Raw genomic sequence first — 136,356 nt, forward strand, 5'->3', positions numbered from 1 at the left:
ATCTCCATCGACACCCCATCCCATTCCCCTCCCCTGGTCTCCTGTCCTGTCCCGCCCCTGTTAGTTGAGCCCTGGGCTTGTCTTGTCTTGTCTTGTCGCCCTGTTGTGATCCAAATAACGCCAGCCCGAAACTCTCCACCATCTGCTCGTCACTAGTCTCTAGTGTGGTGAGGAGGGACTGACGGTCAGGCAAAGCATCCCAGGCAGGGCTCATAGCACAGGCCAACGCAAACCAGGCCAGGCCATGCCATACGCAGACAGATCAGGGCACTCACTCACTCTGCTGTACTCTTCCAAGACAAGTCCCATAGGCCAAGCTTTCCCCGATACATATTATAACATCACACCCATGTTTTGATGCCGCCCTTGGCCCTGCCCTGCAAAAGCAAAGACGAAATAACTAACAAGACCAAGACCAAAGAGAGACAAAGTCAAAACTCAAAGCCACACGCAGTGGCTCTAAACACCCGACTCTACGGTTCACTTTAACTCTCACTACCTTGCTCTAAGCTTTCCAAGACACACCATCATCTACATACATAGTACCCCGACACGCCCCTAGCCAGCCCAGTTCCAGCTAGTCAATCCAGTCCAGTCCATCCAGTTCAGCCAGCCAACTCGATTTTATTCTAATACTGGACGTCTTTTAGCTGGTCTAGCTTTCGTACATACCATACAATATCTCTTGTCTGTCTGTCTGTTCTGTTGTTGCGGATTTCGCCTCCTTACGTTACGCTTTTTCTCTTTTGCACGACAAATAGTTTATATCTCTTCCTACCTACTTTGCTCTACTCTACTCTATCCTACCCACGTCGCACACCTCCATTGTCTTGTCGCCCCGACTTGGATCTTGACCTTATTTACCGCCCAACGTTAGCCCATCGTTGCTTGCTTTTGTCGCCCACCGTCACGACATTGTCCCCACGAGCATCCCTCCACCCCGCGATTCTCCTCCCCATCGCGCGCAAACTCCCAAACTCCGAACATCTACCTATATACCATTTACTCGATCGTTTGCGACGATCTCCCGACTCTCGTTCATCTGAATTTGCGAACCGATTTTTCATGTTGGCCGCCGTCATCGTCAATACTCGACGTTCTTAGAGGTACAAACCTCGGAACTGTACTGTACTGCTTATAATGTCAAACGACGACCCTACTGTTCGCCGAATCTTACCACAACAATCCCAAATGAATTCCTTTTCCTTTGCGCCGCAGCAATATACGCAGCGCGAGACCCAAAAGAGTGCGTGGAAGCATACCGCATATTCGTGTGCTATTTTGATATGGTAACTAACATGGTGTAGACTATGTGTTCGTTGACGAGCATAACCGCCATAAGCGGTTGAAAGGTATAATTACCCGTCAAGGTACAAACTTAATAATAGCATGCTAAGACCACAGCAGTTATGAGGGCTTGCGAAGGTTGCAGAAGACGGAAGATCAAATGTGACGCTGCGACTACAAACACATGGCCATGCTCGGCCTGCATAAGACTCAAGCTTCACTGCGTACGGCCAAATGGTTTCGATGGAGCCAACGACTCGACGACTTATGACACGACACCCATGAACCCTTCAGATCAGTATCAGCAAATGCCAATGCAACATCAAGTAATGAACCCAGGCGCAAAGATCTCGCCAGCTTCTATGTACGGTGCTCCTCAGCCAGGCTACCCTGACCCAAGTGCCCAATATCAGCATGTTCAGTACGATCCTTCTCAGCAAGCTGGAGGCATGCCTTATGGTGCTGTTGCGCCTTCAGGTTCAATGATGGAACAGCATTATGCAGGCCAGAATGTGTTTCCCACTCCTCCAATGCACCAGCCACCACCGCCTCCTCAAGCTCAGCAGCAACCCTCCCCAGAGGCCTACTCACCTGGAGAATATCAGCATCATGACCTTGCAGATCTCTTAGGAACGCTGAAGGTCAATGAAACTGGCACAGGTAGGGCTCATAATACCCATACTCACCCATATAGTTACTGATGTCCATATAGCTCCATATCTCAGGAACAAGGCATCGTTCAGACGTGAAGAGGAACCAGCTATTGAAGACGATGAGGAGGAGTTCCCAGCCAATTTACCTAAGCCTGCACCTGGCCACAAGATTCGCATACCGCCTGAGTTGATGCCCGATGACGACACAGCACTCAATTATTTCGACCTTTATTTCACTCACGTTCACCCTTACGTTCCCGTGTTGTGCAAGACGGTCTTCTACCAACAATGGAACACAGATCGAAACGCTATTTCGCCTTTGATTCTGGAAGCTATCTTTGCTATGGGTGGACGTTTGGCCGAGGACCCTGGTGAGGGCCAACAATGGCTTGCCCTCGCTTCTCGTAAGTGCTGTCAATTTGTATGAAGATAATTGTGAGGGTACTTACACAATTTAGGACACGCCGATTCTTTCATGGACATTCCACGTCTGAGCACCCTTCAAGCCCTGCTTATGATTCTCAAGGCTCGCGAAGCTGCACCCAAGCGAGGTTACTATTATCGTTCTTGGATGACTGTTGTACAGTGTGTTCAGATGGGCAAGGACCTGGGCTTGGATGAGCATTACGAGGACCACCAAGCAGGTATTTCTTGCGAGTTTACCCCGGTTGAGTGTCAACTTCGAAAGCGACTATGGCAGCTGGTCTTTGTCTGCGAGGTCATGGTTGGAGCTCCTCAAGGTCAGTGACAATTGCATGAATACTGTTGTGTTGATGGCTAACATCAACAAGGGCGACACGACCACGCAGTAAAGCTTAACACTGTGGATTTCACCGCTGCGAGACCTGTTCCAGGCTGCGAAGAATCCGAATACCACATCTCGCGCAATTTCAGCTACTTCTCTCAGGTTGTGCGAACTGTTGCTACCATGAGCAAAGTCTACACAAGACTGCGAAGACGAAAGGATTGGGGCGTTGATCCTGAATTCCAGCAGTTGGGACAGAGCTTCAACACTTGGCTGACAGAGCTACCTCCGGATCTGGCCATTTCCTTCCCACCAGATGGATCGCCTCCCTGGATTCCCTCGCACTTTATTGGAAACATGCACGGATACTACTACCTGGCCTTGATTCTGTTCCATCGACCTATCCTGTCATTCCTTGACCCTAATTCTCCGGATGGACAATGGAAACGCCATATGATGATTTGCTATAGCTCTGCCAAGGCATTGTGCCGTCTCCAGGAGGCAACTCTCAACTCATTCGGACTTACCGGACTCCAGTGTATGCAGCGAGGCTTTAGTTTCTCTCTTTACGCAGGCCTCTCTTGCATTGTCATTCATCTGGTAGGTTTTTTGAAGAGGATAGCCGTCGACGCAAACTGACTCATTCTCAATAGGTTGCAATTGTTTCACCAGACCCCGAGTTCAACACTGATGCTCGCGAGTACTTTACGAGGCACATGAGGGTGTTGGAGAAGGTGATGGCAGCATGGCCGATGCCAGAGCTGGAGAAGCAGATCAACGCACTACGAGATGCTTTCTCAGCAGATGTTCGAAAGCCATTCGTCCTGAAACCCAGCTTTCCCTATGGCAGCCCTCACCCTTCCACGCACTCCAGCCCTCCTCGTGGTAACGACTCATTCCGACCAGTAATCCACCGGACAGGGTCCATTGATCAACATTTGGATACACACGGTGCTCAACAAGTCAGTTATACCAACCACCCCATTACACCTCCTATTTCCGCGGGCCCTTTGGACAGCAAAAGTGACTCCCCAGCTGTACAGTCGCTCGTCATGATGTCGCAAGGATCACAGGCTCCTGGGATGCCCCAGAGCATGTCGATGACGGACCAACCCGCATGGAACCCATCGCGACTATTTGAGTAAGTTGAAGCCTCTTCTGCTGTGATCTAGCAGCTCGCTAACTGGTCTACAGACAATGGAACACCACATTTGGTACGCCTGCCTCTCACACACAATCCAGCTCCACCCCACCTCACACGAGCCCTCTTAACGCGTCGTCCTCAGGTGCCACGGAAGTTCCCACTATCCAGGATATCCAGGCAGTTCAAGCTTCAATGCCTGCTGGATCGCATCAAATCTCGCCATCTCAGTACTCGTCTGCACCGGTGCCAAACTTTGTCACCCCTGCAATGTGGCAAGAGTCGGTTGCAAGCGTTTACGAGGGTGGGTTGAAGCGAGCATGGGGCCAGTGATGAATATACATACACTGGTGAAAGGATGCTATTGCTGATTGAGCTATCACCTCTCAAAGATGAATACTCCTGAAGCTGTTTCCTACTAAGCTAAAGGCGATCTGTCGGCGAGCTCTGTGCTGGACTTGGTCACAGCAGCAGAGCTCCTCTTGACGAATCTGCTAAGGACATGGCCTTCTCAAGTTATTAGACTTGTCGCAGTCCTTGATTACATGTTCCGTCACAGACAGAACTTGAATGCAGCCAGAAGAAGGAAGGGCTTGTATTATTGTATAGAAACCGGTTGATTACGATGGTTTGACAGGATTGACAAGAACATATAACGAGCCATGATGGAGGCGTTGAGAATTATTTAGGCCCACAAGCAACAAATGGAAAGGGCCCGTACCTACTATGAGGTGCGTTTGTTTCGGTTGGACAGGCAGGATCCATGTACCAATATTTGTCTACGTGATTGACGACCTGGAAGGCTTCTGGCGGAGCATTGGGAACAAAGGAAAAACAGAAAGGAGTCATGGCTTCTGGATTGGTTCTATTTGATATGCAACGTATAAATATCATGGTTGCGTGCACTGGGCGCATTATTCGAGAGCTTGATTGATCTGTCCTCATGTAATGGTGATATGTGTGCTATTGAAGTGACCAGTATGTAGGGGTGTGTTCTTGACTAGGGTCTTGATACGAAGTCTTGAGTTGATGAACTAGACTCCCCATTGGACGTCGATCAGAGCAAGGGTCAACCTCATATATATTAGTCTTCCACATGGAGATTATGCCCGTTGCTCCGAAGCAATGGTTCCCGCGTTACCTGTTCATCAATTCATTGGGCCATGTTGTCTGTTTCTTTACGAGACTAGGCCTGTGATACTAACAACGAGCGAACCGAAGAGCATTCCCGTTTCTCCGATATATCGTACATACATGGTAGTACAGAACCGGACAAACGGTTCAAATCGAGACATTCCCCTTATAAGGTGACGCAGCCTTCAACGCCCGATTGTCAATGCGCTCCTTGATGACATCCCAGATCCAACCATCGACCTTATCCGTCTTCTTCTGATACCGGACCCGCGTCTGCGGCCTCTTGTCCTGCACGTAGAACTTGCCGACGGCACGGAACATATACCACTTGCGCCTGGCGTTCTCGTCCTTTGTGTCACGGACGTAGTTGATGAGGCCGAGGCGGCGTCGCACAGGGCTCAGATCACCGGCGTGCATGCTGCTGTAGCGAGGCTTGGAGATGGCGCTCATGGTGGTCAGGGTGAGGGGCGTTGTGGGAGGGAGGTTCTTGATGAAGCGCTCTAGAATGGGGCGTGATGTTCGGGCGTAGGGGGGGAGGTGGACGTGGATGTGGGTTACGAAGGGGGAGGTTATGTAGGTGACAAACAGGACGGGGATGATGCCGCATAGGACGACTTGGTGTTGTTAGTTTGTGGTTTACTATGGGAGAGATGAGATAGGACATACCGCCTGCGGTGAGGAGCTCGGGCTTTTCAGCTTTGAAATAGCTTGGTGCTACGATACAGCAGAAGAAGACACCAATGAAGAGTGTTGTGATTTTGAGCATGGCCATGAATGTGATGCGGCCTGTTCCAGCATGATATATGATGAGTTTCTCAGGAAGTTCTAAACAGCATCAGCCACCATTCTTTTAACCATCTCGCGACTGAACATACCGAATTCCTTGCCATCTTTAGAAGCAGCTCTAGCCTGTCGCTTAAGCTCATCTTCAAGCTTAACAGGCTTCTTGGCTGTAGGTTTGGCGTAGCATCTCACTTGAGCTTGTAGAGATTTTTGTAGTGAGCGACGAAAGTTTCGCGGGAGAGCTGAGGATTGAAGAGGCGTTGTTTGGCAGGCGAGAGAGGTCAGTTGAGTTGGCCGTAGCCTTGGTATTATCATTCTTAATTGATGCATTGTGACTGATGTGAGTTATGGCTTCAATGAGAGGCTCATGAGGGCGATGTCAAAAACTGATGGTAGTGGGGAGACGCGCTGAGGTTGAAGATATTTACACAGGGTAGAGGCCGTTTTGTCACCATAAAATGACCAACTCGGAATATTCTGGTGAGAGCTTCAATTGTCTATAGTTATCATGAATTCATTCATTCTATTTAGAGCTTATGGCTCTTGTGTCTCTGATTCTCTGATTCGAGTCAAACAACATTCTTCTGTAGCCATTCAATCCACTGCTCCTTCGACCATCCAGAGCTGACATCCTGCACAACACCGTCAAACACAGCAGTAGGAGTGACATGCACACCGATCAAACGGTTCATCTTGGTGATGACCTTGACATCGTTGGTGACCTTGTTACCCGCATTCAGCGCCCCATCCTCACCAGGCTTGTCAGAGATCACAAGCAGATCAAACACCTTGTCCGCATCAACGCCAACCTTGGCTGCAACCTTTGCCAAACGACGATACGTATCATTTCTCTTCTCATTCACAACATTGACATCAAAGTAATCCTGCTGCTCGTCAAATAGCACAGCGCTAAACTCCCAGAACTTCTCAGGCGCAAGGCGGAGAACAGCGAGAGCAACTTCGTGCATGAGCGTGGAGGAAGGATGCCATGGCTGGATCTGCTGGCGGAAGATAAATGTGAGGCTGGATGCCCAGGCCGGGTTGGCCTTGATGGCGGGGATCACGTCGTTTTGCAGGGTGCGGAAGATCTTGGCGGAGAAGGGACAGCAGTAGTCGAGGTAGAACTCGAGGGTGTGAGTTGTGTGAGCCACGGCTGAGTCGGAGGCGGGAGGGTGAGCGAACTGGAGCTTCTGCCCGGCGAATTTAGGAGGGAGAGCCATGTTTGAAGTATCTGGGATGCTGATTTGGGTGAGTTATGAGAAGAGATGCTGTGTTTTTTGAGGTTATCACAGAGTATAAATGAGGTTGTATTCATGTGAAGAAGGATGATGCAATTACGCAGCATCATCGCATCACGTCTTATGTAATCGCGGCTCCGTTTCGTATATGATCCTAGATAAGACCCATATCGTTAAACCTTCTTGCATTGATGTCTTGATGATTATTCCCGTCGTCTTTTCGACTCGAATCACGGTGATCAAGCTTAAAGTATGCTTGTTCTACAGTGCTGATTGATTCACAGCTCAAGCGCAACAGCCAAGAACTCTTGTCGATCATAGCAGACCAGTAATATATGGGTGGGAACAGACACAAGACCAGGCGCATTATCGATGTAACAATTGGCAGTCTCATCGTCACTTGGGCCTCATTTCTCCTCCGGAAGTTTACCGCATGTGAGTGCGGTCAAGCTGCAGGGAGTTCATTATCTCACCAGTGACGAGACATGCTTGCTAGTGATAGCTTAAAGCTATTGGACCCTTCGGCTTTCACCTCGATTCACCGAGTTGCCATGCAAGTTATACGGCATAGACATGGCGTGCCAAGACGGGGAGGGCTGTAATTCTCTGCCGGTGTTTGGCTTGGTTCGATGAAGCGTATTCGATCGTATTCCTGTGGGGTAAAGAGAAAATCTAGACTTTTCTACCTTTCCATGGGTAAAAGCTGAGATTCTCTTGTGATCAAGTGATCAATAGTTTGTGGATATTCTGTTATTCATGGATCATAGGTAGCTACGGAGGTCTCCCGAGCTCTTGAGCCGCCCGCTCGCAAGCTTCTTCCGGCCGATGACCGGGACCCAACGGAGGAGAGAGAGAGAGACTGCGGGGAGGTACAAGGAAATGCTCGTGGTTTTCCGTATTGACCCGTGTATCTCGAGGCACGAGCCAATCAAGACAGACTGAGCCAATGTCTTGGGTTGCTGGTCACGCGGGCGAAGCCGGGGATATCGAGTTCCCAAGACTAGGACAAGACAAGAAAAGAAAAAAAGTCTGTCCTTACCTGATCTGGGCTGTCAAGGATGCCACCTCCCCCAGTTTCTGAAGCAGGTGAGTGGAGTTTTAGCGGCTGTGTTCTGCTTATCCAGGTGCCTTTAACCCTTTTGTCTGCCGACCTGGTAGTTACAGTTAGATTTAAAGTAGTACACTACGCGATAACTCTATTCTCTTATATCTCCGTCATCGCATCAATTCCAGTTCCTTACCTCTTCCAATTCGTAACGTATTCACTGCAATTATCGAAGTCATCAACATTGATTGAAAATACTCTGATTGACTGTAATCGGCCGAGACTTTGTATTCGTGGCCTTTTTGCCAGTGACGACAAACAAACTTTACTGGAACCTTTTCAAACAGCCTCCCTATCAAACGATCCTCTTCCACAAAGTTAGGGCTGAACTCATCAAGCCAATACCCAAAAGGTCCGAACAAGATGATTTGCCTATCTAAAGCAGATGAATCTTTCTATCAGCGCTTGACTTGGAATCAAGCTCCTTCTCCCCTGGCAGCCATGAACACCACGCGTCAGGATCTCAATGGCATCTCCAACCTGCGCGAGCATGTTGATGCTGCGCAGGATGACGGAAGTGGAGGCACGAGCGGAAGTCTATTGAATTCGCACGATGAAAGTAATCAAGCGGGGAGTCATCCTACAGAGCCCTTCCTGGGCTCTGAGAAGGATGCGGGACGACTGTCCCGTATCTCGGGTATGTCTGAAGAATCTCATGATTATCCCTTGTCATAATCCACATCTCAGTTTCATTCGCAGTACTAACTCACCTACTCAGGACTGTCCTCGTATCTCAAGACGGTAGATGGTGGTGATGACCAAATCCGTCTTCATCGAGGCACCCTCTCGTCATGTGCCTCGCACATCTGGAGCTGGACCGTCTGGGTCCTCTCTGTTCTTGTTGTCTCGACAATCATCTCATCCTGGAACTCCCCTGCCTCTGCGCCTGCTGCCATGGCCTCAATCCCCAAGGCCCATGAGTCGATTCCTGTTCAGGTCTCGCCTCTCCGCAAGCGAAGCACCTGCGAGACTGGAGGTGTCAACAAGGCTGAATACAACACTCCTCTCCATGTTGGAGCCTTGTTCATTATCCTGTGCGTTTCGACGCTTGCTTGTGCTTTCCCCATCATGGCTACCAAGTTCCCAGGTCTAAGGATTCCGACTCGTTTCTTCTTCGCTGTACGCCATTTCGGCACTGGTGTGCTGATTGCTACAGCTTTTGTCCATTTGCTCCCCACTGCTTTCATCTCTCTCGGGGACCCTTGTCTGAGTAGCTTCTGGAACGAGGACTACCCTGCCATGCCTGGTGCCATTGCTCTTGCTGCCATTTTCCTTGTCACTGTTATTGAGATGGTCTTTCACCCGTCTCGCCATGTTTCGCCCGCTGAGGTCACGTCCGGAACCGACAGCGATGCCAGCATTGTTGGCAACTCTAACAGTGGCGGGTGCATGGGAGGCACAGGCATGCTCCCCATCCGGGATATGGGACCTATTCGTGGACGATCCTCCAGCATTGGTCAGGGACTTTCTGTCCTGAATAGCAGAGATGAACGATTGGAGAACCTGGAAGAAGAAGCTTGCGAAGATGACGACAACGCTCAATCTGGAAGAAAGAACCTCGAGGAGACGAGCCTCGAGGCTGTACAGATGCCAAGCTTGACCCCAGAGCAGCAGCAACGTAAGGAGCTTCTCCAGTGTGTCTTGCTCGAGCTTGGTATTCTCTTCCACAGTGTTTTTATTGGCATGGCGCTTAGCGTTTCGATTGGCAACGAATTCATTATTCTGCTCATTGCCATTGTCTTTCACCGTAAGTGGACATATAATGTTGATGGCCTTGAACTTGGACTAATACGATTGTAGAAACCTTTGAAGGATTGGCTCTGGGCTCTCGAATCGCTTCCATCAAGTGGCCTGAGGGCAAGATGCAGCCTTGGTTCATGGCCCTCGCCTATGGATGCACGTAAGTATTGAATACCCATTCGTACAGTATCACCCACTAACATTATTACCAGTACTCCTCTGGGACAAGCTATCGGCCTTGCTACCCACACTCTCTACAGCCCCAACTCCGAAACTGGCCTCATTGTCGTTGGTGTCATGAATGCTATCTCGGCTGGACTCCTCACTTTTGCCTCGCTGGTTGAGCTCCTTTCCCAGGACTTCCTCAGTGACGAGAGCTGGCGATTCCTCCGTGGCCGTAAGCGTATCTATGCTTGCCTTTTGGTGTTCTTCGGGGCTTTCTTCATGAGTCTCGTGGGTGCTTGGGCCTAATTGGCTGAGTGCTTTACTCAAACCTGACACGCGTACTTGATGCTTCAGGAATGCCATGTTAGGATACGATCATTTATGATCTAGTCCCTGCCAGTTGTATGGCTGAATTCTTGGTAATTTCATCAATCATTTCTGCATACCTTGGTCCAGGCCCATTCTTTTTACTTCTCTTCTCGGCTGAAAGTGATTGATTTACTACAAAGCCGGACACATTATCATCGCTGCTAAGTTTTTGCTTTCGTTTCAATGCCCGCGCTGCCCCTTTTACCCTACTAGAGTGATATCTTAAGTAGGGTTTTGCAGGACAAATCACTCTCCTTATATGCATGCTACAAAAGAGAAAACAAACATGTTCCTATATGTCACATTGTGTAGGCTGTTAGGACTGTTTTTCGATTGAGCTTAAAATACACACTCATTTGAACAACTCTCAAGAATAATTATTCTCGCAAACCATCAAGACGTGACTTGAAACTGCGCCGCAAAAGTTTGTATTTCTGTATATATCAAGATATCATGACACAGTATTCTTATCAACAATACCCCGAGCAAATTCTCCAAAAGTAAGATGCTGCTTGATATCCACCTCCTCACCCAAGTTAGGCTGAGTAAACACCGCCAACGTGTTACGCGCAATCTTTCCATCACTAACACTAGCTCTCACGCCCCTGACAAAGTGAGGCACAGCCTTGAAGCGACCGGCAGTGATACGCTCCAGAGCTTCACCAGTCTGGAAAGCAATGCAATCGCGAGGAATCTTGACTTGAACAGTCTCGCCTGTACGAGACTTGATGTACAGACCAGCTGAAGGGTCAGGGGATGAGGGAAGCTCATCAAGGGGTGGGAGAGAAGCGCCGTTCAAGTTTGTAACTTCTGGTACAGCGGGATTTGTCTTGTGCTCGTCGATAAACATGGCTGATGTAAGACCAGTCAAGCATCCATGGTCCAAATGCGTAGCACACCAGTCATCCTCATCACCGCCATTAGCAGCAGGGTCGTTTTCTTGAGGGTAGTAGTGCAGCAGGCGGGCCTTGGTGGTGCTAGAAGTGCTGACAACGTGCTCTAGGTATCCAGCTGGATAACCTGGAATATCCTCTTGCGCAAAGCGATCGCAAGCACGTGCGACGAGGACAGCTACGTCAATGATGAGGCGGCATAGGGAGGTGACAGAGGGCTTGAAGCCTGGAAGAACATTCTCTGGTGGCCAGACATTGGGGGCGAGATATTCGGGGAATGTGTCAATGGAGAACTCTTCAGTTGGTTTGGCGCATTCGAGAGATGGGTCGATATAGAATGCGCAGTTGGCGTAGTACGAGCCCTTGAAGGTGTCGACTTGGCCATTTTTAAGAGTCTCCTTTCCGAGGGACCAGCCAGTCAGATATTTAGCCCTGGCGTTCTCAAGTTTCTCTTGACTTGTGTTAGTGAGGGCTCTTTAGTAGTATCATGACAACTTACCAAGTTCCTCCTTGGGAAGGTTGCCGAGATATGAAGCGTAAGAGAGAGCTTGGTGTCTAAGTTCGGGAAACTCTTTGGGGACGTCTTTTACGACGAGAATTCCGAGAGAATCAGGACCAAAGGCTTCTTTGAGGGTTTCAAAAGGAATATTGCCTATGAATTATTAGACTCTGCTGTTTTATAGGGCGAGGGAGATTCATCATGACAGCGGCGCTATCATGAATGTAAGAGGTACGTACCATCCTTGAGGTCCTCAAGAGACACAGAGACAGCTTGAGCTTGAGCAACCATTTTGACCGAGATACAGCAACTAACGACTCAACTGATACGACAGGTAAAAAATAAATGGAGTCAGGGAATTATTCTCATCTTTTTATTTCTTTTTTCTCTTACAGAGGTTACCATGAGTTGCGGGGGAGAACCGATTACATAACCAATCACCTTCCCGAACAGCTCAGTTCCCGTAGTGGAGCTCGCCGTATCCCGGCGTTGACCGTCGGCCTCAAACCTCCCTGTAACTACCTAACTACATCATCAAGCTAAACCTCGAATATCCGATCATGGTCAAGCCATTGACATTTAAAGGCGACAAGAAGGTCAAGAAGCGCAAGCGAACAGACCCCGAGAAATCTCAACGCGATGGCGTAGACGACGAAGCTGGGCAGTTGCAAAAGACTGGCGAAGAGCCAGAGAATGACGACAGTTGGGTTTCTGCTGAGGCAGCGACAGATGTTGTTGGCCCGATCATGATTGTTCTACCGACGGATGAACCTTCGGCGCTGGCGTGCGATACGACGGGAAAGGTGTTTACGATTCCGATTGAGAACATCGTTGATGGGAATCCTGCGACGGCGGAACCGCATGATGTGCGACAAGTCTGGGTCGCGAATCGCGTTGCTGGCACAGAGAGCTTTCGCTTCAAGGGTCATCACGGAAGGTAATTTAACCTCTTCATCTAGAACTATACCTGTAGCTAATGCGTAACACAGATACCTCTCCTGCGACAAAATCGGTCTCCTCTCAGCCACCTCCGAAGCCGTATCCCCCCTCGAATCCTTCAACGTGATCCCCACTGGCGACACGCCCGGAACTTTCCAAATACAAACCCTGCGCGACACATTCCTTACCATAAAAGCACCCAGCAAAGCCTCTTCCAAAGCCGTAGACGTGCGCGGCGATGCAGACGACATCTCGTTCGACACGACGTTCAGGATAAGAATGCAGGCGCGGTTCAAGCCCAAGCTGCGCGCGTCGAAGGAAGAGAAGGCGTTGGCGAAGATTAGTCGAAGGGAGTTGGAGGAGGCGGCGGGGAGAAGGTTGGATGAGGATGAGGTTAGGAGGTTGAAGAGGGCGAGGAGGGAGGGAGACTATCATGAAGCGTTGTTGGAGATTAAGGTGAAGAGCAAGCATGATAAGTTTAGTTGAGGACACAAGGTTCATGGAAGAAGGCAATATGGGGATATTGGCGACTCAAATCAGAGGCTACGGTTAGTATTGATGCTTACGGTTCCTGGTGCTTTCGGCTAACGCCTTGTCCTAACAAGGCCATCAACGGGAGGCTCAACGTTCATCAATTCAAAAGCTAGGCATATTTGGGTGGCCGAGTTGACAGAGACTACGGTTCGTACTTGAAAACATATAAAATGTGCGTTAGTCGAAGCTTTTGCGGTCAAGGACGCACATCAAATAATACATAATGAAATTGCATCTTGAACAGAAGATACCGTTCCTCATGATTCGGCGTTATTCCTGAATAAATCAAGGCAATGATCCCTTCTATGACAAGTCAAACAGGAAATGTCAGAAGCACAGTCATCTTGCAAAATTTGATCGCTCCATTGTTTATTCGTTTTATCTTGATCTTCTTTCCTTAATTGGGCCTCCAAGCCTTGACATTTCCATCCTCACCGGCAGTATACACCACATGGGCCTCGTCAAAGAAGCAGAACGACCTCACAATCTCCTCCCCATGAGCACCAGGCAAGCCAACACTGTTCTCCCGATCCAGCGCCCATCCCTCACCACTGGGGTTCTTAGCAAGAAAGACAAGCTCAAATCCTTGCTTACTACATAACGTCAGCATCCAGTTCACAAAAGGGGGGAGTGTAGTTCTTACTCTTGAGCTCCGACACCGAGAATAGCTCCGCTACCGTCCATCTTGGGCGTGATATCAGCGACGTACTGACATCCCAGAACAGATCTCATATCGCCAAAGTCCTGTACAGCATCACCGTTTGCGCGCTCCTCGCTAACATCGTAAAGAGCACAGCGCTCATCGTGAGAGAGAGCAGCTACTTCTGTCGCTGAGAGCCACGCAGCGCGGTGAATAGAAGCGTCGACGTTGCAGGTCTGCACTGTGAGATCATCTTCATCTGCAACGCGGGTGTCGTACACGTTGACGAGACCGTCTGTTGAGCCGGAGAGGAGAAGAGCTGGGTTGGAGGGGTTGAAGGATAGGTCTGTTACGTCGTCACTGTGGACTTCTTGGTAGTGTGCTTTGGATGATGGTGTTGAGCGCACGTCCCTGGGGTTGTTAGAGGGGAGCTTTGAGTAGTAGGGGGGAGATTTACCAGAGATGGATGGATGCTGTGTGGTTTTGGAGTTCCGTTCCTACGGCGATAGTCTGTGTATCAAGACTGCAAGCCATGGATAGAATAGGAGCTTGACTAGCTACACTCACAATCAGCAATTATCCTACCAACTTCACTCATATCTATAACTCACCTTGAAACTGCACAACATTCGCACCTGGTCTCAAATCCCACACACCAACAGTTCCATTCTCACCAGCGGTACACACAATTGAAGCATTGCTATCAAACACCTGCAATGTGGTCAAGTTGCCGTGCTGGGTGGGCAGACGACGCTGAGGACCTGCAGAGAGACGAGTTGGGTCGAGAACAGAGAGGAACTGGTCTGATGAGATAGAAGCGAGACCAACGGATGTCCTGTGTATGCCGAGGACGTATACGTCTCTGCCGAGGGAGAGGCCGTCGGCGCAGTTGAGTGTGTACATGATGGCTATGATGAGTGTTAGTGAGTTTGTGGATGGTATGCGAAGAATTTGATGAGTCGAAGTGTCGTCAAGCGTGACGGCCTGAGGACTGAATGGTGAGGGTATTCTCTGATTCAAGCGTACCTTGAAATTTTAATCTGATCACTATTATCCTTAAGCAGTTATTCGTCCAAGTCCGGTGATATTGAGACCCAAATGTTGAAGATTGAAGTCTTCAGTCCCACTTTTCGTTGTGAATGGCGGCCTCGATAACTGAATATTGCCCAACTTAACGCTCAGATGCAGAGGACTACGGACTCGCAAGAAAACAACTACATTGGATGCCGTCAATATTGATAGATTCCTGATATTCTACGTCTAGTAGTCTTATATCACCGGTAGTCACACACTAAGTACATCAGTTTCAACCGTCACCTAAGCGAGGACAACCCATGATGCTAGCATCTCTGATCTTACATATATTTTACAATTATTATCTATCGCTCATATTTGATACAGTGCTCCGTCTATCATCAAGAATACCAAAAAACCAATCGCAACAGCAATTGTCAGTTCCAAGGAGAAGAGTTCTTGTTTCGCCTCCTCCCCTATAACGCCAAATTCATCTATTTCCTCTCCGTTGTTTTGGGGGTATTTCCTTTTCCATCCAGTTCGTTTTCATCACGAACGATCGTTGGAGCTGTGAAGACGTCGCTCGTTGACTCCGCGGAACGCTCGCTTGCCTACCTCGTAGCTGCTGATCATGATGGCGCATGCTGGGGCAACCTTGAGGGTTCGTGGGATCCATCCCTTCCATAGTCCTGAGGCTCCTTCGGTCTTGAAGATGTGCCAGAGGAGGCGCACCATACTGCGCTCCTCGGGGGCTGCTACTGCGCTGGCGCTGCTATGTTTGGCCTTTTTGGAGCTGTCTTGGTAGATCTGTGTTCGTGTCTTTCCGACGTCGAAAGGTGTTGTGACGAAAGATGCGAAAGCTCCGGACAGAGCACCAGCTGTAAAGGCATCCACAAAGGTTTCGGTGTGGTTCTCCTGCACCTGCGATCGTCTCCTTGCTTCGGACAGGTCCTCCTCCAATGGCAATGAGTGACCATGGCGTTGCTCACGATAATCTGTCAGTCGTGATCGTATCGACTCATATCCCCACCAGTAAAGACCTGAGAAAGGAACGTCTCGCCAAAGGGTCAATGTCAAGCCTCTCCACAGCGCAGTATATCCATGTGATCCCACCATCTCCTTCACACTCTCGAAAGCCTCCACAAGGTGATTTGTCGTGGATGCTCCATGAGCGGCCTGCATTCGCGTCTTGACGAGTTCAATAGGGCTCACAGCGGTGGCTGCTAGGACACGAGCAGCTGAGCCAGCAGTCAAAGGTGCCGAGGTATCAGAGAAATGCGAAAATGGACTCTTCGGGTTAAATCGCAAATAATCGTAACCGGTAAAGTAAATAATATTCGAAGGGACAGCCATGACAAGGGTGGGCGATAACCCTCGCCAGAGAGTCGTAACGCCCTCATTGCGGGCAATCTTTCGCAGACCGTCGAAAGTAGAGCTGAAGGTTCGGCGTTGGACCTCTTCAACGGCACATTCGGCGGGTGCTGGAGGCGCGACGATACCGTCTATCCTAGGCGCAGCGAGACAGAATTCGGCGTTACCGCCAGAGAAGAAGACCTCGCGGCAGCAGGATGTGATGCCAAGTTCGGCGGTTTGGGCGGGGGAGAGCGAGGTGGTGGTAATTGCGAGTTTAGAGAAATCGACGGTCGATCGAGGAACCTTTTGCGACTGAAGTCGCACGCGAACGACATCGAGGGGCGTAACTGTGCAACACTGGTTAGCATAAGTCTGATCGAGGATGAAGAGAGATACCTACCAAGTAATGACGTTAATAAACTGCCCGACATGGCCGACACCATCTTCTGCGTCGCTGTGATATCAACAACTCCATTATTGTTACTCCCAGCGCCTGCCGCTGGTATTGATTTACTCCCACTGAGGATATCCCTCCCGTCGTTGGGGCCCGTTGGTTCAGCATCCATCATATGTCGTAGTGAAAACTCGTCATCGGCTTGGAGGGGGTTCTGGTGGTGACTGTGGTGGTGGTGGTCGTAGCCACTGGGTCGATTTGTGCCGACAGTGGCCATTATTGGGGTAAGTCGAGTGTATACGTATTCTCCTCAGTTCATGGTCGAGCAATTGGGGAGAGAATCAGATCAAAGTCCGATGAAAAAGAAGAGTACTGGACACTCAAGGAGGAGGAAGGAGCAGTAGATATGTGTAGGTTGTCGAGATAAGGAAAAGGCAAGCTGAGGTGTCGATGACGATGACTCGATGGTAGTGGTCTTTGGTGGAGAGGTTTCGCAGTAGTGGCGATCTAATGGCCGAGAAAAAAGCACCCTTTTGTCCCCTGAACAAACCAATCGATGAGTCGTTATGTTTGCGATGTTGACATTGATTTTTTTTTTAGAGTTCCGTTCTGGAAGTTGAATGCCGAAAGTTTGATTGATAAAAAAGTGTCTTTTGCTGTGGAATTAAAAAGAAAAAGACAGACTCCCCGGACGAAATCCCCGAGGCCGGCCGGAGTAGGAGAAAAACGATTCGGTCTGTCGGTCGGTCGGCTAGTATCGCACTCGATCAAATTGCGCTTTAAATAGTGCGACCCAGAAAGAGGAAAAGTAAATTACCGATGCTCTCTTGTTATTTCACGAATGTTTTATATAGTTTGCTCTTTAATGATCTTATCGCATTCACTTCTTACAAGTACCAAGCATATAAACAAAAAAAATTATGGCGATATCGCCCCCCATTGTTTTGCTAAGCCCGGGGTCGGAGCATCGGGGATTGGTGCACCAAAAAACGGTTTGCGCCCTGTAAGGTACGTACCGTAGGTATGCGGTCATTTTAGCTGTCATCTGCTTTGTGAGAGCCGCAGATTTCCGCAGCATGATGTCACGGAGTGTTTTGATTGGTTCGATGCATATCTTTTGGACAAAAGGGTTGCTGGAGCTTCAGTGAGCTATGTCAGTGGCTCAGGGACCAAATACGCATTGTGATTGACGAAATCTTGAATGAAACAAATATCAGATACCTCAAGACACGAGATTTAATGATATATTTTGCTTAAACCATAGTATGTCACGATGTTAACTTTTGAAGACAATCAGAAGATCTTGTGGAGTATAACGTTAAGCACGCTTGGCTGCTGATCGTTGTGATAAGATTATCAATCTCTCATTATCAATCTCCCTCCCAGGCATCAACCTCGGAGAGCAAGAAAACATCGGAGCTTGATAAAGGTATCCTAAACTTAGCAAAAGTATCCTAAACTTGTCAAAAGTATCCTAAACTTATGCCAATTTACCTTAGTCTTTTGATTATTTAGGATCGAGGTCTCGAGCCTTCTTCTCTCTCCCCATTGTCTACTCCTTTCCAACAAACTCAAGCACCGCCTTCACAAACCCTTCAGGATTCTCCTCTGCAATCCAATGTCCGCTCTCAGGCACCGAAGCAACACTAAAATTCCCCTTTTCGTGAACTTCGCCCATCATTTGCTCAGCCATCTCGCTGAACTGATTCATTCCGCCATTAAGACCCAACGCCTTCACTTTACATTTTCCATGCCTGGCAACCCACTCACGATTCTCCTCCGAATCTTTCCCAAACTCTCTATAGATATTGAAACCGCAGCGTAGAGCACCTGGACGACTAAACATTTTGACATAGTAGTTCAAGTCCTCTTGGGTAATTGCTGATGAGTTGTACGAGTATTTGTCGTAGAAATGGCCGAGGTAGATCTCCTCTCTGCCTGAGACGAGAGCTTCGGGGAGATCGAGAACTTGGTGGAACCAGAAGTGGAAATGCTGAACGCCGTGTATTTTCCATGTATCCTCGTGAGCTTGAGTTCCTGGGAGGGGACATTCTCCCCAGATGACAGATGCTGTACGATCAGAGTATCGTGAAGCAAAGGTATATGCTATCATACCACCGATATCATGACCAACGATGTGGACTGGATCTTTGATAGAGAGATGGTCCAGAAGTTTCAGGATATCAGATGCCATAGCTGTCTTGGTAAAGCCTGTCTGGGTTCTGTGCGAGTATCCAGCTCCACGATAATCTGGGGTGATCACGCGATATCTGAGAGGCATGAGTATTGGACATGTTGTTGGCCTATATGACTTACCCAGCTGAGGAGATAGGACCAATGACTTTTCGAAACTGATACGAAGTCTGAGGGAAACCATGTATCAATACCACAACGCCTTTCTCATTCCCATCGGGCTTGGTATCAGTGTAAGCGATGCTGACACCGTTGTCTAGAGAAGCTGTATAAAAGGCACGGTCCATTGCGATAGGCTGTATAGTAAGGTTCTTATAAAGGCGCTTTTGTGTTTCTTTGAATGGTGAGTTATCCCTTTCATGTGCCCGTTGCGAGCTCTTATATCGCATGTAATACAACGTTGGCATGACGCTCGATGACGCTGAAGACTGGGGATTACAAAGCGATCATCTCGAAATTCACGACAAATTCCAAGGAAGGGGGGTAGTAGCACCAATTAATGCCTGATGCGCCCCAAGAGTAAATCGAGATTTCTTGATTGTCCAGTTTCTCAACGTTGAGGATGTTGGCGTAATAACGTCGTGTTACAATTGGCCGATTGATAGCTTGAACGGATTTCGTTCATGTCAACCTAACGCTTTAATACTAGGAGTAAGTATCTAATATTAACCACATTCTAATTTTACTCAAGTTCAATTTATATGTCAAGTTTAAGAATTAGTAGCTAGGTACTATGAGCTCAAACTACCTCAGAGTTAAGACGTGAGCACAACCAATAAACATGTTCAACTATAGGGTATGCTAATAAGCACGAGGGAAGCATTTTTGTATGATATTTGGCTGCAACGACATGTCACCAGAACGCCGCGGTTATCTAAATGCTCAAAACGATTGGAATGACTGAATGGCCTGGTAATTGCAATGCATCTATCTACTTTCACACAGCACTCACCATCGGTTCTGTGTTGACCAACCGTTTGGATTTGTAATGCCCATTCACCGTCTCTTGATCACACTAACCAAATCCATCCACCGTAATCGATCGCCCACTATGACTCGGCCGGCGAACCACAGTATTCTATTCGTGCTCTTTGCATCATCCATCACGACTTATCATCGACCACCTTCAAATTGCCCCTAATCAATCTCCCTCATTCTCACACTGACTCAATCGGCCAACATCTACTCTTTATAGCCTTCAACGTGATAATGAATTTATTGTAATAAATAACCCACCGCTTCTAAGATAAACTTCGGACATAACGGACAAGAAAAGCATCATGACATCAAACACAAAAGAGCTCGACTCTGAACTCGAGTCTTTCCGACAGAAATGGATCTCGGATCTTAAAACGAGGAATGAACACCCGGAAACTGCTGAGGCTCTGGCTGGACCGTCAAGACGACCTCATCATGGTCCTATCTCATCGTTGCCACATAAGCATGTACCTGCGCCAGTGGATGACGGTGACGATGATTATGTGCAAAGCCGTGCCTTCGATCAGGATGAACCTGTAGCTCAAGCACCGCAGGATGTTCATCATGATAGGAAGGGAAAGAAACTCGTTTCTGCATTGGACCATTTTGAGGAGGCGATGCACAAGGAGGAACAGGGTAATATGGGCGATAGTCTCAAGCTTTACCGCAAGGCTTACAGAGTATGCGATCTTAGTCCAACTCATTAGAAAATCTACTAACTCGTCTACAGCTTGACAATGGTGTTGATCGGAGATATCGTGAGAAGCACTTCCCCCAAAAGACAGCTCCGCGACCCGTTTCGCCAACAGCTACCAAAGCATCAGCAGAGGCTCCTCAACCTCCCAAACCAGAAGAAGTTGTAGAAACAAAGCCTCTACCCATAGGCGAACTCATAGCCAGCTTCTCCGGGTTGAAAATCGAGCCTGCCCCTCCTCCCATCGAGGGCATGCCAGAGCCACCATGTCCCATTGCCGATCTCCCCGATGAGATCCTCATTCACATCCTCCGCGACGTCGCAATCACAGATGTCGGAGAATTCGCCCGCTTGTCCCGCGTGTGCAAGCGTCTCGCATACCTCGTTGCTTCAGAGCAGCGTATCTGGCGCCGTGTAGCTCTTGGTTCAGAAGTCGGTTTCAGCTCGCAGATATACCGTTTCGAAAAGGGCGTTGAGTGGGACGATCTACCAGAGGAGGAACAAGAAGGCCCTGAGATTCAGGACGGTTTCGTAATCAGCCCCTCTGAGCTTGAACAACGCAGACGCGATGCCAATATCGCTTTCACTGAGTCTCTCATACCCTCTGTGTATCCAACCTGGAAGCAACTGTTGCGCTCACGACCGCGAATTCGTTTCAATGGTTGCTACATCTCCACAGTCAACTATGTGCGCACTGGACAAGCCTCAACTAATCAGCCTACGTGGGGCAGTCCCATCCATATCGTCACTTACTATCGATACCTCCGTTTCTTCCGTGATGGCACACTCATCAGCCTTCTCAGCACTGCCGAACCGGCAGATGTCGTGCACCACCTGACTCGCGAAGAGCTCAACGTCCATCGTGGTGTTGCACAGCCTCATCTCCCCTCCGCCGTCATGGCACTCGCCCTTCGCGGTCGCTGGCGCCTGTCCACTGCTGCTGATCGCGATGAAGGCTCTGACACAGACCGGCCTGGTCCAGCTACTGGCAGGCATGATCGAGACCGTGATCCAGAAGGTGATGTGTTCATTGAGACAGAGGGCGTGGGGTCCAAGTACATGTATCGCATGGATCTCTCTATGCGAAGTGCTGGCAAGGGGTCCCGCAACAATAAGCTTATCTGGCGTGGCTTCTATAGCTACAATAAGTTGACGGATGACTGGGGCGAGTTTGGCTTGAAGAATGACAAGCCATTCTTCTTCAGCCGCGTTAAGAGTTATGGGTTTGGTCAAGAACATATTGCATAGCTGGTCAAGAGACACGCTGAATGATATTGTTCTGGTCTGCATTTAGAAGCATAGATTATCACAAGCATACAAGTATGAGTCTACGAGTTCAATCCTGCCATAGCAGAGTAAATATATCAGCCATCTTCACCGGCAAATATTTCACTTCCAAGCGTTGATTTTGAGGCTGATCTGTGGTCATTGATACGTAAATTTGTAATATACTGATATTGCCATCATCGTGACATTTCAGGCTTTAACTCTTTTATAGATCCTTCAGCAACATCCAACTTCGTCCCTTCCATCAAATGGCCTTCGCCAAATCCGTCCTAAAAAACATGAAGATGCAAGATATATTAAGCATCTTCCTAACCGTAGTGCCCAAACCAGATAACGCCTTCATCGCTGGCCGAAGAATCTGGCATGCCAAGTATAAAGAAAACTTTCGTAGGAATGTGATGCCATCAATGATATTTCCAAAAGATGTGCAGATGCTGTAATGCTGAGAGCATCCAAAGTGACAAAGTAAATGAGTGAGGAACGCTTATGCGCAAAATCAGGCGAGCGTCGTCGCCGGGTATCAATTCGCAAATGAAGTTTTGCGTGAAAATAGGAGACACTTTTGATCGAGTATTGAAACGCGTCAAAAGTTCAAATATCCAGAATCCCTCGTCTGCCCACATTACCGAATTCTCTTTCCATCCAAAAACTTGGGACTATGTCCCTCGTAATACTGATTATTGTATTGGTTCTGATATTGCATGGCCTTGCGTGCTTCGTAATCTGCTTTTTCGTCCTCGTCGAGACTGAATGCCTTCTTAAGCCATCCAAATGCACTCTTCTTCTTCTTAACCCGCTTTCCTCCGGCTTGGGTAGTGGCTCGTGAAGTGACAGTGGCGGCATCATCGTAAGTCGCTGTTGTAACGCTGCTGAGAGTACTCATACCGCCCATTCGAGATGGCTGGTTACGTTGATGACCTTGGAAGTATCCTGATGGGCGATATTGGACATCTGCTGGACCGGCAGTATGAGGTCTCTGCTGTAGAGGAGAATGAGGCGATGCACGGACAGGGATCGTGTTATGATAAAATTGATGATGCTCAGAGTGAGGTGAAGGCATCACAGGGACATGAGGTTGAGTTGATGAGAAGTCTGCATGTGAGATTGCCCGAGGAAGTCGATGAGGTTGCTGTACTTCAAGATCGGAGCCAAGGGTGTAATCAGGCGCATGAGATCTAGCCGTACGGGGTGCGGTATTAGAGGGAGATGGGCGACTGGCTGGCGGCTCGGCGTAGGTGCGTGGAGGGATGTGAATTGATTCAGGTGGGTTCTTCTTCAGTGAGACTCTTTGCCGCAATGAGGTCCGCTTCTGTAGTCCCATTGCATCCTGAACAGTCTGGGTGAGCGTTCGTCTATGAGTCTGTTCCTCAACTTCTTCGGGAGCGGGGATATGTATAGTAGAAGGTGTTATAGTTCGTCTTTGGCTCTTTTCTTCGAAACGAGGTGTCTCAGGGCCTGGAGTCACAGGAGCTGCGGCGGATTTTGGGGTGTAGACCTTGGGTTGAAGGATATATAAAGGCCCATCGTCGAAACCGCTATTCGCATCACTGTTATCAGGTTCATCACTCTCTGGCTGTTTTGCATCACCTGCAACAGACGCCCTGGGAGTAGTAGCGCCAGATGAAGGGGATGTAGTACTGAGGTTGGGTCCAGAAGATGAGGGTGACACGCTTGCGCTGATATTGGGCCTAGGTGAGGAAGTCGAGGTGCTCAGGTTCGGGGAAGGTTTGAAGCTGGCGCGTTGGTATGTCGTGGGTGGTAGTAGGGGCGTGCCCCCAGGAAGAGGGAAATCACTGAGAGTATTCACTTCGGGATCGCCTTGCGTCATATGAGATGCACGATGACTCTCAGCACTTCGAATGCTGGCCACGGGCGTAAGTGATTTCGTATTGGACCTTGACGATGGAGAGGCGACTTGAGCAGGCTCTTCAGACTTTGGCTCGTCGACCGGGATAGTGAACGGAGGGATAGTTGCCTTTCAGTACGTTAGCAAAGAAAAGAAGCAAGGCTGAAACTAACTTACCCAGGTTTTGCGACTGACCTCGCCAGCCGTCTTCTCCATTTCAGCCACGATAGTCATGAGTTTAATAACCAATCCATTCAGATCCTGTGCCTGGTTGTTTAAGTCATCGAAAGTGTTGAGCCAGCCATCAGCGTTGCCCTTCATAGCCCGATAAATACTGTCCAGATCAGGATCGGACTCTGGCCATTTAATATTCTTGTGCTCATTGAGCCATTCCATGAAGGCTTCACTAGAACGAAGCCCAGCATCAATATCGTCGTCCCATTGCTTCATGGCAGCATTCGTTCGCGCCAGGATATGATCGATCCTCTCATTCCCAGCAAGAATCTTTGCTCTGAAAGCCCGATCTTCAAGCATGTTTTCGAAGGCTTGTCTGTTGGCCATGGGAAGCTGGAGAAGAGCGATGCGCTCTGTGAGATCCTTGTGAGCCTGTGCAAAGTCTTCAAGCATCACCTCGAGAAACTCATCAACCTCATCAATATGGCCCTGAAGAATGGTTACGACTTGACCATTATCGGCAGCCAAACTATTGAGCAAGAGGTATACACCAAATGTAATCTGTGAGATGAGTTTGTACATCTCATGCTGTTGCTGTCCAGGTCGATAACGCCATAACGTGTCGAATGGTTCGTCCTCAGCAGCCTGTTCTAATAATCTTCCCCGACGACCTTGTGCATCGAGTTCTCGCAATTTAGGTTTACCGGGTCCTTCGGTCTCGGATGTGACTTCGTCCAGAGATTCGGCGAAGGCATCCTGTAAAGACGGGATAGGATGTGTCGGAATGGGTTGGTTCGGCGCTCTATATGATCTATAACTGTCGGACGAAAAACGACGGTCGACCTCTGATCCTCCAATGTCATGTTCTGAAGCGTCGTTTCCATCGTCGGATGTTGGCACAAGGACGATTCGTAGCTCACCCCCGTCATACGTTAACGGTTGAAGCTGGCTGGCGGCCATGGTTGTGGTGGTGCCACTGCCCGAAATAGACACTTGTGACGAAGGCCTAATGGCCGAGGTCATCATGGAAGCGGCGGATGTGAGTGGTTACAGGCAGGCCTCCTAAAGGGGATTTTTATGGGAAGCACAAAGGCGCGTAGCCAAGGAGAAGGCGTTGGAAACGTCGGTGCGACTCGAATCGAGAATGAGGTTGGGCGGATATGCGCGTAAGACGATGTGGTACAGCGTGAGATATCGAGGAACGAGTGGAAGTAGTTGGAGACAAAGGAGGGGGCTGAATCTATCGCATCGTGGAAGCGCCGCCTAGAGCCGTAATTCAGGCGACAGAGACAGCCATGACACCAAAAAAATATGTATGGAAAATATGAGTCACGGTATTGAAGTCGAGTCGGACGGTGTAACAATAGCGATACAACGGTTGTTGGTCGAGTGAAGGTTGGAACGTTGAACGTTGAATCGCAAAGCTAAGTAAGTTAAGAGATCTGCGGGAGAGAGTGGGAGCTGGAAAGAGGTCGCAGCTCTATCTGTAGCGCAGGTCTTCAAAGGGGAGAGATCATCAGCTGATCAGATCAGGGACTGGGACCTAAAAGCTACTACAAAAGGCCGCCCGGAGCCAAGCGTAATTGTTGCTGTTGGCTGTGGAGGGGGGTTCGGGTTGACAATCCGGGGTAGGCGTACTGTAAAGTCCACAAAAAGAATGGAAGCGCTGAAGGGTCCGCTAGTTACGACGTTGTTGGAAGGTGATTAATTAATTATCTGCCCGAAGTCGAGATGAGGGAGAATCATGAATCGGTCGATGCGATATGTCCACCTCATCAGTGGTTCGTCCACTGAAGCTACCTTCCTCACCTAGCTGCCTAGGTACCGTAGGTTACCATTCTGTCTCGGCTTCGCCTCCTTCTCCATCGTTAGCCTGTGACCAGTAACAAATCCTAGGAGTCTTGTCTTGCTCTGCTTGTCTCGTCTTGTGCTGTTCCCATGTCTCTGGGCCTCCCCTGACTCTGAACCACGCCAGCAGCAGCCACCCATCAACAACGGGGCCGGGTGCTCTTGGCGAACAGCGCAACCACTAGCAGCCGCTAAAGTCCAGGTACCATCGCGCCGCCCCCTGCCAGTTCCTGGCCAGGCCTTGACGCCCTAGACGCCCCCTGAAAAAAAGGCCCCGGGATTGGCCCACTGCAACAGTAGGGGCTCTACAGGACTGGGCTGCAGTTGGGCTCTGAGTGGATTGACTGGATGTTCTTTGATATGAGATTTTGCAATTGGAAGATTCGCCGATAGGAAATATTAATTGCGCTGAATCTATCAATTGTCGATGACCCAATCACTCGAGGCAAAGAGGTTGAACACGGTGAACACGTTATCCTCTGTGGCTAGTTCAAGCCCGAAGTGGGCGGCTGAAAGTCGATGGAATCCGCGGAATAGACGATAAACTCGATGTGTACCTGGCTAACGCTTGTAGTGGTGAACGCTGTTGCCACATGATAAGTACCTAAAAATCCAATGGTATTTGCAATCATGAGAAGAAATGAGGTCCCTTACTCATGTATTATTAAAGGCGCAAAGAGGGAGATATCAGGGAAATACACGGAGTTGTTGGCAACAAGGCTCTGTTTTCAATTTGCAGCCCTACAGGAACAACGCTCGGTGCATTGGGCAAACCTGATCAACACGGAAATCGTAGTCAAGCCCAAAATCAGCGCCGATCAATAGTTCTAGACCTCGAAACCTCCCACTTTCCCTTGTTAGCCTTTTTGGCTTGCAGAAGCTGGCGTGGCCCTTTCAACGGGCGGCTTATAACAGCCACGCTGCGACATACAGAACAAAGACAGGCCAATCACTTGTAAAACGTCAAGACAATAAGACCCATTTGCATACCTCGATGATATATTCGTAGCTTACCGCGCTTCGCCCTATCGACAATGTCGCCATCCCGCCAAGCCGATCAAAAGGCTAATTTTCTGGTCTGTCGATGTAAAGCGCCTGACAATTGCAGACATTGAAATTGCCTCGTTAAAGTCACGATATTAACGGAGGCTGCAAACACGATTTACCTGTCCTGGCCGATTCTAGTTCAGGGGCACGCATCTGAGGCCCCATGTTGCGTGTTACGCTGGTCGGGCCCCTCAGCCAATAACTCGACTCTAGACGGGGGGATTTCAAAAGTTGAATGATTTGGTGGATACAGCGCCTCAGAGGTCTTGCGATTCGATCTTTGATATCGCCATTGGGTGTCTCATCGGGGGAGAATTGCAGCTATCGAGGGTACAGTCGACCTGAGGAATGCTAAAGGATCACAGGTCTCAGCCATAAAGAGACACAACCCTACCAAGGCTGCACAGGCAAGGACCCTAAAGAACGCACGGCTCATCAACTGGACCAGCATCCGGGAAGAAGCAATTCCATTCAGCTGGAGACCTTCGGGAATTGCTGCCCACTCAATATCAAACTCAAAAAACTCAATCGCTGACCGACATTCCAGTCGAGTTTCTCCAACGGCAATAACTCGAAGGAGAATTTCTTGGGTTATGCTTGTTCAGGGGCATGACCCTCATGGCCTCGTATCAGATATACAAGACCAATTAACCTCCACTTCCAAATCGTGGAACTTCCTGTTATCGGCAGTTTAATAGAGTTCAGTATCAAGCGCTAATGGCTTTGCCCGTTGTCAGGCCGTTGATCTGACGGGAGCTTCCGTTTAGAATATACAACTTCATCTCATCTCTGATAAATACTGTAATATACGACATTACAGGCTGAATTGAAAGCCTGTGACAGCTGGATGTTTGCTTCCGTGACTGAATCATGGAGTACCTATGCTTGGAGTCTTGAGACTGCCGAAAAGGTGTGATATCTGTCCCCATTTCTAGATGAAAACACCACAAGAGATATTCTTACGATAGATCACAAGAACACACACAACACAACGTGTACCTATTTTAGGCACATTCTTCTAATCTTCACTAATCCTTTCATAAAAGAGCCTACTCTTATTAGGGAGTCCGGAGTGTCTTATGAGCAAAGCCACAGCTTGGACTAGCTGCGCCATGTGTTATGGCTTCCATCAGCAGACGAACATGGCACAGGATACGATATGACCTCCGAATATCTCGGAGAGTGCACTCACGGAGTAATAACAAAGTTAAGATTTGAGATTGGCGATATCTGCAAGATTCTCAAGTGCAATTTTATATGAATTTCCCCAAGTGAAGCTCTTCATGGCGATAACTGCCCGATCAGGCTAAACCTCCTTGTCGCCATAGGCCACATCCCTTGGGGGCAGGGGAAAATATCATCACCTCAGCTCTCCAGCTGAACTGCGCGCAGGGTTTTACACCCAACACAACGCACCTAATCGTCATTCGCTTCTCCCTACGCCGAAATAATAATAATAATAATAATAATCAAAGAATGGCCATCAAGAACCTCTTTAGGTTCAAAATCCAGAACCCCTTTAGGTTCGGTCGCGATCTCTGGGATCCTTCCAATCGCTTCGAAACATCCTGGCTCCTGAGCCCGTGGCTCCTCTTCGCTTTCCGTGCTGTCATCAGCTTATACGCTTTCGTTACGCGATTCTTCATCATCGGTTGGGAATGCACGCACGACGTACTCGGCGGCTGTTGGACCGTCCGCTGGTCCTTCAGCTACTTCACCATCTTGACGTACTGGGGCATCGCTTTCTACTTTGCTGTCGCGGCTGTTCATACCGCCACGTACGCTCTTCGAGGCCGGGCATTGCTCGATAAGCTCCCGCGACCGTTGCAGGCGCTTCACGCGCTGTTCTACTCGACCATCGTCACGTATCCGTTCCTCGTAACGATAGTATACTGGGTGGTTCTGTACGAAGGGCCTTGGTTTCCTGTGAAGTTTAACGCCTGGAGCAACATCAGCCAGCACGGCTTGAACAGCCTGTTTGCGCTCTTCGAAATCGTCATTCCCCGAACGAATCCCCCTAAGTGGATACACATCGTGTGGCTGATCTTCATTCTTGCGCTGTACCTTGCCCTTGCGTACCTCACCTACGCGACCCAGGGTTTCTACGTATACAGCTTCCTGGACCATACAGAGGTGGGCGGACGAGGCATTGTTGCGGGATACATTCTCGGCATAGCGGTCGGAATCGTCATCATCTTTTGCATTGTCTGGGGCGTCATCTGGGTTCGACGATGGTTGACGGAGACGAAGCTTGGTATGGATGGCAAGTTTGCACAGCAGCCTGCCGACACCAACGACATTGAGCTGGCTTCTTCTGGTAACAAATACGCTATCGGAAACCACCCTGAAGCACAGGACAGGGTGTATTAAGCTTGCCTATCATAATTGTTGGGAACAGGGAATGTTGGAGAGCAACGTAAGGCGTCATGTGTGGGCATTTCTCAATCAAGCAAAGCGATCATCAAGGATACCCCTAACCAGAACATCAGATATTACAAAACGGTGTTAATTAGTAATAGTTAATGACAATAATGAAACCCTCACAAGACGCACGAGACACCGCTCCAATTGTGCATGAGCAGCTCCGATCTAAACAGTATTTTGAGCCTCATGTTTTCTTGCTCATAGCCATCCAAATGATTCACTATCTTTGAGCCTCATGCTAGTAATAGTATCACAGTATAACGTACAACGCCCATGCATCCGTCACGCCGTTACCTCTAAAAAAATCTCCGTCTAGCACTTTACCAAAATCCCACGTCGCTTCTCTGACTCACGAATCTCAAACATGACCTGAATGCCAACGAACAAACAAGAGCACGCTGTAACAAGGAAAATAAGCCCTGTTTGTGTTTGTGTTAGTGATGTGCTTCCACAGAGTCTCGAAGTGCCACATACCTGACCAGTCATGCAAAATGCTCTGGACGATACTCTGCAAACCGTCAAGCCCAACAGCAAAGCCAACTAAGTTGGCTGAAATCATCATGAGCACGTTACCCACGCTGCCTACACAGCAGAGCATGCGGTATGCTGTCGGTCGGTCCTCCCACTTGCTCTTGGGAAACATTGCCGCCGCAGTCCACTCAGGTATCATGAAAAGAACAATCAGCCAGCCCCAGATCAGCAGGCGGAGCTGAATGTCGTGCCAAAGTGCCACGAACGTGAATACAAGCAGGAATGTCACAATGGACCGCACAGTGGACCGCCAGTTACGGAACGATGAGCCTCCCAAGGGAACGTAGATGTACCTGATCAACCAGCGGTTATACGAACGGTGCCATGCTCTCCAGAAGAGCTGTGTGCTGTAGTTGTTGCTCACACAACGAACCATGTTTTCAGGCGGATCAATCCCATCAACCAATGACCAAAGTCGGAACATACGCCAAGGGATCAGAAGCTTCAGCCAGATGATATGGAGATTCATGAAGGACAGCATTGACAATTGTGCTGCTGTGTACGAACTCCAGTCAGGCTTTCCCTTGCTGATCGCACCAACCCAATCGAAGTGCAGAATGACCTCCATTGACAGCAGGACCAAGAGAAAGCGGATACCGTATCGGATTGTTCGGCTTGTTTCGATGCTGGCAGCTCGGTACTTCGACTGTGAGATGTAGTCATTGAATGTGAGGATAGGCCCTGTCAGGTAGAGCGGCGCATAGATGGCATATGCCACATAGTTGCGGAAGGTAAAGTCTCGGGGCTCAGCAGAGATGCTGACACGATCTCTTTCGGAGAGGTTTGCTGGATCCAATTGCTTCTTCTATAAGCATCAGAGCATGATCAGAAACAATTCCCAACTCCTAAGCAACATGATAACTTACCTCGAGTGCATTAGAGTTGCCACGATCAATACTCCAGTAGTAGTCCAAGTTGAAACTGATAAGACGTAGAATAGTGATGTTAAAGAGAACCTCCCAGCGTGCTAAGATTCCTTGGAATGTGCTGTCCATGCGAGCTCCCAAATTCATCAAATCCGAGTTCAAGAGTCTCATCTTGTTCTTATACAGTCCCATTTGTGGGGGTGAAATGAAGCTAAATAGAACTCGGAACCGCCATCCTTCGGTCAATTCGTTGGCGAACAGGATTGCAATGTTGAAGATCCAAGTAGCGGCCGGAACATATCGTCGAGGAAGCTTGGTCGCAAGCTGGAAATTGGTCCAAAGAATGAAGAAGATCTTGAACGCAGAAAGTCCGTGCAGAGCGAACAAGAATATGAATGCGAAAAGGAAATCGAATGATGCTCGCTGGTCTAATCGGTTGCGTCCTCCCTGGCTTCGCTCAGGCAATGGCTTGTACTTGTTCCAAAGCTTTCTCAACAGCGGATGGAAAAGCAGAAGGGAGCCCATGTAAGGCATGTTCTCGCGGAAAACACCATATTGCGCATCGGAAACGTCGATCTGTCGTCCAGGAATCCAGCCCGGGGATAGCCATCGCTTAAATTTGGGGTATCGAGGATCAGTTTCTGGTCTTTGTTAGCTTGGAGTCGCACAAGATTAGCGGTAGAGATTTACCTCGAGAGACATCGTATGTGATCCAGAACATGTAAGGAATGGCCACAGCAAAGACGGCATAGTAAAGGAAGAACTCGGGCGTCTTCCATTTCGACGGCTGCGCTCTGCTCCGCTCCTTCGCAGCAGAGTCCTTCTTTATGCTCGGATCTAATCGCGCTTCGATAACATTCTGGTAGGGGGTAGAAGAGGCTGTAGTGAATCGTGTGTCGAGAGTATCATGGTCGTAGAGACTGCTCAAGAAAGCTAGAGGACCCATGATGGCGATGGTCCTGGGTCAACGCGATGAGCTGTTTAGCGCATGGCGGAACACGTGGAAGAAGAATAATTGCAGCAAAACGGCAAGAATTGAATTGATGCGAAAAAGCGAGCGTGAGAAGAGATAAAAGCAAGTCGCACGTGTAGAGAAATTGATGCAGTCGTGGCCCTTCGTGGGGTGCGTAGGTAAGATCCAATGGAGCTAGTGCCCTGGTGTTGAGAAAAAGGGACCTCTCCCACCGATCCGAGGCACGGTTCAAGGTGGGCTGCTCTCCACTCAGTGGCTGCAGGGGGTGGAAGCCCCTGAAAGCCGAAATAGGGAGACTGTCACTCGTCCGCTTGGCTCTTGAGCGGGGACTTGATCTAACATTAGAACTCGGTTTAATATGAAACTGAATCTAGACGACGTTTGAAGATGACAATACTAATTTTAATACCACATTCATCTTTGTCCATGAGCATTATCGTGAGCATTATCGTGACGGTGTTGAGACAAGAATGATTCCGGATCAGGAGGGAGTTTAGGGTAGGCAGTTCGAAAAAAAGGCAACCGTCCAGGAGTTGAATGTCGCATGCCACGATAACACAATGCAAGCTCATGAATATGTCTGACTATATGCATGTTACTACAAAAGCAGTGATACCGTCTTTAGTGTAAGTGAAAGATATTATTTTTGGTTTTGGTCTCGGAGTTCCGCGGGCTATGTCTTTACACCTCATAACCAATCATTCAGTCACTTTAGGACTTTGCACTTTATACAAAAGAACCAACTAACAAACAACTATACATACACAATGTTCCTATAACTACTTCACCGACGTATCACTAAGCTTGATGGGTGTTGAGTTTCAATCATGGTGTCTGGCTATCATGATAACTTCACATGGGGAGCCTATTCGTCAGGGGATACGGATTTCTGAACTATTACCAATTTGAATTAAGGAACGCAATCACCCTGAAGATATGCTCTTAGAATCACAGGAAGATTGCCTTAGGACTTACAAGATTGTCAGGAAGGTTTCTCAAGGCTATCAAGCTCTTGCTGACGTAGTTGCTGATGCCTATACAGAGCCTCAAGCTCAAGATGAAGATAGAGCCCAGGACCATGATATTGAATTACACGACACGATCAGTATGCTAGAGCAGCACACAAACCGTCGCACTCGGAACTTCAGTATGGTATGATGGGTCAGAATACGGGAGGGCCGCTTGAAAATGAATATGGCAAACTTCCATGCTTATCATGTGCCAGCTGGCAAATCATAACATTTAGTAATTCTCAACGAGGAGTGGAAGAATAAGAGCATACAGCTGAGGCTCTGTTTGGGGTTATAAGTATTTGTTGATCTGGTTGACCTCTGTTGTTATCATTTCATAGTAAATTAAAATTTACATGAACAAATCTCGTCTCAACTCAACTCACAAGATACTCAAACATCTCATCCCTATCCTCACCCCAGCAAACCTAAACCATTCGTCTTTACATCCCAAGACAATCTATTGGTTCGAAGTTTCTGAATTTCACTCCAGGTTCCTTAAGGAAGAGTTTAGACGAGACCCAACGTCTCTTTCACTCCCAACGAATCTGATCTTGGTAAGGCTACTCGCTTCCTCATCTCTATCCCTCCCCTTCTTCCCTTCACATCTGGACAGTATTCATCTTAACACCCCGAGACCAATCATCCCATGGTTTGGAAACCACTCGTCTCATCATCCCCAACTAACCCTCTTGTCTCATCAGAGAACCATCCTCGCTTTAGCATATCCAAAACCAACCATCTCATCAATCGTCAACCCCCTGATCTAAAATGTGCAACTGGAACATCTATCTCTGGAAGTGCAACTGCTGGACCCTAGCCATCAAGGAGCCCTGCCACTCTCGCCGCCAGCAGAAAACAGCCAACTGCAACCAGATCCAACAGGTCAAGAAAGAATGGGTTCACGTTCAGGATAAACCATGTGTGAACCACCGAGCGAACGCGAGTCTCTATGTCAATGGTCCGACTGCCAAGTGGGAGGATATTGAATCCACTGCTTATCAGAGTGCGAAAAGTCTTGCTGAGAGGGGAGAGTTTCCTGACTTTGTTGAATAAGGGAGTCGATTGACTGAATATCTGAAATATGGCTGGCTGATTATTGGGTTTCTGTGAAAGAAAGGTTGGCCATGTTTTTGCCATGATGGTATGGGATTAGTATTAATATGTTTGTTATTATCATTAATCCAAAGACTTTTCATCCGCTCTTGAATATTTTCTGTGGTATAATTTCGTCCTAGCATGGAAGAGTTCATCCCATCGGGGTATGTTTCCTTAACTTCTTCCGTATATCCTCATTAATGCTTTGCATAGCCTTCACCAAAGGCATAACATCCCTATTCCCTCTACACAATAAGGTCGATTGATCGCTTAGCCGTTCAAGTGCTTTAATATCTGCCATATAAGAGCGAGGATTTTCAGCTCGCAATATCGTGTTAGCCAGATAAGCAAACGCGACGAAGCATCTGTATGCGCCGAACAACGCTGTCATTGTTACTCCGTAAGGGTATATCACCAATAACCGATTGAGAGCTGCGATAAGACGGCGAGCTGCGTCTTCCACGATGGGAGAGTCTGGGATGTCCAAATCTGTTGTTGGGGGTCTTGGAGAAGTTGAGTTGAGGAGAGCCATCTTGCGAAACATGTAGATGATGGAAGTGTAGCCTGTTAAGATGACATCGGCTACTACCCAGATATCTTGTTCGTTATCTTGAGCACCTTCCAGCCATTCCATCTGTCATGCGTCAGTAGAGGCGCTCGCAATGGTGTTACAGAGTCTTACCAGCTGCCACTCGGCGAAGATCTGTTGCATCTCGCGACAAAGGTCCTCCGTCTTAGCTACAATCTCAGGCTTGGTGGAGTTTTCTGGGTCATCAAGCATAGCGAAAAACCGAGCGATTACAAGACTGACTCTTGAACTGGCCAAGAATGCAATCGTCTGCATGCCTTGCGGTAGAGGGTCTGAATCAGGATCCAGCCATGGTAAATTGACTTTCCATATGTCGTTGGTAATAACTGGAGGGGTATTGAGGATGAGTCGGTAGAAGAGATCAATCTGGATGACTTCCCAGAACCCTCTCCTCTCATTATCGCATTTGGCCTCGCTGAAAAACGTGTTGTTTTCATCCGAGTCTAGTTTGTGAAGGTTGAGGGCCTGGCAGTATTCGCATGCGTGTTTGAACATCTTCCAAGCAAGGTCGTAATCGAAGAACTCAGCAGCCACGCGACTCTAGAATACATGGTTAGGTCATATGAGATAACTGGTGATGGAGACGTACTGTGAAAAGAGCGGCGATTAGATCCGTCATAGTCCCTGACGCCTCTCGCTCCCAGCTGGGTACTGCACGCAAACATCCCAGGTAGCTCGAGTTCATGTATCCGAGGCTCGAGGTCGAAGCAACATTACTTGCTTTTAAACTGCAGCCATGATACATTATGCTGTAGTATATGACAAGAATAACCGGATCAACGTGGATATGTGGTAGATTGATGATGTCGGGAATCAAGTCGATAATTCGCCTGTCCAATAAGCCCAGGAACATACAAGCAGGCATGTGCTGAAAGTAGTCTAACAATGTCAGCCAACATCGATGATTGCATCGGAGAAGACGTACTTGCAACCCAAGTCTTGGCCAAGTCTGTGGGTATGTCTATCGAACAGGTAATGGCTGTTGAGCCAAACGACCTCTTCCTCAGCTCCTGAACTTGGTCGACTGCATCCTTCAGAACAGTCATAGCATCCATCTCACGTTGAGAATTATGAGGCGTCAAAGCACTGGACTCATGACCAGTAGTGCTGAAAGCCACTGGCGAGGAGGACACCTCAGAGCCATCGCCAGAGGGTGTTGGTATCGATTGACCGTTTGTGGACGACGACCCAGCTGCGGTCTGTGCCTCAAGACGTTGCAGGCGATCAAGGATAGTCGACAGAGCAGCATTGGAGCCATCCGCCAAGCTGAAAGAGTCAATGACCAATACTCAATGCCACAAACAAGACTACTCACAGGGCTGGGTCAATCAACGGCCGCGCAGACCTCCTCTTGACCCGAACAGGATACACACATTCTAGGTCATTTGGCTTGCAGCGACCACACTGTGGCATAACACGATTGCATCGGACTTTACGTTCCTTGCATCTCTTGCACTGGAGTCATAATTAGATGCGGCTCAGAGTCATACCCAGCTCGGCAGTTGAGAAAGGGAGGCTTACAGAAAGACGGTTGAGTTGTTCCGATCCGTTTACCCCGGAAGACGACGACATGTCAAAGAGCCTCAAGATCAAATTGACAGAAAAGTCCGAGATGAAGCTGGTATGATGAGTCCCAAGATCAGACAATGGCGGAGATTCGGTCTTATCTACCCCCGCAGTCGGGTAAAGAACAATACGAAGGAAATCAGTACGTAAAAGCACACTATGAAGAAGAACAATGCAAAGCCACAGGGGTGCAGTAAACTCAAAATGGACGTTGTTTGCCCAGGTTCTGGGTGATGGACTCAACGTGAGTGAACGCCACTTACCACTTTGAGTATATTTACGAGAGACCCGAGCATGGGAGAGTCCGAAAGTCCGTGCCAAGTCTGAGGTTCTCACCTGGACCCTCGGACTTTCAAAGTCCGAATTGCTTCAATGATCCACAGACTGTGGGAATGCCTAGACGAGCCAACATGGGGTTTTATGGGGTTGTATAAGTTAATTTTCTTTGTCTTTGACTAATATTTCATCGAATAAATACTCAATTGTTTGCTGAAATGTTCTTCTCTCAAACATCTTCAAGCTCTTCAAGCTTTAACAGTTCTTTAATCACCGGCTAAGCCATCTTTGGTCCTGAATCTTCAATTTGAGCCTCACAATCTTTCATCTACCGTCCGAATCACCAGCTAAATTATATCTTCAATATTCGTTCACGATGGCAACCAGCCCACAGCTCAGCTCTGGGGCTGGTACCCCCAAGCCATTCTACCACAACGACATCGGCTCAACATGCTCAACACACGTCTGCACAGAGAAGAACACTGAAGTTCCTATGAGCGAGGACGATGAGTATCAACACAATGAAGAAGTCGTACAACTGGCTCGAGAACTCACTAGGCGATCAAGTGCTGCACCAGGAACTCTCTTCCCCCAAGCAAGCGGCCCATTGAACCCCAGCAGTTCAAGCTTTAATGCGAAGAAATGGGCAAAGGCATTCTACGACCTACGGACAGATACGTCTGAAGGAAACCCACCAAGAACAACTGGTGTGGCTTTTCGAAACTTGAACGTATTTGGCTTTGGATCAGACACCGACTTCCAGAAGAGTGTGGGCAACATCTTCCTTGAAGCTGGTACCATGGTCAAGAAGCTTCTGCATGATAAGCAAAGAAGAGTCGATATCTTGCAAGATTTGGAGGGCGTTGTGCAGAGCGGAGAGATGCTGGCTGTACTTGGTCCCCCAGGTTCAGGCTGTTCAACATTTCTAAAGACTATCGCCGGCGATACACACGGATTCCACATTGACGACACCTCTGAGATCAACTACTCCGGCATCAGACCCGAAGAAATGCGCTCAGCGTTTCGCGGCGAGGCCATTTACACGGCCGAAGTTGACCATCACTTTGCACATCTCACAGTAGGCGATACACTCTACTTCGCCGCGCGAGCTCGCTGCCCGAAGAACATCCCAGAAGGTATTTCACGACGAGAATATGCAGAGCATCTACGAGATGTCACGATGGCCATGTTTGGTATCTCGCATACTAAGAATACTCGCGTGGGAGACGACTTTGTGAGGGGTGTTAGTGGAGGCGAGAGGAAACGAGTGACGATTGCAGAGGCAGCGTTGAGCTATTCGCCGCTTCAATGTTGGGATAATAGCACGAGAGGCCTTGATAGTGCTAATGCGCTTGAGTTTTGTCGGACGTTGAGAACGCAGGCTGACGTTATGGGGTGTACTTCTGCTGTGGCTATTTACCAAGCGTCTCAGGATGCCTACGACGTGAGTTTCGAGAAATGTTGTAATAAGATATCGCTGACTGTTTCAGGTATTCGACAAAGTACTCGTGCTATATCAAGGAAGGCAAATCTTCTTTGGCAATACGAAAGAAGCAAAAGCCTATTTTGAAGGTCTAGGCTTCGTCTGTCCTGAACAGCAAACCACAGCCGATTTCTTGACCTCCATGACTAGCCACCAGGAACGAATCATCCGCGAAGGATACGAAGGAAAAGCTCCCCGATCACCAGATGAGTTTGCGCAAGCTTGGAAAGACAGCGCTCATCGACAGCATCTTCTCACTGAGATGGATGAGTACATCGAACGACATCCCTTCGGAGGCGAGCACTACGAAAAGTTCGTCGACTCGAGGAAGAGAGATCAGTCAAAGTCTCAGCGCATCAAATCGCCGTTTACCTTGTCTTACATGGAGCAGATGAGACTTACACTGGGCCGAAGCTGGGTGATGCTCAAAGCCGATCCTAGCGTGACGGTGACTCTTTTACTCTGCAATCTCGTCGAATCTCTTGTCATCGGAAGTATCTTCTACAACTTACCCGAAGACACAGGCGCATTTCTCAAGCGTGGACTGCTCATCTTCTTCATTCTTCTGATGAACGCCTACAACAACATTTTGGAGATCATGACCCTCTACGCCAAACGAAACATCGTCGAGAAACACGCGCGCTATGCTCTGTATCACCCCAGTGCTGAGGCTCTTTCATCCATGGTTGTGGATTTGCCGTACAAGATCTTCAACACCATCATGATGAATACCACAATGTACTGGATGGGAAACCTTCGTCAAGACGCCGGACACTTTTTCTTCTTCCTCTTGGTATCCTTCGTGACGACCTTGAGTTTCTCAATGCTCTTCCGTCTCATTGCATCTCTTACCAAGACCATCGCTGCGGCTTTGGCTCGAGCTTCGATTCTGTTACTCGTGATCGCTCTCTATACTGGTTATGCAATCCCGCCTCAGTACATGCCTGTTTGGCTTGGATGGATCCGCTGGATCAACCCGACATTCTACGGTCTTGAGAGTCTTTTCATCAACGAATTCGGCGGTAGGAACTATCCTTGTTCCAACTTTGTACCTAGCGGACCCGAGTATAGCGACATCTCACCATTCTCGCAAGCCTGTGCGATTCAAGGTTCTGTACCGGGAGAGAACTTTGTTCGAGGATCTGCATACCTTGCTTCGGCGTACGGCTATGTGGGCTCTCACAAGTGGCGCGACTTCGTTGTTGTCATAGCCTTCACAATTTTGTTCATGGGACTGCATCTGATTGCTACTGAGACAATCGCTTCCGAACGCTCCAAGGGCGAAGTTCTCGTGTTTACTCGCAAGGAGATGAAGAAGCACGCCAAGAAGACTTTCGATGATGAGGAGGCAGGCAAAGCTAGCGGTACGCAGCTCGGAAGCGGTAACGGTAACGACGAGGTCACGGATGTTGAGGAGCAGACCTCGGTGTTCCACTGGAGGAATGTCTGCTATGATGTTAAGATCAAGGGAGAATCTCGAAGAATTTTGGATCACGTTGACGGTTGGGTGAAGCCCGGTACATTAACTGCTCTGATGGTAAGTGAAGAACCGCATCAAAGGGAGTCAGTACTAACAGGGTTATAGGGTGCTTCCGGCGCTGGCAAGACCACATTGCTAGACGTCCTAGCAAGTCGAGTCACAATGGGCGTAGTAACAGGTCAAATGCTAGTTGACGGAAAACTACGAGACGAATCCTTCCAGCGCAAAACCGGTTACGTTCAACAGCAAGACCTTCACGTCCACACCCAAACAGTCCGCGAGGCCCTCAACTTCAGCGCTCTTCTTCGTCAGCCAGCCAGATACACACGACAAGAGAAGCTAGACTATGTGGACACCGTGATTAGTCTTCTTGATATGCAGGAATACTCGGATGCTATCATCGGCGTGCCTGGCGAAGGACTCAACGTGGAGCAACGAAAACGATTGACCATTGGTGTCGAGTTAGCTGCTAGGCCTCAATTATTGTTGTTCTTGGACGAACCGACTTCTGGACTCGATAGTCAAACCTCTTGGTCGATCTGTAACTTGATGCAGAAGCTTACCAACAACGGCCAGGCTATTCTTTGCACGATCCACCAACCTTCGGCTATGTTGTTTCAACGTTTTGACCGACTACTGTTGCTGTCTCGTGGTAAGACTATTTACTTTGGTGACATCGGTAGAAACTCGAAGGTTTTGGTTGACTATTTCGTTCGCAATGGGGCGCCAAAGTGTCCAGCTGGTGTCAATCCCGCCGAGTACATGCTTGAGGTCATTGGTGCTGCTCCGGGGGCGCATACAGAGATCGACTGGCCTCAGGTTTGGAGTCAATCGCGCGAGCACGAGAATGTTCAACAAGAGCTTGAGCGTTCGGCAGCTGAAGGAGATGCCCATGTTGAGTCAGGAACTCATGATGGAACTGAGTACAACGAGTTTGCTGCTACGCCATACATGCAGTACACCCAGGTCACCAAGCGGCTGTTTCAGCAGTACTGGAGAAGCCCTGGATACATCTACTCCAAGGTCATCCTGTCTGCAGGCGCAGTAAGTATTCCATACCCCATATACGAGACTGCCACTAATCATGGAAATAGTCTCTCTTCATCGGGTTGTCATTCCTAAATGGGCAAAACACCGAACGTGGTCTCCAGAACCAAATGTTCGGTGTTCTCATCTTCCTCACGATCTTCACCCAAGTTGTTCAGCAGATGCTTCCAGACTACGTCGCCCAACGCACCATGTACGAAGCGCGCGAACGGCCATCTAAGACCTACTCTTGGAAGGCGTTCATGGTTTCTACGATTCTAGTAGAAGCAGTGTGGAACTCGGTAAGAACCAACAGTGTATCCGGTATATAGGAGATTTGTAACTGACAGTAATGTAGCTCATGGCTGTGCTCTCTTTTGCTTGCTGGTATTTCCCGACAGGGCTGTACCGCAACGGCTATGCAACTGACACAACGGATGCACGTAATGCAACTGTTCTCCTCTTTGTGTGGATGTTTTTCATGTTCACCAGCACTTTTGCGCATATGATCATCGCGGGCTTCGAGACTGCTGAGGTTGCAGGTGGTCTCGTTACTCTGATCATGATCATGATGTTTTCCTTCTGCAGGTAAGTTACTCTGAGCCGATATTCCTTGTACCTATCACTAATACTGTGTCAGTATCCTCGCATCACCAGAAGAACTCCCCGGCTTCTGGATCTTTATGTACCGTGCCTCACCCTTCACATACGTTGTAGAAGGCCTAATGGGTACCTCGATGGCCAACGCCGACGCAGGCTGCGAAAACAACGAACTGATCAGCTTCACTGCGCCCAACGGTACAACATGCGGCGAATACATGAAGTCGTACCTGTCCGACGTAGGCGGCTACATCGTCAACACTACTGCGACAGGGTGTCAGTACTGCACCATCTCGGACACCAATACATTTCTGGAGGGTAAGAGTATGAGCTATGGTAATCGATGGAGGGATTTCGGACTCCTTTGGGTCTATTGCGTGTTCAACATTGCGGCGGCGTTTGGGATCTATTGGCTTGTTCGTGTGCCCAAGAATAAAAAGGTGAAGAAGGATTAGATGGGGTGTATCATACTAAAACTGGTGTCGGGGATGTTAGATAGAAAAGTCTTCAGGTATATAGATTTCGGGATCGAGATGCTGCTGAGTTGAGCTGCAGAACTCTCCTGAGTATAATATTGAACATATAAATGAGTAATTTTGTACACAATCCTTCCAAGCCCCAAGGTCCTGGCACTTTAAGGATTGCTTCAAGAGCAGAAGATGGTATCTCGATGTCGCTTATTCGTTATTGCCTAAGCGATCAGCGAGAAAGACCGTGGATCGACAAGACAGCTGAGCAACTATCTTGAGTGCGCAGCGATGATAGAGGAAATCCAACCCGCGACATCGCAAAATGAGGATCCAGGAAGAAACTGAACCATCTTGAAGGCACCAATCGAGCCTCGAAGATAGAGAGGAGAGTTCCCTGGGGAGTCAGAAAACAAGAGCATTGAAGGACTCAGAGTTGTTGGTGTGATTCCAACGATAGTACACCTGGCTATTTCTCTCGGAATTGGCAGGCGATCCCTATCATGATCTACAAATCGCCAAATCTTTCCCTTTCTTAAGTCTAGTAGATGTGGTCTTTGCCACGGATGTCTCACGCTAAGAGCCCAGAACACTCGCCAGATCGAGAGCAATCTTCAACGGTTGCCAATATATCTACCAACAAAGAACTGTCTTTTACTCCAATTGATGGTATTCAATTCAGGTAGCCACAAGTAGCTAGACATGTGCACTCGCCCAAAGAGTACTCGCTCTGGCCGCCACGAATCGTCGATCAGAGACCTGTCCAGAACGTGGCAACTCCGCCTATCGAACCCAAAAGGTGCTTGTCTAGTCTTGATTTGATACCATGTGAGGCTCCAAGATAGCTCTAATGCACGGCGCTGTAATGATTGGAGCTTGTCTAATGTTCGGGACGGAGATGCGAGAGGAGAGGCTCTTCTCGATCACTTTGAGAGCCTACCGTTTGGACGATCACGCTGATCATTACTTAGAGAATGAATAGCGATATCTTTGTGGATAGATCATCGAAGCTTGTTTATCGGCAATTGCGATATCGATTGCATAGTGGGACTGCATGAGTGTCAAGTGTCGATGGTTTACCGATGTGTTGGTACCTTTACCCAAGTGGTACCGTGACATTCAACCTGCATACATGATTCCATCACACTACTCTTCCGTACTTTCCGAGGACTGAAGTTGAGAAATTGGCCACTTTTATGCATCGTATCTTCAAGGCCCGACTGCTTCAAGCCTAGTACTGCATAGACACTGTCGCGTATCCCTTGAGACCCAAATGATTAGTTTCATCCAGGTCTCCCAGGTACATCTGGCTAAACTTGCCTTGAACCGAGTGCTAAAATCACTTTGCAGACATAGCCGCCGTGGCCCCTGTGTAGTTCAGAAGTAGCTGTCAATGTGGAGATGACTACTCCGCCTCCTTTGACATACATAGACGTCACTCTACCCCGTCGCGTAATAGTCAGTATCCACAAGCTATCGTGTAAGGCATTTAGCGATATCAACAAGCTCATTTTGGTGGTCCAAGACCCAGTTCTACCTCCACGCCAGACCCTGAAGACTCCGCCTGAATCCGGGGAAGGCCAAAGTCGTAAGCGAGGACTTGAGGATCAAGGCCCTGCTTGTAAGCGGAGCGTTGTCCACGTTGCGCTTCTTGTAGTAACTGTTTCGTTGATGCTATGGCAGTATTAGACGGAGGCCCACATGAACTAACGAGATGCCATGAGGACAGCCTGGTCCAAGAGCGAGCTGAATACTCTAGAGACACAAGTGCTGACTATGCTCATGCCCCCCTGCGAAGTGTCAACTCGACGCGGGTGAACATTGCGGATAGCTATCAAGCTTCACAAGCCCAACGAAGTAACCGCGCAGATAGACATATCATTCTTTACCAGTGTTGGTAATATCGCCGCCGTGAATAGTTGGAGTGTCAATGCCGAGAATGGAGGTATCTCGGGATGAGAGCATGGCGTCATACCATATCAACCAGCGCTTGTGGCTGAAGTGATTCCCCTGAAGATAAGCTTGGGGTTGTTTAGAGCCATCTCAAAAATGGCACAGCACTGCGAGAGCTAGGGATGGGGATATCGTCGTAGGTTGACGCGGAGTCGATGCCGTAGCCCGCCGGTGGGGGGAAATACACCATGACCTCGCTAGTTCTTACCCATAGCAGACATGTTATCCTCGAACAATATGAGCTGTTGTTCATACTCTGGCCTATCTTCCACGGCGGCGAAGGATGAAGCTCGGGCTGTTGAAGTGGTTGCAGCACAGGTCAACAAAGTCCTACGACATGAGCCTCCATGGTATCATATCGAATAGACCAACGAATGGCATTTCTCACGAAGCCAAAGGACAGCTAATAGCTCCCTAGACGGGCGTTGGAGAAGCCGAAATGGGTGTATACAGTCTAACTTAGCATCTCGGGAACGGCTCGGCTAGCGACAATCGCCCCGGACAACTTCCTCCTCAGGCCATTCCTCCCTCTCCAGTTGGAGCAAGAAAAAACAAGGCTGAAGTTTGCTTGCATTTCAGCGCGCATAATACCCCATTGGTTCGTAGGCGCCCATTTCCCAACGCCTGCATGAGATGGCTTGAGGGAGATCGCCAGTGTCAGAATTGAGGCTCTGAACAGATACAACGACGTTTCTCCAACAAAACGCAAGCAACCACGTTTTTTCGAGATGAGAAATTGGTTTCCAGCTATCGAGCTTGGGAGTTAGCACCTCCCTGTTTAGGAATGAAGCGTTAATCTAGGTGCGGCGCGGTAACGGGGATCGGGAGAGAATCCGATGAAGAGCTCGGGGAGCGATCCCGGTCATGTGACCGGATATTCGTGAGAATAGTTGAATATGCTTGTTCGATATCATGTTACTGGTAATCATTGAAGGAATGAGTCGTGGCTTTCTTTATCATCATTGTGTAATGTTTCAAGGATACTATCGAGTTGAGCCCAGACCATCCAAGCTATTAAGTTCAAGCCAGCATAGAATTAGAGTCTTAGAGATAAGTAATGCTCTTACAACTGGACCTATGAAAAGGGATAGACATACAGTCTCTTGGGGCCAATTTAGAAAATGCATACATGATTTGGAATAGGAAGTAGATTTTATGGAGGCCGGAGAACTTGCTATCAAATTCCTCAAGAATCCGAGTAAGAACTGGGCGAACGAACAGATATCGAGGGATCTAGGGTTACCGAAACTTTACATCAGAGGTGCTATACTCTGTGAAGCTGAAACAGGTTGATATCTATGTCTCTCGCTTCATGGAGATTCAAATACTGGCCAAGCTCAGATTGACACTGATTTGCATACCTAATACAGAGAATAAGCAAAAAAGCTATGAGTCTTGACTTCAATATCAGAGGAACAGCTAACACTGGATAAGACAATGACGGAGGTACTTTGAAGGAGTAGTTGCCATTATGAAACAAACAGCACTCCTCAAGGAGCATACGATACTATAGTGTCACTCGATAGTCTGACGATATTAGGCTGACCCAAGCTCCTGGTAATGACTAGCGTAAGGAAATGACGCTCGATATTAAGCCCAAACAACATCATCAATGCATTGGATGGCTGTTATCAAAAACTAGGGCGTGCCTCGTCTATACTTGCCAACCTCCCCTCCCGTGTCCCTGTTGACCTCCACTATACAGATATCCAGAGTGGAGATCTCTAGGTAGAGAGTGGAGAGCACCAGCCAGGTCAGGCTCCCTAACTAGCCCCTACAAGCTATAGCGGCCAACTCAGTAACAATTCGCCGCAATCACAAAGTCAAATTAATCGAGCTACAAGTGATCCAATCTACTCCGGTCGAAATAAACGCTCTTGATCGGTCAATTTCCTCAGCGTTTGCCACGATCGATAAGTTAAAGTTTACTGTTTCGGCAGGGAAATCCGAAGAATTACGGTGTGCGCAGTGATTGGCCAGCGCACAGAGCTTCTAGATTGCAAACAGGTGGTGTTCTATTGGAGTTGCCCTTTGGAGAAGTGAAGCGAAGTGGTTGCGTGTCTGCGGAGATTCCGTGAGGAGCTGAGTGTGAAGATGGTGGGATGATGAGGGGATTGGGCCAAGGGACTTTATCGTGCAGGGGTCGGGATGAGGATCCGATAATAACTACGGACGGGCACCCGGCAGACTCTGTTTTAGACTCTACGGTGTTACAAGGGAGATGATAAGAAACGGACTGACCTAGGTGAGCCATTTTTGTGATATGTACGGAGTAGATACCTTAGATAAGTATCCTATCTACAATGGGTCCCTCCTACAAGACTATGACTATCGAGAGAGTAGGGTAGGTATGGTATCTATACGACGGAGAGATATCATCTGTAGAGTGTAGATTACCGAGATTCACCTCTTCACAATGAATTACCCTATTCGTAGCGTTTGTGCCACACTAAACCACGTAGAACAAACCCCTCACTCATCACATGCGCAACGCCCAAATACACTCCAAGTCTAGACCAGACATAGTCATAGTAGCCGTCTCCCCCTCGAACCCAAACTAACGATTCCAAAACAAAAGAGATGTTCAGTGAAGGCTGCAAGATGACAACAGTGAGCCATTTCCCTGACCAATTGCACGGCTGCCAAACACACCACATTCCACCGTCTGCACGAGCTAATCGAGTGCCGATACAGGCTTGTCCCAGAACCTCAGTCAGTCTTGGTTCGGTGGACCCGAGCTCTTCTTCCCCGTGGGGAAGACCCATGTGGTTCCCCTTCAGCTGCGCTTCAATCTGTGTATGTACATGCGTGGGACTGCAAGGGCCTGGGCCCATGGGCTACGTTAGGGGGGTGATAGTGGCTAAGCTAACCGAGCAAGATAAGCTCTTGTTCCAAGTAGTTGCTGTAGCCCAACGACACCATGCGCGTACTACCCGGGCATGGTTCACTGCCTGTTATCTCTGCCTCTGCTCGACACTATATAAACCGCCATGAATCCACTCTCTCCAGCCTCTTTTACTCCTCAGACCCTCGTCTCTAACACTCTTCACCTCTGTCCTTCTCTCTGATCCTCCTCAACCCTTATCCCCCTCACAAAGGCTGGTCTGAACCGCCTTGTATCCCATCATGTCTGACGACGAGAAGAGACGAAACTCGGCCTCAAAGGGCATCGCCGTCGCTGGCGATACCTCAAGCCTCCAATATGTCGACGACGACGGCATGGGCCATCTCCACCGACGCCTCAACAACCGTCAGATCCAGCTCATCGCCGCTGGTGGTTCCATCGGAACAGCTCTCTTCATCTCCATCGGTGGCGGTCTCGCCAAAGGTGGCCCCGCCAGTCTTTTCATCGCCTACCTCCTCTATTGCATCATTCTCGCCTTTGTCAACAACTCGATCGCTGAGATGAATACATATATGCCCGTCGCTGGTGGGTTCGTGCGTCTTGCTGGCTACTGGGTCGACGATGCCCTGGGCTTCGTCGCTGGCTGGAACTTCTTCCTCTATGAGGCTCTCATCATTCCCTTCGAGATCACTGCCCTGACCTCTGTCATCTCCTTCTGGAATGCTGATGCGCTCAACCCTGGCCCAACCGCTGGTATCTGCATTGCAGTTATTGTCTGCTATGGGTAAGCTTTCGTCTCCTTAGTCAATTGGATTATACTGACCATTCTATAGTCTTCTCAATGTCCTCGCTGTTCGATTCTATGGTGAATCCGAGTTCTGGCTCTCAGGTGGAAAGCTCATCCTGATCTTCCTCCTCTTCGCCTTCACTTTCGTCACTATGGTCGGTGGAAACCCCAAACACGATGCCTACGGCTTCAGATATTGGTCCAACCCTGGAGCGTTCACTACATACCTTAGCACAGGCGACAAGGGCAGATTTGAGGGTTTCCTCGCTTGTCTCTGGTCAGCTTCCTTTACCATCGTCGGTCCTGAGTATATCTCCTCAGTCGCAGCTGAGGCTCAACGCCCTTCCGTTACCATCAAGAGTGCCTTCAAGACAGTCTACTACCGATTCCTCATCTTTTTCGGCCTTGGTGCTCTCGCTGTTGGCATTGTCTGTGCATACAACGACCCCAAGCTCTACGACATCTACTTCGGCGCTGGCGGTACTGGAAACGCTGCTTCCTCCCCTTACGTTATCGCCATGACCAACCTTGGAATATCCGGTCTCCCTCATCTCGTCAACTTCCTGATCCTCACCTCCATCTTCTCCGCCGGTAACACATACACCTACTGCGCAACCCGAGCTCTCTACTCTTTGGCCATTGAGGGACGCGCCCCTCGATTCCTCCGATACTGCAATAAGGCCGGTATCCCCGTCTACTGCTTCTGTATCACCATGCTGTTTCCCTTCCTGTCCTTACTCCAGTGTGCCAACGGTTCTGCCAAGGTTCTCGGCTGGCTGATCAGCATCGTCACTGGTGGCGGTCTTATCACCTTCATAGTCATGTCCATCACATTCATTAACTATCACCGCGCCTGTGTCGCCCAGGGCGTCGACCGCAAGACTGAGCGACCCTACTACGGCTACTTCCAGCCCTACGGTGCCTACATCGCCCTCGTCGCCCAAACCGTCATTTGTCTGTGCTACGGATACTACGCTTTCCGACCCAAGTTCGACGTTGAGGTGTTCTTCCAAAACTACTCCATGCAGATCCTCGCAGTCCTCCTCTTCGTTGGCTGGAAGGTCTTCAAGAAGACCAAGTACATCCGACCTCACGAGGTTGACTTGGTTTGGGAGCGACCCATGATTGAGGCTTACGAGGCTACTTTCACTGAGCCTCCTGTTGGTTTCTGGCACGAGATGGGCGAGTTGGTGATGCCTTGCTTCTTCAAGAGGAGTAAGAGGACTTCAGAAGTTTGAAGCACCCGCTTCAATTCTTGTATTTGTTTGGCTTGGACATGACTGGATGATATCACTTGCGAATATAGTTGAATGAACATTGTTAACAACACCTCTCTCTACCACTCTATGTGATGTCTTGCTCGCTCATTCTATGATGTGCAGTTGCTCACGTAGGTTTATACGGTTGAGGGGTTATACGAAGCTTGGAGCCACAATGCCCAGGAAAAGAACGCATCTTGGCATACACGGGTAATGCAGTCCGTTGTTCTCACTGCTGCCCCTGTGAGAAAGTTAGTTGGGTTGGGGGCTGACGATCCCCTCGCCCCTTTCATACACAGCAATTTCAGAGTCAATAGAGTAAGTATCCTACATCATGGTTTGAGATTTTACAGGAAGAGAGCGTAAGGGAACCGCAAGTACTTCCGGCAAAAGATAAAGATGGCAAATTCACATACTAGGTACCTACATCTGGACGACAAAGAATTACTTGGTAGAATACCAAACAATCAACCAGCCAAGCTCCAACTCCTTGTCAGTCTTCTTAGTCTGAATAGCCCAAGTATCTGACACGCTACACTCTAGATCCGCTATCGACTGAAGCGCGTGTTCTTTCAGACTATCGTGTAGAAGACTAGGCAGCTGCCTTTCATGCTTCTTATCTTCACTCTGAAGCTCAATCTCTTCGCCATCCCCAGGTGCACCGACCTGTATTTTAGCAGTGGGGGGCCGATCCGGGTATAAAATAAGCGCAATGCTGTCTGTCTTTGCAGATCTACCCCTGAGCCGTGCCCAGAACGGTAGACGCCTGGACAGTGAGGGCAAGGGCATTGTGCCCGTTTCAAGAAATCTCCTCCACTCGTTAGGATAGTCGTGTTTGAGATCGATGGCGATGCTGGAGCTTTGTTGCGTTCCCAGCAACTGCTTCGTGGCTTCTGTAGCTGCTTTGGCCAAATTACCTCCACCGTCAAAGGACGTGTAGCGAAGGTGCAGGATCACATCCGAAATGGTGCGATAGTCGAACGATGGGAAATCTGTAGGGAACTTTATGTCCCAGGTCGAAATAGCCCCAGCACCTTCGAAGGGCCCGTACTTGTCTGTGCTCTCAAAGTCCAGGTTGAAGACACCGCTGTCCTGGAATCCGGAGCTCACAGCGATAACTGAGATGGGAACGGTATCAGATTGAAACTCCGCACCCTCATGTTTCAAATAGGACTCAGAGTCGGTAGCGTCCTTGGAAATGCGGTATTCGTTTTTGGTGAGCTTGAGGGTGCAGCTCAAAGTGGCATAAGACGCAAGAATGCAGGGGATCGACACAGCAACGGCGGATAAGCGACGACAGTAGTGACCCGGGTAGTCCATGTCAAAGATAACTTCAGGAATTTTGAATGAAGCAGATCCCTTCTCTCTCAGGGCCAGTAAACTCACAGGACTCAGTTGCCGTAGCGAGACCGCCTTGGCTATCTCGAAATCATGCGACTTGTTGTTCATGTAACTCGATTCCATGCGTTTGATCTCGAGATAAAGAGCATGACCAGCAAGATCACTGCCCTGGAACCCAAGCTGCGGCGTGAGACGAGGTGCACAATCCCCGCGGATGACGTACTCAAAGTCCAATGCTCTGCGCGCTGTCGCAATCATCTCCCAGGCTAGCACGTACGTCTGGTTAAACAACACATCCATCATGTTCTCGAGCGAGGCGTAGAGCTGTGTATTGCTGTACTTGTTTCGGAGCCACTTCTCCTCAGCTGCCGCGCACTCTATCTCCTTTTGGTGAGCAAAAACTTCGGCCTCATGGGTTACAAGACGGGCTTGAAGCTGCGCTAGTTCCTTATCGATCTTGACCAGTTCTCTGCCGATGATGTTGGCCTCCAGACGGCGCTCCTGGAGTTGCCGCATGAGACCTGAGGTACGAGCTGCGAGGCCTGCCTTGTCCTGGGCTTGGAGAGATGCCGTCTTGATGGCACTGGCGGATGCGAGAAGTATCTGACCTATAGTATGACCACCGTACGTGATGTCCATGCCACAGCCCATGGGTTGCGTCTTGACTGAGGCAGTGGGAATAGCAAATGCGGCTGCAGCGCTTGATTCTATGATGCCAGCAGCGAGGTTGAGGTTCGATGCTTTCTTGGTCTCATCCATTTCTTGCAGCTCTTGCGGTGACATACGAAGATCATCCTTAGTTGGCGGCATAATAGACTGTTCAATATCCTTCCACGCTTCATTCTCAGCCGGTATCTCGGTTTTATCACCAGTAAGGCTGATGTAGAACCGTAAGCGCATCTCCTGCTGAGACCTTGTCTCTCGGAGGGACTCAATCGATTTTAGGATCTCAGTCTTCTGGTGCTCCCTAACACGCATTGTTAACGCCAACATGCTGTTCTGATGAGCAGCACGTAGCGCGAGAAGAGATTCTGCATCCTTCTTCTCCCTAATTGACTGCAGTTGCTCTCCTGTGACGCGCACCTGAGCCACAATGTCGTACGCGCGCTGAATCAGATTTCTGAACCGGTATCGGGGCATTGGACTGCTCAAATCCGCCAGGAGGCCGGCATGTCCTCCGTTGCCGGTCTTCCCTGATGCAAGAACGCGACCGGGATCTAGGAGCGGCTCCCAAACAGCAAGTGAGAGGGGATTTCCATAAAGATCAAGGCCATTACGAATGTTGTATAAACGTTGATCGATCTGCTGCCGTAGCTTGACCAGCTGGGGATTGCCCGGGACGCAAAAGTAATGAATGCGCATTGGTTTAGACGAACCATTGAAGAAAGGTGGCTTTGGCTTGCTGTCGACATAGGGGTTGCGGCCATCTTTCTCCTGACCTGGAAGTTCTTTGTAGGTCATAGGCAGGGCGTCAGCCATCTTTGGTACCTTTGGCGGACCAGGTCCGAAGAGATGAGAGGCCTCGACATAACGCTCAATAGCCATTGGGATAGCTTCCATGGTAGCTTGACGAAAATAGTTATCCCCTAAGGCGACCAGTGCTTCAATGTACTTGAGAACGATACGCTTCATGTATGCTCGTGGGTTAAGACGAGCAGCTGCATGCACGCTTGCGTTGGCGTCCTGTACCTCCTCAGGCGTAATTTCTTTAAGCCAGTCTGATGAGCTTCTCGAATCTTGGACGATTTTCTGAAAAGGCGGGAATAGCCAGCAATCCTCGGCCTTGTCCCCTCGAGTCGGATCGAAGACGTTCCGTGCCACCTCAAGGGCCAACTCATACTGTTGCGTAGCCATAAGACGCTCCATTAACAAACTTGGTAAGTGCACACCCAATTCCCAGAAATACACGGCAAAGGAGGTCGACTCCTCATGAAAGCGCTTAGAGCTAGCATCGGGTCGACCGAATGCGTCCCAGTGCTCAGGTGATAGTTTCTCAGGCGTTCCTAGGAACTTGTACCAGGATGGGACTGTCCCACCTTGGTCGACGTGCTCCAGAGCAGAAGGCATTATAGTGTTAGACACGCGGAAGACCCTGGCATAATCCTTACCACTCTTTTTCATATCCCAATCTCTGAGATACATCCACCTGTCGAAGAGCCGAGGCGTCTGGGGCACACCTAGAAATTGCTGATGCCTGCCCCCAGTTAGGTCATTGAAGGCCAAGGTAGATAACCCGTAGGTGTGTTTGGAATTCAAAGCAAAGGTCCACATCCTTTCCGAAGGCGTTTCGATCTTTTCGCCGTCCACTGTCCTGGGCATGGGGACTCCAAGGCGGGTGTAAAAGGGCCAGAGAAGATATGAGTTGTCGTTCCGGTCCTCAATATGGCCGAATGCTGTTCGAAATGGTCGTGCGATGCGTCTTCTTTTCCGGCTCTTCAGGATGGCCTCTTTGTCGGTACACAAAGACATTTGGTTCCCCCGTAACTCGAACCGCCCGAGGGGAGGATAGCGATTCTCGTCATTTTCTTTCTTCTTCCGAGATCCGTCATAGTCAACTGAGCGAGGGTGCTCAACGTCAATTCCTGGGATCCCGTTGGCGTCATGGCTAAACCAGAACCGAAACCCCTGAATAACCCAAAAGGCTGCATCCAGGAAAAACGCATCAGCCAGCTTCATAGTGGTTGGGTAAACGACCTTTTCGGACCAGGATCCGTTACGGAAATCGGTGCGTGCCATTTTGATCTCCCACCACTTACTGGTAGCTATCGAGACCTCACGTGAATTGAGGTCCTTCATAGACACCTTACCACCTGGTGCAAAGTTGTCATTGGGCCTTTGCTGTAGCGAAATCTCTGGCAGAAAGACCACTAGTCGGCCATCAAGGATGGTAGGGACAATGTAGGATCCCTGGCAAGCCCCTAACGCTGCTGTCAACATTTTATCTTGTTCGTATTTCTTATCCCCCTTTCCAGCGTCACTCTTAGCGTCACTCTTCTTCGGTGGTTTATTCTTGCTCTGGTCGATGTTGTTGACGCTGCGTGTGCTCTCATCCTGAGCCTCAAAGGGATCCACCCTTTTCCCGGCTTCAACTAAGTTATCGGCTTCCATGGGACTGGGATTGCGGACATTGACGTTAGTGTCATACATGGGGACATCTGCTGAGAACCGAGCCCACGGAGTCCAACGATGATAAGCCTTCACATCTCCAAGAAAGCGAACGCGGACTACGCGATGATAAAACGCGAGAGGCTGTGTTTGTGTACGTGCAAAGACGTGTAATCGCGCCTTGCCACCTCCACTCTCAGTAGCGTCGGGATCCTCATCCCAATGATATGCTTCGACACGCAGTTGGGCGACGCTATTCGCTTCGCTGAGGTATTGATGGACCATGTCCTGAATGACCTCGCGACTGAGCTTATCCTGCGACATACGTGACTCTAGTCTTTGGAATTGCTCTGTCTTGTTGTCACGAAGGGTTGGGTCAGCCCAACTTTCCGGGTGCAGGATAGCCTTCTGGTTGGCTTCCCACAGCCTATACTGGCATAACTGCTCCCAGTCGATGCTGGAATTCTTCTTCAGGTCGCTATTGTTGACGCCATATCGAATCTCTGCGCCTATGAGGCAACGCTTGATGAACAACTGGACCGTGGAGATGGCCTGTTTCATTCTCGTCGTCTGGAAGGCAGCTCCCATTTGTACGTCGATAAGTAGATGCTCAAAGAGGCCGTCTGCGTCTGTAACAGAAAGCCTTTCACTGTACCGATGGGATAGTAGATATTGCACAAGCGCCCTACGCTGTCCTGTTCGAATCTCATCGTTCGCAGCCTTCAAAGCGGTGCTTTGGGCGCCAACGGCGTTGCAGAGGATCTGAGCGTGGTCGAACTGGAACTTGACTCTCTCATCTGGTTCTCTGGGTTGCGCTAGGTCAAATAGGAATCGCAATGACAAGCCATGGCTACCAAGCCGTGTGGCAGTTTGCATGGTTTGGTCCATTTCCACAAGAGCGGAGAGACTGGTAACACTGTCGATCACTCCTTTGTCAAGGGGCTTTTCTTCTGACTCCTTTCCCTTTTCGGGTGCAGGTATGCGGAACTTCTCTTCCAGGTATTCGCTGCACAATAAAGAACTGCGACCAGTGACAGATACTAGAAGTGCGACAAGCTGGGTACGGGTGATGCTCTTCTCTCCTAGACTGTGCAAGGTCTTGAAAAGCTGGTGAAGAGGCTTTGAAGCCCCTGTTTTGAGGAAAGCTCCTCGTAGATGATGATATGTTTCCAGCCAGCGAAGTCCTTTGCGGTCCAAAACCCCAATTTCAATCACTCCCGACTCATGGAAGGTTTCTATCTCCCGAGTATCGATTTTCCACCGCTGGATCACTTTGACCAAGCGCACCACACGTTCAAGGATCGGCTGAGCCTTGACCACGCATTTCTTTTCAATTAAATACGCCTGCTCTCTGTTGGCCAGGTTCGCCTCTGGGCCAGTTTGCAAGTAGATATTTGTGACCTCATGTGTCGATGAGAGAAAATACACTTGACCTTGGATGAGTCTGGGAGTGACAGCTGTGTGGTCTGCTGAGATGGGTAGGGAAGTGCCATCCAATTCTAGAGTCCCGCCTGTCTTTTCAACTTGTATCTCGTAAACTGCTGTCTTTGGGGGAATAAAGTAGTTCTCAGTGTGCACCGTCACAGTCACACCGTCAGGAGTAGCCGTAGCGACGTTTGCCAAGATGCACAAGATAGTTTGAGACGGAGTCATATCATCAGACTTGAGACTGTAATCCACATCGCGTATGTCTAACTTCAAAATTGCTGTGAGGATAAACTCCATAGCCTCTTTGTCCATGTCCGGGAAGAATGTCAACAAAGCTCCAAGCACGACCTGCTGCTTCGAAGCTGAGTCTGACCCATCACCATGGTAAACATCTTGTGCGGCGGAGATAGCCCTGCGGATGGATGCAACCATGTCTGTAATGCTCTTGAGAGGGAGTGGCCTGGCGCGTATGAAAGAGTCTTGGAGACACAAAGCTACCATGTCTCCAACCTTTAGCCGAGCTCCTGTGCATGGGGATTCCAGAAACTCCCGAACGAGCGACAGAGTTGTGTTAGGGCTTCTGAACCATTCACGATATTCTGGGTAGAGAAGTAAAAAGGCATTATAGTCGGCAGGGGATATGCCAAGTATGCGGCATAAAGTCGCTATCGAGTACAGCCGAGATAAATTCCGTAATGAGAGTGCTTGTGAGTCAAGGTGAGACTTGACAGCCTCCCAACCTTCTTGGCGTAGACCAACACCAGAGAGCACAGTCAAAAGGTGATCTTCAATGAATATGTTCTCCTTCTGAAGAACTCGGTCTTTGTCATCGTAACCGAAGACATCATCGGGCTTACGAGGCCGGGCCAAGAATCTCTGCGCGTACAAGGACATCGGGCCGAAGTGATCCATAGGAGCCCAGAACGGTTGCAGTTCAACTGGCGAGAGACCAGTGAGCCTAGCTAGCTCCTTAACTGCAGCAAGCTTCGACAGAGTAGCGGGTTTGAATAACTTTGGGCCAATTATCTCAAGGCTATACAAGACTGCGCTGAGTTGTTCAACTGGCCAGTCCAGACTCTTTCTGAGCCGTATGAAACCCTGCAGTAACCAACAGTCATCCACCCGCAAGGTAGGCAGACTGGTGTTGATTCCTTTACGGTGCTCCAGGCGTAACATGTCCAAGTTATCGTCAGCGAGGTTTCCATCCTTAGATGTGATAATGAGGCGACTATGGAAGAGTTCCGTCCGCAGAAGATCCACCAGCTCTTCTAGTGTCATGCCGCTGCGAGAAAGTAGTGATGATTGGATGCACGTAAGTCCCTTGTCGGGGCTGAGCATCTCCTTTTCGCTTTCAAATCCCCAAGATCGGTGACATGACACATCGAACCGGTTTTTCGGTTCAGAAGTGTCCCAGATATCTTGCCCACAGATGATGTTGTAGTCTTCGTGTTGCAGGGACAGGGCCTCAGACTCCGAGAAACGACCAATAATTGTCTCTCGAACTTTGTCTGACACTTTGTCTGACATTCGTAGCGGTGCACGAAACACCCTGAGGACTTCCTCCAAAGAAGTGTTCAGAGCCTTTAGGTACGCCCTTAGACGCTGCGTAGCATGGTTGAATGGGAATGTAGCCATGGGAGTTACCAGTGGCTGAATGACATCCTGATAAACCTTGATCAGGGTATGCTGCGGGCGCCCTGTGTTGAGCTCGGTGGTATCTTGTCCACCCATGTTGTAAGGCGGCGGCACATCTGTACCTGGGTTCGCGTCAACCCAGGCGATAGCCTCAAGCGTCTCGTTGACTATGTCTACGTAGGGAATTAGGACGTTGGTATTGGTGCAGGTAAGCTGCAGGTGAGCTAGGTCAGGGCGGCGCTGGAATAGCTGGTCTCGCAGGCTCGACTTGCTGCCACCAACGCTTACACCTGCTAGAGTGTGTAGCAAGTGGACAAAGAATGCACTGGGGCCAGTTACAGAGGCACAATGCTCGCAACCTTGTGGATATGTCGCCTGAAACATGGAACTGAAGCTGACACCGGCAGAAAAGGCCGCCTTGGCTGCTTGGGCTCCAGGGCTGAGGTTGGAGGCATTCGCTGAGGTGAAAATAGCAACGTTGCTATCGGATTGAAGGAGTGTCCTCTCCGCGTGATCTCCTCCCTCTGTTATGAGCTGGGCCTTGTGCAGAATATCGTCAGCTCTTTCAGCAGGTATGTCGTATTCTGCCAGGGTGGGAAGGAGGATGGTTCCTTTAGCAGAAACAGAACGAGCGTCGGTGTAATCGCAGGTCATCAGAGCGGTCAAGTCTTCAGGTTGCCCGGCAAGGCGGACCATCTGCCTGAGCCTGTCGGCGTCCTGACTCTGCCAGAGCTGGATGTTGGTCGAAAGACCCTGTTGAAGACCCTCAGGAGTGACCTCTGAGTCATTGCGGCTCTCATCATCTCCATGTTCCTGGAGAATCACAGAGCGGAGGTGGTCCCAGTCCGTTCCAGGTTCTGTCAATTCGACATCATCTCCACTGCTAGGTTCAACTTGGACGACTGTAGCATCGTCACCCGTCAGCTCAGATGCCTTGAGGCGAAGTTTGATCATGGACTGCTGAGAGATGTTTCGAAGAAGGCCGAGGTCGAAAAGGCGCTTCAAATCGATCAGCCCGTCTTTCGCATGGGCATTCTTACTGGCCACGGCTGCAAGTAGTCGAAGTTTGATCCCGTCTCTTTCTGATAATTCAGAGGCTGTCTTTAAAGTTTCGAGAAGAAGTGCATGGAGAGACACATCATCACTGGCGGCATTGTTAACAATGCTAGCCGTAACCTCCAATGGCTGGTCAAAGCGAGTGATGTCAACAACCTCTGATACCAAGTTTTCAAGCTTCTGTGATTCTTCCATGTCAGCTGTTTGAATTGGTAAAGTAAAGAAGTTGAATATAGTGTAATACAGCCACTGATGCTCTCCTTCAAGAAAGGGGTAACAGTGATGAATGTATGGAGGTTGATGGATATGCTAATCAGCACAATTTTACTCTCCATGTGGACGTGCTATATGTGAAATTGCAGCTTCTCTGTGTTGGAGGGTGTGCTCCAAATGCAGCCAGGTACAGTAGTTAGAAACTAAAGCTCCTGGATGTCCAAGCCTATAAGGTAGCCACACGATTCTACAGCGGCTGGGGCTTGCGGCATGGGAGGGACGGCACGGCACGGCACGGCTTGGTGATCGACCAATAATACCGAATTGGGGAATGATAATCTGACTGTTGACAGCTGAGATTCTTACATGACACGGCCTGAGCGCCAAAAGCGTCACACCGCAGACGAATAATGCGGACATAGCAGACATATCATTTTCTCTAGCACTCGCACTTAGCATTTATTCCACCGATCGGCTTTTTGTTAGGAATCGAAATAGTGATCGTTGCGGAAATAAATCACTCTGTGGGCAGCCTCTCTTCCCTGTTCTACCTACATTCACGTATGCCTACATCTTACCTATAATCTCGTACCTAATACCGATCAGATTTAAATTCCCCTTGAGAGTACCAGTTCACAAAGCAAAGATTATTCAACTTGCATACAATACATAAAAGAAAAGAAAAGGAAACAACGCCAGGATGGACAAATTTAATCCACCCAACATTTCTGGGGCTAACTCTAATGTACGTTTTCTCAATCCTTTTCGGAGTATATCCTACTGACTGGCTATCTCGTAGACCAATTTTAACGAGTTGATGTCGGGCCTGGACCTGTCTTCATCAGATGCTCCCGGCAACCTCCTAGCCGACAGCTCTCAACAGCTCCCGGTTGCCGAGCGCTTCCAAGTCAATTCTTGTACAGGTGGAACCAGTTTTAGCATCCCGATTCCCATTACCAAAGGCCGTGGTGGCTTCGGGCCAGATCTCAGTCTCGTTTACCAATCTGCAGCAGCATCGACCAACGGCTCTTTTGGCAGCGGTTGGCAGCTCGGAGGCTTACAGACTATCTCCAGACTGACCTCTCGGGGTGTACCGGTCTATGATGATGAAGTAGACGTGTTTGTTCACTCTGGCTTTGGCGAACTTATTCCAGTTGACGGTTCTCACGATCTTTATGATGAAAAGGATGTAACCGACTACATCATTTCTCGATACCGACCACGTATCGCACAGGGGCTTGTGCGGATAGAGCACTGGAAGAACCGCGAGAATCCTCATGATGCCTTCTGGAAAACTATATCCGGGGATAATGTGACTGTTCGTTTTGGGAAGGACGAAGAATCTCGCATCTTTGACCCTGATGAGCCCTTGCGCATCTTCTCATGGCTGGTTGCTGAGACCTATGACGGCAATGGAAACAACATGATCTTCTCTTACAGGAAAGAAGACATCAAGGGCGCTCCGAGCCATTTCCTAGATCCAACGTCTCGCTCTCAGGCGATGCGTTATCTCAAGTCGGTGCGTTATGGGAACGAGATGCCAAATAGGGACCTTCAGACATGGGAGGTATTGGGAAAGGAGTCTACTGAGAAGCAAAAGTGGCTGTTCGAATTGGTTCTTGACTACGGTGAGCATGACGAAGACACGCCTACAACAGTAACTACAGAGGAGTGGAAGGCTCGTTGGGATCCATTCACAACATACTCCTGTGGCTTTGCCATAAACACCTTTCGTCTTTGTCGTCGGTTCTTGATGTTTCACCATTTTCCTGACAAGCTCGCTCGGCAAGACTGCCTAGTAAAGTCCCTCGTACTAAATTATGAGGTCGACTCGCGCTCTGGGACTTCCCTCCTAACATCTTGCTTCGTCGGTGGTCATAGTCCCCAAGGGTCGCACGATCTTCGCAGCCTTTGGCTTCCACCGGTGACACTGCAGTACACTAAGCCTCCAAACGAGGGGGAGGTCAATGTGGAAGAGGTAGACGTGCCTGTAACTGGCCTAGGATCTTCAGTGACTGCTCAATGGATTGACCTGGATGGAGAAGGGCTTCCAGGAGTCTTGGCCAAGGTGCCGGGAGCAGACTGGTACTACTACAGAAATCAGAGCGACGGTCTCAAAGTCTCTCTTGAAGGACCTGGCATCGTACCCGCGAAGCCGAGTCTAGATGGTAGTGGGACCGAGGGCATATGGGCAGACCTAGAAGGTGATGGTCTGCTTAGGCTAATTAGTAGGTCACCAGATGGCGAGGTTCAGGGGTTCTACGAACGGTGCCAAGACGGTGAATTCACTAGCTTCATCCCCTTTGCATCGTATCCTTCTGTGTCGGGGGATAGGTGGATGACACAAGTCGACCTTGTAGGTGATGGCCATTCTGATCTCATTGATATGGGAGCTATATCGGATGGAGAGTTCAACTGGTACCCATCCCTAGGCAAAAAAGGATACGGATCAGTCCAACGAACACAGCATGCTCCCATATTAGACGGCGAACGTCGGGACACTTTCTTTATCTGCGACATGGTCGGAGACGGACTTGGCGATGTTGTGATAATCAGATACGGGTCTGTTCGATATTGGCCCAATATGGGTCACGGTCGTTTTGGCAGGCCTGTCGATATGTCCAGTGCCCCAGTGGAGGCTGACTTCTCGCCGCAAAGGCTTCGCCTCGCTAATGTGTCTGGTGTAGGAGGAGCTGATCTCATCTATCTCCGTCCAGGTGGTGGCGCTGCTGTCTACTATAATCAATTTGGGATCCAGTGGTCCGATCCCTACATTATTCCTACCGTGCCTCCACTGGACAGGTTCTCTTGGGTTGATGTGTTTGACATTGCAGGGAGAGGTTCGCCTGCTCTGTGCTGGGCCTCTGATTTACCAAGTCAGGGCATGGCAGAAGTGCATTTCCTCGATTTGACAGCGGGTTCACGTCCGGGATTAGTTCGCAAAATGGAGAATGGAACTGGTCTGGAGGTGGAGCTTGAGTACCGCTCATCGACGCTTTATCGTCTTGAAGACGAAAGAGCTGGACAGCCATGGGTTACTCGTCTGCCTTTCCCAGTGTTGTGCGTTTCCCAAGTTACTACCCGGGACACTGTGGCAAGGACCTCAGTGGAGTCCCGGTTTGATTATTACAATGGATACTATGACCCTGTAGATCGGGAATTCCGGGGTTTCCAACGGGTGGACAAAGTTGATCGTGAAGTAACTGGGACCATTGCCAGTCCCCCGGTTCTTACAAAGACATGGTACTTTACTGGACTAGGGCCCCTCGATGCAGTGGTTACACCACCGGCTAGTTTCCCGTCACATAACCTTGGACTTTTGGACCCTCTCATAAGTGCTGAGATGCCGCCCAAACTTCACTGGCAAGATTTGCGGGAGGCATACGTATCTCTATCAGGGTTGGTTCGCTGCACGGAGATATTCAACTTAGACAAAACCACCAAGGAGAACGTACCCTACCAGTGCGAACAACAGTCATATGAAGTTGTCATGGAACAGAGTTCTAAGGCAAACGAGGCTAGTCGTGGCTCATTCCGCGTGAACGGCAGAGAAATTGTCACTGCGGTCTACGAGAGGAGCGATGCGAAGAGCCCCAAAATCACGCACCAGTTAGTTTTGGAGACAGATAGGCACGGAAATGTGTGTCAGGTCGTTGAGATCAACTACGCAAGGACAGACAGCACGGACCAAGTCGATAGAGTTGGAAGCAATGAGGACATACTCACATATAGTAACGCTTCTTTTACCAATGCTGTTGAGGAAGCAAACAAGATACGGGCGCCGCTTATATCTGAGAATCGACAGTATCGCCTATTTCCAGATCAAAAGTCGAAACCTACTCTAGGGTCCAGATACAAGAGGGAAAGCTTGAGAAAGATCTGTCGTCAACTTCCCAAAGTCAAAGACAGACCGCCGACGAAGAATGGCTGTTGTGTGCTTGTCTCATCAGCGCGAGTCCTGTACACAGCCGAAGACTTGCTTAGGCCACTTCCATTGGGGCAACTGCACGCATTTTCAGTGCAATACCAAGGATACCAGCTCGCACTGACAGATTTGATGCTCCAGAAGCATCTGGACCCCTTCAATGATCACATAGCTCGCACCAATGTCCTCAAAGATGGGGGATACGCTGAGCTAGATGCTGGGAGTAACGAATGGTGGGTTCCTTCAGTAAGGCAGATGTACGGCGACAAGGAGGAAGACGCGCTGAATTTTGCTCGGTCTCACTTCTACACGCCAAGTGGCGAGATCGACGCCTTCGGAGCTATTTCACGTATTGAGATGGACGAAGTCTGTTTGCTGCCGCAGCTTCTCACAGATGCTGTAGGCAATAGAACAACTATTAGCCACGAGTATGTTCACATGATGCCACATGTCATTACAGACGCGAACAACAACTGTAGTGAGACACTGGTTGACCCCCTCGGCCGTTGTGTGGCCGTTGGTGTTGGTGGAAAAGGCGGATCTGAGACAGGGAACTCTGTGAGCGAACTCGAGCTCATTGTATCTGATGAGTATTTGGATCTTCTTCTCAAAGACCCCTCTGGACCGCTAGGCGCTGAGGCTCTGGGGCATGCGAGTCACAGAATTGTCTACAGCATGGGCAGGCCTTGCAGACCAGACTCAGATGATGCAACTCGGCCAACGCCTGTGAGGCCTACAGCTCAACTAGAGTTTCTTCGCAACAGACATGTCAACGATCCAATCCCTACCGACATTCATATACAGATTACGTACTTGGATGGTTCGGGGCAATCAATCCAAAAGCTGAAGCTTGTGAACCAAAGCGAAAAAGGAGCGACATGGCAGCTCTGCGACTGGGCGATCTGCAACCAGGCGGGGCAGCCGGTAGAAGTCTTTCAGCCTTGTCATGTCTCATCGCCAGCGTTTTGCAAGATTGACATGCATCCTGACACTGAGATTCGTCAATACTCAACAACAACCTTCTATGACGCCATGTCTAGAGTTGTAGGCGTGCTACACCCAGATCATACATGGTCCAAAACGGTCTACGAGGCGTGGAAACAAATTGACTACGATGTCGGGGACCTCATCGCCGTGGAAAACCCTCTGAAGGATGAGGATATTGGCTGTTTCCTCCAGGAGATCTCAGAGGATAAGTATCTACCTACATGGTACCAACAGAAACACCTCTCCATGATTTCAGAGGACAGAAACGCTGGGGAAAAGGCCCTTGTCTACAGAGATACGCCTTCAATAACTCATTTCGATGTCCTGGGTCGCCCCACGTTGTCAGAACAAGTCATGGACCGTTCAGAGAGTTCGTCACGTCGCGCCTGGGTTGAATACGATATATACGGAAACCCATGTGCTGAGATCGATGGCATGGATCGCATAGTGATTAAATCTGAGTTTGACCTGCTCGGACGGCCACTGCTTCAACTTAGTATGGATCGTGGTGCGAGATGGGTGTTCCCAGACTGTGCCGGACAACCTCTTGTATCTTGGGACGAACAGGGGCGTAGGCAGAGTCATCACTATGACAAGTTGCGCCGGTTGACCAAGGTCACGTTACAAACTTCAAAACCATATGCCACTTCCGAGATTGTTTTGATGAGGAACATTTATGGTGAAAGCCAGCCCCAAGGTGCCGAGAAGAATCTTTTGGGGAGGGTTTATCGATGCTTCGACCAGTCTGGGCTACGGACCAACCAGTGCTATGACCTTGCAGGCAACTGCACCTTATCAACTGTACAATACGCCACAGAGTATAAGCAGATGCTGGACTGGGGAGCAGAGGAGAGCCCACAGTTGGAGCCGAGGATATACACAACAGAGACATTCTTCAATGCCCTGGGGCAGAATATCCATGTTGTTGCCCCGGGAGGTGACTCTCTCAAACGATCCTTTGATCTCGCTGGGCGATTGGCGAAGGTCGAAGCCTACGCGTCTGACAGTAGTGTTATTGCCACAGCCTCTATCGACCATGTTACATACGAGCCCGACGATCAAGTGGGCTCGATTCTCTATGGCAACGGAGCCTTGGTCAAAAACACCTATGGTATATCTGATCGCAGATTACTGAAAAGTCGCACCACTAGCACTGAGGACGGTCGTGTGCTACAGGACATCTCATCCTGGTACGACTGCATGGGCCGACTAGTGCGAAGGGAAGATAAGGCACAACAGACTCTCTTCTTTGACAATTGTCGTATAAGTCCTACTGAAGACTTTACCTACGACTCTCTCGGCCAGTTGGTTGAGTCCAGGGGTCGTGAGCAGGTTGACAAGTCTCCTGACGGTCCTGGGAGAATCAGTCCACCAGATTTTCACCTAGGTCGCTCTACCAATTTTCCAGGAGACGGGAAACAAATGGCACCGTATGTAGAGAGGTACACCTACGATGTTTGTGGAAACATATTGAGGATGGAGCATGGACTTCAGTCTGGGAGTGGGTGGACTAGAAGATACAAATACGAAGAGCCTAGCCACATTGATCCAAATGTTCACAACAACCGTCTAAGCAGCTCCACCGTTGGTAATTCGACGACTCACTACGGCTACGATGGTATTTCAGGAATTGGTGGGTGCATTACGTCCATGTCTGGATACTCAGACATTCGCTGGGACCATCATGACCGTCTCCGGGCATTTGCCACGCAAAGGGTTACAGAGGGTGCATTGCCTGAAATGACGTGGCATGTGTACAATTCTGATGGTGAACGGGTACGGAAGGTTACTGAACGCTCCTCTTACTACAATGATGTTGGAGGTGGTGTGAAGCGCTGTGAGACCCTATATCTACCCTTTATGGACAACTATATGGTATACGAAGGAAACGGGAGGGTGATCTGCCATCGAATCAACACCTTTCATGTCAGGGCATCAGAACTCTCTGAAGGAGCAGCTGCTCTGGTCGAGCAGGACTCACGAAGGCAGTCACACCTGGTGCGATATCAGATAGGTGATCGTCTAGAGCTAGATGACAAAGCACGCGTCGTCTCTTACGAGGAGTTCACGGCTTATGGTGTCAGCACCTACTCAGCAAAGACAAAAGGGGCAGCACCACGCAAGTACCGATTCGCCTCATACGAACGGGACCAAGAGAGCGGTCTTTATCTTTGTGGAGAACGATACTACGCCTGTTGGCTGGGTCGTTGGCTATCTCCAGATCCGCTTGGTACAGCGGATGGTCATAATCTGTTTTGCTACGTTGGCAATGACCCTGTCAACAGCAGCGACCATACAGGCACCATGGCAAAACCCAAAACTGGGAATCCACGACCGAATACCACGAGTAAGGACTCAGGTAAAAGGGGGAATGAAACGCCGGATAAGTCGCAGCAACCCACGACTTCCAAGAACACCGGTGAAGGCAAAGGCGTCGTCACACTGTATCGTGGCACAGCCAGAGACAGAGCCGAGAGATTCTTAAAAGGTGAATGGAACAGCATTGTGTCTTATGACAGGGAAGGGAACGGCCAGTACGAATTCAGACCTGGAGATCTAAGTACGGTGGAGGATGCTGCAACATACTGGACTAATGAGCGGAGTCGGGCAGCTGAGCATGCGGGTTATGTCGCGGATGGTGTTATCATCGAAATACAGGTGCCACAGGAGTGGGTTAATGCGGCCGTTGCTGGCACAATCAATGATGATAAAGGACGCCGACAGTTAAAGATTATAGACTACAGAATCTGGGCAACAGGAAAAGAAGGGAGCGCTGAAGTTCTCGCGGTAAGTAAGAGAAAGATTGCAATCACTTTCTTCTTCCCTTCACTTCTATTCATGACTAGATTTACACAATTACTTATAGACTCTCTTCCTAGACTATTCTTCTTAACCGCCTAGCAACAACCCCAGGCATTTTTGAAGGAGTGCTTGGAGCTATTGGGAAGTCGCTAGACGCGTGGTCTGTCCTCAAAAACGTCTGGGAACACTCAGACGCAGATGTTTACATCAGCAGGGAAGCAAACATAGCCACCGACAAAATCAATTTCCCATGGGAGCCTGCATCTCGTAATACCACAAATATCACATACCCCACAAACGCAAAAGATGTGCTCAAACCACTCATCGGGGCTGCGGTCGAGGGAATCAAGTCGATAAAAGAAAAGATGTTGGATAGCTCTCTCCAGTACTGCTTCAGGGGCGAAAGTGTTATAAAGGCCTTTACAGCTAGGTTTGCACCTCAAGCAAAAATATTGAACCGTGTTGGAAACACCTGGAAATGAACTTGACTACGGGGGGGCAGCAATGGCGTTCAGCATCTTTGTATACTTGTTTTATATATAATTCTATCACGATTCATTCTAGATAAACTACAGACAAATAATACTCTTGTGCTATTCCAAGTGAAGTAGGTTCTTGAAGAAGATCTCTATATATCCCTCCTAGCCTGACTGGTACCTATGTACCTATCCAAACCGGGCGCAGTACCTTTAAATTCGGACACCATTCCGACACATAGACACATTTTGTCTCATTAAACGTATTAGTAGAAAGGTTTAAGAGAACAAGACCTTACTTCTTTCTTAAGGTTTCACTTCTAGACACTGAATAAACGTTCAACTCCAGATGCCAGTTAAAGTCTCCTAATGCCACGCAGTGTGGTTTAAATGTCTCGCTGGGTGCGTGATGGGACACATATTGCCACGGGGCTCGTTTTTCGTACATTGGGTCGACTGAGATTTCTTTTAGCATGCTTTAAAAGCTGACTGATTGAGCTATGTTAAGTATTCAAAGGTGTGGTTTTGCCTTAGTACATTCTGTCCTCTCAACAGCCCGCTCAAACGCAGCAACAACATCATGCTCACTAATCCAAGAAGGATTCATCCTCCCCTTAACCCGCCGTCTTAACTCCTCGTCAGTTTCCGTCGTCGCTCTCTCGATATTCGACCTCTGTCCCGAAATGTTCTTATGGACGATACCCAAGAGCTTATCCAGATGCGGCTTGCGAGTGGCCTCATATAGCTCAAATACCTGCGCAATCTGAGCCTTGGTCGGCTTTCCCGTTTGCGCTGAAGAAGGAGGCCAAATGTGGTCGAGCGAGCGATACAAGGCATATGCGTCGTCGATAGCGAGTGACCCCCCTGCTGCGAAGGATCCGCCGTGGGTGTGAGCTGCGTCGCCGACGAGAGCTACACGGTTGGAGAAGGACCATGTATCGAGAGCTGCGCCGGCGTAGTTGGGGAAGAGTTTCACGTAGGGAGTTGCGTCTATGAACGCCCGAATTGTTGGGTTCCAATGCTTGGGGGTGTTAGCATAGTTAATGGTTCTTGGGAAGGCTCGCTTACTTGGTATAACCTCTTGAACTCCTCGACACTGCCATCTTCATCCCACTTTGCGTCTTTGCCGGGGGACTTGGGGTCTTTAGGATCAGCGTGGTAGCCACCGACTATTGTGAACAGGCCTTTGCCTGTAGTTATGCATTAGTGACAGCTTTGGCAAAGAGGTGCTGGCCTCTTACCTAGATGCGAATGGAAGAATGTTGTCTCATGGCCTGCCTGTTGATTCATTAGCAGCCTGCTAGTTTTAGAGTATTTCAGGACTTACCCAGTGAGCTGCGTCCTCAGGATACTCAACATCCTTCAATCTATCGGCATCAAAGACTGCGCGGAAAGCGACCCATCCTGTCCAATGCAATTCATGCTCCGGGACAAATGTCTTTCGGACTTTCTGTCACTACATTAGCTTTCTGATCCACCATCACTTGCATGAACTTACCGACCGAAGACCATCGGCACCGATAACAATATCAGCCGTTGCCGTGGTCCCGTCCTCAAAGTAAAGTGTGGCCCCCTCGTCAGGATCCGCCTTAACATCAACCGTCGTCTTCCCCAAATGAACAATACCCACTGGCAAATTCTCCAACAGCGCCTGATGAAGATGTGCACGATGAAATCGCGCAGTCGCATGTTTCTTGCTCTGCACTGTACTGTGAACATCATAATCGATGACCTCTCCGGTCTTCCAGTGCCGGTATATCATGGGATATCCAGACTTTTGGCGTTGCGCAAAGCCTTCAGCCAGGGCATTTTCGACACCAAGTCGATCAAGGGTTCTGAGGCCATTGGGGCCCAGGGCTATACTTGCTCCGATTTCTTTAAACTCTGGTGCTCGCTCGTAGACTTTTACATTGACGTTAGGGTGTTTGAGGAGTGCGATCGCTGTGATAAGGCCTGCGATGCCTCCACCAGCGATCGCTACCTCGAGCTTAGGTGACTCTTTTCGACTCGACATGATCATTACAGATTATTTGAAGTAAGTTATGAACTCATCTTAAGTAGATGAACATCACTAATAACTCAAGTCATGGTATCTCAATTGAGTCTTACCCCAAGTGTAACTTATCGGATGAACCCCGACACTGATGCGAGCACGCCATCTTATTCCCCACTAATTCCCTATTTCCAGGACGTACTGATTCAAGCAGCCAATGTCGATTAATTATTGCATTGAGATAGCTGATAATGCCATTTATGAAGTATATGACGAGGTACCGATGTCGCAAATGCCAATTTGTAATCTCCAATGCTACCTTAGTCTAAAACAGAAAACCCTTCGTTTGCTGCTCAACGACCCTGCCACTTAGAGGCATCAGGATATCACACAGCGATAGGCTCCAAGTCTGACAGGTCCAAAACCCTCGTCTCATGCAACTTGTATCCCTCTGTGGCTCCCAAATATCGCCCTGTCTGGAAGCTCCAAAGCAAGTCCCCGAGAGGAAAGCTGTGGCATGCCTCGATATATCTCAACACCTCACGATCGATGGACTCGCCCCAGATTGGCATACTAGCTAGGGCGAGATACGAACGACGGTAGCACTCATCCTGGAGTTCACCAGCTCTGTCCATGGCTTGTTGAGTGGTGAAACCGTTCTTCTTCAGGACTGTGACAAAGTTGTGCTCAATACCTGGCTTGACATCTTTCTTGTATGAAACGATATCGTCGTGGCTGCTATGCATTAGCAGAGATCCCGTGGAGGGAGAGTGTGTCACTTCCATCCAAGCGAGATCGCAGCCTACAGCTATGCATTCCTGAACAGAGGGGTGCTCAAATGCCTGCTGCGACAAGTTTACGTTGTGGGCATAGCTGTGAAAAAAGCATAGTGAATCTCAATTCGACACAAACAATTGGACCAAGACTCACGCGATGAGACTGATGCATGGATCTCCACCAACAGTCCTTCTTCGCATTCTGATGTAGTCCTCTTCCGTCCGAGGCTGACCGTTGCCATCCCGTGTCGCCTCGACCTGATGTAATAGACCGTCCAAGTATCGCTTGTGTGTGATCTTGAACTGCGTTTGAACATCAGGATAAGCTCTCTGCGTACAGATACTGTTAGTAAAGCTCTATGAACGAGATTTTTTAGCAAGGCGTACCTCTTAACTCGATCCCAGATGGTACGGAACAAATATCGCAAGGGATATTGCTCTCTATCAGGAATCTCAGCGCCATCTTCCAGTACAGCTAGTGTGTGTCTGATCTCTTTCTCTGCGTCTACTGGGTCTTGGTCAAGCTGACCCTCGTCAAAGTCATCGTCAAAGTAAAAGATCTAATCACCCAGATCAGTCGGTGCCCTGAAACTCGGAGTGTCTGATGGCTCTGTTGCATACCCAGTTCAGCCAGTCAACCATGGTCCTGAGTGCTTCTGCATCCGCATGAGGAGCCATGGCCGAGGCGCAGAAACAGAAGTCGGCCTTTCTGTTCTTGGCCGCTTCGTGCTGGTCCATCTTGAGATAACTAGACTTCAGTTAGAATATACTTCACTATGAGAAGAGATGGGGTAAACTCACTCAGCTATGAAGGCGTCGGCTGCGGCCTTGACCTTGAAGTGGTGAGGGTTCACCACAGGCGTCGGAGACATTATGGAACCAAACATGTCCGGAATGCGGACTTCAGTTGGATGGCCTTTTCCGTTGATCTTTGTGTATCCGTTTATAGTCGCAATCATCTTGATTTAGTTGAGATGGATCGTATAAATTGCCAAAGGGAATGATGAGTTTGTAATGGTGTGCTGTTCCTCGGGACGTGATGCACGACGACTTTAAATATACCATTTGTAACAAAAGATTGAGTATCAACTTTCTGCCACAAAAAGGTAGTCGTCTTGACAGTGTAAGCACGAAAAGATGCCATTTTGGGCATATCCGCTCTCTGTCAGCCAACGATCTGTGAGCCGGCATCCTACGGAGCTGGAAAAATACCTATTCGGGAGACCTTTCCATAAACATAGACTGAGTTACAGACTTCTTACAACAAATTAACTTGTTAGAAAGGCTTGAGGGAGAGTCATTAAAATGAAGAGACAAAAGATATTGAGACAAGTACACCCTTCGCCATGTCTTCCATCAATCTCATCATTCCACGTGAAACCATGTTCAACACTGGCTTCTTATCGGCACGTATCTGGTCGCCAACCTCTACTTCATGGAGCGTCATCTACTATACCGCTCTAGTCTTTGGAGCCTTTGCGTTTTATTGGCTCTCCCTCGTATTTTATCGCCTCTTCTTGCATCCTCTTAGGAACGTCCCCGGGCCGAAAATCGCGGCGGCTACCAGCTGGTATGAGTTCTACCAGGGCGTCATTCTCGATGGCCACTACATAAAAGACTATCCCCGATTTCACGAGAAATATGGTAAGCGAAAGTGCCCTGGTATATGTGTTTTGGTTGCGGACATGATCTCAGGCCCGATTGTCCGAATGAGCCCTAACAGAGTCCATATCAATGACCCAAACTTCTATCACAAGTGAGCACGCAAATACCCCGATCGCATGTATACGCTACTAACCGCTGTGTCTACTAAAGGGTTTATTCCACTGGAACCAAGTTCCTCAAGGAGCCTGCCAAGTTCAGATTCGCTGGTGAACTCGACGCCCTGCCTTTTATCATGGATCCCGCAGCTCACAAAGTCCGTCGCGGCATTGTCAACCCTATGTTCTCGCCCCGCGCGATCAAGGATTTCTCACCTCTAGCTCTCCAGATCATCAAGGGTGCTCTTAAGAAGATTGGTGACTCGTATGAGACCGGGAAGCCTGTTAGCTTGAAGCGACTTGAGTCAAACTTTGCTGTACGACAATCCCCAGTGTTAGTTGAGCGGGAGCATGCTGACAAGATGAACAGATGGACATCATCATGAAGCTTTGCTTCGGGAAAGATATGGGCTGCACTGAAGGAAAAGAAGGAACAGAGGCACTCGTCAATTCGATGGTGGCTCTGCCCCATAGCTTCAGTCTCATCAAGTACTTTCCTATGCTTGGAAAGATCATGCAATCCTTTCCCGCTCATGTTTTAATCTACATCATTCCAGTTTTCGTCGAGTTCCGCAACGTAAGTCCATTTTATCCCCGCTTCTATCACCTAATTTGCAGCAAGGCTAACATTGTCTACTCCGTAGCTATGTGCTCAATGGGCGAACGAAGTGCGCGAGAGACATCAGAATGGTGTCTACACCGATGGGACTGGTCGTGAAACCGCCTTCGACGCCATTCTAGCCGCCGAGCCCGATCGCTCGACTAAGGGACTGGTTGATGAGGCCTTTTCACTCGTCATCGGCGGTATTGAGACTACTGTGACGACCATTACCTATGGAGTTTGGTGCATCTTGAAGAATCCCGAAGTTGAGAAGATGATGCTGGAGGAGCTTCGCACTGTCGAGACGAATAGCGATGGGTTGATGGAGTATCCGAATCTGATGAATTTACCTTACTTGGTAAGTACAAACTACAGCGGCCTGGTTTCGGTGTCGGATTACTTACTGCGACATCTCTAGACTGCCGTGATTCACGAGACTCTTCGCATCTTCTCCCCAGCTCCAGGCATCCTTACACGTCTTGTGCCATCCGGCGGCACAAAATATGGTAGCCACTTCTTGCCTGCAGATGTAAGTATTCCTACACCTTTAGTGGGCGTTTACGTCCTCACTGACACAACCCTCACCTAGACTTCCGTATCAACGGCCCAGCGTCTGATCCACTACGACCCAGTCCTGTTCCCGGAGCCCGAGACCTTCATGCCCGAGCGATGGCTCGACAACAGCGACAAAGCTTCCAAGAAGAATCCGATTCCTTTCAGTAACGGTCCGCATATGTGCGTTGGCCTGAACTTGTCCTACATGGAAGCCTACATCTTCCTCGGGAACCTCATTCGACGATTCGACCTGAGCTTACATGACAAGAACCAAGGCGCGCTTCGATGGAAGGACTACATTGCTCTTCATATTGAGGACGACGTTTTGATCAAGGTCAATGGGCTTCGGTAGACGTATCTAGGAGCCGCTTTCTGGAGAGTCCGAGTTGGATGGGAATGGCCGCAAAGAGGTACTCTAGCTTAGAATCGAATGAATATGCGCAATTTAAAACTCCTTCCTCAATTTTCTATTGAATCATCTCCCCGTGGTGGTCCTGATCTGTATAGCCTGGTCTTGTCACTGTAGTCTCGAAGTTACAATGTCCTGGCGTTGGAGACAATCATGAATCTTACCGACAACTAGCAAGCAGCAGACATAAGAGTAGTGATATAAACTCTGCTTTCGTGGTAGCATCGCAATCTGTAACCCCCCTCGCGACATTATCACCATGTTCAACACTTGGAAGCAGAACAGTAACTCATATGTAGTCCTTCCCACTGGACCACCGTTCGAAAAAGCTCAAAATGAAAGCCTCGACGATCTGCTTGCGATCCCTGCCGTACAAGAAAGGTATGTTTCAGCCGCTATGCAAACCAAGTTCATGCACTAACCTGGTTCAAGGTGACAGATACGTTGCACAAGTGAACCTGATGGCTGCAGAAACTAGGTTCTCTTTGCTGGAATAAGCTCACAGCCACNNTTAGACATCGATACCACGATGACTGACCAATGGCTACAGTATAAAGCTGAATGGCTGCAGAAACTGTCGTAGTCGGAACCTGCATTGCGAATACGGAGCCGACAGTGATACCGAGCACAACTTTGGTTCTGTCAAAGGAAGAAGACAGGCGAAACAGAAGGAGAGGTCTGGATCGAGATCTGGAGGGCTGATGACCCACCACTTTCACTGATGGATCGTATAATGCCGAGGACGATTCCGGAAACATACAGAGCTCCAACATGAGTGAGGCCGTAGTTCAGGAGTGCGAGGGTATGCAGCCCGAACTTCACCACATGGAACCGGATTGGTCTGAATTTATTTTTGGGTCTCCACAAGACATATCGTTAACTCCTACAAACACTCGAGATTTCAGTCATGACACAACGTTCGATTCAACCGTCAGCATGGACCAAGCCTTGAACTTTCCCGGAAGCTTTCTGACTTCACCTCCTCTGGAAAGCATACTCGATGACGATCTCTATCCAGAGGATAGCTTCCCCTTCCTGCAATCGATGATATCAAATAGTAGAAATTGGCCAGCAACGACAGAAGAACTCCCTGAACATGGTTCCTCGGACGATAGAATATCATCTTGTCAATGTTCTATCACTCCTATGGAAACATGGGAGGCCCTCACAATCACCGTCTCTTCCAAGCACCCCACGTGTCCAAAATCATTACAGGCTCAAAAGGCAGCTATATCAAGGTGTGAAGAGTTGCTCCATCGTTCAAAGTGCTCTTCTCAACCACGGAATGTCATCCTTCTCATCAATATTTGTACAAAGCTACTTGACAGTCTGGGGTTACAAGACCGAGACCTTCAATCAGACCATCAGCAGGCTGATCATTGATTAGAGGTATGTGTTGTGGCCAGTATTCAGGATGGCGATGATGATGGTCATGTACGGAGGAATTTATGGATGTCGAGGATGAGAAGGTTGGGTCGGTTAATAGCAAAGGGGAGTAAACTGTTAGACGGGGATCAGTGGTCTGCTCAGAGGAGGCTTCTTCAGGATGTTCAACTGAGATTTACAGGCGTTATTTTGGCTGGCAACATTGATTGGAAATATCATAGAATAACATTGCCCATAGATGGTGTTTTGAATCAAGTACACAAGACTTCCTGGGTCTAGATTAAGAGCCTGATATGATAAATATTAGTGATTTATAAAATAAATTTCTTTTAAGTATAAAAGGTAAAAGCAAAAAAAAAAAAAGAAAATAACATTAGACAGGTTAAATCAATTTGTAGTGGTTTTCTGGTATTGGACTATCACGACACTACCACGATGTGGACAGGGATATGACATCTTACAGGGATCGGACACATTAGAACCAAAAATGCGACCGAGGGGAATCGAACCCCTCTCTAACGCTTGGAAGGCGTTAATGCTAACCACTACACCACGGTCGCTGGTGATTTGAGGCGATGCCTCGTGATTTTGTTGGAGGACACAATTGCAGACAGACTTATATACACATCATCTATTTAAAAACAAACTTTGTCACAGCATCGAGCCTGGAGCCTTTCCTCAACTTTTTCTTCGCCAGCACTACCAAGCTACCTACATAACCGCTTGTTGTCGCGATAAATCTTCCTATCTCTTTATTCACATGTCTTGAAGCCATCACAAGGCTCGTGTATTCAGTCTCATTAACAAATATTCTATCGTTCAATGCTATCTATTTCTTATTTCATTCCAGATCATTGACGGGTTTTCTATAATACATGTAAAATTACATCTCAATAGCCAGCTTGCTGCGAGCTCGGAGCTTATATCCGTACTTGAACATGACGAAAGGAATCAAGCTCAGTACAGTACCAAACAAGGCAAGGATGAGGCCGGCATACTGACTTCCGACATTATGGAAGAAAGCATTGGCGAACAAAGGCGTAACAGCGCCAAGAGTGTTTCGCATAAGACCCTGGCCAGCAATGGCGGAAGAAGAGCTCTCGCCATAGCAATCAGCGGTGTAACTGTAGGTACTCTCGAAAACAAAGTAGATACCAAAGGCAATGGGAGCAAGACCAATTGCGGGACCGACCCAAGAGACATGAGAATATTGGGTGAAGCTGTAAATGAAGAGGCCAATGGGGAGGAAGACAGCTCCGTACATGGCGCCGTAGAGACGGGCTTCGGGGGTGACCTTGACGTTGGGGTCGGCGACAAGACGGTCAAACTTGCGCATCTGGAGGTGATGAGCCAACCAGCCGAGAGTAGTACCAATGCAGAGAGAGATGTAGGGAAGACCGCTGACACCCTCACCCCAACCGTGGTGCTCCTGGAAGGTAATGGGGATAACGGAAAGGAAGAGGAAGACAACAGCCCAGCAGAAAGCGATCCAGAGACCAAAGGCGAAGACGACAGGCTCAGTGACCAACATATGAATAGCCTTGACGGAACTAGCCTTAAGCATTGCCTGTAGACTGGGAGTCAGGATATCACCAGCAGAGACATATCGCTCATCACCAGTAGCTTGTCGAAGAGCCTTGGCTCGCTTATGAAGAGCGACACCACCTCGAGTTTCGGGGAAGTAGAAGAAGATAACGAGGAGCAGAGGAACATTAGCAATGCCCTGAATACCCTCAATCCATCGCCATCCAATAGCTTGGTCAATGAAGCCAGCGTAGATGGGAGCAGCAACGGTTCCGAAAATAGCGACCCAACTGAACATGGCCATAGGCCTACTTCGGTGGTGAGGCTCGTACATATCATCAAAGGTACCGCCGACAAGAATAGTGCCGACGCAGCCGAAAAGACCGAGGAGAAGGCGAAGGCCAATGATGGTGTCGATGTCCTTGGCGAGAGCGAGACCGATGAAGAGGAGTGAGAAGCATAGGAATGAACTGGCATAGACGACCTTGCGACCAACCAACTCACAGAAAGGAGCTAGAACCATGGGTGCGACAGCACAGCTGATGTTGAAGGTGAAAAGACCCAATTGACCCTTAATGTTAGGAGCATCGAGGTCCTTGCACATGCCAGCAATACCTGAGCTGTAGGCTGTAGTAGCGAGACCGATGAACAAGGTCATCAAGTTGAGAATAGTTGAGATGGATCGCTTATACCAAGGATTCCAGTTAAAAGGATTCTCTTTATCGCCAGTCGCAAAACCAAGCACGATGTATTCCTTGCCCTTCTCATTAACAAGTTCCATCAGGGTAAGAGGCATATCGATATCAACAGTCTTGATAGCCCCAAACTCCGGGTCGACGGATTCATTGCTTGGGTCGACATATTTACCACCAACGATGCGTCCAGCAAGGGGTTCACCCTTTTCATTCTTTAGAACCTCGAGGTCTGTAGACTCAGGATCCGAAGCACCCTTATCCTCACTATTTCTTCTTGAAGGGGGCGCAGTAGAATTCTTTCTCGAAGGAGCAGCAACAGAGTTCTTTCTCGACGTCGGAGGAACAGCAGAGTTTCGTCTCGTGCCCACGAACGAATTCGCTCTGGAATTGGCGTAGAAGCTCGTAGGTCTTGAAGCAGACGGGGACCCCAGAGGCAGAGGGGACCCGGGCCTCGAGTTGGGCGCAGAGAAAGACGGGATATAATTAGACATGATGGGTTGGTGTGTGATAAGGGGGAGAGCGTGCTGTTAGAGGGGAGGTTGAGTCAGAGGGAGAAGAGAGATAAGAGATATAAAAGAGTTTTGGAGCATCATTTCGTCTGGCCCAGTATGATGACATCGGTCGTCTCGTCTTCCCACTTGTCTTATCATCGCACGTTGTCTGTTTCCGTGCTTGTTTGGTCGTTGCGAGGTGTGGAGTCGTGGTGTTGGTCCACTATACCACCACGAAGCCGCCGAGACTCTGTGGGTTTCCCATCACGACTCATGTTTTTCAGTTATGAACAATAAATGATGTATTTGACTGCACTAGTCCCAGGGGCAAGATACACTAGAACAATTCTTTTCTTCTGGAATTCTACTTAAAGGTTTGTCACTCAGGATTGGCGATGGAAAACTCAGTGGCCATTCTCATATTCTTGATAATCAGGGCGGTGCCTTTTCGGGCTTAAGGTGAGATTCCAATTAAGACGGCGGAGTGTCCGGGAGCGCCGGTCCGCTCGGTGTGGGTCTCGGTCCGAGAACATATGACGTCGAGTAGAGATAACTCGGTGTTAAGGCAGATCCTCTCCTACAACTAACTTATTAAAACACGATCCAGAAATTAAAATTTTCATACCTTGCTAGCCATATTCCCGTGGTGATAGCACACTGGCACAGTGGACCTTTTACAGCTCTGTTGTGTATAAATGATGCCTTGCGTCACATCAATCTGAAGAGTTCTCACTCGGTAGATTACAAGACTCCGAGCCCTGGTCTGACTCGCGAGCCGAGATGTTGTTCCCGTGATGATTAGATCCATCTGTCATGAGGCTCTGGGAGGGACGAGGATCCGAGAGTCCTCCTCTCGCCAAGACTTCCTTTTCATCAGAACATGGACGAGGATCGTGTGTTGAGCTTTCGATCCCTGAGTCTTAGTGAGGCGATTCCAAGTTTCTATCATTCGATGCAAGGTTTGTTTTTTCAGCTCGCGTGTGTCGCTGCAGTGAAATGAGGACCCTTTTCTTTTTCTCCTGATCAACCAACCAACAACTCGGCCGAGTTACATTCTGCACCGTTACCGTTACACGTCACCTCCAAAACTTGGAGAAGAAGACCTGGAGAAGGTCATCCATTCTCTTGGTAAACCTAAAAAGATGTGAAATGTCAGAATTCCAGAAAAGCGTGTCTGGGAAACGGTTGCATCCAGCCACTGTTTGATCCTTATCAAGTTCCGGTGCAGGGCGGAATGATCCCTTGACCCACTGATAGATAAGTGCCGTGAGGCTCCCAGTGGGTCAAGTCATGCACGGTCTCGGTGAGGCGGCACCTGTGGATCCTTGAAAGATCTTCCTTGGCGGGCGAGCATCGGAGGGAGCAGGGATGAGTGTAATGCACGCACTAAGTTAGTGAAAAGGCTTCCATACGGGTTCCAGAGAATCTTTGGGCGCAAATCAGCTGGTGTTTTTCTGCTCTAGGCGAGATGTGATGACGACATTGTTTGGTGATTTGACACTAAGGGGTTGATGAATTTTCAAAACACCAAGGCACTGACTGGTATCCCTCTAGTGTTTAAGATCGAGATATGAAATGCCGGGCATACCACAACACCACTTGTGACTTCTCCGCATGTGAGTTAAACTGAGGATATGCATAAATCTTACAGAAACTCTTAAAAGCTTAGCTGAAAATATTTGATCTTGTTTTGTTCAGGGAAAGATTATGATCGCCTCGGTGGATTGATCAACCACGTAGAAAAAGGAGAGCCCAACAGCTTAGCATATTCCTTAGAAGCCATGAAGTACCTCGGTACCGAGTTCCGTCTCAGGAATTGGTATGTATTCATTTTGGGGAACTTAATATAGAATTTGCAACGGCCTTCAATGTTGTCTTTATTGCTATTCCAATGTCTCAATTCATCCGCTTACCCTAGAACAGACAAGTTGTCAACACCTTGAAGTTACTGGAGAAAGCTACATCGTTGCTGCTTCAAGCCTCAAATACTCTACATACATTGAAGCAATTCATCCATCACAACACTTCTCGGGCGGTAATCACGCATCTCGTTGGCATCAGTCGATCAGTGGGGAGATCACATGATCCCCACTTCCTAACGAAACCATAAAACCAATACTCTCAACAACCCCTCCTCAACACACACTCACGAGCCATATCCCCATACACATCCACATCAAAATCAGCCAAAATGGTCTACACAATCGTTGTCCACCTCTACGCCAAAGACGACGACGAGTCCCTCAAGAAGCTCACCGCCAAGCTCATCGAGGCTAGCCGCGTCTACTCCCAGGACAAGGAGACCCTCTCATGGCACGTCATGCAGTCCACCGCTGACCGACGTGCGTTCACCATTGTTGAGCGCTATGAGCAGGAGAGCGTAAGTAACTTGTCAATTAGACGTGACAATATGTGCTGACTGTGTTGCAGAGCCAGAAGTATCATCTCGAGAACCCTTACTGGAAGACTTTCGACCCTTACGTCATTCCCCTGCTGGAGAAGCCTATGGACTTGAGAAGATTTGAGGAGCTTGATACTAGCAAGGACGTTGAGGTTCCTCAATAAATGGAATTGATTCAATTGAATGCAAATTGAACTGCTAGAACTAAAATTAAAAGTCAGGAGTATAAATACTGTTTCCCGGTGTTATTAGCCGCCTATGACTGAGTCGAGTTGCCAAATATCCAAAATCAAACTCTCATTGCCTTTCAAGTTGCCATAGATATAACATGGACTCAATTGCTCGGCTTGAGCGCAGGGTACTTCGGTAACGGCCACCCAGCCTTCTCCTCACTCGAGAACCTTGAAATAAGATAAGGAATTCTCAGAAGGCATACAAACCAAACGATCCACTGAATAATCGTAACACCCAATTGAGTATCAGGTATGCCCCGCCGAATAAGACCAATCTTGATATTCTGAACCTCGTCAACAAATGGCCGCAGCACTTTGTCGTAGTTCTCGAAAGCCAAGGTCAAGTTCTCGGGGTTCTTCTGAATCTCACCCGCTAACACATAGGCACCGATGAAACCGAGCGTAGTGCCCATGCCGCTGAATGGAGAGGGACAATGAGCAGCGTCGCCTAGGAGGACTACACGGCCTTTATGCCAAGTGTTGGTCTGAACTTGGACAACTTCTTGGGAGTAAAAGTTCTCGGTTGTCTTCATGCCCTCCAGGAATCGTTCTGTTTGCCATCCTGCACCGCGAAACCTCTGTGTCCAGAACTCTTTCTGCTGCTCAACTGAACCCCTATGAACACTGGAGATTTCAGGAGATTCGTCTTTAAGAATGAGGTAGACCTGGGTTTCTGTTGAGTTGTGCGTTCGACGGAATATCATCCGACCTTGTGAAGCTTGATATGTCCTGCGGATATTGCTATCCCCTTCTTCGCGTGGGATGAAATAATAAGCCATGTGAATACCGAGTTTTCGGTAGGGATCCGGAGCATCTGCTGGTGAAATGGCTTTTCGAATTCTGGAGCCCTGACCATCTGCTCCAACAAGTATATCAAAGGTATCCGATGTCCCATCAGAGAAGTGCGCAAGTACGCTCTTCTCATCTTGCTCAAAATCCTCCACAGTTGTGTCAAAGATATACTTGACATGATCCTTCGTTCTATCGTATAAAAGTCTCACAACATCTCCTCTCATGATTTCAAACTCGGAAGTTATGGACTGGGCGCCTTTGCCTGACGTATTGGCGAATACTGTTCCCAAGATCTTTCCATTTGAGTCGACGAAAGCAACGCCTGCTTCGTCAACCAGCTTGGCGCGTATCTCGTCTATAATTCCCATTACCTTGAGAGTCGCAATTCCTTGTTCCCTGAAGTCGATCTGTGCTCCAGTTGCGCGTAGGGCAGGAAAACGCTCGACGATGGTGACATGATGGCCGAGACGGGTGAGCCAGAAGGCCAAGGCTGGTCCGGCACAGCCGCCTCCGCATATCAACACTTTCAATGGCGCCATTGGAGTAGAAGTGAACTTATTATGAGTAAATGCGTAAGTTCTTCTTTCTTGTCGCGCTTTCAGTAAGCGTAGTTTTGCTCTGCTAGGTACGAATTAAAGATAGAGATAACACACGAGATTAATGAAGAACAGTATAATATTTCCTTTCGAGAATGAAGATTTTGTGGCTTTTTATGACCGCCTTTTGGACACGCAGCGAATCCTTCAAAGACTCGTTGTACGCGATACTACGGATATGCGGCATCGCCAAAGCAGCCAATGACATCATAGACAGCAGCACCTGTAGGTCTTGATTCAGCTGAAGTTAGCCCGAGCTTACGGCGCCAAAACTCTGAGACTGAGAAACTTTGCGATAATTGAACGGTGAGTAATTCAGGCAGGTTGAGTCACTTCATATCACGCCACGATTGGTGGTCGCGTACGCAGTTGTATCAGAGGATCCGCGATAGCCATGCCTGGCTTATGCCCGACCGCTCGGCTTTAAGGCAAACTTTATTATCAGATCATGTCTCTATCAGAATGTAAGGGTTGAGAGACGCCAGGAACTGAACTGGAAACCAGGAAGAATATTCAACCCTCAAGCGCGACTATGGGCAACTCTCTCTGACCGATAAATACAGCTTAGTTAGGTATATGCCAAGCACCCATCACTTGCATTTCGGATGTTGCACCCGAAAATCTTCATAAGCAGCGGTAACGGGTGCGGGTATATGCGGGGTTATTCAACCAGCCTCCAACTTTCGCAACAGCCTCTGAACCTTGACAGGACAGATACGCGACCTCCCTAGCCTTTCCTTATCGCTAGATCTATAGATCGCTATGGATACAAAAATCTGGCAACAAGTTGTCGCAGAGAAGCGACGGCAACGCACCCGTGCCATCTCTGCTTTTGTCACCAAGCACCTATCAGACAAAGAGGACCGCCAGGATGCATACAACGCCATTACCCAAGTCGATGATATCACTACTTTGGCCGATAAGATCCGGAGTGGAAAGCTCAGCAGTGAAGACGTAACCCTGGCTTATATCACACGGAAAGTCAATCATTGAACTCCGTGAGAGATATATGCTAACATATCGTGCCACAGAGCCATTGAGGCGCATAAGAAGGTAGAACTATGACAATTTGGCGACCTCTATACATAGCTAACATTACCAACAGACAAACTGGTGAGCCTCACTGTAATCTCTTGCTGCCACAAAAGCCTGATGATTTACTAGCCTGACCGAAATCCTCTTCGATGATGCCCTGGAACAGGCCCAAGAGCTCGATGCATATTATGCCAAAGAGAAGAAAACAAAAGGACCTCTGCATGGCGTTCCAATAAGTCTGAAGGACCAGTTCAATGTCAAATGTTACGACACCACTCTCGGCTACACAAGCAAGGCCTTCAAGCCAGCCAACGATGATGCCGTTCTAGTAAAGATCCTGAAGAAACTAGGCGCCATCATTATTTGCAAGACCAATCTCCCACAGAGCATAATGGTGAGTCTGATAACAATAATAGTTGGAGTTTATACTAATCTTAAGAAGTGGGCTGAAACTGACAATCCTCTTTGGGGGTTGACGGAGAACCCAATCATTCCTGGATATACGCCTGGAGGATCCTCAGGCGGGGAATCGGCGCTGATTTACGCTCATGGAAGTCTCGGAGGTTTCGGATCAGATTTGGGTGGTAGCATCCGCATGCCAGCTTCCATGATGGGTTTATATGGTTTCAAGCCAAGCGTACGTGGACTCACCACCTTCGGAACATCGCTGACGTGACGTAGAGCTCGAGATTACCATATGGAGGAGTGCCTGTCTCAACTGATGGACAAGAGCACGTCCCGTCTTCCATTGGCCCCTTGGCGCGCTCCCTTTCGACCATTTACCATCTCACCAAAGAGATCACGCTTCAGGAACCCTGGAAACAAGACTGTCGTTGCGTTCCCATCCCATGGCGCCAGTCTGAATATGACATGACAGTAAACAGCAAGCTGACGATCGGTGTCTTGTATGACGACGGCGTCGTGAAGCCCCATCCCAGTATCGTAAGGGTTCTCGCACAAGCTGCAGCTGCCCTTGCCGCTGATGGTCACGAGCTTGTAATGTGGAAGCCTGACTTGCACGCTGAGTGCATAGAGGTTATGGATGCCTACTTCACAGTCGATGGAGGAGAAGACATTCGTCGTGATGTCGAGGCAGGAGGCGAACCTTTTATCCTGAGCGTGGAGAGACTTGTGAACAGGGGAAAGCCTATATCAGTGTTTGATTATTGGCAACTCAACAAGCGGAAGCGCGAGCTCCAGCAGGCCTATCTGGAGAAGTGGAACAACACCCACTCTAAGAAGGGAAAGACTGTGGATGCCATTATAATGCCGGCCCTACCACATGCAGCTGTACCTCACAACACTGTCAAGTGGGTGGGATATACTAAGGTTTGGAATATTTTGGATTATACCGCTTTGGTCATTCCTGGAGGAAAGGTTGAAGCTAGGGATCTTGATGCGTTATGGGATCATGAGCCGAGGAACGAGTTAGATGAGTGGAACACCCGCCTTTGGGAGGATAATATGCAAGAGATGGTCAAGCATCATCTCCCTGTGGATATACAGATCGTGGGGCGGGTTCTGGAGGAGGAAAAGGTTCTGGCTGTTGGCAAGGTGCTAGATGATTTGTTGCGTATTCATGTACTCGAGACATGAACTCTGTAAGATTCTTCAAAATCCAAACTATTCAACTAGAAATAAGAAAAGTGCTAAGTTTGTTCCTGAAGGCTGTCTGGATTTCTTCTCGGATAAACGCTTGTCTTTTGCTCCGTCTCAGCCATCGTGCAGCTCAGTAATCAGTCCAACAAAAACAACCAACACAGCAGCATAAGCCGCTGTAGTCGACATAACATCCATCAGACTCGTAAGATATACCGCCGCCATCAATCCAAACACAGTAACAAACACCGTCGTCGAAACCAAAGCTGTGTAGAGAGTATTATGCAAGACCATCAGCCACATAGGGGCCATGAGAAATATCCCACCTACGGCCGCCACGGCAAGTCTTTGGTGGAGACCTACAGTCCAGTTCCGTTTGTAGTTGTCCTGTCTTGTATCTCGAACAGATCTCGATTCCTCAGGCCCCTTTTGCCAATGTCCGATAGCAGGAAATACCGGTTGTCCCTTGAAGCTGTTCACTTTCTCCCCGAGAATGGCTTCAATGAGTTTGCGATCTTGATACTTCTCGCCACTCATGTAGAACGGATCTTCAGGTTGTAGACTTCGTTTTTCCATGTATTCATAGTTTTGGAGTGCTTGTACTATAAAATTCAACATCAGCTTTCGGTCAGCTCCTAACCAAAACAGCAGCCATCTTACTATATTCTTTAAGAGTGTCCTGCCATCCTTGAGGATCACCCGCTTGAAATCTTAGAGACACTGCATGCTTGGCGAGTTTGGTCCGGAGCTGCTTCAATTGTATCCGCTGAAGGACAGCAAAGTTGATCCGAAAACTCTGGCACGTTCAGTCAACGTTGCTCTCTTGCTTTGCAGGAAGTAACTTTCATACTTTACCTAGCTCGTTTGGGGGTTCTACATTGCCATCGGCGCCCTGAAACACCTTGCGGAATGAGGTAGTCCAGCCCTCAGTCTCCGATATGTTGCTGATAATATTATCGATATCAAGGTCTATGATCCAACGATCATCTCTGAAATCAACCTGCACGACTGGAACTGCAGTCTCCTCATCTACCCGATTTAGGTCGTTGTCAGCGCCGAAGCAGCCCATGTTGGCGATTCGTACCACCTGGTGCAGACTTCAAGGAGTTTGCAAAATGCAGTAGTTGAGGATTCAGGTGCTGAATCTAGTGTAGAAATACCAAGTCACAAGATCCAGGCTTGCAACTGGCTAGACTACCGATATCAACATAGCCTGCTTTTGCTTTTTCGCTAGTTTCAGCCGCAGGTGTGTTACAGCGCATTCACGTTATGTGCATTTGAGCATTGTGGCTGAAAGCTGAACTTCACCTGGCCACGAAGTTACGCAGGACAGAACTGAAGAGATTGGGAGCCTCGGGTGAGTAGAAGAAATGGGTTGAAAAGAAAATAGGGAGAAATATCCAGTCTAGAATTCCTATGATCAAATAAGCAGACCTACCTAAATATTCAGGTCTATACTCATCTCTTGCCTCTATCTCGAATTCTTTTGCACGTTGGAGATCTTAGAGGGGCTGTCCTTAGTCTGGTTATTATCGGACGCCACAGGATGTCACCGCGGAGCGCTATTGAGGCTAGAACACAATGAAATCACCACCTTTGGCTTATTAGGGGGAATGCTAGCCCACGGCGCCGGCGACTAGAGAGGCCGCAGACAGCTGAACGGCAAGTATATACTTGATAAGAGGCGCAGCATTATTATTGTGGTCTTCTTATCTGTTCCCTCTTGTCTACTTGCATGCTCATTCATATATATGCACCTCAGTGGCCTCACCTTACCAACAAACAGCCAAATTCCAGGACGAACAAGCTCAAAATCGTCACATCAAAGTTCAAGCCATGAAGTACGCCAAGTGGGCATACGCCAGGTGTATTGTGAGCCATGAGACGACCTTACCATCAACACTAGCTCTACAATTCTCACATACTAATTACGCCCAACTATACTCCATGTCTTTGCGCAAGAATGTTCACGACACAGATAGTTGCACCTTCATCTACGACCAAAAGAAGGCTATCAAGCTGATCTTTACCATCTCGTGGACCAACGAAGACGACGATTTCATCTTTCAAAATGAGGAGGACGCCAAATTTTGGGAGCGAGTGGTTCGCCTCTGCAGCACGGTATCGCCTCTACAGAAGCGCATCAAAACAGAGTTAGAGGGGAAAGCGTTTAAAGAGATGCTTGAAATTTCTGACAAAGAGTGGTCGGAAACCTGGTGTAATGCTGTTGCTGCGCCCATTCCTCAGAATACTCCTCAGAATGTGCCTCCTGTTAGTGGTAATCAAGCTCCTATTAGTACCACTACCGTTCCAGAAGAAGGAGCTAGGACAAGGAGGAGTGTTGCTCGATTTGGCTCTCGGTTTAGTATAAGAGTTCGATTTCCGAAGTTTTTAAAGAAGAAAAAGAACAAGGGACAGAATGAAGGGGTGGCGAAGGAAGATACCCCTGCTGCTTGAGTCAATGTATTGAATTTCAATATTTCTTATATAATTAATGAACCATACAAAATATATATGTAACCTTTCTACCTATGATTTAGCCTTGAGCACAAGGCCGGTCTTGGCGATTCGACAAGCCACTGCCATAAGAGCACCCAGAAATATTGAAGAGCCAGCAAACATCTGAGGACCAAGGTAACTACCGTTCCCAGCTTTGATAAGTTCACCGCAGATAAAAGGGCCAGTCAGATTTGCGATACTCACAATACCCAGTATCATACCAACTCTTGTCCCTGTCTTTCTTGGATCAGGTGCCATTTGTGTTGCAACAGCTGGGAACAGAGCTTGCAATGCTGCAGCAATGAAGCCATAGATCACAGCGAAGACGTAAAGACCGGCAGCTGTTTCTATAGCCGCCCAACAGTAGACCAACAAACTTGAAGCGATACTCAGAGGAATGAGTATGTTGAGGGGTCCTGTCCACTTATCGGCAATGATGTTGGGCATGATACGGCCAAATATCCCAACGCCGTTTAGAATCATGAGTAGGTAGATAGGTTCAGAAATGCCCGCTTGATCGCGAGCAAAGGTTCCGAGATAGAAGAAGGCAAAGTAGAGACCCCAAAAGTTGAGAAACATGCTCATGGTAAAGAAGATGAAGGGCAGTTCCTTGAAAGCTGTTGTATCGATCCATGGACCACTGGGATGAGGCGGTAGTCGAGGCTTGAGCCATATAAGGCAAGGGATATATGTAGCAAGCATAATGAAGCCCATACTTCTGAGAGTCCAGGGGAAGCCGACATTATCGTGGAATATGAGCCAGTTGATCAAGACTGGATAAACTAAACCACCAACAGCCGCACCAGCGGCCGCCAGTCCAACAGCAAAAGCCCTATACTTCTTGAAGTACTGCGACAAAACAGCTAGAGCCGGACAGAACGTAAATCCATTGCCTATTCCGAGACAAACAGCTTGAGCGAGGAATATCTGCCAGAACTTCGTGCATAACGAAGTCATGAAGAGTCCAAGGACCTGCAGGAAGACACCAATCGGGAAGACTATTCGAAAGTGGCCGGCATCCGTCAGCCTGCCGGCTATTACTCCGACTGAAAATAGGAAAAATACTTGGACGCTTCCTATCCAGGATATCGTAGATTGACTTTCTCCAAGGGTTTGGGTGTAGTATTGTTGGAAGATTCCAAAGCCATTCGCCACGCCCCAGGTGTTGAAGAACACGATGTGAGCTAGAAGGGCTTGCAGCCAAGCATTGAAGCCTCCGTCTGGTGGTTCATCATGTGCCAGTATTTTTTCAGGTGAAGTTTGCTGGGTTTGGTTCTCGATATCAGCCAGTGTCTCGGCTGCAGACACCGAGTCTCTGTCTTGGTTGAGTAACATGAGGAGAAGATGCAATACTGGCAAGTCGAGGCTGACAGCTCAACTGTGACTCTGACTCGAATTCCAAGGGTAAGAATACAGTGATAAGTTTATCACGGTTAAGATAAGTTTAGTTAGCATTCCCAAACTATCTACGTCAAGCTTCAACCACTTACACCGTTATTGCCGAGGTTTCCGCGATAGCCGACATACCCGCTCGGCCCGTAAGAACCGACCCTCGCAACTTCACTTCACATGCGTTCATCCCCTTACACATCACAATCCTTTCATTCCTATTCCAATATCAAACATGTCCACTTCTCAGGGCCGTAAGCGCTCAAGACTCGCCTGTGAAACATGTCGGGATTTAAAGCGGAAATGCGACGGCGCCCAGCCCTGCGGAGCCTGTGTCCGTTTTGAGTACGAGTGCACCTACAAGACATCTTCCAACAAGAAGAGGAAGACTCACGAGGCTTCCCTTCTTCCTTCACCTCCTGTTCACATTGAGAGAGATTCTAGACCTTCGAGGAGTGATCATGTTACCTCGCCAAGGCATTTGCAATCGCTGGAGGCGAATTCTGGGGCTGCATTTCTCAGAAGGCTGGCGTTGAGGTTGGATCCTAAGAATGCGCCCAGGATGCACACTTTTTCTTGGAATGCCTTTCTTGGAGCGCGGAAGTCTTCCCATGTTCCTGTCTCAAGGCCTATTACAGATCTGCTATCCAAGGAAGATATGGAGAGCCTGAGTGCTGTCTACTTTCAAAAGATGGACCCGATTTATGGGTTCGTTGATAGGAACGATATCTCACAGACTATTCAAGGCAGATGGTCTGGATATTTATACGATCAGTCTCAAGATTCTATCCTCTGCGGCATAGCGGCTATCGGGTGCTTATTCTCACAAGTCGAACCGCCACCAGTGGAGCTTGACTTGATAGAAACAGCACGATTCATCCTTGAGCAGAAGATGTCTGATGACCCATCGGCTGCTAGTGTCACCGGCTGGCTTCTTCGGGTGGTCTACCTGAGAATAGCCGGGACACCTCACACAGCATGGATGGCGAGTTCAATTCTTATGCACATGCTTGAAGCAGCGGGCCTGCACTGTGAACCGTCTCAAGAGTCAGTCCTTCCAGTGACAGAAGAAAAGGTTGATGCCGAGCTTCGGAGACGACTTTTTGCTGTCGCTGAGCACCTCAACATTTGGATTTCGTTCGACATGGGCCGGTCTAGAACCATCCTATGCAATTCAACACTAGAGATGCCTTGTTCAAGGGAAGGAGACTATACCCATGAGCTTATGGAATTGCTCCCATACTCAACAGAGCTTGATCCAAATAAGACGCAAGACGTTTCCGAACTTGAGGCCTCGCTGTCGACTGTCTTGAGCCGAACTCACTCTGTTCCGCCATCGATTATGGCGCAGACAAACCTCGCTTTATGTCTCTGCCGTCGACTCCAGTCGATGAACACGACGTTCTCAGGAAAGGTCCTCGACCAAATCCTTTCTATCACCAAAACAGGCATCGAAGCAGCTCAAGCTATTCTAGATGCACGCTCGCCGTGGCATCACATGGCGAACGTGCCGTTTCAAATAATCTGTGTTCTACTAGCCATTGACACGGGCGAATCAATAGCTCAGCTAAAGGATGCCATGCAATGTCTTAGTGACGTTGCTACTGTTTACAATACCAATGCTACGAAAGAGGCCCTCAACACTGCTTCATTGCTTATACTAATGCAGCAGCGACGCAAGGAGAAGTGCGCATCGACCTTGAGTGATGTGCTGAAAACTTTTCCTATAGTTCCCCTCCCAGAGACGCGAGATGAGACTCCCGTTGCAGAGATGGATGATATGAGATGGCTGAATAATTTGGTTGGTGATCTTTCCAGTTTCGACTATACTGATTTGGATCGATTTCTCTTTCCGAACATGTTTTAATCAAGGCAGACATTATGTCATTATTCTGTGTAACATTATGATATCCATGTATTCCATAGTCTTACAAACCCCCCAAAGCATAATCTACTTCTTTCGATACCACATCCTCGACGGTCTTTGACTCTTGATCTTCCTCTTCAGCTGTAAGATGCCATACAGCAGAGCCTCAGCAGTAGGCGGACATCCGGGAACGTAGATATCCACCGGAACGATACGATCAACTCCCCTAACAACGCTATAGCTGTAGTAATAGTATCCTCCTCCATTGGCACAAGACCCCATGCTGATGACCCAACGCGGTTCAGGCATTTGATCGTAGAGTTGTCGCAATGCAGGACCCATTTTATTTACGACAGTCCCTGCGACGATCATCACATCTGCCTGTCTAGGGGACGCGCGGAAGAAGGTGCCGAGACGGTCTTGATCGTAGCGTGGCATCGAAACGTGCATCATTTCGACGCCGCAGCAAGCGAGAGCGAAGCTTAACGGCCAGAGGGAGCCAGTGCGGCCCCAATTGGCTAGCTTATCCAGAGTCGTGCTTTATTACACTTCTTGTTAGCTTCTTGTCTTGTCGTGGCATGGGGTTGAGTACAAGGCATATTCAACTAAGTTGTTTGGCTTAACATGGGTGAGCGAAGCTGGGTGCGCATCAGGTGCCACAACATTAGTGGCCTTGGAGGAACCTTTTCGTATCTGATGCTCGATTCGGTTTTCAGTTATTCTATGAGCTTGTAGTGGGATCGTTGGAGTCGCTGTGATGGAGAGAGGTCGAGCTATAACTGAGTGATGGTGTAAGTCACGGTGCATAAGTTCTTTGGACTTGTTACTCACATCTTGCTAATTGTAATCGCGCCATAATGAAGTATCTCGTACAAATAAATAAATCCAATTTTATAGGGATGAGAAAGACGAAATCAGTCGTGGTGCTGGCTATATATGACCTTTCCTCGGGGTCCAGGTCGGGACGGGAATTAACCACATAGATCCACTTATTCCTTCTCACCCTCGGAAAACTCCCACATGCATGACCTGACATCAACCTCTTTCATCAATGTACCTCTAAAATGGCGACTCCAAATCAGGCCCCGACATGTCCCGTCTGTAGCAAACCTCTTTCTACTCGCCAAAACGAATGCCCATTCTGTCAAAAGTCCTTCCGCAGAGCTGATGTCACTCGTCGGCATGCACGCTCTTGCAACGCCCGACAGGGCCGACCTCTTCCACCACAAGCCAAACCAGGCAGAAAGCTTCGAGCTTGCGATAACTGCTCACGAGTGAAGACGTCTTGTAACTCGGAATTTCCTTGTCAGCGGTGTTCGGCTCGTGGCATTGATTGCGTATACAGCTCACTATGTCATGATCTTACACATCGAGAGACCTCCAAACCGGGGGAAGTCTCCTATAACGACGGTCCTAGCTTCTCTTTCCTCTTACAGACCAGCAATCCGACCCAGATTTCTATGGATGCTATAGTCGCTCAAGAACCTGAAAGAACATCAGAGATGCCTGCTTGGAAGCATCGCCAGACTGTTGGTTGGAGCTCAGGGACGGTCGATCCGAGTTTTCTTCTCTTTGATCTACCGAACATGCTTCTAGATGAGCCTCAGGACTATGGAGATACCGAAAACGATCTGCTGCAATTCTCCGGCATATTTGGTCCTTCTACCGAGCCGGCCGATGCTCTCTCGATGCAGATAGTTGCTCTTTCAAACATCCTTCATGAATTAACTACCAACAAGCCTCATCTCAAGGATGGACTTGACCAAAGTTGCCAAGAAGGGTTCTTTACGACGTCCCATTTTCAGCATGCTCTGGTCTTCGTCTTCCGTCGCAGACACTACCTCCAAGACACAATACACTGGCCAACATTTGATCCTGAAAAGGTTTCACTCCACCTGCTACTAGCTGTGGTGTTGACCGGAACTGTTTATCTGCAATGCTTTAATCAATCTTCTCCCTCATTCATCAATACGTCACTGCTAGAATTGGCAGAAAAGTATATATACAAGGAGCTTAAAGAATTGTCACGTCAAGGTGTCAGCCCAGTTACTTCGCAGCATATGCTTGAAATATCCCAAGCTGCAGTTCTGATGAACACTCTCGAAGGCGGCGCAAACCCCATCGAACCTCGCCGAAGATTAGCGAGCAAAAGGATTCCAACACTAGTCGCAACGTTCAGAAAAGCAAACATGATGAGTCTCAAACACGAGCCTGGTCAATGCTGGGAAGATTTTGTTCATCGAGAAACGTGTATAAGGGTCAATGCATGGACTTTTTTGAATGACTCACTAATGGGGCTCTTCTGCAACCACCCGCCCATCATCACATCAAAGGAGATGACTGGGTATCTGCCATGTCCGGCTGATATATGGGAGGCAGATTCAAGCATGGCTTTCCAGGAAAGGTCACAGGGTAGATTAATAAGATCTTACCCTTCAAGCTGCAGCGAAGCAATAGCAGGATTGCTTGCTGAAGACTGGACGCCTGCTATCAGAGGCTCTTTCGGCAGATTAGACCATTCCGATCTCTTTTATCTCTCTTCAGGTACGTCACGCCCCAGGACAGTCAATAAATGACGAGTGCTGATGTTTGCCAGGCATTGGGCGCCACGTATTTCATTATCGTATGTCAGCAGTATCACACGATCACTCCAAGGTGTTGCTACGTGCATTGGATAGATGGGACTCTCTTTGGACGGATGCTTACGAACGTATTCCAAAAGATGAGAGGAAATGGCTTGGGATAAGGAAACACACTGCCGAAGTCATGGCTTTGTCCAGGCGGACCATCGAGATCATTCAATCTGGTGAAGCAAAGGATTCCGCGTATCTTCAGGACATTGCATTTTATGACACGGCTGTCTTTCACGAATTCGTTCAGAAGTATGGACAGACAAGCCTTGATAGAGGAAAGAATTGAAAGGCTGACTTGACGGCTGCCTCCCAAATACTTACACTTACATCAATTCTTCTCGGTAACGCCGAGAGATCATCAATTTGTTCCCCCAGAAACCAGGCGATGATCCAACCATTCATCGCCACAGAGCGACAACTCGTGATGTTTATATCCGCCCAGTCCCCGCTATCGGAGATGCACTGAAAACTCTAGTGCGCCAAGTCCTGGGCACAAGCACGAATGCCTGATATTGGCTGAACGCTAGAATTCAGGCCGCCATTTTTTTTTTCATGCTTCTAGAATGCTGCAAGCAATAACAATTGCACGCTGCACAGCCTCATGTGACAGACTGTCACTCTAGCATCATGCGGGGGCGCGGTGGCTATGGCGGAGATCCAATGCATCAGATAACGCACTAGAGAGGAAGGTCTCGTTGGAAATATGGAACGTTTGTCAAGGCAGCCAAGATTGTAAGTTCAAGGCATACAGATCGGGGACTTCCAAATCGTGCAAGACCACGTGGTGATCAATACGCATCGACGCATCTGAAGTTTATTCTCTTGCGGGATTCCGTCTCCGTGTCCGTCAATTGTCCAGCCTCTATACGACTAAATCAGACCTAGATGAATTCACGGCTCAGCTTCAGCCACATCCCTAATAAAAGATCTATTCAGGAATGAAAACGTCTTCTAAGCTTTTATTTAAACGAAAGCTTTGACAGTCACAAGCGGACTTTTGGCGTATTGGGTTGTCGTAGCGAGATGTCTTGTTCGGATGGCTCAAGTAAATCTGCCTCAGTGACAGCCTTGATCCACACTAAACAAGGATGCACACCAATTAGAAATGCAATTGCCTGCATGTTGCGGCGCTGCAAGCTTAACCCCGACAAGCTTATACGCCCATGTCAACTCCAGGGTCCTTTATGTCACAGACCCACGATCATCGGCTCAATCATCCTTGAAACAGTGGTCAATTGGCAGTGACATTACCACTGAAACCCAACAAATTATTGACCAGCATCAACATTAGAGAGATTTGCTGTTCGCTAAATGAAAGCTTGTGTTTGTATTAAGGCTGAGCCAAGGCATTTAGACCTACATTCCATTTCTTTGTCTGTTGATGCGCGCCTCTGTAATGCAGCAAACCACCACAAACACGCTCCCAAAGTAATTACACCACTGTGAATGGTTCCTCTAGCTAAGCCACTTTGGTAGGGCTGCTTTTTGTCTCCGCCAAAAACAACAAAAGTCAAAGCACTTTTTTGGCAGGAGCTAACTCAATCTGTTTTCAGAGATTGGCTTCTTTTCAGCTCGTCGGAGCTAAGACTACGCCAAAGACCAGTGCTCTTTCCGCTCCCTACAGTGAATCACCACCTCCTTGTGGAGTAGAATAAAGAACACAACTCTTCCTGCATTGGCAATTTCCTTCTTCTCAATCAATCAAGTCAGTCATCACCTCGAAGGAGCTGCCTGCCAAACCCGGTCGCTCAGTGCAGTGACCTCATCCACAGGCCAGCCAAGACCGCTTGCTCTTGCTGTTTAGCGGTCGATCGTCACCCCCAATCCTTCTGGAAAGAGCGACATCATCATTTCTGTTTACCTCATCATAGAAGGTCAACCCCCGTGATCTTCTCTCGTTGTTGCCTCCGTCACAGCCTTCGAACCCAGAAGAGAAAGCACGCCTTGTGGATCCTTGCAATTACCCCCGTCATCAATTCAGTCTTACCTACCCTTCCTGAATTCGGATTTCGGGTATTAAACCTTGGACTGCCCACTTCAGACTCTTCCATCAACTTACATCCCCCAAACACAAACTCACGACTTTCTTGGTTTTCATCGTCAGTTTGACATCTTCTATTCCGATATCATTTGGTCTTTCACTTAAATCTGGTTTCCACTCCACAATCCGCACTTCTTTGTTTCACCTCGCCTACACCTACCTGCATTCTATCGTCATACCAAGACAACTTGGCCCACAATGAGACCAGACTTCGCAGTCGTGCTATTCACACTCCTCACGTCGACGATCGCGTCGGTCACCCATGCACCCCGCCGCATAGAACGCAACGACATAGAGGGCCCCGAGTCCGGGAAAGCCCCCTGTTATGGACGAGGCTGTCGTTATCCGCAAGGCCGTTCTGGGCAAGGCTGTTCTGGGCAAGGCTGTTCTGGGCACGAGCTTTACAAGCGCCGTGGCGGTGGTGGTGGTGGAGGCCGTGGAGGTTCCAGCGGCGGAGGTTCAAGAGGATCATCTGGTGGGAGTTCCCGTGGAAGCAGTGGAAGCGGCAGCAGTCGCGGAAGCAGCAGTAGCGGTAGTGGTTCAAGAGGCTCATCATCTCGTCCAGGTTCTTCATCAGGCAGCGGTGGCTCCCGTAGCTCCGCCGGCGGCGGCTCTCGTGGCGTCGGTCCGCAGCCAAGCTTCGCAGGCGGTCGATATTACCCCGGTGGTTCTTCGAAACCTTATAAGTCTGGCGTCTCAAGTCCCGGAAGAATTGCACCCTTCGCTCTAGGCGGTGCAGCTCTGGCATTCTGGCCTGGCGTTTGGCTCTACGGTGCATACATGTATCCTTACTCGCACCCCTACCACTACCATAACGAAACCAGCGACGAGGATGAGGAACGCGACGTCCTCTGTGGATGCTCGCGATACGAGTATTGTGCGTGCGACGACAACAACAGCACCCAATACTTCGACGAACTCATCGGAAACGGAAGCTACGACGCACTTAACAAGTCCATCGTCAATGTTGCAGAGGTCAACGGCACAATGACAATCCTCATCAACGGAACTCTGCCCAACGACACAGCTCTCCCTGACGAGGATGCATCAGAGAATGGAGCATTGTCAAGACGGCAAGATTTACCAACAATCCACCATTTTGAGGATATCGGCAAGGGTTTCATGGGGCTGGTCATCGCGGCAATAGTCATGAATGCCATCTAGTGGTTGCTCATCATAGTCGCGATTATTGGCGGATTGATATATCATTGCACGGGTCACAGAAACCGCGCAAACCGCGCAAACCGCGCCAATCGGGCTGCGCAAGTCTAATGAGTTTATGGATTCAACGGTGTTATTGATGGCGTATACCCAACTGGGAGGATTCCTCTGTGCTGTTAGAGAGTGGCACTATTGACTTCAAAATCCTTTGTTTTTATTATTGTTATTGAACCATTCAGTATTCGTCATGCATTACACGACGAACGGAACTTGGTAGAAATACACTGTATCATTTTCTCAACACTAGTCCCATCAATGGCGTACCATTCATGACTACATCAACAGGCCTCAGTGTGACGTTCACAGCATTGATAGAGGAAAACAATCAAGACAGACTCCATCTCCTCACATCATCACGCGCAAGCTTACATCACTGTCCAACTCAATTGCTCTCGATACATCTATGGTGCCACGATTTACAGACCGGTGTTTCCAAAACTGGTCGTCGTCGAGATAAACGATTGGGGGCCAAAAATATTATGCTTATGTTGTGTAGGATTTGTTCCATGCAATGCCGCCCTGTCATGATACTCCCTAATCAGGAATCCGCCGAGATTTTGCGTCATTTGGGATTATCCATCGAATCATGTTGCAACTTCTGGTATTATAGAGGGTTGATCTTAGTGATGATTGTGTATTATGGAGGGTAGATTTCGCTATGAAAGCATGTTTTCGTATGGGCGCTGTGTATGACCGAATTGGGGTGTGTTTTTGGGGATCTTTTGAAGCAAGCGAAATGAGGATTGTAATTTGGAAATTACAATGACAGCTCATGGCGCTTATATGCAGGTTGCGTGAGCTCATATGTGCTTGACCGGATTGAAGGGAGGTGTTGAGATGGTGAGCGCAGTTGCAGGTTGCTCAATCACAGCACCTTGACCAGATTTCTTATTCCTGCTTTGCTACCTAAAACGCCTTAACATTAGTACAGCTGGTATCATGAGAGATGCGACAGATGATTCTCTCCAATATCGATGGAGTGTCTACGTCCTTCATTGCCCGCCGATGAAGTCTTATGCCAATCGCCATACTCTGGAACGCTGTTCATCGTGCTGAACAGCAGGTCTTTAGACTATTTATATCTTACACGCTTAAAAAAAGCCAAAATCGTTCTTGCTCCTTAAGTTCCCCTTCACTGCCCATGATGTCGGCAATGGATGTGTCACGTCAGAATCGTCGAGTGTCAAAGTGGTGTTTCGGCTACCCGGAACTTCAAAGGTGGAACAATGGCGGGTTTCAATTACGATGTACGGATAGAGAATTGACATGTGTCATGTAAGGTAGTGGCCTTCTATATACCCTCTTTCTGTGGACGCAGAGTATCTTCAACACGCAGCTTACCATCATTATGGCCAGTTGTGACTAAGTCAGTGAGTTTGTACAGATGTTCCCTGATAGAGCGAAGACGGCAAGCAAACTCGAAGATTACAACCTATGTGTTGATTGCCATCTAAAAAATGGTCTAAAGCAACGCCTGTGTCTTGATACCAAGCGGTGCTTATAATCACTACCGCCTCTCTCAACTGCCCCTTCGTCCGTGATGTACCGACGGGACAGTCGACTTCTACTCAGACTGTCAATAATTCTCTTGTAGAGCCGCAAGTCAAATGTTCTTGGGGATGTCGATGAGCATACTTCAGTGCCGTGAGGAACAGATCTCGAGTTCATTCACGGCAGCCCAAGGCGAGTCGCCCTAGCCACGCAGAGTTGAAGAAGATATTAAGCCCACCGTATACTGACATTCCTATACACTGCCTTGATGTTCCCTCATTCCACCCCCGATTCCTCCGTCCTTTAAAGCAGAGGAGGCAGGCGATAGATGGTCTGTTGATGCCTGCATGGCCTTGAGCTTATTGACGAACTTTACTCCATTCTTTACCCGGGGCTGGGATACCTAACACTTTTATGTCTTATCATTAATCTCTTTGGCGAGTAAGCTGGAGGCATTGAACCATAATTTTATGCTTCGTCTCTCGATAAGTTGAGCTTATGGCTATGACCCTCCTGGCATTGAGCATACTCGCAAGCTAGCTGTACTCTGAACCGACTCTTTATCTAAGTACCGTAATACCGCATGTACCTCACAACTAGATGATTGCATAGAAGTTAATTTCCTGGCTCCGCAAATGCAAGTCCCTGGTCTAAGATACCAATCATGATGTAGTGATTCACCTCCAATCCCGGCCCCAATCGTTCTATAAATTCGTGAGTTTGCTTCCACGTAACTTTATTCTTTCAACATGCCACATCAACTTTAATTAAAAGCAGTCACTGGTACATATATTTAAGATATTGCATTTGATCTTATTAGAGCTATCTTGTGCTCTTTGGAGACTCGCTTTGTAAGTCCAATGCTAATTCACCAGAATAATCCTGACAAAGTCTCCAGGTTTCAGCTTCACCTTGTACTCAGCAACTCAAGAGCCACTTATAAAGTTATTTCATAGCTGTGTCCTCCCCTGCTGTAAGGCTTTAGTGCAACATTAGAACATCAAGGTGAGTTTCTATTGACATTCACACGTTAATTGTTCCTTGTCGCGACAATGGTGTTGAAGTGGGGACCTGCACGCCACTCTACGCCGCCCCACCTCGAAATCCAAGCACTGGCCTTTCAGCATCCTCCATCCTATCTCGACGTTGATTGGCTGACTCCGCGCTCAATCTCAGGCTCCCGGGCATCTTTCATGGAGAACGCAACCGTGAACAACTCAGCTCAACCCAAACACGAATTCCCTCCCTTTTATCTTCACCCGACAGCCACGACTAGCCGAGAGACGGCCGATCACCAGCGACGCGATAAAATTATGATATAAGAATAACGACACTTCCGCGGCCTCTTAGTGATCTGATTTCACGATTGCGACACCGCGATCATGGCTGAGGAGAACGATTTCTCGTCCTTTGACGAGAACGCCTGGAAGGCCCAGGACGCCGCCGACGATCGAGAAATCGCGAAGCTACTGGGAGATTCGCAAAACAACGGAGGTGGCATCATTCTCGACAATGCCGAATTCGATCAGTCTGGCAAGGCGGACGATGCAGAGGATTACGAAGATATTAGTGATGATGATTTACCAGACGAGGAGGAGCCCAGCGCTGGCGTTTCTATGGAGATGCCTGGCCTCACGGACGATGGCGGAACCAGTCATGATCCCGACGACCTCTTCGGAGAGGGATCTTCCCCAGATCCAATTCTAGGTCCATCTTCCCCAGCACCTCAGATTCGCGATGCCGATACCACCGACGACACCCAACCTCTCGATGCGAGTCTAAGCTTCCCCGGCATCAACTTCGACCCCGAACCACATCTCGATAATCAGGATCATGATATTCCCGCACCCGCTGAGACCGTCGAGGACCTCTTAAAAGCTACATGGCCTGCTTTCAAGAAGGGGCACATCTTGACATGGAGCGAACTCCTGCCAGCGAAGAAGGCGACTTGGAAGGAGAAGAAACCCGTCAAAAAGCCCAAGCAGCTCGTCACCAGCAAACTTACACTCGAACTCGCTCCCGATCAAGAGAAGCTGTTCCGTATCCCAGGCACTGCAACCATCACCCGCAAACCTAGGCAGGGCGAGGAGAGAGGTTTGGTGTACTGTGGCATGGACCAGGAAGATCAAGCCGAAGATAATGTCCAGTTTGACCTCGATCAAGAATCCGATTCCGAAACGGTTGCTGGCTTCACCCTACGTGATATTGAGCTTGCCTGCGAAGACTGGGGTGCCAGCATTGAGGCTATCGAAGCTGATTTCAAGGCCCGACAAGCCGCCGAGCAGCAAGAACAGCAAGCACGGAAGCGCGTATTTGAAGAGCAGGATGATGAATGGGATGCTGAATTCTTGATGGACCTTGGCGACGAAGGTCCACCACGCCCGAAGAAACGCAAGACAGTCAAACTTGGTCTACCAGAAATTCCCCGCTATGCTGCCCCCTCCTTCGACAACTTCGAAGACGCCACACGCAGAGGTGCCAAGAGGGTGCAACTGGATATGAGCGATCCTTACCTCCTTATCGAAACTCAAGAAACCCAACGAAATGCAAAGCGGCCCCGCACAGACAACAAGCTAAAGCGCATGGCGAACGGCAACCTCGGCCGCGATGTCTCCAATCGTTTCAACATCTCGAACGACGAGGCATACGAGGCTTTGAAGGAAAACCACCAAAGCAAGGTCCGCGCTACACTCGGCAACATTTCTGTCGAGCACAGTATGCCCGCTATCAAGCTCTCATGGCCGTACTACAAGGTTAAGCTCGGTGGTACGACAGATGAGTATCATCGCCCTCGTTTCAGGTACAAGAAGTTTGCTGGTCATATCATCAAGTTTGACAAGCCTGCACACCAGAAGCGAAAGCAGATGAAGGGCAAAGCGCACGAAGTCTTCCTCAAGTCCAAGGATTTGAGTATTAACGACAACTCAACGGCTGTTCTCTACGAATACTGTGAACAACGTCCACGAGTGCTCAGCAGCTTCGGTATGGGCAACCGCTTGATTAACTACTATCGCCGGAAAGACACAAACGAAGATGAGCAACTCCCGAAACAAGAACTTGGAGAGTACCGCATGCTTCTTCCTGAAGATCGATCCCCCTTCTCTCTTTTCGGCACTGTTGACCCTGGTGAGACTGTGCCAACATTGCACAACGAAATGTACCGAGCTCCAGTCTTCAAGCATAACCCAAGAGGTAGTGACTTCTTGGTTGTGCGCAGCACTACTGGCGAACATGGTTCAAGGTGGTATCTGCACAAGATCGATCATCTTTATGTCGTCGGTCAGCAATTCCCTTCGGTCGAGGTTCCAGGACCACATAGTCGCAAGGTCACGAACGCCTCGAAGAACAGGATGAAGATGCTCGCATTTCGCATGATAAGACATAGCGATACCGACAACTGTCAACTGTCCGACATCACCAAGCATATTGCCGACTCAACTGATACTCAAAATCGCCAAAAACTCAAAGAATTTCTGCAGTACGACAGGGAGAGCGGCGAGAAGGGCATGTGGCGACTGAAACCTGGCGAAATACTGCCTGATGAGAGCACGATCCGATCCATGATCAAGCCGGAAGAGGTTTGTCTACTTGATGCTATGCAACTTGGTATCAAGGAGCTTGAGGACGCCGGATACGACCCTCGAAATGCTTCCCTTGAGGAAGATGTTCAGAACAACGATGCAGATGGGGACGACGACGAGGCTGAGGATGAAGGCAGCAAGATCACCAAGGGCGCCAAAAAGCAGCAAGAGAAGCAAGAAGAAACTCTCGCGGACAAGATGGCCCCATGGAAGACAACCAAGGCCTTCATCGATGCATGTGCCCAAAAGGCCATGCTTCAACTTCATGGTGAAGGAGACCCAACAGGCCATGGTCTTGGCTTCTCCTTCATTCGAACCTCCATGAAGGGCGGATATATCGAGGCAGTTCAGGGACCGCTTGCTACATCTGCAGATGCTATGGAGCGTGAAAAGCGAGCTAATGGTGGCCACGCCTATAATGTCAAAAAGCAGCAAGCAATGTACGAGGAAGGTATTCGAGAAATTTGGGAGAAGCAAAAGTCTACACTCTCAGATGGTCAAGAGCATGACGACAAAGATGTTGCAGTAACAGAAGATGAAGATGACAGATTCAACGTTCAGTCAGCAATGACTCCAGCCCAGTTCGACGACGGTACCAGCCAAATTAGTGGTTTGACTTCGGCAAGTCGACAGCAACGACGCGCTATTCGCATAACCCGAGAGATCCGAATGCCCGATGGCAGCATGCAAGACCGAGTCGAAGTCGTTCACGATCCGGTTGTGATTTCGCAGTATATGAAGCGGCGAACAGAGGCGGATCTTGAGATGAGAGAGTACGTGCACCCACCCAACTCGCGCCAGGCAGTTCAGCAACCACAGAGCAGGGGAGTGGTGACAAGAAAACGTCGACGAACTTACGGAGTCGGCACCCCTGGCTCAAGAAATGACATTACTGGATTGGAGTTTAGAGCACCGGCTTACGTGTATCTTTCAACAGCATCTACAGCTCCCGTCCTACAGGCAATGCCGACCATGACCGTCTTGCAGGCATTAGGTATGTCTTCTTCTCGAGTCATGTTGTTATGATCTATACTAACAGTAACACAGAATCAAGAAGGAGCTCGAACGACTCGAGAAGAACAAAGCTCGACGACAGGCTCGGGAGCAACAAAAAGAGCTCCACCAAAAGGCCAGCACAGGAGATGCTGGGTCACCCAGTGTCAATGGCGATAAAGTCCCAACTGGAACAACCCGCAAGTGTGCCAATTGTGGCCAAGTCGGCCACATCAAGACAAACAAGAAGTATGAGCCCCCATTCTCCATCATCACTTGCCTTTGTTTCTCCCCCTCCCCCTGTGTCGTTCAATTGGTGTGCACCTCTAGAGGCCGACAACGCGAAGCGCAGTCGCTCACGCAAGTCCCAATTGCAACTTGCCATGGAGCAATGCGACAAAATCAAGGCACGAGATGCCAAAAGGCGTGCTGAAGAAAAGGCTCGCGAGGACAAGGCAATCGCTATTCAACTACAAAAGGAGCGGCGAGCCGCAGAGAAAGAAGCGGAACGCAAGCGGAAAGATGAGGAGGCCAAGCGGCAGCAAGAAGAGCGTGAAGCCAAAGCCCGGCAAGTCCAAGAGCAACGAGCCGCCAAAGCCAAAGAACAGGCTGAGCAGAAGAGAGTCAAAGATGAACTCAAGCGCCGCATCCAAGAGCGAAAAGCCTACGAGCAAGAGATTGCGCGTGCGCAACGTGAAGCTGAGCGCATCCGCAATGCCTGGAAAGTGCCCAAGTGGCGATCTGGAGGTGGATGGCGTTGAGAAGACCAATTCGTGCAACGACTACCACATCACATACAGCATTTCTTTTGTGATTGACACGTCTCTTCAAAACTCTTTACTAACTTGTTACTCAAAGGTTATGTCCACTGCTTAACGGCACGATGAAAGCGGACAATGGCGCTGCTGAGCACGGAGGCTTTGGTAACTACAATGCTCCAGGAGGCACTGCTGGATCACCCAGTTGAACCCGATTACTGCTTTTACTGAGCGAGCTTGATCTCGATCAGCCAAAACTATGACGTCGACTTTTGAGAATGGTTAGCTGATATGGCTTCACTGCCAGCATGGAGGAAAGTGATGGCACTAATATTCTTGGTTTTAAGTTACTTCAAAAAGGCTTCGGGGGGAGAATTGAGCTGTACATTATGGAAGCTCTGGTACAACTTCACGAAACCAGAGGTGGATGGCATTGAAATGGAGTTTGGGATCCTTGTTGCTTCACGGAAAAGGCTGGCATGGCAACAGGAAAGATATTGCATTTACCTAGACTGCGTTCGACAGTTCTTCTGACATTATGCTATTAATAACATCATTTGAAACATTAACTTTGTTCCTGTTTGTTTGCCGAACTTCATGATGCTACGTACGCTTGACAAGGCGGATAGCCATTGCCGGAGAACCCTAGACGAAGCAGAGGTAGGGAGAATCAACTAACTCTGCAACTAGCATCCTTGACAATGATGTGACAAGAAGTGATCCGAGTATCCATGGAGTCGCATGCGGTGAAGATGTCTAAAATACGTAGGTGATGAGTTGTTGGTGGTGCAGTTGACCTCTCACGTCTCAGAAGCGGGCAAATTTCAAGATGCACATTTAGCCCCCATTATAGTGTCTCCACTGATAAACTGGGTTAATCTCCTGACGAGCTGGGCTAATTGGCCCGCATGGTTGATGCATGACCTGGTCCCGGGTCTGAGGCTGCTATGCATAATTGTATTTTTAGAAGCTGGAAAATGACGGTTGGGAACTAGGGTCTCTGGCATATGTCATGAGGGGATGGGGACGAGACAGGGAGTTAGAGGAGATAAGCTATAGCTTTACCAATGTCAGTAGCTTCACGGACGTGTTCAACGAGTCTATCTATACTGACTCAACTCGTTAGATTCATGATTAGTGTCGATCGATAGGACAGAGCTCGAAGCTTAGAGCCACTCGTGGGAGAGAACAGACCATGATCATCGACGCAAGGGCAAACTTGGAGCTAAGAGACGCAGCAGCCAAAAATCTATGGTGGGAATACGAAAGCCGTTGCAGCGGAATGGGTGGGAACAAAAGAGGCTCAGCTTCCTTTCCTGTCTGTCAAGATGCATGAAACACAGGAAGCGATATCCGGAAGAGTTGCCTTAGCCTCGTTTGCTCTAGTCGATGTGTTGTTTCCGTTGACTTGAACCGGGATATGGCCTGGGCTTTTGTGGTTTCAAGACGATAAGAGCTGTAATGGGAGGTTGGTGGTCGATGTGAGAGCTTCTTATTTGTTCGAGAAGAGACTTGAACTCGAGACTCTTCCGTCTGCCAAGAACAATATTATACCTGATATACCTTCAACTGCACTGTAAAAGATAAGACATCGACAGGCCCCAGGTAGAGAGCAACGTGGTGCGACAAATGTCAAGTCAATGATGTTATTTCCAAAAGTCGGTGGTTGGACCTCCACTTCCACTGACTGTCCAAGTTCCACTCCGCTGTCCCGTCCCATCCTGGTCTGTCTCCCAGAACGTTGGCGCCTCTTTAGGGGACCGTTCCAGGGCCTCGAGTGCCGCAGTCCAGGCCCTACTCCACTAAAACCCACCATGACGGTGAGCCCCGTCTGGCCTGTATCCAATCACGCTCGCCTTATCTAAGCAAGGAGGTTTTTCGTGCGGGTTCCATGCTGCCTTCTTTTTTTCCCTCCCGTCGCTTTCTCCATCCCGCACCCGCACGCACGAGTGAAAGTGAACACGATCCGTCTATTATTAGAAGCCATCCATCTATTCTATTCCCATCCCAACCACAGACGCCAGATTCAGCCCCATCGACGTCTTATCGATCCCCAAGACCCAAAACCTTCAACTTGACGGTCGCTCGTTTTTCCCACTCTTTGCCCCCTTTCCCAAGCGCAAGCGCAAGCGCCAGGAAATATCCCCCAAGCCCTCTCTTGAAATCTTACTTTTCTATCGCTATCGCGTCGCGTCGCGCAACGGTCTTGAGGGCAGATCTCGTCTAAACCTAGTCTCCTCGTCGCAACGGCTCTCGTGAACTCAAAATTTCATCTCGTCTGCGCATCACACCTGATGATATACGCGACTCGCATGCCTGCGTCACTTATCCTCTGCCTCACTCCGTGCCCTCTCTTATCCCGCTCCCCTCGGGACTAAAAAAGAGGTACCACCAAAGGCCAAGCTTAAAGAAGAGATACCGTCGACGCGCTACTGCACCAAGTACCCCTCCACCAGCTGCCGGCCACTAAGCTACAAAGGCAGCCAACGGCCTGGGGGTCCTTCGACTGACTGAAAGGTTACTTCTACTTCGGCTTGTCCCAGCTCCAAGCAACGCAGAGCAGAACAGAGCAAGCCAAACCAAACCACCTTCGCTTGCCTCATCAAATCCTCTCCCACTCCCACTCTTTTTTTCTTCTTAAACAACCTCCCACGGCCACCGCGACAGCCGCTTCCGTCATCTCACACAATCTGCTCCTCTTCTCTCGGCTTTATCCATCGACTTTTTCGGTTTATTTCTCCGTTTCCTCAAGCGTTCTTTGGTAGCATCCACTTTACCACGCCGTTCAAACTATTCTTTGTTCTCGCTTACGATCACGACTACAACCGCTTCAACTTGACTCTAACTTGGCGTGACTACAACATCGTGGCTCGACTTTCTCCGCGTCAAACTGTCGACTCCTTTTCTTTGCGACGATCTGCGCGACCCAGTTCCAATTCCACCTTGCTCCACTACCAACGTCTCAGGCATCTTCCACATCTCTTTGGCCGCGACCGTTGAGCTTCCCCGCGTGGAAACGCGACACATTTCTCCAACTTGAACCGCACAACCGTTCAACATGGGACGAAGAAAGATTGAGATCAAGGCGATCAAAGATGACAGGAATCGCTCTGTGTAAGTAAACCCGCTACAGATCACCAGATCTTGGGGTCTTCAAGTTCGCGACTAACTGGCGCACAAAGCACCTTCTTAAAGCGCAAGGGCGGTCTTTTCAAGAAGGCTCATGAGCTTTCCGTGCTCTGCTCTGTCGATGTCGCCGTCTTCATTTTCGGCAACAATAAGAAGCTTTACGAATATTCATCAACGGATATGCGAGAGCTTATCCACCGATATCAATACGTGAGTCCCACTTCTGGAGGTAGTCGCAACGCCTCCGAACACAGGCTGCGACTACGACGCGCTGTATTGTTTGCTAATAGACAATAGCACGGTGGCCCAAGTGAACACAAAGGTCCTTCCGACTTCAACGGCGGAAACGATGACGACGAGGATGAGGAGAATGACGGCACCCCTCCCCATGGTCCTGAAGTTGTCGAGAACCAGATGATGCCTCCCCATGCTTACGGACAGCATCAACCTCCTTTTCCACAGATTCGACATCATACACCTTCAGCATCACCACCTATTGGCAATGGCGGCCCATTCCAAGCGCATCCTGGTCATCCTATCCAGCGACAACATACTCCGCAACCATCGATCGGCTCACGACCGGCATCTCGAACGGATATGCGCCGCATGGGTCCCGGCATGGTCCAACCACCACCTCCGCCCGGCCCTCCGCATCCCGCAATGAACTATATGCCCAATCCGCCTATCTACAACTCGCCTCATCCTCCCGGTCTAATACCTCAACATGGTCCTCATCCCCAATATGCTTATCATCAACAGCCTAGCCACATGCAGCAACCAGGACCGTACATGGATGACCGCAGGTCCCCGATGCCCTCTCCGATGCCTCCCGCTTACAGTTCGCAACCGCCGTCACAACCAATCCAAGCTCCTGTCCGTCCAACGCCATCGCCTCAACCGCCTCAACAACAGCTTCCCCCGAACATGTCACAAATGTCACCTCCGCCGCCCCAGCCTGAACGTCGACTTCATGATCCTCCACCACCACCTCCCGTGGAACCCAAGACGGAGCCACAAGAACGCCCTCAGCCGCCATTACTGAATACGGACAGTGCCATCAAGAAGCTGCCTCAACGAAAATCTCACAGTATCTTCACTCCCATCGAAGAGAATCGGTCTATTTTGTCCCAGCATCTGGCATCTTTTACTTCCGAGTCGAACAAATCAGAGTCTGCTGCTGCCGCTGCCGCTGCTAATGCTGCAAACGCCGCCAACCGTTCGCAGTCAGTTGATGTGGCTGCATTGAACCGGGCCGCGGATGGGCCCAAATCATCACCCCATTTGCCACAGCGTGCCAGTACCCAGACCGATGAGAAGTCTCGAACAGTGTCGCTGTCGTCAATACCAGAAACCACTTTGACTCCGCCGTCGCGTTCTAACAGTGCAAAGGCCGGCGGTCCCGGAGGAGCTCGACCTCGTGGCCCTCGCTTAACGGTGCAGATTCCGGATGGCGGATCTGAAGGCGGCGGTAGCGCACGAACGGCAGAGTCAAACTCGCCGCGGGTCGCCACAGAAACTACAACCCAGGCGCCTCAGCGCCACAACTCTCAGTCGTCACTTGTGCTTCCTCCTCCCTCTCCGTCCGCGTCAGCAATATTGTCCGCAGGTGCTACTGGTCCGCCAAATCCTTTTGCCCGGCCGCCTCCTCAGCAGAATGTGAATGGTGATACTCCTGTCTCTGCCTTGCCATCACGTTTCTTGACAAATGAACTCCTTCCGAGCCCTAGTAGCTTCTATCCCGACTGGAACTTCCGGGGAGGTGACAGTAACACACTACCAAGTCCGCTGAACTTTGCAACGCCAGTTGTCGGTTCAGGTCCTAGTTTCCTCAGAGACGACCTGAACACGACACCAAATGCAAACTCGAGCGCTTCTAAGGACAGAGATCCTCTGCCTGGTGCCAATGGGAGCTTGGGTCAAAACTTGAGTGTAGCTCCAAGCAATTCTACTGCAACAAAACGAAAGACTCCTGAGCCAGGAGCCACAACGCAGAGCGATCCTGCGGATGAGTCAGAACCAAAGCGGTTGAAGGTTGAGGAGTAACGCTTGTGGGAAATTGTTCTCATACAAAAGTGCTTTTTGCTATACGCTTCAATCGACAGGGCATCATAGGCTGGCCCCTGCATGCCAGTCATAGAACGTCATCAGTACCGGCCAGCGTCCTGTTTACGGCCTTGCAGTCTCTTGTTTTGAGGCAGATTTTGCCTGTATTCCTTTCATCTTGAATATTATACCTGGCTTGTGAGACCCTTGAGTATATGGGTAGCTTGCAGAGTTTGGAGCGAAATGTGCAGAATAGCCTGCATGACGAAAAAGTGGAGGGAGTTTGTTCTGGAGGTATAGTCCTTATTGTAATCTATGTCTGTTTCGGAGGGTGTTGTTTCTGGGAGTTCGGATAGATGATACCGGCGACGAACATGTTGACCTAATCAATATACTGGATGAATAGCAGACCGATGCACAGCGATGTCTCTGAACCTCGTGTATTATCCTAAGTGTCACTGCCCGTAAGAAAGTATCCCGAAATCTTGCGTAAAGTATCTAGCTGTATCCAAGCTTGCATAATCATTAATCTATCATTATTCGTGTATCTGTCTGTACCCGCCAACGCTGTCTGTCTAGGCGTAGTTCAAAACTCCTTTGAGAATCCACTGTATCTCAAGTTAGCATTTTCTCCCATCATGATCTTAACAAACTTACCAGTTCTCCATTCCCAACCTGACTAGCAACCTTCTCAACCTCAACCTCATCAGGCATAATAACCCTCCGTCCCTCCTTAACCTCCCACCAAACCTCCTTCCCCCCAAGCGTCTTACTCTTCTCCCCCTTCTCCCACGGACTAACAGGCACAAGATGCGCCTCCACAAACCGCCTCATATTCTCCCTCGCCCTATCCTGCCCTCCATCACCCTCATACGCATCAGCGCCAAAAGTATTGTAATCAGCGGGTTGTTCCCACGGTTTGCGCGGCAGCGCATCAACCGCTGAGTTCAGCGGCGCAAGAACAGTGGTATTCGTTGAAAGATCGCTGAGTCTTGTATCGGTGGAGGGCTGCATGCGCGCGAAGGATGAGAACGATGTTAGGCCGCGGTTGGAGCCTAGGATGTCGCCGAGGGCGACGGAGGGCTGGACGGAGGGTTGGTCGGGAGACATTAGAGGGAGATGGCCTTTTAGAGGGATGGGAGGTTTGGGGAGGGGCATTTGATTATCGCGGAGGGGAGACTGTGAGGCGGTTGTTACGCTGAATAGAGCTGTTAGGGCGATAAGAGGTTTCATTGTGAATAGGGATGTTGATGCAGGTTTAGGTTTGGTTGAGGTTTGATGGTATGTACGTCATGAGGGGATTTGCATGTTGGGGGTAACGTGATTGGTCACGGGATCGTTATCAATGACTTACACCAGAAAGTTGCGCCGCATGTCTGGTGCATTCTCAAGGAATCTGATCTATAGCGTACAATTATAACAGTGGCTCAGCCTATGTTTAGGTATGGTGTTGGTACAATATGGTACCTGAGAACCCGTTTGCGCATTATCGTTGTGAGCCATCAAGAAGAATCATCCTAGAGTTTTCAACGGGAGCCAGAGTTGCCTTTCTTTAAAATAGCATACGTTGCAGTCTATTCAGGCTGACTTAATCTTCAACTGGCCTCGCTATTTTTTATGAAATACTCTGTAAGATGTTCTTGCTTTTGCACTTGCTCACAGTCTATCCTATGAACGTAGAATCTTTCAACCGTTTTGACAACGGTTAACCCACCATGCATTGAGATACGCTATATCTTCAATGCAATGAGTACACTAGAGCCATAAATACTCAAGTTTGATACAGGTTCCAATCAAAGAGAACTCTGTTCGCATGATATAAACTGTGTACCTCAAGCCGTTGAATACATAGCGCTTCTCTTACCCGGTAGTAGAGATTCAGGGATAGGTCACCTACGTCATTGGCTTTGAGATTGAACCCTGCATGAGGCGTCCCTCTCAAAAAGATGAAAAGGGATCAGCGAGGCAACAGAAGACCCGTCGAGACTGCAGGCCACAATCAGCCTGATTCGACTCGGACTCTGAGTTCCATTGACCCTTCGGTACTGAAATTCACATGTGAAAGCTCGCTAAGTCAGCCCCCAGGTTTCAGTAAGACGGCAGAGACTCTAGACAAATGGAAGAGCAGAAGTGGCGGAGGCTCAGACAATTTCCGGGGTCAGATGATGCACGTGTAAGATAATCTGGGGAAAACTTAAGCCCAAGGAGGACTTCAATCCCCAGAGGAAGAATGGAGGCGAGACTTTCACGTGCTTTTTAGAGAACAGTAAGCGAATGAGCGACGTCGAAAAGGAAGACAGCTGACCAGATCAAACTGTCACAAGCCTGAGGATGAATGCCTGTCACTGGATCTCTAGTCATGAACGTGGGGAAGACGGCGTCATGGACAAGATGCAGGAGGGTTTCAGTTATGCAGACGATTCATGTGCTTTTTTGGAGGAGATGGCATGTGAAAGTCTGATGGTTTTATTTGAACTCAAGAGGAGGAATTGATCGGTTCAGATCACGTGTACAGTTCGAGTTCATGTTTGAGTGTCCGTGGAGTGTCCGGTTACTTGGCCGAGGCGGTCGGTCACAAGTCCGGCTGTGTGGGGTTTGGAGAAGAGAGACATAATTGGATGAGTCTCAGGTGTCAGAAACGAGGAGAACGATGATGAGTGAGGAGAGTGCATGAGGAGAATTGTTTTTTCACATGCTGAGAGTTATAATAAAATAAATAGACGAGATATAATACGACATCCGTACATGATCATGCTCCCACGATAGACTCCTTATTACCTAGACAATTCGGAACCACGGAACCCCGGAATCACAACACTTCCATGTCTCGTAGTGTCGACTTAGTTAACAGCTTAGCCTGAGATGCTGTATCCGTAGCTTTCCCCACGTCCTCAGAAGCGGAGCCTCGGCACATCAGTCGCGAGAGAGGCCATTGTCGGTGGGTTGCCCGGTCGCCTGGTAGACAAATGCGATGCGATGCGGTGTTTCGGCGTAGCTTACGGCGAGGGCAGCGAGTAACTGAGCCGAAGGTGATACTTGTTGGGGAGAGAATGTGGATTAGAGTCTATAGGCCCCTCAATTGGCGAGATACTGTAGGTTTACAGAGTATTACACCTCAATAGACGAGTAAACGTTCATATGAAAGTCAACTGATGGAAGCTGATGCACCTCCCCCAATCCCGTCCCCAAATTCTAACTGTAGCGGGGGTGGATACAGGGAGCTGACGCTAAGTCTCAGTGGGCATTGCTGCCGCTTCCGGGGAGCAATCCTAGGCCTTGGCCCTGTTATGCTGAGAAAATGGTGGCATCTGATTTGCTGCAGGTCTCAAGTCAATGTTAGCGACAGTCATGAACAGAGAGGCCAACAGATATTTAAAATAAAAAGTATTATCTAATAGAAGAAAAGAGAATTAAAGGATATATACTTTATTAGATCAAATGATAATAGAGAATTATGTGCGGTTTTGTGGTAAAACAAGTACTTGAACCTCGTTGATGACCCAGGCGGCGTATGCTGGGGCCGCCCTTTTTTTTGCACGCGCCTCATCTCATCATTCATTCATGGTTCGAGTTTGACCTCGGCATGCACTAACCAACTGGGACTGGGGTTCCTCATCTTTCGGTTCGGTGCTTGACTTTCGCCCTCGGCCTTGTTGGCGTCCTTTCCATTCGATCGCATACAGTACCTACTAAATAAGAACTTGTCCCTTGATCTTCTCCTCTTCCTCCGACTTTTTTCTATTTGATCTTGTATTCTTATTCCCCATCCTCCCAAGACCATCCATCTTATCTCCCTGTTTCTCTTGTATTCTTGCGTGGGAGTCTGCCGTGTCTTCTTCATACCCTTTTCCATTATACTCACATACCAAAACACACACACGCAATAATGGCTCCTAGAGTGATTGTCGTTGGCGGTGGCCGTAAGTTGACACTAATTCGCCTCTCGGAGGCTTTGCGCCGTGTGTTGCGACGATTCTAACCTCTCTCCTTCAGTGTCTGGTCTGTCTGCTGCGCACACCATTTACTTGGCTGGCGGCAACGTCGTTGTCCTCGACAAGCAGGGTACGTCACTTCGGAATCTCACTGACCCAGCGAGCGCATTGAAGCGCTTGCACTTGTTAGACCGCAACATTCGCTGACATCCGCTTTCTGCAGGCTTCTTCGGTGGAAACTCTACCAAGGCTACTTCCGGTATTAACGGTGCCCTCACAAGGACACAGGTTGAGACTGGTATTCCCGACAGCGTGAAGCAGTTCTACGATGATACCCTCAAGTCTGCCCGTGACAAGGCTAGACCCGACCTCATCAAGGTCCTTACCTACAAGTCCGCTTCTGCCGTCGAGTGGCTTCAGGATGAGTTCAACCTCGATCTCACCCTCGTTTCTCGTCTCGGGTATGTTCAATTCGCATTCCGACGCATCGGAACAAGAAGCTGACAATCATCACAGTGGTCACTCCCAGCCCCGAACCCACCGAGGCCACGATGCCAAGTTCCCTGGTATGGCCATCACATACGCCCTGATGCAGCGCCTTGAGGAGCTTGCCGAGAGCGAACCCGGCCGTGTCGAGATCGTCAAGAAGGCCCGCGTCACCGAGCTTAACAAGGAGGGTAACAAGATCACTGGTGTCAAGTACGAGTACAACGGTGAGATCGTCTCCATTGACGGTCCCGTTGTCCTCGCTACTGGTGGCTACGCCGCTGATTTCTCTGACTCTTCTCTGCTCAAGAAGCACCGACCTGATACCTATGGCCTTGCCACCACAAACGGCACACACGCTACTGGTGACGGTCAGAAGATGGTCATGGCCATTGGCGGTAACGGCATTGACATGGACAAGGTCCAGGTCCACCCCACAGGTCTCGTCGACCCCAAGGACCCCGGCTCCAAGTGGAAGTTCCTTGCTGCTGAGGCTCTCCGTGGTGAGGGTGGTCTCCTTCTCAACGCCGATGGTGACCGATTCTGTGATGAGCTCGGTCACCGTGACTACGTCTCCGGCATGATGTGGGAGGAGAAGAAGAAGAACAAGTTCCCCATCCGCCTTATCCTCAACTCCAAGGCCTCCAAGGTCCTTGACTTCCACACCCGTCACTACTCTGGCCGTGGTCTCATGAAGAAGATGACCGGCAAGGAGCTCGCCAAGGAGATTGGCTGCACTCCTGAGCACCTCCAGAAGACCTTCTCTACCTACAATGACATTGCCGATGGCAAGCAGAAGGACCCCTGGGGCAAGAAGTTCTTCCACAACTTGCCCGTCAACGTTGACGATGACTTCCACGTTGCCGTCATGGAGCCCGTTCTCCACTTCACCATGGGTGGTATTGAGATCAACGACAAGGCTCAGGTCCTCAACCAGGAGAAGCAGCCCTTCGAGGGTCTCTACGCCTGTGGTGAGTTGGCTGGTGGTGTCCACGGTGCCAACCGTCTTGGTGGTTCTTCTCTTCTTGGCTGTGTCGTCTACGGCCGTGTTGCTGGTGACACTGCCAGCAACTACCTCTTCCAGAACGCTCTCAAGGGCGGTGTCGGCAGCGCTGCTGAGCGTGTTGGCCAGATTTCTCTGCACCTCGACCCTTCAGTCCCCAACCAGGTGACCGTCTCATGGGGTGCTCCCGGCGCCGCTCCCTCAGGCTCCGGTGCTCCTTCAAAGGTTGACGAGCATGCCACCGCCTCCGCTGGTCCCAACCCTACCAAGGACGACGGTGCCAAGGCCGCTAAGCCCAACGACCCCAAGGCCTTCAAGGTTCCCGAGAAGGAGTTCACCATGGAGGAGATCGCCAAGCACAACACCAAGGACAACGTCTGGGTCGTAGTCAAGGGCGTCGTCATGGACCTCAGCAACTGGCTCGAGGAGCACCCCGGCGGCGTACAGGCCATCCTGAACTTCATGGGCCGCGACGCGACCGAGGAGTTCGAGATGCTGCACGACGACGAGGTCATCCCCAAGTACGCGCCCCAGCAGGTCATTGGCCGCGTCAAGGGCCAGGAGGTTACTCTTGAGCCTTAGGTTCGAATGTACTGATGTAACTGTGGTGACGCGGCGATGACTCTTGTGCGATTTATTTTTTGTAGTACCCCATATGCCCCCAAAAAAGAAGGGCTCTGGCAAATATTAGGCGTCTGGGATTTTTGTATTCATAGGCGGGATGCATGCAAGCTTGTTGCTAAATCTAGTTTATACAAATTTATGAAGATATTTTTTAACATATAACAACTCGTCTCTGTGCAGTCTGGCGGCTTTGTTAGTCAATGGCATGTGCATCAGGGAGAACAACCTCTGATATTGAATGACGCTATTGAAATCAAGTGGCCTAAAGCTTCCTAAACTTACCAAGTCTTTCCATCATCTAGAAAAAGGTCCTAAGGTTTCTTAGGGTAGTGGGATGGAGGTTATCGAACATTGCACATGTATCACCAAGGATTTCGACTTTGCTTACTATTGTGTGCCTGACGATCAGGTTTATCTGGAAATGTTTCAGTCTGTTACACTCCACGCGGCCCTGAGAATACGTTGCATTGAGGATAGTATGACTGAATACAACAATGACAGCTTGTGCGACCTTCGAGATCTTTTGATGTCAAGGACCGATGTACATTTGAGTTCTTAATTGTATGAAGAAGAATGGTGAACTATTGAAACAATAACCGCCAGCATGTAACTAATAACTAATTGACAGTACTCTGAGACCATTAAGGACCCAAGGGCATTAATAATACATAGACATTTGCAAGAAATACCCGGATACCATCATGTTTGACAGTCCAGGGTAGGTTCACAAGATTCGACTCAACGTTGTATGTGCTTGACCTCACACTTGCGCCCCTATCCGTCCGCTCTCCCGACAATTCCAGCTAAGCCACGGTACACAAGAAATATACGAATTGCTCTTTATGATCTGATATGTCTACTAACTTAGAGATGATCTAGCAGCCACGTGAAAGACGACCGGCGTCCAAAGCAAGCGGCATTTCTGACACGCTACCAAGGAACGGCTCGGCCTTATGTCGTTAACCCATGTTTCAACCCCAGCCTTTCTGCACCCCGCAGAGCAAATGTCTTAGGATGAAAAAAGAAGAGTGTAGGTAGTGTCAGCCGTGGCATTTGGGGGAATGATGCACTGTAGACAAGGTACCTGACTGCTATGTGTCAACAGGGTGACAATGAAACTTGACACTATCTAAATATAATCGGCGGAGTCTCCATTCACTGGAGGAGACCATTGTATGATGATCTGATGGCTATAACACAGATCTTGTTATTGCATTTGACAGGACGCAAAGGAACCCTCATCAGCAGTGAGTGAGTGATGCACATACTCCCGAAAAGAGCGGGAATACATTCTGTGGTACCGAGTCTTGTTGTACCAGCCACAAGTGAATACGCCAAGCAAGCACCGTCGCATGACCTGAGAAACTCGCTGTTGGTGAAGGATGTGAGTAGAGGTTCAAGGTACTGTACGATCAACCAATCGCCAACTAAAATCAATCCAAATTCACTCGAATCAAAGTGTCAACTCTTGACTGTGACTGTGTTTTCGGCTCCCGAATGGCTGAACCCGGACTCGTGGGAAAGGGTTCAACTAATTAATCAGACCATATTCGAAGCTTAAAGAGAAAAGGCTCGCTTGTCGTATCCTTTGTTCGAAAGTCATGAACTTGCGTTAGCTCTCTGCCTACAAGGGTTGGTCGTTCGTCAAGTATCCAGTACCGGGCCCGGACTAAAACCCCGGGGTGATTTGTCTGGGGGAAACTGGAGACTGTGTGACTTTGCACGTTGCACAAAAGTACTGATCCTGCAATTAGATTGAGCTATGGGACTTGTTTCTACAGTCTGGGGAGAAAAGGGAGCGCGGTGCTAGGCCGGGGTAAGCGCTGCATGGCGGCGGCGCTGTTGATGGTTGGAGGCTACGTGCGGGAGACTGTCCTTCTGACTGTGCTCTTGGCGTCGAGTGAACGAGCTGCAATGTTCATCCGATCATCCTGAACGAGTTTGTGGTGGAGTTGACTGCTGATTGTTCGGGTACTAAACACTATCACCAACTCTATAATCAACGTTATTTATTTGAGAGGTTGGAAGACATCCTAATGGCTTGCATGAGAACAACCTGATTATGAATCCGAATATTTGGAATACAAGTTCATACCATGTTCTTACAGCGGAATATTGCCGAGAGCCATCACCCTTGAACTGAGATGCATGAATGCAGCTAACAGCGGAGTGTCCTCGGGGCCCGAAAAATGACAAGACAGCATCTTTGTTCCTCAAGACCTATCATCCCGTCTCTGTGACAATAACGTTAACAATGCCCCCCCTTTCTCAAGGTCTGTGATATGTTAAAAATCCTCATAAGGAGTTCGGTCCTACCCACAGCCACTTAAGTCAGTATACGAATTTCCTGATTTTCTTGCATTTCTAGCTTGAGTACGACATGAAACTATGGCTTGGTCGTTTTATGAGCGAGCTGGGGAAAAAAAAAAGAGAAGAAGCTCCCCTGTTTCTCTCTCAGGTCTTGCTTGGACAGGACAGGGACCGTGTCAATGTGACTCAGTTTCAGATTCGGGGAACTCAAGACAAGCTCGAGGGCAGTGCTTGGATTGTCTGCGCGTGCTGTGCAAGGTGAGAATAATGTCCTGAACCGTGATATTTGTGTAATGATACCAGCCAACGACGTCTTTTTTTCCCCATGGACCTCCCTTCATGGAGAGTTTAGTTTTTGGTTGATTGATTGATTTTGAGGGGACGGGAGTCTAATCGCACTGTAGACTCGCTTAGCTCAGCCAGTCTACGCTCGTTCCAGTGAAAAGAACCCACTGGGATGGCTTGACGAGGTTCCAGTGGCTGCAGGTCAGGGAGCCAATGCTGGAGCTTGACTGGATGAGGAATGGTTGGGCTTTGGAGGGATGATCATTCCTGCTTTTGCCTCCTTGTCTGGAGATGGGAGTCTCTCGCCATTCATGTCTGTCTGCCCCTCTCTGTGGTCTTCCTTTTGAGTCTCTTTTGAGAATATGGAAGACGGCACCGTTGAGCATCAAAACTCAAACTTACTATCAACTCTGACTATAACATATTCTATTTCTTTCTCCTTGCGCATCTGACTATGTACCACGTGCTTTATCTCTCTCCTTGTAAAGACTAGCCAAACTGAAAGCATTGACTTTGATCATTACAGCGTTCAGAGGTATTCTGTACCCAGTGCGAGAACCAACACTGCAACGGCCGGGCTAGAAGGCCGACCAGTGGCCAGTCCCATCCAGATATTACCCACACGGAATCGCCCAATGTCCCCCGTTGATCTTCTCAACCCTTCAACCTCCACCAAAATCTCGCCGACCCGGAGCCTTTCGCTCTTGATACCTCTGACCCTGGATTGACGACTTCAACACCCGAAACCATGGCCATTGCCATGGGCTGGCAGAAACCCGACAATGTCGCGGGCTCGTCGGCGCCGGCCATCATGGTCGGTCTCTTCGTTGCCTCTGGCGGGTTGCTGTTCGGCTACGATACTGGGTAAGACTGACCACCATTTTCTTTGACGTTGAATGGCTTGGGATATGGATGGCTACGACATACATACGGTGGACGAATACGCTGCGCCGGCGATGTTATTTTTGCGGAGGGAGACGCCGAGACCCATCGACGATACTTTATTCGATTTGACGATGCGACGACTGCGGTGGACTCGTGTGACACGCATGACGAAGCCCTCACCACATATATCTCAAAAGAACGCAAGGCAACATCGTCGGAGGAAGTGCTGGAAGGAAGCGAAGCAAGGGCGATATCCGAAACGACAGCGACTCGTCTCGACGAACTCTCACGAGAAACTCCGACTCGAATTCCCGAAAACCGACTTGTCCATACCAGCCCATTTCATCGCGTCACACCCTCTTGACAGCCAGAAACTAACCATATCTCTTCACAGAGCCATCAACGGCATCCTTGCCATGACAGAGTTCAAGGAACAATTCGGAAAACACACAAATTGCGTCGACGAAAAGGGCAACATCGACATTTGTACAAAAGACTCATCTATCATCGTCGCCATCCTCAGCGCTGGTACAGCCCTCGGTGCTCTACTTGCTGCACCTACCGGCGATTCTCTAGGCCGTCGCAAGACCCTTCTTATGGCCGTGGGCATTTTCTGCATCGGAGCCATCTTCCAAGTTTGCGCTAACAGCATAGGTCTGTTACTTGTGGGGAGGTATGCGCACTTCATTCCTTATATGGAAGACCATCTCGTTAATAATGCCTCTAGATTCTTTGCTGGCATTGGTGTCGGCCTGATCTCTGTCCTCGTTCCATTATATCAGTCTGAAATGGCACCGAAATGGATTAGAGGTACCCTCGTCTGCGCATATCAACTATCGATCACAATAGGCCTCCTCTCCGCCTCTGTGGTCAACGTTCTCGCCTCTAGACTCAAAGACTCCTCCGCTTATCGAATCCCTCTCGGCCTTCAGATTGTACCAGCTATTATCCTTACCGGTGGATTATTATTACTACCGGAAACGCCCCGTTTTCTTGTCAAGAAGGGCCTCCATGCCGAAGCCGGTCTTTCACTGAGTCGACTACGACGACTAGACATTACACATCCAGCGCTGGTTGACGAACTGCAAGAAATGATAGCAAATCACCAATATGAATTAACGTTAGGACCTGACAGTTATAAAGACATCTTCATCGGTTCGCCACACCTTGGTCGACGAACATTTACTGGTTGCGGTCTTCAGATGCTTCAACAGCTCACCGGCATTAACTTCATAATGTATTACAGCACGTCCTTCTTTGACGGTGCCGGCGTCGAAAGCCCATACATCAAATCGCTTATTATTAACGTCATCAATGTTGTCTCGACAATACCAGGCCTGTTAGTAATCGAACGTTGGGGCCGACGGAAGCTTTTAATGATCGGAGCCATTGGGATGGCCGGCTGCCAACTCCTCATGGCGTCTTTCGATACCGCGACAGGACAGAGTTACGAGAAAGCATCACAGACCATTCTCATCACATTCTGTGCTATCAACATCTTTTTCTTCGCTGCTTCTTGGGGACCCGTGGTGTGGGTTGTAACCTCAGAAATTTATCCCCTCAAAGTCCGTGCAAAGGCTATGTCGGTTTCAACAGCGTCAAACTGGCTTCTCAATTTTGGTATCGGCTACAGTTGCCCTTACTTGGTTGGATCAGGGCCAGGCAACGCCTCTTTTGGTCCAAAGATTTTCTTCATTTGGGGCGCCTTTTGCATTCTGGCGGTCTTCTTTGTGTGGTGTAACGTGTACGAAACAAGCAAGATCAGCCTGGAACAGATCGACGAGATGTACGAACGAGTGAACCACGCATGGAACAGCAAGTCATTCGAACCAAGCTGGAGTTTCCAGCAGATGCTCAACGATGGTTGGTCACCGAGCGCCCAACCACCTGCAGGCCACGAGCTGCAAACAACGACGACTGCATCAAGCGCAGACACAACCCTGGGCGACGGTGACGCATCATCAATCACCGTGAATCAGAACAATAACAACAGCAACGGTTCATCGCCTAGTAACAATAACAATGACCAAAACAAGGGTCCGCCCATGGCCATGGCCAATGTCGACTTCAGCTACTAGGCTCCACGTCGGATTGTTTGTCTATATTGCGTGTCTTTTGCCTGGACGTCACATAAGGAATCAGCGATGGAGTTCATGACGAGGTGGAGTTAGTGGGGTTTACGCGTTATTGTCATGGTCATTGATGATTTCATTGTCATTTTATATGCATTCTGTTTCTTTGTTTGTTGCCCATCACATCAACTCAAATCGTCCCTCCAGTTTGGGGCTACGGATGGACTGTCGGTCGGTACCGGGGACTTGGCTGGGTTGGATACCAAACTCTTGGCTCTTGGACATCTTTTTCATGATTCCCTACCATCTTTTTCAGGGAGTCATTGTGTTTTTACGTCGTCGATGAATGGATGCTCGGATACCCTGTGGGCAGCGGCTAATAGTCGAGAGGAGCGAAGTGACGGCGCATGGCCACGGATGGAATTCTTGGGGTTACAGAAAGGCTTGATATCGATATGATTACCTGTCAGCTACCAAATACCAGCGTTTTTGAGCATCTGATACGCTTTGTACTGCCTATCAATCGCTTGTGAGGTACCGAACTCTGTCGCTGAGGTACATGAGTACACTGTCGACTATACTTGTCACCAGCGAACATGCCCTTGTGGACTAGGTCACTGGAAGTCTATGGCCTTGTTCTTCAACCAGGCACTGAAACTGCCTTATGCTTTACTCTGGTCACTGATGGCAATACGTGAACAGTCAGTCAAAGCGTGCTTTGAGTTGCCTCTCAACCCAAAGATAAAAGCTTCACCAAACTCTTTCTACCTAATAAGCTTTCTTTCCCAAAAACCTTGTGAGCGTCTCGCACAAATCGTTAGTTGACATCTAAGCAGTCTATAACCCTATAACATATACTACTACTTCTTTCGCTACTTACACCTGCTTAGAGGAACCTCAGCGACTTGACACCTATATACTTTGACAAGTCCGCAGTTGCAACATCTTTGACTTTCCTATACACACTCTCTGGCTTCTGTCAGAAACTTACCCAACATGTCGGATGTTTCTGACGCCCTCGACCGAGTCCACCCGGACTTTCTTGACTTGCTGATCCGTCTCCAGCTCTTACCCCCTGACGAAGCCTTCTCGGAGCCATACCTGGCCAGACTAATCTCTATTGCTCTAGATCTTGCAGAAGATGATGAGCAGGCTTTCCTAGTCAGCAGGATCATCACCGACGAAGAGTTGGCACTTGACCGACTGCGCAGCCCCGAAGTCCGCAATACCAACCATCGAATCGTGCTGGATCGAACCGAGAGGAGGATTGCTTTTCGCGAAGCTGCAATGGATCCTTTCCCTGAACAAACGAACGGAGAAATGTGCGTTGCTTGTTTGGAGGATGCTCAGATGATGGCTCCTTGCGGCGAACACAATTACTGCTACCCTTGCTACCGTGAACTCATTCGACTCGGTCTTAGTTCTCAAGAAGGCTTTCCGCCGAGATGCTGCGAGCCTATCGACGAGGCGGGTGTTGCGCTTGCACGCGCCCCTGCTTTGATTCATCTTTTCCGCCAGGTGCAAGAGGAAGCCAATGCGCCGATCCACGATAGACTATACTGCCACGACCCTAACTGCGCAGCGTTCATTCCACCTGACCGCAACGGGCGCTGTTTGTTATGCGTTACACAAACATGTCGCGATTGCGGTGAGCGAGGCCATCCAGGTCAGCCCTGCAGAGAGGGAGCCGCCGAGGAAGATGTCTGGGCCACCATGGACGAGAACAAGACCGTTAACTGCCCCGGGTGCGGAAGGATGATCGAGCTTGCGGAGGCGTGCAACCACATGACATGCGTATGCGGCCAAGAGTTCTGTTTCATTTGCGGTGAAATATGGCGGACCTGCGGCTGTCCCACATATGGAGGCTTTAACCGTATGGTGCCCATGAGGGACCGCCCAGGTACGAAGCCTCCGCAGTATCGTCGTCGCCCACACCCTATCGACGCGGCGGCAGCGGCGGATGAGGCTGATGGACCTGCGAGAATCCCACAGCTGCGGCCTATTCCTGGTGAGGAGGAACGTGTTCCGCCTCAAGTTGGGGGACCGCGGAGGGTTATTCGACCTTTGGTGTCGCCCCGTGTTGAGGAAGCGCAGCAACCGCAGGAGCAAGACCGTCGTGGGGCATATCATGGAAGGGAACGTCAGCATGGCGAAGGACATGAAAGGAATAACCATGGACAAAGACATCACCACGGCGAAGGACATCATCATCATCATCATCATGGAGAAAGACACCATCACCATCACCATCACGGAGAAAGATATCATCATGGGGAAAGACGTCATCACGATGAGATAATTCGTAATGAATTAGAACGCGAACGACTTCGCAGACGAGCCGAACTAGAAGCTCCTGTGCCGATGGGGCTACGGAGAGAAACTCGGATGGTAGGTCGTCCACCCGCTGCCCCTCTCCTAGCTATGTTGCCTGAGAACGTGATGTATCCGGGAAATATGGGAACAGCTAACCAAGGTGTCGGTGTACAGAGAGAACATGCGCCTGGAATGCGAATGGATCGCCGGCGCGACGACGGCGGTCCTCCCCTGGATGTTCTCATGCCGGGCATGGGCCGCTTGCAGATCAACGAGCCGCACATGGAGAGACCACCTGTGAGAGATGAACGTGCTATTCCTAGGAATTATAGGCCAGGGGAAGGTCCGCATGAGATGTATCACCAGGGTCGCTTGCACAACGAGAGAGACGCGCCGCGCCGACCCTATAATCCGATGGACGCCCCTCAGATAGACAGGCCTCAGATGTTCGCGCCGCGCCGACCCTACAATCCGATGGATGCGCCTCAGATGGATAGGCCGCCCCGTGTGGAGGCATACCTTGCGGTAGACGCTGAAGCCAGGCGCACAAATCAGAACCGGCTCCTTGCGATGAATCGTGAAGCGGCTCGCTTGGCGGAGTGGCAACCTCCCCGCCAGCAGGGCAGGAATCGCCCAGGGCATCATGGAGCTCATCACGATGACCCGATATTGATCGACTCTGACGATGATCTGTACGGTGATAATTGAGGCTACGGTCCTCGTCGTTGAGCAAGGTAAGAGATCGATGCCGTCTTGCAGATCGCAACCCCTTCAAGGTACGGAGCTTTGGCTCAACTACAAACTTGATCTCTTTAGAACAGTGTGCTCTTATGCTAATTGAGGGCTGGTGTTGCAGTCGCGATAGAAGAGAGGTGAGACGATGCCTTAGACATTTTGGAGGGTGGTAACAAAGGCCCTCGCCTGATCGGCCTTGCTCAGGATATGGCGATTTTCTGGCGCCTCAGGTAGATAGAAGGTGAAATAGACTCTCGCGATATATGAGAAATTTAAGATTTACGACTCTGTCTTCTTTTTGAGGTTGCTTGACTACTTGCTTCTACGCGACCGATGACTCTTGGACAGCTGCTTATCACTGCCAACCTGATGCAACTCCCCGATGATAACTGACCTGCCAGCGCAGCATGGGGCTGTTTGCCATGAACTGATAAAAGAACATCACTTTCGAAGGCCCAATACTCTAAAGTTGGCCATTTTATGTGTGAATAGAAGAGAACAAAGGCTTAGAACAAAGGCGTTCGCTGGCGTGACTTACATCAATTAGACAACAACCATGGGACTTCAACACAAAGAGATTTATAACAATGAAGACATGCATACAAAAACACAGACTTTTCATTTTATATCATCGTATCTAGCTACTAACACTCACTTCGAACTCTTGCCAAGGCTCTTCTTGATCTCTGCCACGACCGCAGCCGTGACCTCCTTGGTAGTCGCCTTTCCACCGAGATCTTGTGTGAGAACACCCGAAGCAGTGACATTCTCAACACACTCCATCAACTTGGTCGAGGCCTCCTCCTCACCCAGCCATGCGAGCATCTCAGCTGCTGTCCAAAAGGTAGCTACTGGGTTGGCGACACCCTTGCCGGTGATGTCGAACGCAGAACCGTGGATGGGCTCAAACATAGATGGGTTCTCACGGCTGGGGTCGAGGTTGCTTGTTGGTGCGATGCCGATTGAACCAGCGAGGGCAGCGGCCAAGTCAGAGAGGATATCGGCGTGCTAGAGTCTGTTAGTTCAACGACTTCAAGATAGAGGGAGGGTGACTTACCAAGTTGCTAGCAACAATGGTATCAATGCTCTCAGGCTTCAGAACCATCTTCGTAGTCATAGCATCAACCAACATCTTCTCAACAGTAACATCAGGAAAGTCCTTCGCCACCTCCGCAGCAACCTCATCCCAAAGAACCATGCCGTTCCTCTGGGCATTGCTCTTAGTAACAACGGTCAAATGCTTTCTAGGTCTCTTCTGCGCAACCTCAAATGAGAAGCGAATGAGTCTGCTAACAGCGTGACGAGTGAAGATGGCGACTTCTGTGGCAACTTCCCAGGCGTGACCGCGATGCGAGCGACCGCCTTGGCCGGCATATTCACCTTCACTGTTCTCGCGGATGATGACCCAGTCGAGGTCTCCGGTCTTGCAGTTACGCAGGGGAGATTGTGTGCCGCGCATGATGCGTGTTGGGCGGACATTGGCGTATTGTTGGAAGGGCTGGCAGATTGCCAGACGAAGTCCCCAGAGGGAGATATGATCAGGGACATCTAGAAGAATGAGTATCAAGTTTGATCAGAACATTTAGTAGACTTACCAGGAGCTCCAACGGCACCAAAGAGTATAGCATCGTGCTTCTTCAACTGCTCAAGACCACCGTCAGGAATATACTTCCCCGTCTTCTTGTAAGTATCCGAACTCCAATCATAGTGAGTAAAGTCAAGATCAAAAGTCTGGAGAGTATCGGCCAGAGCGTTCAAAGCCTCAATACCAGCAGAAATGACCTCAGGACCGATTCCATCAGCGGGGATAGAGGCAATGCTATAAGACTTCTTAGTGGTGACTGCGGAGGGAGACATGATGAGTTTTGTAAAGACTCGTTATGAGGATTGAAGATGCTGATGAGTTGTCTATAAGATAGATATGTTATACACTTATATACCAAGATGTCGGATTGGGAGTATGTTTTGTGTGGAGGAGGGCGGACATTTCTAAGTCCGCTGCAACTTCGCCTTGCCCGGTCCGGGAAAGGAAGTGAGCGGCGCTCCAAGTCCGTTGCGATTGACGCTTTTCCGTGAATAGTGGCTTATGATGCGGGGAATGAATGTCCATAACTTAGAAGAGTGCCAAAGTTGATATGAGGGACTTTTCTTTTCCTTGTCTTTCATGATATCTTGAAGGATAATACTTTTTTATCACTTCCTCTTCCCTTGTCGATTTAATTACGAAAACCCCAATATCCTACACCTAACTAGCCATGATTGATCCAAAAGCCATTGATACGGTGCTGGACATCTTTGTCCCTGCTATCCAAGCTCATCGGAAGAACTCCTCAAGGCCATTCGTTCTAGGCCTTTCTGGTCTTCAAGGCAGTGGCAAATCGACATGGGCTGCAGCTCTTTCACAAGCCCTCACGAATCAACACCATCTCAAGACTCGCATGATATCCCTGGATGATCTCTATCATGACCACCCAGAACTTGTGGCCCTTCGAGAAGCGAACCCAGATAATGGTCTTCTGCAAACTCGTGGCCAACCTGGAACTCACGACGAAGTTCTGGCGAAGGACTTCTTCGACCAAGTTCTTGGTCGGCTCGAGAGTGATAAGAAAGTTGTTAAATGGCCAGCTTTTGACAAGAGCCTTCATAGTGGTCAGGGTGGAAGGGTCCCCGTTGAGAAATGGGAAGAAGTTCAGCTGGATGAAGGCCTTGATGTTTTGATCTTTGAGGGCTGGGCACTTGGCTTCAAACCTTTGACTGACGAGGAAGTCAAGAGGAAGTGGGAGAAGGCTAAAGCTTTAGAGGCACAGCAGTCTGAGGAATGGGCTCTTACAAACACGCTGGCAAGCCACAATCTAAGCCATCTTCTGCTCATCAACGAGAACTTGAGAAGATATTGTGAGACATTCGCTGGACCACAGCACTTTGATGGGTTTCTACATCTGAGTACAGACAAACTCGTTCAGGTTTACGAGTGGAGGTTAGGCCAGGAAAGGGCCTTGAGACAGCACAAGCCGGGCATGACGGACGAGCAAGTCATCAAGTTTGTGAAGGGGTATATGCCTGCTTATGAGCTATTCCTTGAGCGTCTCCAGAACGAGAACTTCTTCAAGGGTGAGGGATCGAGTGAGAAGAAGCATATACAAGTGGTATTGGACAAGAACAGGACAGTAACCCAAGTGAAGGAGGTATAATGTATTAATATTAGTGATACTATCTTAAGTAATTCCAAGTTGGATCAACAGAAGCGTCAAACTCCGCATTTACAAGAAAGGGATTGTCGATAGCGCTGAATGAACTTGCAAAGAGCTGATCATACCACATCATTGACTCATGGCCTTCTAGTGGTATGTTATCCAAGTTCATACCAGGTCCCTCTGGATTCAGTGAAGTGTTTGGTGTAGATAGAAAGTCATTGGAATATGGTGCTTGAGGATTCTGGGGTTGCGAGTAAGGTATGTCTTGAGGTAGGATACCCGTAGAATGATACGTTGTCCTTGGTCTTTTTTGTTGTGGTCTGAAAGGCTGAGTGGATGATAGTCCTTGGAATGCTTGGGTATTGGAGGAGGCGTTTTGAGGGATAGAGTTTGGGCTTTCTCTTGTTTCAGTGCCATGAGATTGAGCATGCTGTGTTCTTGGAAGTCTTGTGGGGGTTGTATTTTCACCACCCCGTACTTGACTTCCGACGCTAGGTGAGAAACTACGCGTTGTGATGATGGCATCTACCGGAGATTCAATCATCGTGGGCCGCTCTTGGGAAAGTTCTTGCACCGTGGAGGTGAGTTCATCAATGGCCCCGAGGCAGTATTCTGGCCACGATGTATCTCGTGCAGCCAGATGACCAAGGATGTCCTTGGCCGCAGCAACATGCCTGAAAGAGTCAGTAAACAATGAAAGACTGGAAAAGGAGATGACATACTTCATTGCACTACCCAAATGGACCTGCTTTTCAAAGGCAGCATGAATAAGGACAAATGCACTGATCCATATCGACCATGTGAAGGAAGGCCACAACAACGGTGCTTGAGACTTTGCACTATTCGAGTCTACAGATAACTGATGGCGGTTTCGATGTTTCTTGAGGATTATCAAGATAGACTTGGCAGCTGAGATGCAGGCTTGAAAGGCGGATGAGTACGAGGAAGAAGGATGTTCTGAAGCGAGTCCAGGTCTATTCAAGCATATTGCCGACTCATGTTTCAGCACCAAGACCATAACCTTGTGATGTTCAGATATTGCTGGAGTAGTCGAGCTTGCATCGGCCAGATCGTCCTCTTCTACTGCGTCCTGAATTTCATTAAACCATTTCGCCAGCTCAGCTTGAACAAACGCTGTTCGATCTGCAGTATCTTGTCGTTGTAGCATGGACTTGTTCCTGAGCTCGAGAATGAGTCCGCGTATGCGAGCATGCTTTGCCACGAACGTAAGGAGTTGTAATCTTTCCGGATTTTCTTCCCTGTTCGTTATTGTATGGCGTTCCTCACCGGGATAGCAGACATCCAGGTCGTCATCTCGTATATCGAGAGGTAACCCGAGAGACTGGCAAAGAAGCCTCTCTAGTATGTAGATGCACCAGAAAACCCTTCGCCGAACTGAAACTTCCTTGTCTGTGAAGAAGGGATATCGCGCAGGGCATCGATGAAGACCCATGTGAAATGCAGTTCTGACGATGAGTCCGCCTAACCGTGACGCGGCGTTGAGACAAAGCATCGAAGTCAGGAACAACTGAATAGCCAAAGCTGCCTGGGTTGAACGGATTGACGCCGGCTGGCTTAAAGCAAATTGTGAGCTCGCCAACGCATCGTCGACGCTGTTGAAGAGATATACTTTTGGGATGGGCTTTTTGAAAGGAGTGGCCTGTCGACTATCCGCGAGCGATATAGAAAGAACAGACTTCAAGATGACCATATCGATAGGGTCAAGCAATAGCGTTCCATTCTTAGCAACCTCTTCAAATAACCCCAGAACATGAGGCCCGTGAAGGAACGGAAGAACAGGATGCCATGCCTCGAAATAGCTCTTGGACCACTCGACCAAGTTTTCAAAGGTATCACTTGTGTCATTTCCACAGACTTCATCATCTTTCCAAAGAAACTGCTCTCGATTTCTTCTTATTGAGGCATCTTGACGAAGTTGATCGTCTTCACCGGGAATAAGCGTGTTTATCGTCGAAGACCCAGGTTCTGTAGTTCTTGATGCTGATCTCTTGGCAAGACGAAGATGAACAGCACGAATATAATGAATTCCACTGCCACTTCCTACAAATCGAGCGGCATCGTGCTCGCCTGTATCGCGCATCAGTCCATATTCGCGTCCAGGCTGTGAAGTCGAGTGTTTCCGTTTCTGGCCTTGAGGTTCAGAGTGACCTAGTGTTGAGTGAGATGCAGTCTCGATATTATCGTACGGTGAGTGATGAGAAGACATCTTCACACATCATCCTCAGTGAGGATTGGATGAATTGGAATTGACGATGCTGGGGACTACCAAGCGAGTAAGCTGAAGCTGCAAAAGTGCTAGTGTCGCGCCCGGACAAAGAAAAGGCCGACGCGGGGTTGAACAAGTCATTCTGCCTGTGGAGCGACGTTTTGACTCTGGGGAAGAACCCCGATCGATTTACGGACGCTGCACAAGGATTGGTCCTTGTGTAAGTGAATTGCTTTACATGGCGAATAATGAGGCTTCGGTTGAGCAAGAGGTTGAGAGGCAGTTGAATCCGATAGCGTGTAGCCATTGTCGGCAGCGGAAACGCAAGGTGAGATCTCATCCCCCAGTCACAATTCTGGGGAAAAGAGAACGCTTTTTACTAAATTGAGCACACGCTAGTGTGATAGGCAGCTGTAAGTGTTTCATATCCCCACGGGAGAGATCGTCGTGCTGACGGCTCTTGTTGAGGCCGCATTGTTTGCAGTGCACCAATGATCCTACCAACTGCCATTATCCAGAACAAAACAAGAGGTATCACTACCATGACTACTCATATTGACACCTATAATACTGATAAAACATCAGAGGTCTACCAATTGGGTTCATTACAAGACTAGAAGCTCGCCTTGCGGAGACAGAAGAAGCTCTCTTTCGGCTTGTACATTCTATCGATGAACCCAACAACAATCATATTTCACTCAAGCCTTCATCACAAAGAAAAGACGACCGTATAAGAGAATGGGACAGTCTTCCCCTCAGAAATGTGGACGAAATAAGAGCATGGTATCGAAGTAGATCAGAGCAAACTCACTCACCAGCCCAGCACGACGATTTGATGGATGAAGACCAACGTGCACGATCCATTCATGCCACACCACCCGAATCAGAGACTGTGGACTTTCAAGATGATGCCGGAGATGATGGAGGGGAAACAATTACATTGCAAGATGCTGATGACGATGTTATGCCGAGGAATGATATTCATATCCAGGAGGTGTCTGGCGGGAGCAAAGCCAAGGAAATGGAGCAGAAACATCCAAATATGTACTTTTAGAGCATATATTATTTAATACTACGTCACTGGTGACATAGGAAGGCCTAAAGAGCCACAAACACCGTAGATAATCTTCACATTGTGTCTTTGTCTGCTCTGAGAATCCATATCCTAACTCAAAAGCCTTTCACTATGGCCACTTGGTCTCTTCCAACCGCTTGCCAGGATCACCATACATACTCTTGATCAAATAAAGGAACAGAATCATCTAATTTATTTTAGTAGAAGGATTTCTTGCGGGGAGCCAGCTGTGATTACGTCAGATGACAGGTTGTCAGGATGATGCTTGGTTTTTAGACCTGTTTTCAAGGCGAAGTCCTAGTTATGTAAAAGGTCTGATTAAGGTGATTCAAATCCTCTGAATCTAAGTCTAGTTGGAAGTTGATAGGAGCTACGAACTGCTATTTTCGTTTGCCTATAGCTCTGAAGGATGCGTTATTATTCTGCTACAATTTTAGATCACCGAAGTCGTGTCCACGCGTTGAAGGATCCAGCCCTCTCCCCATGTCGAATGCCTAGTCTCATAAATTTAACGTAGTCCTTCGTTGTGGAAGAAGAGATATCCACTATAATAGGAAAAAGTCTATTCTTATCCAGCGGCTCTGGCATCCTCGGGCATAAATGGAATAATTTGATGCTAGCAAGCATTGCAAAGCAACAGATCCCGAGTCCTGTGTGCTTCTGAGGCACTTTCTATCCTAAGCGTAGCTTCTTAGTCATGTTTAACTCAAAGAATTATATCCAAGAACCTAATGGATTGGTCACTTTAGATTGATTAGTCAAAGAGAGGCCTCTGGAAACTCTCGGCCATTGGACGGGCTCGATGAGGGCGTCACCATTAGATAATGGCATGTCTTAGCAAAATGGCGTCCACAAACAGCCAGCTCAAGTACTAGCTTGAATTTAAGCTCAACTTTATGAAGTTACCACTTCTCACAGTATGAAGAGTTATCATGCAGCAATGCTAGACGTGGATCCAGCGACAAGTCAAGGATCATGAAGAGCTAAACATCCGCGTGAATGCCTTTTGGTGACCGATTACGTATAACTTTAGCCCTAGAGAATCGACTAACAGAAGATTCTGGCATTAAATTACGATAAAATTCAAAACATCGGGGGCGGAAAACACAGTACGGGAAAATCCGCCGCTGGCGAGTCTGAGCTGTAAACCATCCTTCAATCCAGCTGATGCACCATCTTCTCAGCTCCAATAATCATCCTCGAGGGATAAGCCATGGCGTAGCGCAAGTGCTTTTGACTGACCGCTTATTGCCATGCTAAGGCTTAGTACGTGACACCAAGACTTTGTCTCTGTAGTAAGCTGATATTTTCCGTTGCACAAGTACCATCATAGCATGCATGACCGACAGCCCGATGGATGCTCGGCGTAAGCTGTCCTTGCAAGGTAACAGAGCTCCATCTGAGCTGCTGCGCCATGGCCCCCGAAGAACAATTAGACTCGGCAGTGAGCTGAACCGAGGAAACATCATCGACTTTAGTGACAATAAGCTTGAATCTTAGTCCACTGAGGCTTTCCATTCTAAATGCCGAAGACCCGAAGAGCTCTCCCTCGAAAACAAGTAAATCATGAGCTACAATTTACTAGACCTACTGCTCCAATGATTGCCCATCTTGACCATCCACCAAAGCATGGGAATGTTGGCAATAGCTTCGACAGCTCAAGCTAAATGCCACTAAAAGCGATACAGGGCTGTAAAGACCAGTCCAGACCATTTGGACGGCGTAGTTACTCTCTGCTGCGGAAATTTCACTTTACCTAATTTGCACCGAGTCCTTAAGCTTAAAATAGGGCTAATGTGATCTTGATTCTTGGGGCTGAGGGGCTGAGCCCGATCTGACGGCTTATTCTTGTGAGGGCTGTGAGACGTCACAGCCTCCTCCGCTGAGAGTCGGAGACTAAGCATACAGAGTCTTACTGCATTCAGACAGCTTCACTCGACATGCAAATCTTGTATAAGAAAGCAACGAATTCTCGTCGAAATGGGTTTCCTCCTTCTCATCATCACATCACAAAACATCAAATCAACAACAACTTTTTTCCTTTTTCTCTCTTATTTCCTTATTTTCCTTTGTCAGGTCTTATTTCCTTACAAACCTTCGCTTCTTCTCAGTCATCTGCTACAGTTTCTTCATCACCTTTCCAAACAAAAACTGTTTTAATTCTTTCGACAAAAGCTCATAACATTATGCATTCTACAATCTTTGCTCTTGTTGCCGTTGCTGGCTATGTCTCCGCTGGACCTACCGCCCGCTCTCAAACCGAGTGCTCAGGCGTTGGCCAGTTCTATACTTGTGCGAACAATGGTTTCCGCGGTTATTGCTCCGTTGATCCCTGTGCCATAAAGTGGTGCACTGATTTCGTCGAGGGTACTTGCGATCCCGTCTTTATCACCAAGCCTGTTGATGCTACCGAGACCGAGGATTGCTCTGAACCTACCGAGACCGGGGAGGGAGAGCACTGGGAGCCTGAGACTACTCCTGCTTCTCTTCCCGAGGGCCAATGTGCTCCTGGCACTGGATTCTTCCAGGTCTGCTCCAACGGGTTCAAGGGCTGCTGCAAGTCCGACGCCTGTGCTGGCAAGGACGCTGTCTGCCCTGATGACAAGAAGGTCAAGCGCGCTGATGACCCAACTGTCTGCGCTCCCGGTACCGGTTTCTTCCAGTCTTGTTCCAACGGCTTCAGAGGCTGCTGCAAGTCTGACGCTTGTACCGGTACCGCTGGTGTCTGCCCCGATAACAAGTCCGAGGCCCCCAAGCCTAAGCCTGAGACCTGGGAGCACAAGCCCGAGACTACCACTGAGACTGCTCCTGCTTCTCTCCCCGATGGACAGTGTGCTCCTGGTACCGGCTTCTTCCAAGTCTGCTCTAATGGCTTCCGCGGCTGCTGCAAGTCTGATGCCTGCTCCCAATCTCAGCCCATCTGCCCTGACACCATCGCCAAGCGCTCTGACGATCCCACTGTCTGCGCCCCCGGCACAGGATTCTTCCAGTCGTGCTCAAACGGCTTCCGAGGCTGCTGCAAGTCCGACGCCTGCTCCGGCTCCGCTCCCATCTGCCCAGATACCGTCGCCAAGCGCTCCGATGACCCCACCGTCTGCCCTCCCGGAACCGGATTCTTCCAATCCTGCTCCAACGGCTTCCGCGGCTGCTGCAAGGGCGATGCCTGCGGTAACACCTGGTGCCCCGACTACAAGACCGGCACCTACGAGCCCGCCCAGACATTCAAGGTCAAGGCTCGCTCTGATGGTACTTGCCGCCCTGGCACCGGTTTCTTCCAGGTCTGCGCCAACGGCTTCAAGGGATGCTGCAAGAAGGACGCTTGCTCTCAGAAGAAGCCCGTCTGCCCCAAGTAAGAAGCATCAATTTTCCACATTTTCCAGTAATGGTTTTACATTGGCATAGCGTTGCATAGAACATTACTAGCGTGCATAGATAGATATGGCGTTTGTCGATTTTTGTTTGGAACCGTCCTTGATGAGTTATTATGGCATTGATTGAGCTACTATTCTTGGTATTTACTTATTTAGAGCGTTGATTTTGTCGGACACGATAAAAATCTAACTAATACACTCCTTTAAAAATTTGAGTCTGCTGCTTGATTCTGTGAACCATTGATGAGTCGAAGTTTCCGACATGCCTCGCGAAGGCCTCGCCTCGGTGACTGTAAAGACTGTCTGCTCAATTACCAAGCCGCTTAGCCATGTTCATTCTGCTGCAGTATTTGCATCTGTGATTGAAGGAAGCCTCCTCTCTGGCCCGTTGCCGACAAAGTTGTTCCACCGTGACATTCTGACAACCCCGGTTGCAGCCGCCACAACCAGGAGAGCAACACAACAAAGAAAGCGTGTCACTTCCCAGCAGCGAAGTTCGTAAACGAGTTCCCATATAGATAACGGAAGGGCCACAGCCAAGAGTAAGATTTGGTGTAAGAACGCTGCTTTAGTGGCTGATTTAAGCCGATCGACGCTGATGATCCACCCGCGAAAGAACCATGGCAAGACAAACAAGGCCAGAGACAGAAGTACCATGACAGTTTGAAGAAGTTGGTTATCAACTTCCCAAAGACGCTGGGTATATGTAAGCCATAACGCAGACTCTAGGTGCAACCAGAGAAAAGTGGGCGGTGTAAACTTGTCGAATGCTCTTAGAGGTCGTTTGGTTCGAGGGCTATCGTGCCTGGAGCCAGGTATTTCGCATTCCGAGGTAATGAAGTCTAACAGGGGAGATAATATCGGTATTGTGTGCATGGTCTCAGCACGGCGATACTGTTGACGTTGCGATGATCTTGTTGAGTTGGGCGGGGTTGAATCTTGGCCGTAAATATCTAGCTGAGTTCATAACCCTATGACGAATGTATAGCTTGGCACTTTGGAGCACAGATTTTTTCAGCTAAGAACCATCCTTTTTGAGACCGTTAGTAAAAATGCTGTATAAAATATGAACTTATTCTTGGGATGCGGTCTAAAACCTGTCTAAGACTTGAATCGATCAGCTCCAGCCTTCAAGATCATCTCAAACAGTTCAACATCTTTCCGAGCATCCGCCGCACTTGTCTTAGGCACTTTCCCTCCAACAACGCAATCATAAAGATCTAGCATCTCCAATGTATACGGATCCTCATACGTCTTTCTAATAATTCTCTCTTGGAATCCACCCTCACCAATCTTCTCTCGAATCGTCATAACCACAGGAAGGCCCTTAACGTAAGGAGAGTCAAAGTTGACTCTTACGATTTTGTTGGCTGAGTAGACTTCGATGTGTGCATCGAACTGAGGTACACCACTGAGACCTGATTCATATGTGACGGGGAAGTCATCGTATTGAAATAGTACGCTGAAGATCCCGGGGAGGGTTAGCACGGCGCCGGCGACGAATTTGGGCATGCCGAGAATCTCGCGCATTGCTGAGAGGTCGTGGGTCCCAAGGCTATATCATAAGTCAGCACTGATATTACATTTTATGGTTAATATAACTTACGCTCCCAGAACTCTTAGCATTCTTTGCGATTGGGGTGTACTGGGCACTCCAAACTCTTTAACAAGAGCTTGCTCGAAGATATCGGCCTCCCGTCGGCTTCTATCCTGACCATCTTCCTCGGTAAAGTCATTAAACTTTTGAGGAAACGTGCCATTCTGCTCAACGAAGGTAGAGTTAGGTCCGATGATGTCCCTCACTCTAGCATACTGAATCTTCTCCATGCCACCAACCTCTGCCACGGCATCGATAAAAGCAGTAGCGTAGCGTCGCATCGTTCCAACAAACACTTTGCCCTTTGAAGCCTTCTCCGCTTCAATAAGTCTGTCTATGTCTCGGAAGCAAGTCGCAGCTGGTTTCTCAATAAGACAGTACTTGTCATTATTGAGAGCTAGGATACCGTGCTCGACATGGTATGCGTCTGCGTTGGCGATCAAAACCACGTCGACATGAGGTGAGGAGCAAAGTTCTTCAGGGTTGGTGGTTGTCTTGGGACTACCGCCCTGAACTTTGGTGGCGCAGTAGGCTAGAGCTTGCTTGGAGATATCGCAGAGATAGGTTGTTTGGAACTTATGGGAGAGAAAGTTGATGTTAGGAATATGGGCGACTTGCGAGATCTCTCCGCAGCCGATGATTCCGACCCTGAGGATGCGATCTGATGTGCTTGACATGGTGATAAGTGATAAAGGTATTGAATGAATAATTGGCCTCAAGGACTGTAACAAAAAGGGTATAAGTTCAAGTCTAGATGAGTTAAAGAAGAGCTATTTATCCTTCATCTCGTCTGTCATCAATACGTAGTACCCTGCAGGTTACAGTATCACTGCATTCCCCACATACCGCTACTCCCCGACACCAAAAGAGCATTCAGCTCCGCTACTCCGCGAAAGGATCATGACTCGAGCCCTGGCTTCGGACCATGCTAAAATGTAACCATACTTTATCTTCTTCCCCACGGGGTCACCAAGTTTCCTCGGTTACAGGGAACGAAAATTCGGGGTCTAGATGAGGGAGGATCCCAATTCTTTAAAAGGAGCTTATCATCCCCTCTTTTGGATCTCTTCGTTCCTCAAACCATCAAGTTATTGTGGTTCTTTGACGTGCTAATCTTACTGTCTGATCTTGTATCTTTCACTTTGACTTGAGATCATGGGTGTCTTTTCACGCAAGAAGGAGGCCGAATTGGCTGTTGGATCGGAGCTCTCACGAGTACGACGCCTCATCCCCCCCTCGTTCTTCGTTTCACAAACTAACGATTATTCTATACAGGTCCTCCCTGAGAATCCCAAGCCATGGTACATGACTTGGCATCTGATCAAGCTCAACCTATGTCTTTTGGTGCCTCTATTCTCTTCCGCCTCCGTCGGCTACGATGGTATACTCTCTTCCTCTTCATAGCATCAAGCCCAACTCTGACATGGCTCAGGGTCAATGATGAACGGCCTCCAAACCCTGCCCCAATGGCGCGAGTTCTTCGGTAGTCCAGAGGGCGCGCTTCTGGGACTCATGAACTCTGTTTATCCCCTCGGCAAAGTCATCTCCCTCTTTGTGGTAGCTTATATCTGTGATCGCTGGGGACGCAAGCTCCCTATTCTTATTGGTCTCATCACCTGCATTGGCTTTGCCACTCTACAGGGTCTTTCGCAGAACCTACACAGCTTTATCATCGCGAGAGCCTTCTTAGGTTTCTTCACTAGCTTCATCGGTCAGCCTAGCCCTATCATCATCACTGAGCTTGCATACCCGACGCAGCGAGGCAAAGTTACTGCTTTATACAATACGTTTTTCGTAAGTCTGGGGTCTAGCATATTCGGACTATTGGGTGGTATGCTAATCGTGTATCTCGATTCTAGTACTTTGGCTCTATTTTCGCTGCTTGGTGTACTTATGGTACCTTCAAGAACCCGACAACTTGGAGCTGGCGAATTCCGTCTCTCCTGCAAGGTGCATTGCCTGTCATTCAGCTTTTGGGCCTCTATTTCCTGCCAGAATCCCCCAGGTAAGAATGTCATTTCAATCTAAGACTTCCTAGAAGCTGACGTAACCTACTCAGATGGCTCGTTTCCAAGGGCCGCAAAGAAGAAGCTCGAAAAGTCCTTGCCGAGTTCCACGCTGGCGGCGATCTCGAGTCTCCCCTCGTTGAATTCGAGATGCAAGAAATCGAACTGGCGCTTACCCAGGAAGCCGACGCCATTTCCGCCGTCTCGTGGGCTGAACTATTCCGCACTCCAGCTAATCGCAAGCGCACGCTTATTGCTGTCATTGTTGGCTGGTTTGCTCAGTGGAACGGCGTCGGAGTCGTCAGCTATTACCTTGTTCTGGTTCTCAACACGATCGGTATCACCAAAGTCAAGGACCAGACCCTCATCAACGGACTTCTTCAGATCTTCAATTGGCTCGCTTCGACTTTCTTGGGAGCCATGATGGTTGATCGACTTGGCCGGCGGACTTTGTTCCTGCTCTCCACGGGTGGCATGCTCGTCTCTTATATCATCTGGACCGGTCTTACTGCGCACTTCGTCAGCAGCCATGATGAATCTACAGGCCGTGTGGTGGTAGCTTTCATCTTCATCTTCTATCTTTTCTATGACATCGCCTGGACACCACTTCTCCAAGCCTACCCTGTCGAAATCTTTCCGTATACCCTCCGAGGACGTGGTCTTTCCATCACCTATATCTCGTCTTTCACTGGCCTCATTGTCGGCAACCAGGTGAACCCAATCGCTATGAAGGCCATCACCTGGAAATACTACATTGTCTTCTGTTGTATCCTCGCAGTTCTTTTCGTCATCATTTGGTTCTTGTTCCCCGAAACCAAGGGTCATACGCTTGAGGAAATTCGAGAAGTCTTTGAAGGAAAGTTGGATGACCAGGATAAGTTGGCTAGGGTTGAATCTGCTATTGTGGAGGAGAACCCTGGGCAGAAGGGCGGCAATGCAAAGCAGGTTGAGATCGCTAACTAGGCTCCCCTGAACAGTGCTTGGACTCAACTTACGACTATTGATATAATTGGACATTTGAGACGGCGGAAGAATTGTATGAGAAGATGACTTGCAAGTTGATGGTGGTCCTTTATCTTAATCCTAGGCAAATGATGTTTCGATCCAGGTAGCATTCATCGATCAGTTAACTCGGGCTTGAGTGTTTCCAGTCGATTCATCTGCCACTTTGCTATCTTCATGCCTTGATAATTCACAAGAGACGGCGCCAAGTCCTCGGAAATATCATCATTCAAAAAGTCATCGAACATCCGTGGCTGGTCTTAACTTATCCGGATTAAGCTTATCGACCAGACCAGGACCAGGACCAGGGGATCTACCGTTGTTATGCCGGAGGGGGTGAGGTCGTAGTCGGGGAGTAGCGGAGTTACGCTAAAGAGCGGAGAAGTTACTCCAGTTACTCCATCTCGGACTGTATTTAGCCGAAGTTGATGAATGATGTGAATCTCGATGCTTTCGTTTATTATCCTGTAACTTCCGTCCTTTTTACTTCTAATAGTCTTTGTTTTATGCACTTTCTTATCCCTTCTAGAACCTTATCACTATGTCTCAGTCAAAACCAACTCTACGATGGGGTATCATCGGCACAGGCCTGATCTCATCATGGTTCATCCAGGACCTTCTGATTGAGAGGAAGAATGCCCAAGCAACACATCACATTCAAGCCATTGGATCATCTTCCGTCGAGAAGGGGACAAAGTTCATTGAGACACATATGCCAGGACAGACTCAACTTCCCTCTATCTATGGAAGCTATGAGCAAGCTTACCGAGACCCCAATGTTGATATTATATACATCGGAACTCCTCATGGCTTTCACAAGAAAAACTGCCTCGACGCGATTTCGCACGGAAAACATGTTCTCTGCGAGAAGGCATTTACACTGAATGCCAGAGAGGCAAGAGAGGTTCTGGATGCAGCCAAGAAGAAAGGCGTATTCATCATGGAGGCTATGTGGACTCGCTTCTTTCCTCTGGTTAAATCTCTCCAGAAGATCATACATGAGGACAAGGCTGTTGGCGATGTAGTTCGAGTGTTCGCAGACTTTGCCATGAACCAGAACATCGAATCAAAGGGTCCTGAGTCACGGTTGAAAGACCTATCCCTCGGTGCTGGCAGCTTGCTGGATATTGGTATCTACAGTCTGACTTGGGGTCTTGTGACCCTCGATGCAGGTGTAGGCGAAAAAGCAACTACACCAAAGATCATTGCCGCCCAAACTCTCATCGATGGTGTCGACATCGGTACTTCGATCATCCTCTTATATCCCGATGGAAAACAGGGTATCTTGACCTCCAACTCAAAAGTCAAAACTCCAGAGGCTTTCTGCCGCGTCGAAGGGACGAAGGGTCATATCGTTGTAGAAGGCTTCGCGGGTTCAGTCCCTGCGTCATTCACTGTTTACAAGAATGGACAGACTGAGGGGAAGAAATATGAGTTTGAGAGACCTGGTAAGGGATTTTACTGGGAAGCTGATGCAGTGGCACTTGATATTGCTGCTGGCAAGGTTGAGAGCGATACTATGCCGTGGGCTGAGACTATTCGCGTGATGGAGATTATGGATGAGGTTAGAAGGCAGGGTGGTTCCAAATTTCCTCAAGACTAGATAAAAATGGATGATATATACAGTTGTAGATAACATCGGATCGGTAGAGATAAGATTTCTCGGTAAAAATATGATAAGCATGAACCGCTGATTAGACGGTTCAACGTTGATAATGCTCATTGCATGAGAACTAAACGAAGGACTTCCAACATGCAGTAAATAGTCCGCTAGGACAAAAAAAAACTCATGACCTTAATCCTAATCCTAGATAATAGGGAGACTTATGTAACTCAGTATAAGTTTAGGATTCC

The 136,356-nt window shown here is 48.9% G+C and overlaps 42 protein-coding genes across 42 annotated transcripts; 23 read left to right on the forward strand and 19 right to left on the reverse strand.

The window, feature by feature from the left end:
* Positions 1–1,140: 1,140 nt before the first annotated feature.
* On the forward strand, positions 1,141–4,159 carry FTJAE_876 (cutinase transcription factor 1 alpha; the record flags this gene model as incomplete). The annotated part of the gene is made up of 8 exons (XM_037355610.1): positions 1,141–1,246; positions 1,308–1,352; positions 1,408–1,947; positions 2,000–2,344; positions 2,399–2,680; positions 2,732–3,285; positions 3,339–3,826; positions 3,880–4,159. The coding sequence occupies 8 exons, from the start codon at positions 1,141–1,143 to the stop codon at positions 4,157–4,159; spliced, it is 2,640 nt and encodes an 879-aa protein (XP_037211906.1).
* Positions 4,160–5,107: 948 nt separating this feature from the next.
* Positions 5,108–6,073, reverse strand: FTJAE_877 (uncharacterized protein; the record flags this gene model as incomplete). Its single annotated transcript, XM_037355620.1, has 3 exons — positions 5,108–5,574; positions 5,627–5,785; positions 5,836–6,073. The coding sequence occupies 3 exons, from the start codon at positions 6,071–6,073 to the stop codon at positions 5,108–5,110; spliced, it is 864 nt and encodes a 287-aa protein (XP_037211907.1).
* Positions 6,074–6,312: 239 nt separating this feature from the next.
* On the reverse strand, positions 6,313–6,963 carry FTJAE_878 (thioredoxin; the record flags this gene model as incomplete). The annotated part of the gene is made up of 1 exon (XM_037355631.1): positions 6,313–6,963. One exon carries the CDS (start codon positions 6,961–6,963, stop codon positions 6,313–6,315), a length of 651 nt encoding a protein of 216 aa, XP_037211908.1.
* Positions 6,964–8,527: 1,564 nt separating this feature from the next.
* Positions 8,528–10,297, forward strand: FTJAE_879 (low affininty zinc transporter; the record flags this gene model as incomplete). Its single annotated transcript, XM_037355642.1, has 4 exons — positions 8,528–8,723; positions 8,805–9,833; positions 9,887–9,986; positions 10,039–10,297. The coding sequence occupies 4 exons, from the start codon at positions 8,528–8,530 to the stop codon at positions 10,295–10,297; spliced, it is 1,584 nt and encodes a 527-aa protein (XP_037211909.1).
* Positions 10,298–10,811: 514 nt separating this feature from the next.
* FTJAE_880 (uncharacterized protein) lies at positions 10,812–12,043 on the reverse strand (the record flags this gene model as incomplete). Its single annotated transcript, XM_037355654.1, has 3 exons — positions 10,812–11,704; positions 11,753–11,905; positions 11,992–12,043. 3 exons carry the CDS (start codon positions 12,041–12,043, stop codon positions 10,812–10,814), a joined length of 1,098 nt encoding a protein of 365 aa, XP_037211910.1.
* A 269-nt stretch (positions 12,044–12,312) lies between these two features.
* FTJAE_881 (FRG1-like family) lies at positions 12,313–13,177 on the forward strand (the record flags this gene model as incomplete). The annotated part of the gene is made up of 2 exons (XM_037355665.1): positions 12,313–12,689; positions 12,742–13,177. The coding sequence occupies 2 exons, from the start codon at positions 12,313–12,315 to the stop codon at positions 13,175–13,177; spliced, it is 813 nt and encodes a 270-aa protein (XP_037211911.1).
* A 445-nt stretch (positions 13,178–13,622) lies between these two features.
* FTJAE_882 (mitochondrial carrier family) lies at positions 13,623–16,903 on the reverse strand (the record flags this gene model as incomplete). Its single annotated transcript, XM_037355676.1, has 6 exons — positions 13,623–13,818; positions 13,869–14,276; positions 14,323–14,422; positions 14,477–14,773; positions 15,437–16,579; positions 16,633–16,903. The coding sequence occupies 6 exons, from the start codon at positions 16,901–16,903 to the stop codon at positions 13,623–13,625; spliced, it is 2,415 nt and encodes an 804-aa protein (XP_037211912.1).
* A 1,275-nt stretch (positions 16,904–18,178) lies between these two features.
* On the reverse strand, positions 18,179–19,106 carry FTJAE_883 (haloacetate dehalogenase H-1; the record flags this gene model as incomplete). The annotated part of the gene is made up of 2 exons (XM_037355687.1): positions 18,179–18,896; positions 18,943–19,106. The coding sequence occupies 2 exons, from the start codon at positions 19,104–19,106 to the stop codon at positions 18,179–18,181; spliced, it is 882 nt and encodes a 293-aa protein (XP_037211913.1).
* A 993-nt stretch (positions 19,107–20,099) lies between these two features.
* FTJAE_884 (f-box) lies at positions 20,100–21,739 on the forward strand (the record flags this gene model as incomplete). The annotated part of the gene is made up of 2 exons (XM_037355698.1): positions 20,100–20,477; positions 20,528–21,739. The coding sequence occupies 2 exons, from the start codon at positions 20,100–20,102 to the stop codon at positions 21,737–21,739; spliced, it is 1,590 nt and encodes a 529-aa protein (XP_037211914.1).
* A 661-nt stretch (positions 21,740–22,400) lies between these two features.
* On the reverse strand, positions 22,401–24,758 carry FTJAE_885 (uncharacterized protein; the record flags this gene model as incomplete). The annotated part of the gene is made up of 2 exons (XM_037355709.1): positions 22,401–23,753; positions 23,802–24,758. 2 exons carry the CDS (start codon positions 24,756–24,758, stop codon positions 22,401–22,403), a joined length of 2,310 nt encoding a protein of 769 aa, XP_037211915.1.
* Positions 24,759–28,169: 3,411 nt separating this feature from the next.
* On the forward strand, positions 28,170–29,063 carry FTJAE_886 (uncharacterized protein; the record flags this gene model as incomplete). The annotated part of the gene is made up of 1 exon (XM_037355720.1): positions 28,170–29,063. One exon carries the CDS (start codon positions 28,170–28,172, stop codon positions 29,061–29,063), a length of 894 nt encoding a protein of 297 aa, XP_037211916.1.
* Positions 29,064–29,350: 287 nt separating this feature from the next.
* FTJAE_887 (glycerol transporter) lies at positions 29,351–31,460 on the reverse strand (the record flags this gene model as incomplete). Its single annotated transcript, XM_037355731.1, has 5 exons — positions 29,351–29,355; positions 29,471–29,536; positions 29,592–30,453; positions 30,515–31,155; positions 31,205–31,460. 5 exons carry the CDS (start codon positions 31,458–31,460, stop codon positions 29,351–29,353), a joined length of 1,830 nt encoding a protein of 609 aa, XP_037211917.1.
* Positions 31,461–33,831: 2,371 nt separating this feature from the next.
* FTJAE_888 (transcription factor) lies at positions 33,832–35,756 on the reverse strand (the record flags this gene model as incomplete). Its single annotated transcript, XM_037355742.1, has 7 exons — positions 33,832–33,840; positions 33,993–34,229; positions 34,278–34,724; positions 34,774–35,063; positions 35,110–35,450; positions 35,500–35,639; positions 35,706–35,756. 7 exons carry the CDS (start codon positions 35,754–35,756, stop codon positions 33,832–33,834), a joined length of 1,515 nt encoding a protein of 504 aa, XP_037211918.1.
* Positions 35,757–36,402: 646 nt separating this feature from the next.
* On the forward strand, positions 36,403–41,070 carry FTJAE_889 (ATPase; the record flags this gene model as incomplete). Its single annotated transcript, XM_037355753.1, has 6 exons — positions 36,403–37,470; positions 37,517–39,046; positions 39,095–40,033; positions 40,084–40,317; positions 40,374–40,603; positions 40,656–41,070. 6 exons carry the CDS (start codon positions 36,403–36,405, stop codon positions 41,068–41,070), a joined length of 4,416 nt encoding a protein of 1,471 aa, XP_037211919.1.
* A 5,091-nt stretch (positions 41,071–46,161) lies between these two features.
* FTJAE_890 (carnitine transporter) lies at positions 46,162–47,905 on the forward strand (the record flags this gene model as incomplete). Its single annotated transcript, XM_037355765.1, has 2 exons — positions 46,162–46,664; positions 46,714–47,905. The coding sequence occupies 2 exons, from the start codon at positions 46,162–46,164 to the stop codon at positions 47,903–47,905; spliced, it is 1,695 nt and encodes a 564-aa protein (XP_037211920.1).
* Positions 47,906–48,370: 465 nt separating this feature from the next.
* FTJAE_891 (PA14 domain protein) lies at positions 48,371–56,686 on the reverse strand (the record flags this gene model as incomplete). Its single annotated transcript, XM_037355776.1, has 1 exon — positions 48,371–56,686. The coding sequence occupies one exon, from the start codon at positions 56,684–56,686 to the stop codon at positions 48,371–48,373; it is 8,316 nt and encodes a 2,771-aa protein (XP_037211921.1).
* An 835-nt stretch (positions 56,687–57,521) lies between these two features.
* On the forward strand, positions 57,522–64,900 carry FTJAE_892 (RHS repeat-associated core domain protein; the record flags this gene model as incomplete). Its single annotated transcript, XM_037355787.1, has 2 exons — positions 57,522–64,403; positions 64,496–64,900. The coding sequence occupies 2 exons, from the start codon at positions 57,522–57,524 to the stop codon at positions 64,898–64,900; spliced, it is 7,287 nt and encodes a 2,428-aa protein (XP_037211922.1).
* A 505-nt stretch (positions 64,901–65,405) lies between these two features.
* On the reverse strand, positions 65,406–66,908 carry FTJAE_893 (monooxygenase FAD-binding protein; the record flags this gene model as incomplete). The annotated part of the gene is made up of 5 exons (XM_037355798.1): positions 65,406–65,915; positions 65,963–66,084; positions 66,136–66,172; positions 66,222–66,344; positions 66,393–66,908. 5 exons carry the CDS (start codon positions 66,906–66,908, stop codon positions 65,406–65,408), a joined length of 1,308 nt encoding a protein of 435 aa, XP_037211923.1.
* A 365-nt stretch (positions 66,909–67,273) lies between these two features.
* Positions 67,274–68,622, reverse strand: FTJAE_894 (pentalenene synthase; the record flags this gene model as incomplete). The annotated part of the gene is made up of 5 exons (XM_037355809.1): positions 67,274–67,760; positions 67,818–68,006; positions 68,051–68,223; positions 68,285–68,411; positions 68,465–68,622. The coding sequence occupies 5 exons, from the start codon at positions 68,620–68,622 to the stop codon at positions 67,274–67,276; spliced, it is 1,134 nt and encodes a 377-aa protein (XP_037211924.1).
* Positions 68,623–69,009: 387 nt separating this feature from the next.
* On the forward strand, positions 69,010–70,931 carry FTJAE_895 (cytochrome p450; the record flags this gene model as incomplete). Its single annotated transcript, XM_037355820.1, has 7 exons — positions 69,010–69,307; positions 69,359–69,419; positions 69,479–69,740; positions 69,794–70,000; positions 70,068–70,382; positions 70,443–70,553; positions 70,614–70,931. The coding sequence occupies 7 exons, from the start codon at positions 69,010–69,012 to the stop codon at positions 70,929–70,931; spliced, it is 1,572 nt and encodes a 523-aa protein (XP_037211925.1).
* Positions 70,932–73,257: 2,326 nt separating this feature from the next.
* On the reverse strand, positions 73,258–75,084 carry FTJAE_896 (multidrug resistance; the record flags this gene model as incomplete). Its single annotated transcript, XM_037355831.1, has 1 exon — positions 73,258–75,084. The coding sequence occupies one exon, from the start codon at positions 75,082–75,084 to the stop codon at positions 73,258–73,260; it is 1,827 nt and encodes a 608-aa protein (XP_037211926.1).
* A 2,191-nt stretch (positions 75,085–77,275) lies between these two features.
* FTJAE_897 (antibiotic biosynthesis monooxygenase) lies at positions 77,276–77,649 on the forward strand (the record flags this gene model as incomplete). The annotated part of the gene is made up of 2 exons (XM_037355841.1): positions 77,276–77,464; positions 77,515–77,649. 2 exons carry the CDS (start codon positions 77,276–77,278, stop codon positions 77,647–77,649), a joined length of 324 nt encoding a protein of 107 aa, XP_037211927.1.
* A 170-nt stretch (positions 77,650–77,819) lies between these two features.
* Positions 77,820–79,049, reverse strand: FTJAE_898 (2-polyprenyl-6-methoxyphenol hydroxylase; the record flags this gene model as incomplete). The annotated part of the gene is made up of 1 exon (XM_037355852.1): positions 77,820–79,049. The coding sequence occupies one exon, from the start codon at positions 79,047–79,049 to the stop codon at positions 77,820–77,822; it is 1,230 nt and encodes a 409-aa protein (XP_037211928.1).
* An 819-nt stretch (positions 79,050–79,868) lies between these two features.
* On the forward strand, positions 79,869–81,737 carry FTJAE_899 (general amidase; the record flags this gene model as incomplete). The annotated part of the gene is made up of 5 exons (XM_037355863.1): positions 79,869–80,087; positions 80,212–80,219; positions 80,271–80,535; positions 80,581–80,778; positions 80,823–81,737. The coding sequence occupies 5 exons, from the start codon at positions 79,869–79,871 to the stop codon at positions 81,735–81,737; spliced, it is 1,605 nt and encodes a 534-aa protein (XP_037211929.1).
* Positions 81,738–81,854: 117 nt separating this feature from the next.
* Positions 81,855–82,809, reverse strand: FTJAE_900 (uncharacterized protein; the record flags this gene model as incomplete). The annotated part of the gene is made up of 3 exons (XM_037355876.1): positions 81,855–82,342; positions 82,401–82,536; positions 82,591–82,809. The coding sequence occupies 3 exons, from the start codon at positions 82,807–82,809 to the stop codon at positions 81,855–81,857; spliced, it is 843 nt and encodes a 280-aa protein (XP_037211930.1).
* An 878-nt stretch (positions 82,810–83,687) lies between these two features.
* FTJAE_901 (uncharacterized protein) lies at positions 83,688–84,197 on the forward strand (the record flags this gene model as incomplete). The annotated part of the gene is made up of 1 exon (XM_037355887.1): positions 83,688–84,197. The coding sequence occupies one exon, from the start codon at positions 83,688–83,690 to the stop codon at positions 84,195–84,197; it is 510 nt and encodes a 169-aa protein (XP_037211931.1).
* Positions 84,198–84,269: 72 nt separating this feature from the next.
* FTJAE_902 (monocarboxylate transporter 4) lies at positions 84,270–85,574 on the reverse strand (the record flags this gene model as incomplete). Its single annotated transcript, XM_037355898.1, has 1 exon — positions 84,270–85,574. The coding sequence occupies one exon, from the start codon at positions 85,572–85,574 to the stop codon at positions 84,270–84,272; it is 1,305 nt and encodes a 434-aa protein (XP_037211932.1).
* A 289-nt stretch (positions 85,575–85,863) lies between these two features.
* On the forward strand, positions 85,864–87,495 carry FTJAE_903 (RDR1; the record flags this gene model as incomplete). The annotated part of the gene is made up of 1 exon (XM_037355909.1): positions 85,864–87,495. The coding sequence occupies one exon, from the start codon at positions 85,864–85,866 to the stop codon at positions 87,493–87,495; it is 1,632 nt and encodes a 543-aa protein (XP_037211933.1).
* Positions 87,496–92,367: 4,872 nt separating this feature from the next.
* Positions 92,368–93,333, forward strand: FTJAE_904 (uncharacterized protein; the record flags this gene model as incomplete). Its single annotated transcript, XM_037355920.1, has 1 exon — positions 92,368–93,333. One exon carries the CDS (start codon positions 92,368–92,370, stop codon positions 93,331–93,333), a length of 966 nt encoding a protein of 321 aa, XP_037211934.1.
* A 2,930-nt stretch (positions 93,334–96,263) lies between these two features.
* FTJAE_905 (transcription initiation factor TFIID subunit 1) lies at positions 96,264–100,216 on the forward strand (the record flags this gene model as incomplete). Its single annotated transcript, XM_037355930.1, has 4 exons — positions 96,264–99,235; positions 99,400–99,456; positions 99,510–99,704; positions 99,808–100,216. The coding sequence occupies 4 exons, from the start codon at positions 96,264–96,266 to the stop codon at positions 100,214–100,216; spliced, it is 3,633 nt and encodes a 1,210-aa protein (XP_037211935.1).
* Positions 100,217–103,271: 3,055 nt separating this feature from the next.
* FTJAE_906 (MADS-box transcription factor) lies at positions 103,272–105,385 on the forward strand (the record flags this gene model as incomplete). The annotated part of the gene is made up of 3 exons (XM_037355941.1): positions 103,272–103,327; positions 103,396–103,552; positions 103,640–105,385. 3 exons carry the CDS (start codon positions 103,272–103,274, stop codon positions 105,383–105,385), a joined length of 1,959 nt encoding a protein of 652 aa, XP_037211936.1.
* A 575-nt stretch (positions 105,386–105,960) lies between these two features.
* FTJAE_907 (FAS1 domain protein) lies at positions 105,961–106,618 on the reverse strand (the record flags this gene model as incomplete). The annotated part of the gene is made up of 2 exons (XM_037355952.1): positions 105,961–105,993; positions 106,043–106,618. The coding sequence occupies 2 exons, from the start codon at positions 106,616–106,618 to the stop codon at positions 105,961–105,963; spliced, it is 609 nt and encodes a 202-aa protein (XP_037211937.1).
* A 2,653-nt stretch (positions 106,619–109,271) lies between these two features.
* On the forward strand, positions 109,272–111,388 carry FTJAE_908 (flavocytochrome c; the record flags this gene model as incomplete). Its single annotated transcript, XM_037355963.1, has 4 exons — positions 109,272–109,305; positions 109,379–109,447; positions 109,541–109,778; positions 109,834–111,388. The coding sequence occupies 4 exons, from the start codon at positions 109,272–109,274 to the stop codon at positions 111,386–111,388; spliced, it is 1,896 nt and encodes a 631-aa protein (XP_037211938.1).
* A 3,385-nt stretch (positions 111,389–114,773) lies between these two features.
* FTJAE_909 (RCO3 glucose transporter) lies at positions 114,774–116,988 on the forward strand (the record flags this gene model as incomplete). The annotated part of the gene is made up of 3 exons (XM_037355974.1): positions 114,774–114,889; positions 115,305–115,583; positions 115,638–116,988. 3 exons carry the CDS (start codon positions 114,774–114,776, stop codon positions 116,986–116,988), a joined length of 1,746 nt encoding a protein of 581 aa, XP_037211939.1.
* A 990-nt stretch (positions 116,989–117,978) lies between these two features.
* Positions 117,979–120,003, forward strand: FTJAE_910 (e3 ubiquitin ligase ARI4; the record flags this gene model as incomplete). The annotated part of the gene is made up of 1 exon (XM_037355986.1): positions 117,979–120,003. One exon carries the CDS (start codon positions 117,979–117,981, stop codon positions 120,001–120,003), a length of 2,025 nt encoding a protein of 674 aa, XP_037211940.1.
* Positions 120,004–120,681: 678 nt separating this feature from the next.
* FTJAE_911 (tartrate dehydrogenase) lies at positions 120,682–121,887 on the reverse strand (the record flags this gene model as incomplete). Its single annotated transcript, XM_037355997.1, has 3 exons — positions 120,682–121,038; positions 121,088–121,578; positions 121,626–121,887. The coding sequence occupies 3 exons, from the start codon at positions 121,885–121,887 to the stop codon at positions 120,682–120,684; spliced, it is 1,110 nt and encodes a 369-aa protein (XP_037211941.1).
* A 398-nt stretch (positions 121,888–122,285) lies between these two features.
* On the forward strand, positions 122,286–123,221 carry FTJAE_912 (ATP-binding protein pantothenate kinase; the record flags this gene model as incomplete). Its single annotated transcript, XM_037356008.1, has 1 exon — positions 122,286–123,221. The coding sequence occupies one exon, from the start codon at positions 122,286–122,288 to the stop codon at positions 123,219–123,221; it is 936 nt and encodes a 311-aa protein (XP_037211942.1).
* Positions 123,222–123,240: 19 nt separating this feature from the next.
* On the reverse strand, positions 123,241–125,451 carry FTJAE_913 (transcription activator acu-15; the record flags this gene model as incomplete). Its single annotated transcript, XM_037356019.1, has 2 exons — positions 123,241–123,898; positions 123,947–125,451. The coding sequence occupies 2 exons, from the start codon at positions 125,449–125,451 to the stop codon at positions 123,241–123,243; spliced, it is 2,163 nt and encodes a 720-aa protein (XP_037211943.1).
* Positions 125,452–128,712: 3,261 nt separating this feature from the next.
* On the forward strand, positions 128,713–129,879 carry FTJAE_914 (uncharacterized protein; the record flags this gene model as incomplete). The annotated part of the gene is made up of 1 exon (XM_037356030.1): positions 128,713–129,879. The coding sequence occupies one exon, from the start codon at positions 128,713–128,715 to the stop codon at positions 129,877–129,879; it is 1,167 nt and encodes a 388-aa protein (XP_037211944.1).
* Positions 129,880–130,998: 1,119 nt separating this feature from the next.
* Positions 130,999–132,171, reverse strand: FTJAE_915 (Oxidoreductase; the record flags this gene model as incomplete). The annotated part of the gene is made up of 2 exons (XM_037356040.1): positions 130,999–131,452; positions 131,504–132,171. 2 exons carry the CDS (start codon positions 132,169–132,171, stop codon positions 130,999–131,001), a joined length of 1,122 nt encoding a protein of 373 aa, XP_037211945.1.
* Positions 132,172–132,649: 478 nt separating this feature from the next.
* On the forward strand, positions 132,650–134,463 carry FTJAE_916 (hexose transporter; the record flags this gene model as incomplete). The annotated part of the gene is made up of 5 exons (XM_037356051.1): positions 132,650–132,709; positions 132,770–132,875; positions 132,927–133,288; positions 133,354–133,499; positions 133,554–134,463. The coding sequence occupies 5 exons, from the start codon at positions 132,650–132,652 to the stop codon at positions 134,461–134,463; spliced, it is 1,584 nt and encodes a 527-aa protein (XP_037211946.1).
* A 580-nt stretch (positions 134,464–135,043) lies between these two features.
* On the forward strand, positions 135,044–136,105 carry FTJAE_917 (dimeric dihydrodiol dehydrogenase; the record flags this gene model as incomplete). Its single annotated transcript, XM_037356062.1, has 1 exon — positions 135,044–136,105. The coding sequence occupies one exon, from the start codon at positions 135,044–135,046 to the stop codon at positions 136,103–136,105; it is 1,062 nt and encodes a 353-aa protein (XP_037211947.1).
* Positions 136,106–136,356: the final 251 nt, after the last annotated feature.

The sequence above is a fragment of the Fusarium tjaetaba genome (assembly GCF_013396195.1).
Source record: "Fusarium tjaetaba strain NRRL 66243 chromosome Unknown NRRL66243_c0000021, whole genome shotgun sequence".
NCBI classification, from domain to species: domain Eukaryota; kingdom Fungi; phylum Ascomycota; class Sordariomycetes; order Hypocreales; family Nectriaceae; genus Fusarium; species Fusarium tjaetaba.